Source organism: Protopterus annectens, chromosome 7.part1 (genome assembly GCF_019279795.1).
Source record: "Protopterus annectens isolate FY-2018-M chromosome 7.part1, PAN1.0, whole genome shotgun sequence".
In the NCBI taxonomy this organism is placed as follows: domain Eukaryota; kingdom Metazoa; phylum Chordata; order Ceratodontiformes; family Protopteridae; genus Protopterus; species Protopterus annectens.
Window position 1 is genome coordinate 297089712 of NC_056740.1, and position 144179 is coordinate 297233890.

Sequence of the window (144179 nt, forward strand, 5' to 3'; positions counted from 1 at the left end):
CCTACGGTGACCCCCTCGTTAGTCACATCTGACCATAAACTAATCACCCTTAACATCCACATCCCACCCCCACCCCCCAGTAAGGAAACCTCCATAAAAAACTTCTCCAAAGCCAACTTCATGCTACTCAAGTCAGAAGTGACAAACTTCATGACACCCATGCAGATGGGAGCTGAAAGTTCAACTGCTGAATCCTACACTAAGGCACTGTATGAGCACATCCACTCATGCATAAATCGTGCCATCCCAAATAGAACCAAGATGCTCTCATCCAAAAAAAAGAAGCCAATCTGGTGGTCCCCTGCCATTAACAAACTTTACAACAAAAGGAAGAAACTGCTGCAGAAAAGAGGAAAATCCCAGGATGCAAAAAACTTCCTTACCAGCCTCAGTAAAAAACTGAGATCCCTCATAAAATCCTCCAAAGCTAGTTACGAAAATAAAATTGCCAAAGATTCCAAAGACAACAACAAGGCATTCTATAACTATGTCAAGAATCTAAATGGCAATGCTCAGATCTGCTCTGAGCTAAAACAGAATGGCATTAAATATACTGATCCCAAGGATATTGCCAATATCCAGGCAGATCAATTCAGTGCCAACTTCACCCCCTCTCACCCCCTAAATGGCCCATCTCAATACTGGAAGATTGCCAAATTCCGGTAATAATGGCCACACAGGTAAAAAACACACTCTCCAAAGCTAAGAATACAGCATCCATGGGACCAGATGACATCCCGGGCTGTGTACTACATGAACTACAATATGAACTGGCACCTCACCTAAGTGTCATGTTTAATCATAGCCTCACCTCAGGTTTCGTGCCCACTGAGTGGTGCACAGCTACAGTTATCCCACTCCAGAAGGGGGGATCCCCCTTGGATCCCAGAAACTACCGTCACATCAGTCTGACAAGCCTTATCTGCAAGGCCATGGAGCGTATTATCATGGAACTTATAAACAAAGACATTGGCAACCGTCAAACACTGGACCCCACCCAGTTTGGGTTTGTGAAGGGCCGATCTTGTCTCCTGAACTTGATTGACTTCTTTGAATCAGTCTCCAGAGCCATGGACAAGGGTAAGGTAGTCCACACAGCCTATCTAGACCTTGCCAAGGCCTTTGACACCATCCCCCACTCTGGAATCATAGATAAACTTACTAAGCTGGGCATTAATCCCTACATCACCCAATGGGTTGCTAACTGGCTTACTGATAGAACCCACATTGTAAAAGTAGCCGACTCCAAATCCAGCTCCAGACAAGTGACAAGTGGAGTACCTCATGGTTCAGTCCTGGGACAGCTCTTGTTTGGCATCTACTTCTCTGAAGTACAGACCAACACTAAGGGACTCTGGATAACAACATTTGCAGATGACTGCAAACTGGGAGCCATTATTGAATCCCCAAATGATGTGGATACTCTACAAAAGGGCCGTACAGAAACAGATGCTTGGTGCCAGAGCCATGGGCTCAAGCTCAATGCCAAGAAATGTATAGTTATCCCCTTTGGGAAAAAACATGTATCCGTGAATTACCATATAGGTGGCAGTACACTAAACACCGAAAGTTTGATAAGAGACTTAGGGACACAGGTGGACAGTGGTCTCACCTTCAATAACCACATTGCCACAACAGTCAGGAAATCCTTCTATGTGGCACACCTCATCACTAAGGGCTTTTCATCCAGAAAAAAGGAGGTCATTGTCCCACTGTACTCATCCCTCATTAGACCCATTATAGAATACAATGCCCCATTTGGTATGTACCTCTCAAGACATCTGCAACAACTGGAAAGGCCACAGAAACACCTCACTAAAAGAATCACAGGCCTAAAGCAGATGCCCTACGCTCACCACCTTAAAAAACTCCAGCTATACTCTGTTGCATATCGTCTACTCAGAGGCGATCTTTGCTTAACATACAAGGCCATGTCAAACCCAGAGCTGTTGGACATGCTACACTTAAAGAAATCCCAATCCCTCAGAGCCACACACTCCAGGGATCTAAACCTTGTCATCACAATAAACAAAACATGTTGGAGTGATAGGTTCCTGACCCAGAGACTCCCCAGACTCTGGAATAGATTGCCTATACATGTCAAGCAGAGTGCCTCTTTGCTCCTCTTCAAAAGGAACCTTGACGATTGGATGGGAGAAAGGAAATTCACCCCGGGGATCATGTCAGTCGCCCTGCTAGACAGGGGTCCAGGGAAGTAAATAGTGTGGGAAGAAATAGCCAGGGAATTGTTATGGCTAGGCTTGTATAGGCCCTAGGGCTGATAGCCTAGTACCAACCTATGAACCAACCTATGAACCTATGAGCAAAGTCTAAGTTATAAAGGAGAAGTATAATAAAGTGAAATACTTAAAAAAAATCAACAACGGAGAGAATTGATAAAAAGCATTTGAAACATATGTCATGTTTACAGAGGCCAGGCTAAAAGAGGAAGAATCACAAAGATAAGTTTTATAAAACAGTATAAATGGTTGTTAGAAAAAGTAGAAGACATTGTGAGTATAGAAAAGAGGAACAATTTTAAGAATTTATGGACTTCAAGAAAAAATGGAGGGGGGATATAGTGAACTTTTTAAATAACTAGTATCAAAATATTAAACTTATGAAAGGGTCTTTCATGCCAGATTGACGGTTTCCAGAGATCTTTTGGCAAAAATGCATGTAAACCTAACATCCCCTCCAAGGTTTATTATTGTGAAACTTTATCTCAAATGCAGACAAATAGTTCATTTAAGAGCTGCATGGTCCAATCCTCTGTATGAAGTAATACTATTATAACATTTGATATTCCCTGAGATCCAGAAACCTGCCCTGTGTGATGGCAGATTGCCTTCTGCAGGTACTTCTCATAGTGTGATGAGTCACAGAGTTCATTATTAATTAGCAAAATGAAAGGTTGCTGTTCTAGCTGCAACTAATTACTAATCCTACTCATGCAAAGAGTATAATCTTGCTGAGGAAAAGGAAGCCTCAAATGGCAATGGAGTGTAATGAAAAAAGTGCAGTGCTTAGATGATATATGCACCTCGGCACATGTGTTTACACTACAAAGAGAAAAAAGCAGCATGCTATTTTAAAGTAGCTACTGCACTGAAGTCTTTTTTGTTTTGAACATAATAGGTGGAAATGGGAGTATAGGACTGTAAATAAAAGGGGAGGGCAAGCAAGCAAGAGAAATGGTAAGAATGGGAGAGGGAAGATGGAAGGAGGGAAGATATATATATATATATATATATATATATATATATATATGTGTGTGTGTGTGTGTGTGTGTGTGTGTGTGTGTGTATGTATATATACATAAAAGGAAAAAATATATATATATCCCCCCCCCTGTGGTATAGGTGGCACTCTTTTTTTTAAAAAAGTGAAAGCTGGGGAAGGATGTTACAGTAAGATAAGGTGGACATGTGGAAAGAAGTTGAGGGATGATAGCAGGGGTAAACACATAGCAGAGACTAAAGACTGACAGGAGAGGTGCTGACACACTGAAGGAGGGGGGAGAACAGTGGAGTAGGATGCGTAATACAAACAAAAGGAAGACAATGGTGATGGGGAGAATTGGATAACAAACAGTTTAGGGCACTGACACAAAAGAGAAGGCTACACCTAGAGGGGTATAGGATGGGTATTATCTCACATACTGAACTGCCTGTGCAATGCCCATGGGGAGGTCAAACAGCACCCTGTCCACCCTTTCCACTGGGCCTGCTTGAGGTGCTGCTGGCAGGACCGGCCAATGATTTGATTCTACTAATCAAAAGAGGAGCCTTTCCATGTGGCTGATGTAGGCAGCAAGCCTATGGTCCACCATCTCCCCCCACCACCTTTACTAGATCCCTGCAGGTCACAGGTATATTTCACAGAGGATATTTCTGCAGAGACACTGATAGGAATACTGGTGTTGTATAATTTGGTTTGAAATTGACCCTGTGTTCCTTTTTTCTTAAACAGCCCTTACATTCCCATGCCCTTTTTAATCTAATTTAAAGGCACTGGTCAAACAGTGTACTGACATGCTCATATAACCAGTTTGCTTCCCTTGTATTGGTAGGCTACCACTTCAACAGGTTGTAAGACTGCAGAATATTTTATTTATTTATTTGCAACCAGGTATCTCCTCTAGAAACACGTTCTCTTTCTAGTGTTGATAAAAGAAAACATTGTCTAGTTAACTGACTTGGTCAGGGGTACACAGTAAGTAATGGAAGCAAAGGAAACAAACCTGGAACTTCAGGATATAACTCATCAGCAGCTCATACCTTTAGTGTTTTGTGATAAATAGCTAAAGGGGACATACATACTCTATATGTTTTGCAAAATGTTCACTGATTGTCTTCTATATTGTTTCCCCTCATCCCTCCTCATTACTTTTTTAATTAATTGAATTATTTAATTTAAAATTTTCGCGGTGGTGCAGTGGTAGCGTTGTTGCCTCACAGCAAGAGGTTCTCCCGTTTGATTTTCGGCTGAAGTGAGGGGAGTGCCTTCTGTGTGGAGTCTGCATGTCCTCCCCACGGTTGGGTGGGCGTTAGTAAGACATGCATAGATGGGCGTGCCTTCGCTGAAGGTTGAACGTTGAGCTGGCACCTCGGCATTCGTTAAAATCTACTGCAATCATTAGTGGACCGGAGTTTCACTGTGGCAACCCCTAACCGGGAAAAGCCGAAAGACAACAACATTTAATTTAAAATTTCCTTCAGACTTTTTTTTTTTTAAGGCAAACAGGCATAATATTTAGTACAATTTCAGTTTATCTTGTGGTATTCTGCACAATACTGTATAATGACTTGCTTTCCAGCATGGCACACATTATGCCATTATGCTGGTCTGCATTAAGTGATATTTTCCAAAAATTGTGGTTGTAATATACTGTCATATTTCCATGCTAGACTGCACAGTATAATGTTTTGCATAGTATAGGACTTACACTGAAGTCAGCAATGTGAAAATAAAAAATGCCATTTTTTAAACTTGTTTAATGAAAATGTTATCCTCTGATGTCAGGGAAAACTTAGGCCCTTGCTTCTAATATTACTGGAGCCACTGGACATAAAAAAGTCCCCTACTATATATTAGCTACCTATAGAACTCCCTCTATGACAAAAGGAAGCCACAACACCTGTCTACAGGGACTAGTCTCACACAGTAGTAAACTCATTACCATTTTCCTAGCTGATTTAAACTATTCAGCTATAGACTGGGAAAACGACACCACAACTAGTGCACAAGCACAAAGATTGCTGGACTTTGTCAATACAAATGACCTGGAACAATTAGTCAGAGTACCCACTAGGGGGTATAACATCATGGATCCTGTCCTTAATAATATGGAAGCATTTTGCACCATCCCTTGTATATATTCATTAGTTGTTAGGTCTGACCATAAAGTAGTCTCCTTCAAAATAAAACTGAAACTAGAGATCCCTTCCACCCAAAGTACCTTTGGAAATTACTTTACGACAATCTACCAACTCCTAAGTGATACATTGGCAAGCTTCAGATCCTCACCAAACCCAGTTAGTGCCACTGAATACGCAGAAATATATAATACCACATGATACGAGCATGCAAACAGCTGCACTGGTGCAGTTGTACACCCATAGGAACAAGAACAGGGCAAACACCAGAAACAAACCCACATGTTGGAACCCATAATATCAACAAGCTTTATAATAAAAAGAAAATAATTTGACCAAATGTTAGAAGACTAATTCCCAGAATATTAGAGCCCTTGTCACTGAAATAAACAAACAACCGAGGAGCTTAATGAAATCATCCAAAGCCAAGTCTGAAGCTAAAGTAGCTACTCAAGTCAAAGACAGACATGAAGGCATTTTTTAGTTATGCTTATAATCTCAAAAGTGCAATGCAGAAATGCACTGATCTACTTGAGAATGATGTTATCTACACTGAGGCTAAATATATAGTGAAGCTACTGGCCAATAAATTCAGTTCTAACTTTATCCCTGTCTCCCCTCTGTCTGTCCCTCAAGATATACCTGAAAATATCTCACCTCCAGCTACCACACAAGACCAAGTCCTAAAAGTGTTATCAAAATCTAAAAATATTGCCTCAGCGGGTTCTGACAATATCCTTGGATGCATCTTAATTAACATGAAGAATGATTTAGCCACACCCCTAACAACGCTGTTCAATCTCAGCCTTCATACAGGCTTTGTAACAAGCAAATGGTTAAAGGCTACAGTCATTCCCCTGCATAAGAAAGGACCTTCTTCAGACCCAGGCAATTACAATCCTATAAGTGTGAACGGCCTCATATGAAAGCCAATGAAAGACTTATCATGGAATTAATCAGTCAGGACAAAGGGAACATACAAACACTGGACCTGTCTTGGTTTGGATCTATCAAGGGCAGGTCATGCTTACTTAGCCTGGTAGATTTTTTTGAAAAGGTCACCAAAGCAATGGATGAAAGCAAAATGATACACCCAGTATACCTTGACCTGCCCAAAGCTTTTGACACAATTCCCTACTGAGACATAATGGAAAAGCTAAATAAACTGGAAATAAACCCATGTCACCCCCTGGATTGCCAACTGGCTCACAGATAGGACACAGATAATCAAAATAAGGGAAGTTACCTCCACAGTGAGACCAATCAACGGTGGAGTCCCCCAGGGTTCTGTGAAGGGACCTCTCCTGATTGGCATCTACTTTTCTGAAGTAACAGCCAATACCAAAGGGCTCTGGCTGACTAAGTCTGCAAATGCCTGTAAGCTAGGAGCAGTCATTGAATCCACAAATGACTTCGCTATCTCAAATAAATAACTGATGTCAAAATCATGGACTGAACCAAAATGCCAAAAAAATGCATTACTTTATCTTTTGGGAAATCATCTAACCCAGGGAACTACCATATTGACAATACTCCCCTAAGAGTTGACCAAGTTGTTCAAGATTTGGGAACTTAAGTGACCTAAATTTTGACCAACATGTGTCTATTTTTGTAAGAAAGTTCTTCGATATTGTACAGCTTGCAAACAAAGGGATTGTGTCTAGATCTAGTGATGCCATTTGTTCCCCTTTAAACAGCCCTCATTAGACCAATCACTGAATATAATTCCTCCTTTGGCATGTATCTGTACAGACACGTGCAACAACAGGAACACTGCAGAGATACCTTACTAAGGAAACAAGGCTTAAAGAACATGTCCTACGTGGACTGACCCAAAGCTTGTCACTATACTCATCATCCTACAGACTGCTAAGAGGTGACCTGTTTCTGGCTTACAAGGCATCCTCCAACCCATTACTGATGGATTTACTGCACATCAACAAATCAAATGGCATCAGAAATACTCGGACTAGGGATTGAAACCTCTTCTTCAACATCAACAGAATGGTTTGGAGGGACAGATGTATTTTGCAGATAATACCAGTGCTGTGGAATGGACACCCAGTCCACATAACACAAAGTTCATCACTGTCCATTTTCAACAGCAGCTTAAATCTATGGATAGAAAACAGAAAATTTACCACAGGACTGCCTTCTGTACTACTAATGGACAGAAGCAGCTCCTAAATGCTTTATTTCATGCATAGGTCCCCTCAAATTATTTATGGTATGATCCCAATTATTCTGATTAGGAGTAATATATAATTATCAACATTGGGATGGGTAAGGCCAATCTATAACCAAATGGGGTAGGTTATTTCGAGCACAAAAAGGGAAACTGTCTAGGTATAAAATGGCCCACAAGGGCAGCTAGCCTAGTACTTATCAATGAGAAGATGCAGGACGTCCAAGACAACCTGGACTCTTATATCATGGTAAGCAAGACAGAGACCTCCCCTCAAAAGCGTATAAATCACTGAATAAAAATATAGAGTTTTCAGCCTCTCTTGGTAGGTCATGGACTTTAGGCTTGTGATTTTTTTGATTAAGAACCTTTGTGGTGTTTGTAATTGCTTGACAGGTCTAGTGAGATAGAGCCCAGAGGGGCATTGTATTCAATAACTGGTCTGATCAGTGCTAAGTATAAGGGAGCAATTACATCTTTAGACCTTGAAGATATTCCTTTTGCGATGAGCTTTGCTAAATAAAAGGATTTCTTGACAATCATTATTGCATGATGGCACAAAGAGAGGTAGCTGCCAACTCAGGTTCCTAGGTCCCTGACTATATTTTTGTTTTGTAGTGCTGTGTTGTCCAGGCAGTATGATGAGGGGTGGGTTTTTCAACCAAAAGAGATAATGTTGCATTTTTTAACATTTAGTTTGAACCCCGTTTAATATGGCATGAGTTTACCAGAGAGACTTCACGCTGGAAGGTTTGGGCATCACAGACTGACTTAACAATCCAAGTTTGCAACTATTATTTATTTATTTATTTATTTATTTATTTATTTATTTATTTTCCATTTGTTAACCGGGTTAGTCTGGCTGGGCAGATGCCCTTTTTCAGCAACAACCTGAGGACAAAAACTCCAAATAAAAAATTTAATTTGTTACAATGAAATACAGATTTAAGGAAACATACAATGAGAATGAAATACAGATTTAAGGAAACATACAATGAGAATGTGATTCATTTTATACAAACTTTGAAGCAGACAAACAAATAATCTTAAAAACACATGGAATGACATGTTCTACAGGAACAGATTAGAGAAGAGGGAAGGAAGGACATGTATATGAAAAAGGAGGGAGGAAAGTAGGGAAGTATGGAAATCTTAGGTATAGAGTGGAGTTTAATAGGAGAATAGTAGGGAATGGACAGAGAAATGGGCATAAAATATAAGTGAGATTGATGTAATACAGGAATTAAGATTACATAAAGGTGCTAGTTACTGAAAATAGAAGTAAAACATGCAAGCAGGAGAGTATAATATGTAAGAAAATAGAGAGAGTGGATGAGAGGGGGAATAAGGTGGGGAGGAATTGCTTCAAGTAGGATCTTTACAGGGGCAGGTCCAGGAGTTGAGTAGGTATTCTTTTAGGGCAAGTCTGAAACTGGGAGAGTTTCGGCATGATCTGATATAGAGATGGAGTTTGTTCCAGGAATTTGAAACTGTGTGACTATAAAGACTTTTTCCTATGGATTTATTGGGTTTGGAAATTTGGAGAAGGTGTTGGCCATAGCTACACAGCTCCCAGTTAGGGACATAAGGGGAGATGAGAGTTGCTAGTGAAGGACAAGCTAGGGTTGAGGAAGAATGGTATGTGTAAGGTGAAGTTGAGGCAGAAGGAGTTGATTATGGAATTCTAGCCAGTGGAGTTTTTTTAAGGAGAGGCAGTGGTGGAGCGATAGGGGAGGTTAGTGGCAAATCTAGCTATTTTGTTATATGTACGTTTGAGTTTGGTTACCAAATTATTTTATATTTATTTTCAGCCTTTGTTAGCTAGAGGTCCTGACTCTCAGCTGGGAGATCTGGGAAGTAAACATCAAAAAGGAGCAGTCACAGCACTGAGCCTTGAAAGACACAACTGGTCACTTTCATACTTTCTGATGATGCTTCTGCAACCTGCACTGTGTGAATTCTGTCTATCAGACAGTTTATTATCCATCTTACCACATATGGGTCACTGTTCAACACATTCAGATTCTGTATGATGACTGCATGGGGAATGGTGTTGAAGCCTTTTGCCAGGCTAAGATACATCATGCATACCACATGGCCACTGTCTACAGAATCCATAACCCTTTCAAATGCATTAACAAGATTCAGTAGGCAGGATCTACCCCTCACAAAACTAAACTGTTTGAGGTCAAGTCAAATAAGATTTTTGATATTGATGCTAATGAAGTCAGTTATAATGCATCTTATAACTTTGCAGATGAAACGTGTAAAATGATAAGTCTGCAATTACCAAGGTTGCTTTTAAGGGCATCCTGATACAGGGAGCATTATGACTACATTATGCAACTCATCAAAAAAAAAAAGCAGGGTGGGGGGAGCATGGCCAGGATGCCGACAAGCTAGCAGCAGATTTTTACTGCTCTGCTACTTTTAGGATCTTAGAAAGTTACTAGGCCAATGGCCTTAGGGCCCTTACAAGCCTAGTCAAATTCTATCCTTAGTTCCGTGATCAGCACCTATTGCCCCTGTCCAAGAGGGACACAGGTGGAACCCCCAGGGTGAATTTATGGTTACCTATCCAATCATCCAGATTGCATTTGAAGAGGGACAATTAGGTGCTTTGTTTGACATGAAGTGGGAGTCTGCTCACAAGGTGTGGTAACCTCTGGGAGAAAATTCTGTCTCTCAAGCAGGTTCTATTAATGTCACATACCAGGTTAAGGTCTTTACAGAGACTAACCTGTGTACCATTTGACTTATGGAGATGCAGCATTTTCAATGAAACAGGGTCAGAGATGGCCTTGTATGCAAGGCAGAGATCACCTCTGAGTAATATGTATGAAACAGAATAAAGTGACAGTGATTTCAGATGATCAACATAGGACAGATGCTAAAGACCTAGAATTTTCCTTGTGAGGAACCTTTGTGGTCTCTCCAATTGCTACAGGTGCTTAGAAAGGTATATACCAAAAGGGGAGTTGTACATAGATATTGGCCTGATGAGGAAAGAGTACAAGGAGGTTATAACTTCTTTATTCTTTTCTGGAGGCAATGCCCTTACTTATGAGATGAGCAATATAGAATGTCCTTCTTACCACTATGGAGACATGCTGGTCAAAGGTAAGGTTGCTGTTAACCTGTGTGCCCAGATATCTCACCACTGAGTGCATAGTTAAGGGGTTGCTATTGATGTGGTAGTCAGCAGGAACATGACCCTTACCGAAAGGGATGATAATACATTTTTGCATTGAGTTTAAGGCCATGATTTTGGCACCAGTGATTTGCTTGTGTCAAACCCTCTTGTAAGATGTTGACATAATTTGGTGTTTAAATACAAAAATACTCAAATGAAAGGTTCCAACTACTAATGACATGGACTCAAAAGACTTTATTACAAAGTAAAATGGAACAAGTCTGATAAACAAGAGATTAATTTTTTAGATCTCCTGATAAGGGTTTCAAATCTAATGTCTACAGAAATGAAACTTTTAGTAACTCATATTTACAGTTTTCAAGTTGCCACCCCTACAGCCAGAAAAAGAGTATCGTAAAGGGGCAACTTATTAGAGTAGAGAGGATGACATCTCACAGGTAAGATTCAATAGGGGAGTTGCAAAAAGTTAGAGATATGTTTTTGAGGAGAGGGTACCCTGACAAAATTGTTCAGGATCTGATCAGGTATGTATACAACCACTGGGGCAATAGATATATACCCCTTTTAGGAGTGGATTTAACAGAGAGATTGGGGGAATACAAGTAGTAATCAAAATTACAAGAGAGGGTTAATTGTTGAATTTGGAACTAGATCTGAAGATATAATATCTATTGTAAGAAAGAATTGGAATGTTTTAAAAATTAATTCTGAACTATACCAATTTTTAGGACCTGAACCAAGTTTTATTTTTAAAACCGGACCAAATCTTAAGCAGAGGTTTGAGTGGAATGAAAGGATGGTACAAAATAGAAAACAAGAACTAGGGACAAGTAAGTGTGGACGTTGTAACCGGTCCATTTATTATGGAATCTAGGATTATCACTTTACAGAACAGATTACAATCTAAAATAAATTTTGAGAATGGCAATTGTCAGACTAACAAAGTAATTTATTTAGCAAAGTGTGTTTTCTGTCCAGCTTTTTATGTAGGCAAAACCGATAGAGCTTTAAGAAAAAGGATTTATGAACATCTCTATAATATAGAGAAAATGAATGAGAATAATGCATTGTTTAAACACTCTAGGTTATGCTCTAAATTTTTTGAGATTCACTTTTGCTATCCTTGAACATGTTAAGATCAACCACAGAGGTGATAAAAGTAGCTTAGTCCTAGAAGAGAAGGAAGTTAAATGGCAGTTTAAACTGCAAGCTTCCTTTCCCTCTGGGATTAATGACCATATTTCAATGCAGTCCATATTAAACAAAAGAACCATCACTTACAAGTAATAGCATAAGAGCATTTTAAGGTTCATAATTTTATCACTTTTTATATATTTCAATATTTATTACTTGTTGGTGGTTTATTATATAATTTCTTTAAGGGTTTAACTATACAATAGTACTTTTTATTACTAAGTTGTTTTAGTAAAACTCAGGTTCTGGAGTGTAGTGGAAGGTTTAAGTAAAGGAGATGTCTTTGTGCCTTTAAGAACAGTTTTGACTATTTAATTGGATGTATTTTTTCTCACTAATGATTTCCTTAATTATGTGTGATATAAAAGATGTTAGTTTACAGTTATTGTAATTATTGTAGATTCTGAAGAAGTCCATGTTTTGAGGACAAAAGTCCTTTTCACTTTGTAATAACGTCTTTTGAGTCTGTGTCATTGGAACATTTTTGTTGGATCATAGTGTGCATCATTTGGAGATTCTAAGACCACTCCCAGTTTGCAGTCATCAGCAAACTTTGTCAGGCACATACCTTTACTTTTTGCTTGTACTTCAGAGAAATAGATTGCAAACAGTAGAGGTCTCAGGACTGATCCCTGTGGAACACCACTGGTTACAGATCTGCTTTTGGAGGTGGATTCCTCTATTTTGACTATATGGTCTCTACCAGTGAGCCAGTTAGGGACCCATCTAATGATATAAGGGTTGATACCTAGCTGGGTGAGTTTGTCAATGATGCCTGAGTTGGGGATAGTGTCAAATGCCTTGGATAATTCTAGGTAGGTTGTATGCACAGATTTCCCCTCATTGAGGGCTTTGGTTACTGTCTCAAAGAAGTCCACTGGGTTTAACTGGCATGATCTCTCTTTGACAAATCCAAACTGAGTAGGGTCAAGTGTTTCGAGATTACTTATATGCTTTCAGTTTAGGGTTCACACCTTCTTACTCTAAAATAATTTCTTCCCCTCATTGCAATGCTTGTTAATGGCAGTTGTCCACTTGGCAGGTTTGCTCTTACTTGAGGAGCTTGCTTTGGTCCTATCAAGTATGGCTGAGTCAATGCAGTTATACAGGTGTTTGGATAAAGCATTAGTGAAGAACTCAATACAGTTGCCAGTTCCATCTGAGGGGAGGTGCAGATAAGCTATTTATACCATCCTCTAAGAGATTATGATCTGCTTTGGAGAAGTTTTTTTAGTTTAGTTGATGCTGGGGGGTAGGTGTGATGATAACTTCATTTCTATTTCTTACAGGAAGTTATATTTCTAAATTATCCTAATTTATCCTAATTAATTTTTCTAAATGGATATAACTACTCTAAGGTGTTCTGAAGAATATTATCAATTTTTTATAACATTATTTTCCTGTCAATTTTTTATCTGGAAAATGTCTTCACTCATAATCCTGAAATGAGTCACACAAAAACAAATTCTCAAAACTCATCTTTGAAGAAGGAACTTCAGTTGGGTCTTATTAACATACAAGAACTTTCACTTAAAACGGACAGAATGGACAACAAATTAGATAACTTTAAAGAGAAATGTTCAAAACATGTGGAACAAATTCATGAGACTTTAAAACAACAGAGACCTCAACTATTCAGAATAGAAGATGCCTTAAATGATATGGAAGGGAGATTATCTGAAGATGAAAACAATGCTGAATTCCTTCTGTAGCAAAATACTATTTTACTGAATAAAATAGATGATCTGAAAAACAGGTCTTGGAGAAACAACATTCGTATATTTGGCTTACCTGAAAAAATAGGAGGAAGCATGGCAAACTTTTTAACATCCTGGCTCCCTAAGGTTTTAGACTTGCCTGAAGCTATGTTGTATGGTATAGAAAGATCACATAGATCCTTGGCTACATCTCCCTCAAAAAATAATCCTTCACAATGTTCTACCATTGTAAGTTTTTTTTTTCATCTCAAGACAAAGAATAATCCTTAAAACAGCCTAGTACAAATCTTCTTTCAAGGTAGAAGAGAGAATAATAAGGTTTGACAATGATTATTCTGCTGCTGTGATGTCTAAGAAGACATTTTTTTACCTTTAATAAAAGAACTCAAGAAAAGACAAATTAAGGTCCACTTGCTATTCCTTGCCAGACTTAAAATATTTCCTCCTAATGAATCTAAATCCTTCGAGGAATTAGACACTGCTATAACTTTCCTGAAAACTAACAATATACTAGAACAATTAGAACATATGGATGGGAACAACATCTCCTTGAAAAGACAAGATGAAAGAAATGGGTGGGAAATTAGTAAAAAGAAAAAGAAATTAAGAGAAAATTACTTTTAAGCTAGTTTGCTTAATATCATTTAATCTTAATACAATATAATTATATTTTTCATGATAAAATGTATCTATTTTTTTCTAAATAATCTTAAAAAGCAAGGAAGGAAACTTGGATAAATTCTTCATTAAGGTAATTACTTTTTTTCTTACTTTAATTTAATATTTAACTTAATTAACTAACATATAATTTAGTATAAATATTGCATATACACATATATATATATATATATATATATATATATATATATATATATATATATACACATATATATATATATATATATATATATATATATATATGTATATATATATTTCCCTTTGGTTAAGTAAACAAAGCTTTATTAACTCTTTTATTACTATTATTTTATCAGTACTTGCTACATATTCAAGTTTCCTTATATTCTCCCATGTAAAGTTACTATATCAATTTAAATATAACAAATAATCTTACAGTGATTCAGTTAGTTAGTTTAGCTTGCTTTCATTATTTTAATATCCAAAGATCTATATTGCAATTATGAGAATTGTCTTAGTTATTATGTTTCACTGCTTTTTGAGAGTGGTATGGGTAAATTATTTAAAGTCAGATGTACCTGCCTTTGATGTTTCAGTCCCTGTTATTATGGTTAGACTAGGTAAACCCTAATATCATTGGTGTGTCTGATTTCAGAGCTGTGAAGGTGAATGTGTCTGATCTTTTGATTTGCTTGTTTTATTTAAGGTGTCCTTATTTACTTGTTGGGATACTGAAGGTTGAATATGATGCTTAAGACTGGCACTATCTCCTTCTCTTCTTATTCCTTCATTCATCTCTCCTTTTCTTTATCTATATTTTTATTTATGTTGATTATTGGTGACAAGCAGATTAATGTATTGTTATGAATGTGGGAAGAATGGAGAGTTAATGTGTTTGTTTTGCTAAAAAGAAGGGGGGTGGCACTTTGCTCTATTCAAAAGCCATCAACAATGGCTCTACTAAATCCAAGCATATTAAGCATGAGCACTTACTTGGTAGTGTTGAAGCGTGTAATTTTTTTTCTGGACTAATTAAACTTGGTGTGGTTTCCTGACGTGGTCGTGAGCCTTATTTTCATACTTGTTTAAATGAAAAGAATGAGCGAGTGATCTCAGCCATCACTCAGAAAAAATTGGATGGTAAAGAGCGAAACTCTTGACTTTGTGAACAGAGGAAGTATTCTCTTACACTTATTAATTTTCCAGCTGCAATGCCAAGTTTTGCTACTACTTTAACATGTTTTAGAAATAATTGCACTAAGACTTTGATGCCATTCTTGCATGCATCAGCTTGTGTGTGCCATGTAAAATTGACACATCCTGCTTGTTGCCCTGAACAGGACCATTTTAAAACTAAACATTACCCGGTTGTATTATTTTTTCCTTGCTAACATAATTATTACAAAATACGACTTTTGCCTCAAGATGGCACAATCATACAGCGTAACTTGGAAGTGGAGTAAGTATATGATTATTTAGCACAAGAGATACTTTTTGCTCTGAATGCTTTTTCTTTTGGATATTTCATTGTTATTTGTATTCATTTATTGGGTACATTAAACCTGACAGTGTTTATTTGCTGCACAGGACCAGGAAGAAAGATATTTATAAACATAATTAAAAAATGCAGATGAATGAAAGTACTAAAAAGAATTGACGCTTAGAATAACTAGCATGCACAAAACATTTAATTAATAGCAGATATGCACTAAGAAACACAGTGGTTAGATCACAAGAAGTGACATATATAGTACTGAAGACTAAGAGGGATGGAAGTAGTGGGCATTGCTGCCTTGCTTGATTGTTCCCCCACTGCATTCTGTTCTGTGTGTAACATGGCTTTAATTCCTTTGCCCCTTTGAGCTTCTGCTAAGGTCTTTTAGACATCCCACTCACACACACACACACACACACACACACACACACACACACACACACACACACACACACAAGCACAAATTTGGATATTTTGTTATAGAACAACTCAAGAGGGATGACAGGGGTAGAATTGTGGAGGAACATTTATTAGTTGGGGAGTTAAATGGCAGCTCAGGCTAAATGATACTTGCTCCATTTCACACACACACACACACACACACACACACACACACACACACACACACACACACACACACACACACACACACACACACACACACACACACACACACACACACACACACACACACTTGCACTTTTCAATGGCATGATGAGATATAGACTTTTGTTTCACTATACTGCCTGAGTGTATGTTTCTTTATTTTCTTTGCTTGCTAAGACTTTGTCTAGTCTCCAAAAAATTATTTATATACAATAGGTACAGAAAATGAAAACATTTTAATTGTGATGCACTCATTACTGAATGGATTTAAGAGGCACGGTTCTATCTAATGAATCACTGAATGTTAAAGGAAATTAAAATGTAGGTGCTACCAAGGTTAGGATAAGCATAATTAGCTTAAATAATCATTGGTCTCTGTAGAATTATGTCAAACAGGCATACAGTAGAGTTTTGTCTTACCTGAAATTCTGTGATGGAAGTGTGTGGTGCATTTTTCAAGCAGTGTAATTGTGGAAACAGGCTAAATCTTATAAACAGGAACATTTTAATTAAACCAAAAGAAAGAGTATTGCATCTAGGTTATTAGCTCATCTCAGACAACAGTGTCATGGGCCCAATGTATAGTGCAGGCTGACTGTATCAGTGTGGAACTGTGGTCCACTGGAACTCAAATGCTAGTCTTCAGTCACTTACAAAGACAATCATATCTGATTGGGATGGGGACTCAGAGGTAGATGCCAGCACTTCAATTTCTGAAGACTGTAAAGTCACTGATGTTAACTAAATGTTTATACAGCTGTCTGTCATGGTCAGAGAAGTCGATTAACTCTGATCTGAGCAGATAATGATAACACCCCCCCACACTTTTTTTATTGCCACAGTAGCAGATGATGGCGTTATATTAATTCAATGGAGTATGTCCCACATGAGATAATTTCAGTGTATGTCTTCAATATTTTATAGCGGCATCATGCTTATCAGATTCACACAATTGTGGGGAGGAGCAACAAAAAGAAATCAGTGAAACATTTTAATGTTTGAAGTAGTATCTGTAGCTATGCTCTTCACATGTTTGGCCTGCTTGTCTTGATACTCTACATACATTTATAAACTGAGAGTTGGGTTCTAAGCAATACTTCTATAGGTATATTCCAAGGGATAGCATTGTTTTGTGAATACACAACCAACACTAAGCCTTATAGGGGGCTGGGAACCTACTGATAGCATGTGGTGGTAATGTGGAAATGTGGTGTCTGTGCTGAACACTTTCAAGAGCATGAATATAAATTCATGGTCATATGGCATTTATCACCTTATTCATATCATTATTCATACAAGAACGTTATGGTTACACATTGTTCTACTTTGAAAATAAATGGCAATATGAACAAGAATTTTATGCTTGTCACAAAGTTGGAACTTAAGTTTTTGAAACTTCTTAGATGGCTAGCATAAAAAGCATTGTATCTTCTTTTATTGTCAGTGATTAGTAGATTCATGAAGTTCATCTCTGTCTTTTCTGGTCCTTGAACATCACCGCTTCATGTCTTCTTACCATATCCTTTTCTTTTTTTTTTCTTTTTAATTGTTGTGCCACATTCCCACCTCACTTGGGGTAACGCAACTGCTTTCTACATGAAACGCTAAACTGGAAACGCTCAACCAGCGTTTATGTGGCAAAGCTTACCAGTTTTAGATTAGTCAAGCCTCAAAGCGGCTACTTTATTTGAACTGCTATATCCGAGGTATTTCCCTGATACAAAAGGTTGTCTGCCCATTATAATGTATGCACTGAATCTATTCTACTACAAGCAAATAGACTAGTTTAAGGTCCTATACTTTATACTGAAATTAGACATTTTTTTAAAATTGTTACCACATACTCCTGCCTCATTTGTAAGTGTCGCAATTGCTTTTCTCATGAAATGCTCAACCTGCTTAGATATGAACTAATGTGCCCCACTAGTTTGAACTGTTTCATGCTGTGGTATGTTAATGTATAAACTCAGAGTGCTATAATTATTAAGTGAGAGGATAGGATTTACAAGCAGTTTGTTTTATTTTTGCCTATATCTAATAGACTGTGTTTATTACGACTGTAACTGCTTCCTCACGCAGAGTTTATGTCCTAAAATGTTGGTTAACCTGTATAGTGCAATGTACATTTTTACTGAAGTATGAATGCTACCGTACTCTATATTTTAAATGCAGTAATTTGGTATTTATGTATCACTCAATACTCCTTCATTCTGTTTAATGTAAAATACTGTTAATAGTCCAAGTTTTATGTACTGTGGTGCTGACGTTCCTACTGTTCCTAATTAACTTAATGTAACCATCCCTATTCTCCCCCCCCCAGTCTTCCCATACTCTACACTTCCTACAAACTCACACTCTCACTACATACCACCCTTAGGCTACCCCATACTGCATAAACTATACTACTAGTCCTTTCCCTCTTAATGGCTGTTTTCTCTGTCGTCATAGTACTAATAATACCTTTCTTTATTTTTACAGCTTGCTATCAATACGTTCAAGTTACCCCAGACATCCTACTTGTGCTACAAAGTACCCTGTTCTCTACCTGTAAGAACCATCTCAGGGATCGTGCGGTGTATTGGGAAACTGTCCTGCCTCCCCACAAGAACCAAAGACTTAAACGACTGTATGTACCATACTGCATAGTCATTTTGTGCCATTGGTTGATGTTTTTGACCTGGCGTGCGCTAGCCAGCAGCCCAGCACCAACCCAACCTCTCTTGGCTCCATAGACTCATCCCTTCCTTTCCTCCCAGTGCTGCTCCATATATCTGCAATTACCACTTTGGTCAGCAGGTGGCAGCATCTATCCATTAACTGACTTTTACTTCAATCTTTTAAGCTCTGAACTTTAATAAAACCTTCAACTGCCTTTTCTACCTCTTCATCCCTGTGAATTCTATGTTTTCATTCCACCCTTGACTCACTGCCCTGCCCCTATCCTCTGTGGCTACTTACCTTGTGTTTTTACTCCCACCTTTACTGATTGTTTTTCATAGCCCACGTCCTTGGTCTTCCTTTCTTGGCTCACTCCGCTCCTCTACCTTGCCCCCAATTACCACCCACCCCCCACTACCTCTACATTTAAACCCCACTAACCACACCCACTCCAATCAGCTTCAATCTTTTCCCACCCCTACTCCTCAGCTCCACCCCCTACCACCTCTCAACATCTAGCCTAACCTTTTCACAGCCATACCACATTCCATTCATATCAATCACTCATCCAAATTAAAACCCTAAACTTCAGCAATGCTGTCAAAACTATCCTCACTTGTAATCCATCTACTATTACTACTTAGTTTATCCTATCTAACCTACATCACCAAACCCTTTAACACTACTCACCCCCCACTTTCACACAACCAGTTCAATCCCTACACAACACCAACACTACTATACCTCCATAAGCCCTCACCTATACTTCTGCAACCTCTTCCTACTCTTCCCCTTCAAACTATTTCCCACCTACAAGCATACTACTCTAAGCCTAACTAGCACTACTTATACAAAACATACAACCCTTAAACTATACACAAAACACTCCAATCACCTCTACTTTCATCTCCACCAACTTATCACCACCCTTCTCTCTGGAGACATACACCCCAACCCTGGTCCCGCTCCCATCAACTCCTCAACCACCTCCTCTTATACACCTTCATCTGTAAAAACCCTCTCCTTCTCAGCATTAAATGCTCAAAGTATATGTAACAAAATCCCCAACCTCCATGCCTGGCTTCTCCATAACCATCCTGACATATTGTCAATCTCTGAAGCATGGCTAAAACCCTCCATAAAAGATTCTGAAATAACTCCCCCCCAACTATAATATCATCAGGAAAGACAAAATCCATAAAAAAGGAGGCGGAGTTGCTCTACTCTATTCCTCTTCCCTTTCAGTTACTTCATATTCTAAGCCTATTCCTCAATTTGCCAACGCCGAACTACTTCTAGCCCTACTCCACCTAAACAAGCATAAAGCCATATGCTTAGCCTCCCTCTATATCCCTCCTGGTGACAACATACCTATTCTTGAGGACATACTCTCTTGGCTCTCCACCAACATTACAAATGAAACTCTTATCCTAGGCGACATTAATATTAACTGGTCCTCTGTCCAACAAGCCCCCTAAATATAAATCTCTACAACTTCCATCAGCTAATCAGCTCTATAATCAGGCCATCAAAGGACTATTCCTCTGAAAGCACCCTAGACTGGATTCTAGTATCACACCCACACCTTATCTCCACTAGTGGTACTCTCCCTGACTGTTTCAGTGACCACTTTCCTACTTTCACTCACCGTCACTCTCCCTCCCTACAACTGCCACATACCACCATCTCTATACACTCCTTAAAAAACTTCAACACCAACACCTTCTCTGACTTACTTAAACAATTTAACTGGAGTCCTCTGAATACTCTTCCCCTAGATGAAGTTGTCACTTATTTTAATACATAATTTCTAAACCTATTAGACACCTTGGCCCTCCTAAGAACTAAACGAATTAAGAGCAAAACCATCCCATGGCTAACCAAAGATGCCTTAGCTGTCATAAGCCTCTGTGATAAAGCCCTGAAGAACCACTATAAAAACAAAACCCCAGCCACCCTAAATGAATACAAAATACTATGTAACAGAGTTAAAAAACTCATCACTTCCGACCGCAAATCCTACTATATCACCCTCCAAAAAATCACAAGACTAACCCAAAAAAATTCTGGGATAGTATCTCCTCCCTCTTCAACTCCGGCAGAAAGGAAAACCCACACCCTGATCATAATGCTTCTGATACCGACCTAGCCTCCCAATTTAACAGCTTTTTCATCGACTCCATACCTAAATTAAGATCATCCTTCACAAATAACTCCACTCATCCTGCTACAATTCCCACTATCCCCTCCTCCTCAGGTACTTCCACCCCCCACCTTCCTCTCTTCTCTCTCAAACCCTTACCTGTATCAACTATAAGAAAAACTCCTTCTAAAATTAAAACCATGCTCTAATGCCGCTGATAATATCCCTTCCTTCTTCCTAAAGACAGCCGCTGAAGCCATTGCCTTCCCCATCTGTATTCTTATAAACCGGTCAATCCAAGAAGGCTATGTACCCCAAATTTGGAAAAAATCCTACATTATTCCCCTCCACAAAGGTGGAAACAATAATAACATCTCCAACTTTAGACCTATCGCCATCTTATCTCCCATCTCTAAACTACTTGAAAAATGCATTCACATACAATTATTACCCTACCTCACTGACAGTCACCTACTAATCCCAACACAACATGGACTCAGACCTGGTCACAGCACTACTACCGCACTACTCTCCTTCCTTGAAACTGTGAATAAAGCCCGAGACTCCAACTGTATTGTCTCCACCCTCCTCCTAGACCTTTCTAAGGCTTTTGATACCATCTCCACCTCCCTCCTTCTGACCAAACTCTCTAACCTACATCTTTCACCCTTTTCTATCAACTGGTTTACCAGTTACCTTTCCAACAGGCAACAATCTAACAAATGGAAGAAATCTACTTCCTCATTCCTCAACACTGACACTGGTGTACCCCAGGGTTCTATATTAGGCCCCTTACTGTTTAACATTTTCATTAATGACTTCCACCACAATATCCCTAATGCTAAAACTGTCCAATATGTAGACGATTCAACAATTATCTGTTCTGCTAACTCCATTCCCTCCCTCATAAAACAAACTCAAGATGCCTTCTCAACCACCGAACAATGGATGCTAGATAACCATCTAGCTCTCAATCCATCAAAAACCAAACTCATGATAGTCACCCCATCCAAAAACATAACTATTGATATAAATTCATTCTCCATAGCCAGTCACAACAACACTTCCCTTGAAATTGTTTCCAGTGCCAACCTGTTAGGGGCTATCATCGATAATCAGCTTAAATGTGATACCCATATACAAACAAACATTAAAAAAACACACCAGTAGCTTGGTATGTTCTATCGCCATATTCGCTTCCTCTCCCCATCCACTATATTCCCCCTGTCTACCACATACCTCATCCCTTCTCTCCTTTATGGTGCCCCACTCCTAACCAACCTACAATCCTCTATCAAAACAAAACTCTCCTCCTGCTATAACAAAATCGCCAAATTCACCACTGGGCACAGATCCTCCTCCCATCACTGTATTGCCTCCACAAACTAAATTGGCTAGAGCTTCCCAACTACCTTATCTACACTCAGCTAACTCGTGCTCATAAGCTCATTTTCAAGCCCTCCCTCTGCCCCTCCCTTGCCTCAACCTTCACTATGCACCTACCTAGCAGACCCTTAAGAACCAGCACTCAGAACCTGATTGAACTCCATAAACCTGTCCGTCCAGCAGGCAAACTCCTACTCTCTTTTTCCCTAGCCCGTCTCTGGAACTCCCTCCCACCTCATATTCATAGCACCGGCAGCCTCCCCACCTTTAAAACTCTCCTCCCCTCACACTTATCATCTCTCTGGGAATGCTCATGTTCCCACCCTGCTTAACATCCTCAGCCACTACCTTACCCCCTTAGCCTACAATTACATCCCCCCTATAAGAACATACACATTGTAAATAACTGCTTATGTTTAATTCTTCTGTACATAATTACTCACTATTGTCTTTGATTTAACATCTATTTTAGTGATTATAGAGACTAAAAATTGTAAACTCATATGAATTGTTACATATTGTTCTTCTTTCTATTCTAGTCGTATTAACATTTACTTTGGCTTATATATATATATTCTTCTTGTACTTTAACAGACTATTATTTTATTTTATACTTTATCTATTTTTTATTATATTGTATCTATGGGGCTTTTCTCCCCAGGACTCCATTGAAAATGGGCTCATTTGGCCCAATGGACCATCCTGGCAAACAAACTTCAAATAAATAAATACATAAATAAATAAATTGTTTGTGAGTTTATTTGTACCTTAGAGAAGTGGGTGTTTAATCAACTTTTCAGACTTTTAAGGGATTAACATATAATAGACAAATTGGTCATAGAGTTTTTAGTGTGTGATGTTTTTAATCACTCTGTTTCAATGATCATATTGTTTCAGAAGTAGCAAAGGGGGTTGGACTCACTCTTGTTGATGTGTGGAAATGTTTGGATAGATTTGCTATTCAAACTAGGAATGTTATACTAGATGAGGGGAAAGAGGGTAATAGAAATTTATGTTTAGCTTTTTGCAAAACATTTTGTCTTTTATTGGTGTCAACTATCAACAATAAGAAGAATGTTGTGTCTTTCGGCTTTTCCCGGTTAGGGGTCGCCACAGCGGAACTCCGGTCTGCTAATGATTGGTAGTAGATTTTTACGTGCCGAGTTGCCAGCCCTCAAGCACAACCTTCAATGAAGGTATGTCCATTCATGCATGTCTCCACATAGAAGACACTCTAGCTGAGAATCGAACAGGACAACGTCTTACTGTGAGGCGACAACGCTACCGTAGCACCACCACCGCAGTATAGAATTTCAAGATTGCTGGATATATCTTTCAATAAGCAGTTCAAGATTTCCAGGAGTAATTCAGCGTTAACATTATACTACTGGAATTATGAAGATCTCATCTGTAGTTTTGGTTTACTACTATATAACCTACTTAAAGTATACATCCATCAATATTAATGGTTTAAATAATGGTTGCAAGAGGAGTAGTTAACTTTCTAAAATTATTTAATTCCCAGATTATTTTTTTACAGGAAACACATTTGTTAAAGAAGACATAATCAGACTTAATACTAACGTTTACACTGTCTTATCTAGCTTTCAATACAACCAGAAAAAAAGAGGGGTAACTATTTTGTGGAGGACCTCTACGCATACACCTAAAATCCAAAGTATGTACAATGATGATACAGGAATATTTTGCTCAGTAACACTAGAAAAATTAAAAATAGTGAAGTCCTTGTTGGAATTCAGTACCTTTTTCACAATGTTATTGGCGTCAATTCCGGCAAAACTTTTTTTTTGTCAGTTTTGCCGGAATTGACGCCAATAGTATTGTGAAAAAGGTATTGAATTCCAAGGACTTCGCTATTTTTAATTTTTCATGTAAGGACTTCACAGTTGAACATGCTGATTTGCTGGCCAAAGGGTTTGGGTTTATTCCTGCCAATAGAGCTAGAATAGACCAAACTCTGATTGATTTGAAACTTTTTATTCACAAGCTCAATTTAGCTGTTTTATCCAAAGGAGACGGAACTGTTGATAATAATGTTGGTTCTAATAATGTCCTAAAGAGATCTACCAAGTTTAATCCCCCAATACATGGGGTTCTATTGACATATGAACAAGTTTGTGTTAATGATTTTAGGAACATTATTCAACAACCAGGGAAGAGTTACATTAATTTGAGTGATTTAGAGAGTCATTTGTTGTTTGAATTTATGTATGATAAATCTCTTTGTATTATGAAACCTAACAAAGGTGGAGGGGTTGTTATCATGGACCTAGCAGACTATAATCATAGCATGAATGAATTGTTGTTATCTGATACCTACCAAGAAATTAACTGAATGTTGCTTATGCAAAAATTGATGTCCAGTTACTAGATATGTTATTTCAAGGACAGATTGATTTGGATGATTATGACTTTTTGTACAATAAGTGGCCTGTGATAGCAGGTATATTCAGGATTCCTAAAATCCATAAGGATATACAAAACCCTCCCCTCAGACCTATTGTGGATGGCAACAGGTGTAAGACGTACTATTTTGTCAAGTTCATAGACCATTGGTTAAAAGCCTCAGTTGGGTCTATTTCACAGATTTGTAAAGATTCATGGGATTTTTTAACAAAATTAGGGAATGTACCTTTCCAGGTTGATTACATTCTAGTTACTATTGATGTCTGTGATTTATATTCCGTCATTCCCCATGATACGGGGTTTAGATGGTTTGAGGACATTTTGGCAGAAATTGGAATTCTGTCCCAAGACCATATTAATACTATCAGTGCCCTTATGGAAATGGTCCTGATGAACAATTTTTTGTTTTTTGAAGGACAATTGTTTAGACAAATTAAGGATGTAGCAATGGGGGAAGCATGTGCCCCCAGTTTTGCAAATCTAGTTATGAGTTTTTTGGGAAAAACATTTTGTTTTTAATTCCCCTTTTAGCTCTGAATTTGCCTTCTATACTCACTTTCTAGACAATATTTTTATTGTCTTGAAAGATAATGAAGATAGGCTTGAAAGTTTCTTTCATTACATTAATTCTACTATGTCATTTTTGAGATTTGTACATGTTTGTAGTGAACTGAGTATTTCTTTTTTGGATGTGACTATTACCAAGGATTATACAAAAAAGTGTTTTTTATCTAATATTTTTCAAAAGATCACTTTTTCTGATAGCTATTTACATTTTGAGAGCCACCATCCCTATTATCAGAAGAAATCAGTGGTAAAAGGTCAACTGGTTAGACTTGCCAGGAGGATTTCTAAAGATGTGTCTTTTAATGCCAAGTGTGAGATTCTTTTGGAAATGTTTATTAAGCGGGGGTACCCTATGGAGATTTTAAGACCGACATTTGATGAAGTGGCTAGTAAGAGAAAAAGTGGCTTTTATCTCCCTTTGTTATATTCTAATAATAGAGGGTCACAAGATAGAGGTACTGAGACTGGTGGTTTGGTCTCTAATGTACCCCCTGAAGGGTTGGAAATTCAGAAAACCAATGGTGATAACTATAACAGGTCCTTTATATGTGCCTATTCCTTGGATAGTCAAGATATTGTCCAGGCATTAAGATACAACTGGCTACTGATATCTACTAATTCCCAATTGAGTATAATACTGGGGGATAAACTGGTAGTGGTCTATAGTAAAGATTCCAGTATTAAACAGTTATTAGAGAAAAAACAACAGATTAATGTCAGTAAGTGTACTTCTTTTGGAACACAAGGTATGTCTAAGTGTGGGTGTTGTAAAATATGCCGTTGTATACTGGTAGGTTGCCAATATTTTCTTAATGGACAAAAGGTTGTTATTAAGGAGAAATACAATTGCAACACAAGATGGGCTATTTATATTGCCATTTGCTTACATTGCTCTGCCTACTGTATAGGTAAAACTATTAGATGGGTGACAGAGAGAATATACCAACACGAAAGAGACATTATTAATAAAAAAGACACATGCATTGTCCAAGCACGTTGAACAAAAAACCCTGGTCACAAATTTGGGTATTTTGTTATAGAACAACTCAAGAGGGATGACAGGGGTAGAATTGTGGAGGAACATTTATTAGTTAGGGAGTTAAAATGGCAGCTCAGGCTCAATTCCTTAGTGGAGGCTGGGCTAAATGACACTTGCTCCATTTCATCTATTTTATATTTGAAAAGTTTAGAATGCTAATGCATCCATTTTTATTTACTTACTTATTACTTATTATTTACAATTTATTATTTTTGGATATAATACTGATGTATTTAAATATCTAAAATGGAATTGTTTTAGATAGCTTTAAGTGTATTTTTATTTGATTAGTAGTTTATGAGTCATGTGACTGTTTTTAATTATTTAAATTGATTGATTGGGTTGGTTTTTAGTTCTGATGATGTCCTGATGGATGAAAGCACTTAACTATACTGTTGCTGTTGGTTCTTAATAAAGCAGTTTCACTGGACTTTCATCTCCTTGGCTTGGTTACTAGTTTGTGTGGTGAGAAGTGTTTGCTTTTAGGTCTAGAATTATATGCTCTATCATCAATCATCAAGACAATATCCCTCTGGTTAAATAATAATAATAATAATAATAATCATAAGGCCAAATGGAAAGAGATGCAAGAAACCATTTAGTTAAAATCCAATCACCTGACAAATTCAAACCAACATATAATATTAAAATATTCATTGGTTGTAAAAAGACTACTTTTCAGATAGTAAAAACCAATAATTTCCATGATAATGATCACCTTCAGAAATTTTATATATAAGAATCCAGAAAATAAAGCATGGATCCATCTACTTTTTCCTATAGTTTTTACTCAAAATAGTACATGTACATGTAATCTATCATCAATGATTACACTTAAAGGGAACATTTTGATATTTTGGTTTCAATAGATGGACAGTGAAAAACTGCAAACTGTAGATTATATAATAAATTTGATTTATGTAAGGAAATGTGGTTAGATAATCAAAATTGTAAAAAAATTGCTGAATATAAGATTAAATGAATGCAACCAACAGTAAGAAACTCAGTGCCTAAGCTTATTGAATGTTAATTATTCTGATACAGCAGGGTATAGTGGGGAAACGACTTTTATCCAAAATATATACAGTGGTTAAAAATACAACATAATACTACAAAGAAAGTTATTGGGAATATTTCAGACTCATGAATGACAACTATCCAAGTAAAGATAATAAAAAAGTAATGATAGTATCATCAAAAAACTACTTTCTCATTAAAATGGAGATTATTCTCTTGGAAATTCATGCACAGAACTTTCATCACACAACATAGAATTAAATTAATGTACAAAAAGTAGAATGTTGTAGATGTAAGTTAAATGTTAAAGCTGATTGGCAACATATGTTTTTTGATTGCATTGTACTTAAACCATTCTGGGATAATATTCATTTTTTAAAAACCTCCATTCAATGATCATCTACAGACTTGATTCAATGATAAATTTATTTAACTAAATGACTAATTGTATTTAATACTCCAACTCCTGCCTGTGTCATGAAAATAAGATATCCATTTTTATGGAATATTTTAACAACAGCAAGAAAAGTTATTACCAAGAATTGGAAAAAAATAATGTACTCCAATTATGAAAGAATTTGTAAGCATTGCAACCAAGGTTTGTCAATTAGAACTTATTATAATCAAGACAAGAACAACCAGAATCATATCTTTCTGCAACACGTTGATGAAATTTAAAGAGCTGCTAAATAAACAGCTGTTAATACTTAAATAATTAATGCTAGTTTTTGCAATCTTTTAGAATTCTTGTACAGTACACACATCTGTAAATAGTTCTTTTTGTTGTTTGCTTTGTTAATATTCCTTTTTAATTTTTTTTTAGTTATGTGAGTCTATACAATTTGAATGTTATTAATTGTTATCTGAATGTTAAAACCTGAATAACGTAAACTTATGTCAAACAGTTTAAGAAATGGGTCTGGAAGGACAGATTGAACACTATTAATTAAGCAAACAAGGCATTGTCAGGTCCCATGGAGGAAGTATATTTGGTCTTAATTGGCACTTTCAGTGAATGATCTTTATAAATAATTTGGGGAGTAAGGGATTCAGGTATTTCAGCACTTTGAAAAGAAGTGTCTGGAGTGAAGTTGTGGTTGAATTTGTTTGCAAGTATGCTGGCAATGTCTGTTGGGTCTATTGAGTTAGAACAGTAGGTGTCGCTTTGAATCATTTCAGAATGAAGTAATGTTCAGAGCAATGTAAGGTATTATTTCTTAGTTTTATAACATAATGGTTTATAATTGGCTTCATAGACAAGCCTAAGTCAATCAGCTCCTTTAGTGGACCGGTTAGTGTTTTTCAGTTTTATTTGTGATAATTTTGATATTTTTCCTTAGGAAAAGAAGGTTTTGATCTGTAATATAATTTAAGGAATTTCTTTTTTGTTGTTGTAGAGTTTATTTATGGTGGTGGATGATCAAGGTGGTTTTATTTATGTGTTCCTTAATTAAGGTCAATGCATTGTCATGGTCAGGGGTGGTGCAGTCAAAAGTGAATTACAATATTTCCTTGTTGAGGCTGGGGTCACAGGTTTGTGGTCTGACTTTTGTGGAGAAGGAGATACCAAGGATGTAAAAGGCAGCTTAAGGAGTTTTGTTTATATAGTCTAGGAGTGTTTGGACATATTCTACATTGGGGGTACAGGAGTCCCAGTTTATTGAGGTACAGAAGCATAGCTAGATTATCTATCACCAGGTGCCAATATCCGATGTGGTGCCCCCCCCCCCATGTCAGCTTATAATTAATCCTGTCTAGAGTGATCTGTAGGTCAGTGGTTTCAGTTTGTGAGCCCCTGGGGACCTCCTTGAAGATAACATTTGCCTTGATAAATATGGAGACAAGAACTCCACAGTAACCATCAGGTTTGAAGATATGAAAATTTCAAAACCCAAGTATAGAAAAAGTGTTCCATTTACGTTTAAAACAAGAGCCAATAACTATGCTAAAATTGATGCTTTCCAAATGCAGAAGTGCCTCAAGATCAGGCAATTTATTGTTTAGCTTTCTGGTGCTGAGGACATCCACCTTAATGTGATCTGATTTCTGGACTGATACATTAGTTATTTCTTTTGTTTTAATTGTTCATCTTTGCATATTGTGTTACATACTGAACCTGTGTAACTGAGGTCAGTAAAGTACTACAAACAGCTAAAATATTTTTCAAAGATTTGTTATAGAAATCTTTATATAAAAACAGAAATAAATTGTACGACAAAAAATCATAAACACAGTAGTAACTCTTCTCATTTTTGGCAGTAAAGTGGTGTTTTTATTCCTGGAACTTAAAATGTATGCACAGTATCAAATACTATAGATAGCTTTCATCTGCTTTACTAACCATTTGAAGTGACAACTGGCATTCACCAATGCATGATTAGATCTCATTACAATCACAACTTGGAAGAATGTTAAGGAAAGAGGGTCTGAAACATTTTAAAGGACTCTGCTTTGAGCAAATAACAAAACCCTGCTTTTCACTTTTCTATATTGAAAAACATTGAAAAAGACTGTGTAAACCTTTTACAATCTTAAAAATCCCAGATCAGTGTAATTCAATTAAAAAGAAGTACTGAATCTGCTTTTACTGACCATCTAAAAAGTCAGTGTCCTACAGCACTATCACTGTAAGTAAATGGAAAGGAAAAAGGCCTAATTTAAGAAATCTAGGACATGTCATATTATTGGTACCCAAACTCTATTCTGAGGTGAGGAAAGAGAGAGAGAGAGAGATTACAAACAAGAATCATCAGTACAACAGTCTTTCTAATGGTAATTTTATGGTATAACAAACACTTTTAGGGTGATGTGTATATTTACAGCTGATTTGGCAGAGTGGTATGTTGCTCTGACTGTAGTGCACAGGGTCCTGGGTACAAGACTTGGCAGTGAAATGCATGGCAGTAGCATTTCATTTTATTTTTTTATTGGGGTTGGGAGGCTGGCATAATGGTTAAGGTGTTTACCTTATACATACAAGGTGCAGGGTTTGATTCTCACATGGGGTGATTGGCTAGGCTTAAAATGGCTCACAAGGGCAGTTAGCCTAGTACTAAACTATGGACCTATGAACCTATGTGTGCTCTGAATACAAAGATATTATGAAAATATGGCTCCTTGTTGAAATGTCAGCACTTGAAATGTTGAGTGCTCACAAGCCAAAAAAAAAAAGATTGAAAACCTAATAGAAGAGCAAAGCTCAAATATTGCCCTTCTTCTTTGAACTTCTTTTTGTGCAGCAGGGCAAGCCCCCACACTCCCAAGTTATATATACCAACTACAGAGTGCTCTGCATCACTTTCCAGTGTTTCAACTGCATCCAAAGCCGCCAAAGCTAAGATAAGAATATTTTCTTGATTAACTACACTTGTTCATAGGTTCATAGGAGGCTACTAGGCAGGTAGTCCTAGAACCCTTACACGCCTAGCCATGTTAATCCTGAGTTGCCTCAATTGTCCTTGGTTAGATGGATGTAATTCACAGACCGAGTCTATGATAAACACTGTGTATCTCTGTCCATGAGGGACATGGGTGCCACCCCCTGGGGTGAATTTGCTGGTCTCCCATCCATGTACTTCCTGTTTTGGTGATCACTTCTGCCTTTCAGCATTTTTAAAGCATTTATTTAATTTTGTGGCAAAAATAGTAATTTCTCTGTTTGTTAACTTTTCTTGTCTGTGTGCCTCCATATTTCTTTTCAGAAGGGTGAATTAGCCGAGGACTTAGTTGTTTGGTAGTTGTTTGCTGTTTAATCTGCACTTGAGATCTGCTTTTGCTGTGCTTTTACATTATGAGATTTCAAGATAAGACATCTTGCAGCAGAAGGTGTTTACCTGGTCATCCTGATTTTGGAAACATTGGTTGTTTGTTTTTTTTTTTGTTTTGTTTTGTTTAATTGGCAATTGAAAGCTGCTTTTTCTGTGCTTTTACTTTAACAGATTCAATCGCAGGGTCAGACATCTTGTGGCAGAAGGTGTTTACCTGGTCTCCTTGAGTTGGGAAGCACCGGAGGAAGCTCAAAGTGTAGTTAATGGCTAGAGGGCATAGCACTCAGTTTATAAGTTTATTCTCTACTATAAATCAAGGAAGATGCAAGCCTCTTTGTTCACTTACAAAGAACTCTGCAATGCTTTTTCCAGTATTTCAACTGCATCTAGAGCCATCCAAGCTAAGATGAGGATATTTTCTTGATTAATTGTGCTTGCACTTGTTTATACAGTTATCACTTCTGTTTTTCGGCATTTTAAAGCATTTATTTAATTTTGTGGCAAAAATAGTAATTTCTCTGTTTGTTGGCTTTTCTAGTCTGTGTGCCTCCAAATCTCTTGGCAGAATGGGAAAATTAGCCAGGGACTTAGTTGTTTGGTAGTTGTTTGTTGTTTAATCTGCACTTGAGATCTGCTTTTACTGTGCTTTTGCATTAAGAAATTCCATGATCATCTTGGGGCAGAAGGTGTTTACCTGGTCTGTTTGAATTTGGAACCCTATGCAGGAAGCTCAAAGTGTGGTCAGGGAAAAGGAATCAGTTTTCAAGCTTTTTTTTTTCTCTGTGGGGAGCTGCCCACTGGGCAGCAGCAGTTAGCATACCCTGTATAGCAGCAATTGCCTAAACAGCAAACTTTACCTATAAAGTTAGGATTAGATCCAAAACCCGCTAAACAGTGTGGCATTGTGCAGCGCCTGCCCTTAATCCCCCAAACTACCTTAGAAGACTTCGGTTAAAACTCAATCCCTAATATAAACAGCCAACCCTATTACAGGACCAGACAAGAAGGATCTGTAATTTCCAAATGTCACTGTGGCCAGCTTGGTGGATTTGAGTATCCTAACGCAATGCTACAATTGTCTCAAGTTCTCAGAAAACCAGTTAATCATTGAAAAAAAAATAATAACACAGTATGCAAGAGATGTAAATACACAATTTACTTAGAGGCAAAAATGCAAACATCTCGCATACAAATGACACTGTCAGGCATACCCACAATACATCCATCACAAATACAGTTCACCACACACACAGACTGTCTTATGCTGAGGTGCTTAAAAGAAATCGTCCCAAGTCTCAAATACCTCCAAAGACACCTAAAGGTAACACTGCTCCTCAGCAATCACTAAAGCACATACCAAAACCAACACCACACATCCCACATAAGCCTACACCTAATGGTCTCCAAAGTCAAAGCCCATATGGCAAGCATACACTTTACCTAATACTTTTGTCATTGGGAGCTCTATTGAGTGACACACAGATGCCTCCCTCACCAGGTTAGACAAGGAGAAGATAACAGTTAGTTGCCTATCTGGAGCCAGGATCCACAATATCAAGCATGCACTCAAGTTACTGCACCCCCAGGTACAAATATGATTCTAGCAGAGTCCTTGTGAGTGTAAATGACCTGAATCATACCTCTCTGGACTATCTGAAAACAGACATAAAGGATCTCTTGGAATATGTGCACAAATAGACATGAGCCTTGCACAGAACAGCATACTACCTTCACCAAGGATGAAGGCACAGAATTAACATAAAATGATTGATTTTAATAACTTGCTTAGTTTCTGGTGTCACACCAAGGGGATCCAGTATCTGTCAGCATGGGAAAGCATGATTAAAAGACCGAGGATGGGTTGCACCTGTCCCTCCTAGGCATTTGGATATTGTCTAAAGCTTTATCCACCCTTTTAGAGCCTTTCTAGGCAATGCCAAAAAGACAAAACTAACAATATAGTAAAAAAGTATGCAAGCAACCGTAAGGTGTTACTATTCAATGCTTGGAGCCCAAACAAAAAACTCCACAACCTTCAAGTCCTCCTCACTCTGGATAATGTAGAAATCTGTGCTGTGACCAATACTTGGTTTAAAGGCATAGAATGTACCCTGGAAGTGCAATTCTACAGTGTCTTGCACACATTTAGACCAATAACAGCACAGACTGGGGCCAAAGGGTTCAATCTATGTTAACAACAAACACACCTCCAGGCTAGTTAAATAGGTACCATTGACCTCATCTACATGCAAGTCACCACAGGTATGGACCCTCACCATATCATAGCTGGTTAAGGTCACCACCTATGCCCCTAGAGTCTAACAACTGTTACCTAAGCCTACAAGAGTCTCTCTCTCCATCCAGCCAACACCCTAGTCATGGGTGAACTTAACTACTCTTCTATAGATTGTAAAATGTACACTGCCTTAAACTCACAGGCACAATGCTTCCTGGGTTTTATTAATACAAACACCCTGCAACAGATAGTGCACACTTCAACCAGAGGATCAAGCATACTTGATCTGGTACTCACCATCATGGGAGAGTGTTGTACTCCCCCCATTTCACATCCTCACTAGTGAGGTCGGATCATAAAGCTATCTCATTTGAGCTGAAAGATCCTGCTGAACCAGTAACAGTTAGGTTCATAGGTTCATAGGTTGGTACTAGGCTATCAACCCTGGGGCCTATACAAGCCTAGCCATAACAATTCCCTGGATATTTTTTCCCACAATATTTACTTCCCTGGATCCCTGTCTAGCAGGGAGACTGACATGATGCCTGGGGTGAATTTCCTATCTCCCATCCAATCATCAAAGTTCCTTTTGAAGAGGGCCAAGGAGGCGCTCTGTTTGACATGTATGGGCAGTCTATTCCAGAGTATGGGGAGTATCTGGGTCAGGCACCTACCCCTCCAGCATGTTTTGTTCATTGTGATGATAAGGTTTAGATTACTGGAGGATGTGGCTCTGAGGGATTTGGATTTCTTTAAGTGGAGCATATCCAACAGCTCAAGGTTTGACATGGCCTTTTATGTTAAACAGAGATCGCCTCAGAGTAGACAATATGCCACAGAGTTTAGCTGGAGTTTTATTTAGATGGTCAGCATAGGGCACCTGCCTTTGGCATGTGATTCTTTTAGTGAGGTATTTCTGTGGCCTTTCCAGCTGTTGCAGATGTCTTGTGAGGAACATACCAAACGGGGCGTTGCACTCTATAATGGGTCTAATGAGGGATGAGTACAGTGGGACAATGACCTCCTTTTTTCTGGATGAAAAGCCCTTAGTGATGAGGTGTGCCACATAGAAGGATTTCCTGACTGTTGTGGCAATGTGGTTATTGAAGGTGAGACCACTGTCCACCTGTGTCCCTAAGTCTCTCATCACACTTTCGGTGTTTAGTGTACTGCCACCTATGTGGTAATTCATGGGTACATGTTTTTTTCCCAAAGGGGATAACTATACATTTCTTGGCATTAAGCTTGAGCCTATGGCTCTGATACCAAGCATTTGTTTCTGTAAGGCCCTTTTGTAGAATATCCACATCAATTTGGGGATTCAATAATGGCTCCCAGTTTGCAGTCATCTGCGAACTTTGTAACCCAGAGTCCCTTAGTGTTGGCCTGTATTCAGAGAAGTAGATGCCAAACAAGAGCGGTCCCAGGACTGAACCCTGAGGTACACCACTTGTCACTTGTCTGGAGCTGGATTTGGAGTTGGCTACTTTTACAGTCTGGGTTCTGTCAGTAAGCCAGTTAGCAACCCATCAAGTGACGTAGGGATTTATGCCCAGCCTAGTAAGTTTATCTATGATTCCAGAGTGGGGGGTGGTGTTGAAGGCCTTGGCGAGGTCCAGATAGGCTGTGTGGACTGCCTTACCCTTGTCCACAGCTCTGGAGACTGATTCAAAGAAGTCAATCAGGTTCAGGAGACAAGATCAGCTCCCCCCCCCATTAAGTGAGACTGTGTCAAAATTCAAGGCTCCACCCACCCCTGAGAACACATCTACTTATGTAGAATTATTCACAGTGTCACTATACAAACATGTGAATGGCTGCATAGAGGCTGCCATACCTACCAGCAATAAACCCAAAACAAACACTAAAAACAAACATTACTGGTAGAATCTTCACTTAACAAGGTACATAATAAAAGAAGAAAACTCATGGCCAAAATCAGGCAAAACACTCCCTTAAAGACAAGTGCTGTCTTATACAACTAAACAAGAAACTAAGAGGTTATTTAAGTCCAGGAAGGCCATCTATGTGGTCAGGATTGCCTTACAGGCTATGGAGAATCAAAAGGCCTTCTTCAGCTACATAGGTTCATAGGTTCATAGGTAGGAACTAGGCTATTGGCCCTAGGGCTTATACAAGCCTAGCCAAAAAGGTACCCTGGCTTACGCCACCCAAGAAAATTATTTTCCTGTGCCCCTGTCAAGCAAAACCACAGAAGTGATCCCTGGGGTGAATTTCCTATTACCCATCCAATCATCAAGATTTTTCTTGAAGAGTGTTAATGAGGAGCTCCGTTTGACATAGATAGGTAGTCTGTTCCAGAGTATGGGAAGTCTCTGGGACAGGAATCTATCCCTCCAGCATGTTCTGTTTATTGTGGTGACAAGGTTTAGGTCCCTAGAGCATCTAGCTTGGAGGGATTGGGATTTCTTTAAGTGGAGCATGTCCAACAGCTCTGGGTTTGACATAGCTTTGTATGTTAGGCAGAGATCGCCTCTGAGTAGGCGATATGTGACGGAGTAAAGCTGGAGTTTTTTGAGACGGTCTTCGTAAGGCATCAGTTTGAGGCCAGTAATCCTCTTTGTGAGGTATTTTTGCGGCCTTTCCAGTTGTTGTAGATGTCTTGTGAGGTACATACCAAAAGGGGCGTTGTACTGTATAATGGGTCTAATCAGTGATGAGTAGAGGGGAACAATAACCTCTTTTCTTCTGGATGAGAAACCTTTTGTGATGAGGTATGCCACGTAGAAGGATTTCCTGACCACTGTGGCGATATCAAAGGAGAGACTACTGTCCACCTGTATCCCAAGGTCTCTTATCAATCTTTTGGTGTTAAGTAAACTACCGCCTATGTGGTAGTTCATGGGTAAAGAGTTTTTACCAAAGGGGATGACAATGCACTTTTTGACTTTGAGCTTGAGACCATGTCTTTGACACCAGGCATCTGTCTCAGTGAGGCCCTTTTGTAGGATGTCCACATCATTAGGAGTTTCGATTATGGCTCCTAGTTTGCAGTCATCTGCAAATTTAGTTAGCCAAAGACCTTCTGTGTTAGCCTGTACTTCAGAGAAGTAGATACCAAACAGGATAGGACCCTGGACTGAACCCTGTGGTACTCCACTTGTCACTGGTCTGAAGTCTGATTTGGAGTCTGCTACTTTCACGGTGTGGTTTCTGTCAGTAAGCCAGTTGGCAACCCATCTTGTGACATAGGGATTTATACCTAGTTTAGTGAGTTTATCTATAATTCCAGAGTGGGGGATGCTGTTGAATGCCATGGCGAGATCTAGATAGGCTGTGTGAACCACCCTACCCTCATCTATGGCTTTGGTTGACTACTTCAAAGAAGTCTATCAGGTTTAGGAGACATGATCTGCCTTTTACAAACCCAAACTGGGTGGGGTCCAGAGTTTGGAGATCTCCAATGTCTTTGTTTATGAGTTTCATGATGATACATTCCATCGCCTTGCAGATGAGGCTCGTCAGGCTAATGGGACGGTAGTTCCCAGGGTCTGTTGTGGCCCCACCTTTGTGGAGTGGGATAACTGGCATGGTGCACCATTCAATGGGCACAAAACCTGAGGTGAGGCTATGATCGAACATGGTACTTAGGTGGGGTGCTAGTTCATTCTGTAGTTCATGTAGAAGGCAGCCTGGGATGCTGTCAAGTCCCATGGATGCTGTGTTCTTGGCTTTGGAGAGTGAGGTTTTTACCTGTGCAGCCATGATTACAGGAACTTTGCATTCTTCCGCTATAAAGATGGGCCCTTTAGGGGGTGAGAGGGGGGTAAAGTTAGCACTGAACCTATCTGCCAGGATGTTGGCAATATCAGTTGGTTCTGTATATTTAGTGTCATTGTGCTGTAACTCAGAGCAGATCTGAGTGTTGCCATTGAGATTTTTGACATAGCTATAGAATGCTTTGTGGTTGTCTTTAGAATCAGTGGCAATTTTGTTTTCATAACTAGCTTTAGAGGATTTTATGAGGGATCTCAGCTTCTTACTGAGGCTGACCAGGGAGTTCCTCCAATCATGGGATTTTACTCTTTTGCAACAGTTTCTTTCTTCTGTTGTAGAGTTTGTTTATGGCAGAAGACCACCAGACTGGCTTCCTTTTTTTGGAGGATAGCATCTTGATTCTGTTGGGGATAGCATGATCCATGCACTTATGTAAGTGCTTATAAAGTGCATTTGTGTAGGATTCAGCAGTCGTACCTCTATTGTCCATCTGCATGGGTGTCGTGAAGTTTGCCACTTCTGTCTTAAGAAGCGTGAAGTTGGCTTTGGAGAAATTTTTTACAGTTGTTTTCCTAATGGGGGTGGGGGGGTGGGAGCGGGATGTGGATGTCTAGGGTGATTAGCTTGTGGTCGGATATGACCAACGAGGTGCTGACCTCTGGTGTGGAACACCGGTCATTCATGTTGGTGATGACCAGGTCTAGGATATTGCTGCCCCTGGTGGGGGTGTGGATAAGTTGATCCAAGGCATTGGAATTGATGATTTCCAGAAAACGTTGAGCAAAAGAGTTGGTACATGAGTAGTTTTCCCAGTTAATGGTAGGGTAGTTGAAATCACCCATTATTAGAGTGTTGGGTTGTACCGTAATATTTTCCAGTGTATCAAGAAAAGAGGAGGGGGAATCCTGGGGCATGGTGGGGGGTTTGTAGCAAGCTACAATCTGGATTGTGGTTTTGCCCAGAGTTAGTTGAACTTGGATAATCTCGGATGCATTATGCTGAGCAACTAGCATGGAGGTGTGGATATCATTAATGAATATGGACACGCCTCCACCTTTAGTGTTTCGGTTCGGGTTTGGTGGCCGAAAGGTGTGGTATGAATTATAGCCTGGTAATGCAGGGGTGCTCTCTGGAGCTTTGAACCAGGTCTCTGTCGCTGCACAGATGTCAATGTTCTCCATTTTAAGGAGTGCCTCACGTGAGTGCATTTTGAGGTTTAGACTTCTAACATTGAGTAGAATCACCCTCAGATTTTGCTTGCTTGTACCTGTCATGGTGGTGAATTTGTCATTTGAACCTTGCCTAAAAAAGGCACTATAGGGGTGGCAAGAGCCTTGGCCAGTATCTGGAATCCCAAAGGCAACAGGTGCAGACCATCTCTGGCAAAGCAGCGTGGTCTGTCGATCATGTCATCCCAGGCAGACAGATACTGGATTCCCTTAGAATGTCACCAGAAGCTTAGCCAATTGTTAAAGTCAATCATTTTGTCCTTGTACTGTGGTGTCATTCTGGGTGATGGCAGGATGCTACTCAGGGATAGGGTCATAACGGCCTGGGCTACAAGATCGGGGAGCTCCTCCATGTCTCTTTTCATGTAGTCCAGGGAGGTATGTCTCAGGTCATTCACACCAACATGGACAATGACAGAGTCATATTTGTACTTGTTGTGGAGTGACCTGAGTGCGTTATGTGGTGGATCCTGGCACCTGACAGGCAGCTGACAGTAACTTTTTCCTTGTTTAGCCTGGTGAGTGGAACATCAGTGTGCCTGACTATAGATTCACCTATGACTAGAGTGTTGGGTACGTTATTCCTTATGGGCTGTAGTTGAGTGGCACACTGAGTATGTGAGCTATGTGTCATTTGGGTTGTGTTGGGGGGTGGAGGTTGCTTGCATTTCTGCTTTGGAGGTCTCTGTTGTTTGGGCAGATTTGTACTGAGAGCCTCCGCAAATGTAGGTGTGTGTTTTGTGTTTCTGTGTGTGTGTTTTGGTGGTGTAGGTTTTGAGGGACTATGTGATGAGTGTGGTGCGGTGCAAGTGTTTACCTTCTCCTCTTGACTGTCTAGGCCAGTCTTTGGTGAAGAGAGCTTTGCTTCCAGTTTGGCTATATAAGTGCATCTCTCACAGGTTGTAGTGTTGGGTGGTAGGAGGGAGAGGGTTGTCTGTGTACATGAGGCAATTGCTGCATTGCCCCAAGATGCCCAGATTCATCAGGTAGACAGGAGAAAGCACCGAGAGCTGACCTTTAGACATGCCTGAAAAGGTGCTTATTTATTAAGTACTAAAAACTGTTTTCCTCTAGACAAGTGAGGAAAGTTGAGTGCTGTAGTAATTTGTAACTTATTTAGTGCTTACAATGAGTTCTGAACAAGTGCTGAGATCAAAGAAACAGATGAGTGCTAAAACTAAAAAGCTGGCTAGTTGCAAGGGAAATTTTGAAGAACAAACTTTATGGTGCCAGGAATAGTTTAACCCCAATTAAGTGGGGGGGGGGGTTTAGGAGCTCACAAACAGTCCTGGACACAGCAAATCCGTATCTGACCTGCCACAGGAAAGGGGGGAAGCAAGCTTAGAATTTTTTTTTCAGTAAAGTGGAAATGGAGAAAGCTGGAACAGAAGTTAATTCAACGTTAAGAATCTGAGTGGGTTGGCCTTCACAAATGTTCTCTATTAGATTGAGTGAACTAATGACACTAGACTGGGAGGAGTGTCACAGATCAAATATACAGTATAGGCGGGCAACTGCAAAGCCACCAAGTATAAGAACACACAACACTAGAGAGGATGGGTGGGAAAAATTACAGTTCCTAGCTGTAGCCACTAAATGAAAGTTTTAAACAGATCAAGGAGCGGAGACAAAAATGCACAGAAAAGCTCGGATAGAGCACTCACAAACGGAAAATACAACTCTCAGTATGAAAAAGCAGTTTACAGTTAAGTAATGTTAAAACAGTATAAAACAGTACATAAATGCAGTGAAACAATAAAAAAGCTTTATAACAGTGCAAAAATGTAGTAGATCAACTGTATAGCACAATTATAGCATTTCAGAAGTGCAGTTCAGTGAAATAAGTGTAAGAAATAACTTATCCTGCTCTTGGAATCTTCAGGAATTTCCACTTATGCAATGCAATCCAGAGCCTGACAGTACAAGCAGAACCTTTATAAGACACAGGGTTTATATAGCAGTAAGAATGGAAGAGTTGGAAGATCAGATTACTACTCAGCCCCTGCTATTACCCAATCACTCGTACTACAGAAGGTCAGGAGGCCTTGTTACTCTCAATAATAATGAAGACAATCAGCAGAAAATGGCTGCCAGAAACACAGGAAACTCAAACAAAACTACCAGCCTAGACAACAGGCCTCTGTCAAGATTTTGCCACCTGAGCAGAACACAGAAACCTCACTTTAAAAGCATAGAGAGAACACCCACAAAGAGAAAATAGAAGTCTCAGTATGAAAAAGCAGTTTACAATTTAGTAATTTAAATAAAAAATGCAATTATGGTAATGCACACTATTATAGTTCCTAGCTGTAGCCACTAAATGAAAGTTTTAAACAGATCAAGGAGCGAATACAAAAATGCACAGAAAAGCTCTGATAGAGCACTCACAAACAGAAAATATAACTCTCAGTATGAAAAAGCAGTTTACAGTTAAGTAATGTTAAAACAGTATAAAACAGTACATAAATGCAGTGAAACAATAGAAAAAGCTTTATAACAGTGCAAAAATGTAGTAGATCAACTGTATAGCACAATTATAAGCATTTCAGAAGTGCAGTTCAGTGAAATAAGTGTAAGAAATAACTTATCCTGCTCTTGGAATCTTAAGGAATTTCCACTTATGCAATGCAATCCAGAGCCTGACAATACAAGCAGAAATACACAACTTTAGAGGCAATACACAACAGTGTGCTTATCTGGTGGTGAACAGTACCACCTACTGATCACGGTGACATAGCAAACCTAGTGGCTGATAAATTCAGCTCAAACTTCACCCTCCACTCCCTCCTAGCTCCACAAGGTGAAATCCCCTCCAACATACTTCCCCCAGCTTCAGCAGGGACCAGTTGCTGGCAGAACTCACTACGCTAAGAACATCACCTCCATGAGTTCCAACAACATCCCCAGTTGCCTCCTAAACAGTCTAAATACAACCTATCAGGACCACTTGAGGCACTCTTCAACTACAGCCTTGAAACAGGCTATGTCCCAAGTGAATGGAGGACTGCAGCAGTCACTCCCCTCCACAAGGGTGGCCCATCAACCAACCTAGGGAACTACAGACCCATTAGTATAATGAGCCTAATATGCAAAGCCATGGAACATATTTTCATGGAAATGATAAATTAGAACATTGGCAATGTACAGACACTGGTCTCATTCCAATCTGGCTTAGTTAAGGGAAGTTCATGCCTACTTAACATGGTAGACTAGGCAGTAAAGAGTAAAACAGTGCATACTGTGTATCTTGACCAGGTTAAGGTATTTGATACAATACCCCCCCTCAGGCATTGTTGACAAGTTTTCTGAGCCAGGTGTAAGCCCTTACATAACTCACTGGATTGCCAGCTGGATCACAGATAGGAGCCAAGAAGTACAGATCAATGACATCACCTCTACCAAGAGACCGGTCACCAATGGAGTACCCCAGGACTCTGTGCTGGGCCCACTCCTATTTGGCATCTACTTCTCGGAAGTCAAAAGTAACATTAAAAGCCTCTGGCTCACCAAGTTGGCAGATGACTATAAATTGGGAGGTATTAGAGATTCCCCCCAGACACAAACATCTTGTAAGTGGGTTTAATACAGATAAATGACTGATGCCAAAGCTATGGTCTAAAACCCAATGCCAAAAAATGCATTAAAATGCCCTTTTGGAAATTGTCAATGCAAGTTAATTACTCCATCAATAAAATGTCCCTAGAGTCTGCCCAGTAGAAAAGGATATGGAAAAATAAATAGACAGCAATCTGGTCTTTGACAAACATGTATCTAAGATAATAAGAAAATCATTCTCTGCCACCCAACTTATATTGAAGGGTATGACAAACAGGTCCAGGGAAGATTTAGTACCACTCTACTCGACCATCATCAGACCTACCCTTGATTGCAGTACCCCTTTGGCGTGTATTTAGCCAGACACTTGCAACAGTTGGACCATCCACAAAGGTATCTCACTAGGAGAATTCAGGACATGAATACACTGCCATACACTGATCACCTAAAGGCTCTGTCTCTGTATTAAGTCTCCCACAGGCTGTTGAGAGGGGATCTTTGGCTGGCTTAAAAAGGCTTCCTCAGATCCAGCCCTGCTGGATCTGTTGCACATGCACAAAACAAACAGCACTAGAAATACTAGATCCAGGGATCTGAACTTCACTTGTGATATAAACAAAACATGCTGGAGAGACAGACGTGTCTCAAAGGATTCCCACACTCTGGAATAGGCTCTCTATCCTTTAAAAACAGAGTTCATCCCTGACCCTATTCAAACAAAACCTTGACAACTGAATGGAAAATTGAAAATTTATGCCTAGTCTGGCCCCATGTCCCTTATCAGCAAAGGCCATCAATAAGAAAATTATTACCCTAACTAACAACTCTCCTACAAATCCTTAGATACCTGCCTACTAACATGTCTCCCCATATGATACATGGGACCCAAATGGTTTGCAGTATGCAGCTGGACTTGTAAGGGTCCTAGTAGTTGTTAGCCTACTAGCATCCTATGAACCTATAAACCAAGGGCGCCATACCTCGAAGCAAAGGGAATGTTTCAGGAAATAGCCATTTAGAGCTTTATATATATATATATATATATATATATATATATATATATGTGTTTTTTTCAGCCATTCAATCTCTGCGTCCCGACATTTCAAATGTTTATCAAAATATACATATCTGTTCACTTTTAGAGTGATGTTTTCCTTTAATAACCAAGAATTGTGAGAAACATAATGGGTGAAGCATCCTGGGCAAGAAACTGAAACATAAAACAGATGTTTAATAGCAGTATCTATGTTTTGTGATACTACAAACAATGTACATATAAATATTTTAACAATGGTGACATGCTTTAACAATGATGATACTAGGCCTAGCCATATTTTTAGACCACCACAGAGGTCCAACAACAGCCTAAGAGCCACATTTAGCACCTAGTTAACAGAATACAGATAGTCTACACTATTAAAAATACTTGTGTGTACTGCCCAGTGAGTAAAAGCAGTTTATTCACAGATTTCATATTATTTTACCAACAGCATTTCATTTTTTTATCAGCTGTTATTTAAAATGGGTCTATATTATAAGACTGATGTTTGAAAACATCGAACAACATATGGTCGACACCATATGATCAATGTCTTCAAACATTGACCTTATAAAACGACAAAAAAAAAAAGAAAAATGTACCCCTTCACCCCCCACTACTTAAATATGCCAACTCCGAGACCGCACTACATTGCAGTAAATGGAAATCTCCCCTTACGGAGATTTCCATTTACACGCTCGAGATTCTAAGCGTTCGATATTCTCGTGTTGACAATGTCAGATTCGACATTGTCAGCTTTGGAGAATATAATATAGACCCTTTAAACTACTGTTTACTATTACATTCTTCTAGCCTTTGTTTCCTGGATCTCTTTGCTTTTTTCTATAACAAAGCTCTCAATTGTGCCTGATTTTGCAGAATGTTCCTGATTTTGCTGTATATTTTTCCCTGTTCCTCATAAAATGTTTGATTTTCTGGTAAATCACTGAGGATTGCACTCAGCTGTTAGTGTATCAGTTTAAAGTTTCATGCATCTTATTGATCTGAAAATGCATATTAATGCAAAGTCTGTTGTTCTATTAACTTTTTTAATGAATTAAAGTAGTATTTAAAAATTGTCTCTGATCTTGCACCTTTGTCCTCATTATTTTTGGCTTTCTCCCTGATTGTTGAGCAAAGGAGTTGAGAAATATGGTTTACAAGGCGAAAGTCCAGTATTTTTCCTGCATAATTTCTTTCTGTTTCTTCTGACTTCTTCTTAATAAACTCCTAAGTTAGCACTAAGTTTAATCTCTCTTTCCTGTGTCCTCCATATTACTGGATAATTCCTTACCAAAATGTTGTACATGCCACTCATACCAGTATATGCTATTATTTGTTTGTATGTATGTTATTAATCTGTACTGTTATGTTTTTTTATGTAGTTCTCACAAACGCTGTACATATCTATATAAATAAATGTTTATCAGCCTAAACTATTGTTAATCACATTGTACTTAATATAATCAATCATATGTACCTCTCACAAGGGCAGCACCTATTTATCATGATACATCAGCCTTAAATATTGTTTATGTAAAAGTGCCTTCTTGGCCAGGGTTATATCAGAAAAGGGTCTTTGGACTAGTGTGCTCACCTGGTGAACAAATGTAAACATGAGCAGGTGCCATCCAATAATTAAAATGCCTCTATGTCTTGGCCTTTGTCTCCATCTGGTGGTATTATCTGGAAAAGCATTATAACTTTTTCTTTTGATTTGTATGCTGCATTATTTTCATTAAAGGTCAGGAAACAATGAATGTTTGTTTGTTTTTTGTTTTTTCCTGCTTACTACTTTATAGTATTACAGTTGTGGAATATGCGCTCTTGTTTTTTGTGTGTTTATCTGACTTTGTCTTAATACTTTACATTTTGGATTCCTATTCTCCAAAACCTTCACTTGATTTTCTCCCACAGTATGGAATTAATACTTATTATTTCCTACTTTAGTACAGCTATAAAGCAACATTTCCTGATCATAATTGTTGTTTTTCTCACTGTCTCACATTTGCTTACCTTTGTGCTTGATCTTCCTTAAGATGATGATGATGATGATGATGATGATGATGATGATGATAAACTTGTTTATCAGGGTCACAACATGCAGCTGAACTAACACTGTGCACACCTTTTCCACTATGGAATTGCTTATAGTATAGTTCATAGCCTTTTCAGAGTTACCACGGCTGCTTTACAGTGAAACTTTATTTTATATATGGCTGGATTAGAAAATCGTAGCACAGTGAAGACAGTTTAATCACCAGGGATCTCTACCTGAAATTGCTTTTATTGTATCCCCCTAAATAAGCTATTATTAGTTTGTGGGTGCAGTATCCTGTCTGACAACATTGTTCATACTGCAGACATTGAGGAAAATACGAGTAGTTACTTACATTTAACACCGCAGTCACTGCCCCAAACTGCGGAGTGCACTCAAGCATCATGATGTCATTTAAAACCATTCTGTGCTAAGGAACTGCATTCCATTTATCCAGCATATACTGTGGGGTAATGAAACAATTTCAGGATGAAGCAGCACTGCATGGAAATTGATCATGATTGAGGGTCCTGACTGTGATAGTCAGTTCATGCTTAAAATGGACACTGGCATTTGCACTATGATACAGCTCCTTGATGTAGCCATCAGAGCAATAAGTAAAGGAACGTAAGGGCTGAAGGAGGTGGAATGGAAATGGAAACAGGTGAAAAATATTACCAGAGCTAAATGATAGAATGAGCAAGTGTGCAGAAAATGAACCCAAACTACAGACAGACTGCAATATCAAGAGTCTGGAGAGAATCAATCATGCATATCCAGAAAAAAGGAGGTCATTGTCCCACTGTACTCATCCCTCATTAGACCCATTATAGAGTACAACGCCCCGTTTGGTATGTACCTCACAAGACATCTGCAACAGCTGAAAAGGCCGCAGAAATACCTCACTAAAAGAATCACAGGCCTAAATCAGATGCCCTAGGCTGACTGTCTAAAAAAACTCCAGCTATACTCTGTGGCATATCGTCTACTCAGAAGTGATTTCTGCTTAACATACATGGTCATGTCAAACCCTGAGTTGTTGGACATGCTCCACTTAAAGAAATCCAAATCCCTCAGAGTCACATGCTCAAGGGATCTAAACCTTGTCATCACAATGAACAAAACATGCTGGAGGGATAGGTTCCTGACCCAGAGACTCCCAATACTCTGGAATAGACTGTCTATACATGTCAAGCAGAGCACCTCCTTGGCCCTCTTCAAAAGGAACCTTGACAATTGGATGGGAGATATGAAATTCACCCATGTGGATCATGTCAGTCACCCTGCTAGACAGGGGTCCAGGGAAGTAAATATTGTGGGAAGAAATATCCAGGGAATTGTTATGGCTAGGCTTGTATAGGCCCTAGGGCTGATAGCCTAGTACCAACCTATGAACCTATGAACCTATAAGCTGGTGGTAAGTAACAGGCAAGAAATGTTACTAATAACATATTATGCTATCAGGGTAACACAATATGTACAAAACACTGGTCAGAGCACACACTGAGAATTGTACATCGGTTTGCATTAATAATTTTAACTAGCTTAAAAGATTAGAAAGAGTACAGAGATACTTTACTAAAGGAATTAGAAAGATTAAAGGGATGGATTATAAGAGAAGATCGGAAATGCTCGATATATTATAGATTAATTAAAGGGAATTTAATTTAAATTTTTTTAAGTTTGTACATAATATTATGTTTGCAGGTGATAATGGGTATTGAAATTAAAAAAAAAAAACATTCTGTTAAGGCCTGTAATAACAGAGGTTTTGTAGTCATTTCTAATGGTGGGAGAAGAATAATGTTCTTTCCATTGTAGAGTGGGCCTAGTGTGGAATGCGCTTTCATACAGAATAAAAAGTCAAATGGTGTAATCTCCTTGCAAGTGGCCTTGACAACTGGTTAGGGAATAGGGTATCCGGTCAGACTCTTCAGAGTGGCAAGCTTATGGAAGGCCTACATTAAAGCCACAAGCTTGTTATATTACAATTATTGAAACATTGAATATGTCTGTGCAGAGAATAATATACTACTGCTCAGGCAGGAAAAAAAGGGTGGATAACCTAATAACCTGAGAGACTGACTAGAAACGACTGTACCTTTGGCTATATCACTTGGGTACAAGGAACATATATGCTATACTCGTGTTTGTACCTGATGCCAGTGATGCTAAAGTCATCCTATCAACAATGGGCTGTTTCAGAATGTTTTTGTAGGTTACAGAAGGTAAAGGATGGAGGAGATATATCTATGAGAATAATCAAGCCAAAGCAAACCAAATCGAAGAAAGAAAAGTCTGATGCATATATAAACAATAAAGTATCCATCATCTGAAAAAAAAACGCATCAGGCTTTACTACATTTCACATTATTAAAAACAGTAAATTAATCCGATATAAATTTAAATGGATCAGTAAAGCTATCAAAATACTAAAGAAGATATTAGTTTCACAACAAAGAGAGATACAACCCTGACTGTCATCCACATGACATGTAATAAATTAGTGACTGACAAGTCAGGAAGAATGAGGGTTAGGGGTTGACACAGATTTGCCACTTCTGGGGATAGGGAGATGGCCTCAACTGCCAGTTCCTTCAGAGAGAGGTGCACAGCATGCAGTATATGCATCAAGGATGGGCTCTTCTGTCTGCTAAGCTGTGTACACTGGGCAGTCTCCATACAACATACAAAGGAATGTATACTTTTATCAGGAAAACACATTACAGACCCTCAAGTCTACAGGCATGCAAGTCAGAACAGGAGAGTTCAGACCAGAAAATGGGAAACGTTCTCATTGCTGCCTGGATGAAGACTGTGCAATAAGTGACACTCACCACAATGATTGGGAACAAATGAGCATGGTTACAGTGTGAGGTGTTAGATGATTGGCTCACAACAATGATGGGGAACAAATGAGCATGGTTACAGTGTTAGATGATTGGCTCACAACAATGATGGGGAACAAATGAGCATGGTTACAGTGTGAGGTGATAGATGATTGGCTCACTACAATGATGAGGAATAAATTATTATGGCTGGGGGTCAAGCAACAACACTAATCTGGATGAAAGCCCTGCATGGCTTAACATCTGCAGAATGACAAGAGTCAAGCAGTAAAGAAATAGAACATACTGTTGCTTTTAAAACCTGTTTCCAGATTACCTTTGATATTGCCCTGCTGTCTACATTGCATTGGTAAAATACATAATACGTTCAAAGAAGATTTCTTCACTATACACTCCCAGGGATTGTGTTAAGGATTGTGGCAATTCAATTCAATTCAACTTTATTGTCATATGTACTTGAATTAATGCAAAATTGGTTCGAGAAACCAGAAAACAATCCACAAAGAGCTAAATTAAACTGTTTATTCAACTGTTTTAAGTGCTTTTGGTAAGCACAGCGGGAAATGTCTTCAGAAACAGTTTCAAATAAAATAAAACCTTCTTTATAAAGGGGACAGGTGGTTAACATTCACCAATTGCATCACTTTGTTTGACATAAATGGAAGCACCAAAAATTAAAGTGACAATTACTTAAAGAAACCGAGAGCAAGACATCATAAATATTTAAACATACCTAAGAAATATTCACAGTACACAGTATTTAAAAACCATAAAACCAGCTTGTACATCCTGACACTTAACAACAGTACTTTTAACAACATATTAATTCACCTCTGTAGACTCTTTAATTTAAGAATACTGCTAATGGAACGTGTATCATTTAACCCGGGGAAGTTATAGGCATTCAGCCTCACTTGCCAAGTTCGTTCAAGTTCTTCTAATTTTAATGGTCTAGGAACACCCCTACTGTCATACTTGGCTTGTTCAATAATAGTAAATTTAAAGGCATGATCTTTGTTAGTAATAATATGCATAGCTAAAGCATTCTCTAGTTTGCATTTGTTGATAGCATATTGGTGTTCGTAAATTCTGTCGCGAAGCCTACGCATAAACAGTTTGAGTTGTTGGTGGGTATAATAATATTTTGGGCCCTCCTAAGAACTCTTTTAGGGTAGCTGTCCTCCAATGCAGGGAGTGTTACTCCAATGATGTTTTGCATAATTTTTATTACTCACTGCAGAGCCTTGCGATCCAGTATTGTATTACTCCTGAGCCATACTGTAATAGAGTGGCAGAGAACGCTCTCAATTGTACATCTGTAGAAGTTGCTCAGGATGGTGATAGAGATCAGACCAATGACTGTTGTATCATCTGCATATTTGACAGTACTGGTGTCATGTTGAGAAGCAACACAATCATAAGTGAAGCGGGTGTACAGCATTGGGATCAGCATGCACGCCTTGTGGAGTTCCTGCATTTATTATTATTGTTTTAGAGATGTTATTCCCCAGCCTAACTGACTGTGGTCTGCCTGTTAAAAAATCCAAAACCCAATTGCAAAGAGTCAGTGGTGCACCCAGTATGAACAGCTTATTAATGAGCTTCACTGGTATCACTGTATTGAAGGCCGAACTATAATCAATAAACAGCAATTGAGCACAACAGTCCTTATTCTCCAAATAAGTAAGAACTGTATGTAATGTTGTACTGACTGCATCCTCTGTCGACCTACTCAGTCTTTATGCACACTGCAGGGGATCCAATGTATCAGGTATAACTGACTGAATATTACTCATAATGATTCTCTCAAAGCATTTCATCACTATGGTAGTCAATGCAACAGCTGGTAGTTATTCAGGCAGTTGACTTTGCCTTTTTTTGGCAGTGGAATAATAGTGGTTGTCTTATAACAAACGGGAATTATAGTTCGTGTATGGGAGAGATTGAATATATCAGTCAGAACATTAGCAAGCATTGAAGCACAGGTTTTGAGTGCCCTTCCAACAATATTATCTGGACCGGCTGCCTTCCGGGGCTTTATTCTCCTCAAGGACTTTGCCATACTTGATGGTGATATTGTGAAAGGTGGCAGGACATCCTCACTGACCCTCTCTCTTATGATGGCACCCTTTGACTTGCTGTTTTGGACCTCAAACTGGGCATAAAATTGTTTCTGCAATGCGGAGACTTGTAATTCAGAGACACATAGAAATACAAAACACACACCTACATTCACGGAGGCTCTCAGTAAAAACCTGCCCAAGCAACAGGGACCTCCAAAGCAGAAACACCAGCAACCTCCACACCCCAATACAACACAAATGACACATAGCCCACAAACTCAGTGTGCCACTCAACCACAGCCCATAAGGCATAACAACGTACCCAACAATCTGGTCATAGGTGACTCTATAGTCAGGCACACTGATGTTCCACTCACCAGGCTAAACAAGGAGAAAGTTACTGTCAGCTGCCTGTTGGGTTACAGGATCCACCACATAACGCATGCACTCAGGTCACTCCACAACAAGTACAAATATGACTCTGTCATTATCCATGTTGGTGTGAATGACCTGAGACGTACCTCCCTGGACTACATGAAAAGGGACATGGAGGAGCTGTTCAATCTTGTAGCCCAGGCAGGTATGACCCTAGCCCTGAGTAGCATCCTGACATCACCCAGAATGATACCACAGTACAAGGACAAAATGATTGACTTCAACAATTTGCTAAGCTTCTGGTGTCATTCTAAGGGGATCCAGTATCTGTCTGCCTGGGATGACATGATTGACAAACCACAATGCTTTGCCAGAGATGGCCTGCACCCGTTGCCCCTGGGATTCCGGATACTGGCTAAGGCTCTAGCCACCCTGATAGTGCCTTTTTTAGGCAAGGTTCAAATGACAAATTCACCACAGTAACAGGTACAAGCAAGAAGAATCTGAGGGTATTTCTACTCAATGTTAGAAGTCTAAACCTCAAAATACACTCACTCAAGGCACTCCTTAAAATGGAGAACATCGGCATCTGTGCAGTGACAGAGACCTGATTCAAGGCTCCAGAGAGTACCCCTGCATTACCAGGCTATAATTCATACCACATCATTCGGCCACCTAACCTGGACCAAAACACTAAAGGCAGAGGCGTGTCCATATTCATTAAGGATATCCACACCTCCAGGCTAATTGCTCAGCATAATGCATCCGAGATTATCCAAGTGCAACAAACTCTGGGCAAGACTGCAATCCAAATTGTAGCTTGCTACAGACCCCCCACCATGCCCCAGGATTCCCACTCCTCATTTCTTGATACACTGGAAAATATTAGGGTACAACCTAACACCCTAATAATGGGCAATTTCAACTACCCCACCATTAACTGGGAGAACTATTCATGTACCATCTCTTGTGCTCAACTTTTTCTGGAATTCATAAATTCCAATGCCTTGGATCAACTTATCCACACCCCCACCAGAGGCAGCAATATCCTAGACCTGGTTATTACCATCATGGGCAACCGGTGCTCCACATCAGAGGTCAATTCCTCGTTGGTCAGATCCGACCACAAGCTAATCACCCTAGACATCCACATGCCTCCCCCACCCCCCCCCACCCCATTAGGGAAACCACAGTAAAAAATTTCTCCAAAGCCAACTTCACGCTTCTTAAGACAGAAGTGGCAAACTTCACAACACCCATGCTGACAGACAATAGAGGTACGACTGCTGAATCCTACACAAATGCACTTTATAAGCACTTACACGAGTGTTTGGATCATGCAATCCCTAACAGAACCAAGATGCTATCCTCTAAAAAAAGGAAGCCAATCTGGTGGTCCCCTGCCATAAACAAACTCTAAAACAGAAGAAAGAAACTGTTGCAAAAAGAGTAAAATCCCATGATTGGAGAAACTCCCTGGTCAGCCTCAGTAAGAAGCTGAGATCCCTCATAAAATCCTCCAAAGCTAGTTACGAAAACAAAATCGCCATTGACTCTAAAGACAACCGCAAAGCATTCTATAGCTATGTCAATAATCTCAATGGCAACACTCAGATCTGCTCTGAGTTACGGCACAATGGCACTAAATATACAGAACCAACTGATATTGCCAATATCCTGGCAGATAGGTTCAGTGCTAACTTTACCCCCCTCTCATCCCCTAAAGCATCTGTACACCAGAAGAATGCAAAGTTCCTGTAATCATGGCTGCACATGTAAAAAACACTCTCCAAAGCCAAGAACACAGCATCCATAGGACCTGACAACATCCCAGGCTGTGTTCTACATGAACTACAGAACGAACTGGCACCCCACCTATGTACCATGTTCAGTTATAGCCTCACCTCAGGCTATGTGCCCACTGAATGGTGCACAGCAACAGTTATTCCACTCCACAAAGGGGGAGCCACCATGGACCCCAGAAACTACTGCCCCATTTGTCTGCCGAGCCTGGTCTGCAAGGCTGTGGAACATATCATCATGGAACTTATAAACAATGACATTGGTAATCTCCAAACTCAGGACCCCACCCAGTTCGGGTTTGTAAAAGACAGATCATGTCTACTAAACCTGATAGACTTCTTTGAAGCAGTCACCAAAGCTGTAGATGAGGGTAAGGTGGTTCACACAGCCCATCTAGATCTCGACAAGGCTTTCAACACCATCCCCTACTCTGGAATTATAGATAAACTCACTAAACTAGGTATAAATCCCTATGTCACAAGATGGGTTGCCAACTGGCTCACTGGCAGAACCCACATGGTGAAAGTAGCAGACTCCAAATCCAACTTCAGACGAGTGACAAGTGGAGTACCACAGGGTTCAGTCCAGGGACCTCTCCTGTTTGGTATCTACTTCTCTGAAGTACAGGCTAACACAGAAGGTCTTTGGCTAACGAAGTTCGCAGATGACTGCAAACTAGGAGCCATAATCAAAACTCCAAAAGATGTGGACATCCTACAAAAGGGCCTCACTGAGACAGATGCCTGGTGTCAAAGCCATGGCCTCAAGCTCAATGCTAAAAAGTGCATTGTCATCCCTTTTGGTAAAAACTCTGTACCCATGAACTACCACATAGGTGGTATTCTACTTAACTCTGAAAGTGTGATAAGAGACCTTGGGACACAGGTGGAAAGAAGTCTCTCCTTTGATAATCACATCGCCACAGTAGTCAGGAAATCCTTCTACGTGGCACACCTCATCACAAAAGATTTCTAATCCAGGAAAAAAGAGGTCATTGTTCCCCTCTACTCGTCACTCATTAGACCCATTATAGAGTACAATGTTCCTTTTGGTATGTACCTCACAAGACATCTACAACAACTGGAAAGGCCGCAGAAATACCTCACAAAGAGGATTATCGGCCTCCAACAGATGCCCTATGCAGACCGTCTCAAAAAACTGCAGCTTTACTCCGTTGCATATCACCTACTCAGAGGCAATCTCTGCCAAACACACAAAGCTATGTCAAACCCAGAGCTTTTGGACATGCTCCACTTAAAGAAATCCCAATCCCTACGAGCTACACACTCTAGGGACCTAAACCTTGTCACCACAATAAACAGAACATGCTGGAGGGATAGATTCCTGTCCCAGAGACTTCCCATACTCTCGAACAAACTACCTATCTATATCAAACAAAGCTCCTCATTAGCACTCTTCAAGAAAAATCTTGATGACTGGATGGGAGATAGGAAATTCACCCCGGGGATCACTTCTGTGGCTCTGCTTGACAGGGGCACAGGAAAATAATTTTCTTGGGTGGCAAAGGCCAGGGTACCATTTGTCTAGGCTTATATAGCCCCTAGGGCTAATAGCCTAATACCCACCTATGAACCTATGAACATATGCATACAATGTTTACTTGTCCCCATGGATCAGACACTGACAGGAATCAATCTTTTTGAATTTTGAATTGCTTGAGTTTTCTGCCACTGCCCTGTGATGGTTGCTGCTACTGTGTGACTGTTTTGGAATCCTTCATTTAAGGTTTGCATACTTGAATTGTTTCTTATCTCTTGGTTTTATGTTATCACAGTTTGCTTTATTTTAAATTTTGTTTTACTTAAAAAGTGTTTTTTTCTTAGAGTTCTGGTTAATACATGTTAGCAAAGATTTATTTTCCATTATCTGACTGCAAAGGGATTAAATCTAGCTGATATGTGAGACAAACGGACAAACAGTATTTTTTATTTACGGTAAGCAGAAAAGGAAAAGAGTTAACTTGTGGACTTGCACTTTTCTGTGACTGCAGCTCAGTGGCTCTTGGGTTGTCCATCCCTGCTTTAAATTTGACTTTGGAAGCTCTTCCCAATCTGATATGATGTGCTCATACTCTGGAGCATGAGAAGATCAAATTAGGAAAGCCCTCCCCTTAGTTCAGTAAAGCTTGAGTTACCGTTTGTCACACCTTGAGATTCATGCTTCTCTTCTGCTCCTGGTAAGTGAAGGAGTAGAAGAAAATTTTTTTCTAGCCTTCATGGAGACTACTGATCACTGCAGTCTTGAAAATTGCTTCTTTGGAGCCAAACTGGGATTAATGCTACTGCTTTGCTCTATATAAGGAAGGAGCAAAGGCAATGCATGTGAAACTTTCCTGATTGCTCTGGTTTCCATTTTGGGGAAAACCTCTTTAGTTTTAATTTTGGATTGCTGTACACCTGAGATGTCTGTTGTGTTGCACTACTATTTGTGCTGCCAAAGGCTTCTAACAGGAAAAGGCTGCAATGAGGTTACAGATTCCTGCAATATCTAGGAAGAGACTGTTGATCACAAAAGAGCTTATGGCATGTTCTCAAGAACCTGCTTGGTTTTAGTTCTCTTGTTTTCCCCGTGTTGAAGAGTCATTGCTTCTTAAATGTCTGTAGTCAGAATGAGATCAGTACTGATATTAACCAGGTAGCAGCAAAGAGATAATCACAACTAGGTAATGTGAATGTCAATTAGGTTAATAGATTCATAGGTGTGTACTAGGCTAATGGTTTTGGAGCCTTTACAAGCCTAGCCCGTAGAAGTGCCCTGGCATCATGCCACCCAACATTAGTTCCTAATGCCTCTATCAAGTAGAGCCACTGCAGTGATCCCTGGGATGAACTTTCTATTTCCCATCCACTCATCAAGATTTCTCTTGAAGAGGGCCAGTGAGGTGCTCTGCTTGATATGTATGGGAAGTCTATTCCAGAGCATGGGCAGTCTCTGGGTTATGAACCTGTCCCTCCAGCATGTTCTGTTGATTGTGGTAATGAGGTTGAGTTCTCTGGAGCATGTGGTGCGGAGGGATTGGGATTTCTTTAGATGTAGCATTTCTAACAAAGCTGGGTCAAACATGGTTTTGTAAGTCAAGCAAAGATTGCCTCTTAGTAGACGATATGAGACAGACAATAGCTGGAGTTTTTTGAGTCTGTCCATGTAGAACATGTGTTTAAGGCCTAGGATCCTCTTCGTGAGGTACTTTTGTGGCCTTTCCAGCTGTTGAGTGTGTCTATTGAGGTACATGCCAAATGGGGCATTATACTTGATGATTGGCCTAATGAGGGAAGAGTAGAAAGAGATAATGACCTCTTTCTTCCTGAAAGCAAAACCCTTGGTAATAAGATGTGCCACATAGAAGGACTTTCTGACCACAGTGGCAATGTGGTGGTCAAAGGAGAGGTTGCTGTCAATCTATGTCCCGAGATCTGTTATAAAGCCTTTAGTGTTCAGTGGGATCCCATCGATATGGTAATTAGTGGGAATTGAGTTTTTCCCAAAGGTGATGATGAAGCATTTTTTTGGGATTAAGCTTAAGGCCATGGTTTTGACACCAGTCATTGGTCTCAGTGAGGTCTTTCTGTAGGATGTATACATCACTTGGGGAGTTAATAATGGCTCCCAGCTTCCAGTCATCTGCACACTTGGTCATCCAGAGTCCCTCTGTGTTGGCCTGGACTTCTGAGAAGTAGATGTCAAACAGGAGAGGATCCAGGACCAATCTCTGTGGGACTCCATTCGTGACTGGTCAGCAGTCTGACTTGGAGTCCACTACTTTCACACTGTGGGTTCTATCTGTGAGGCTATTTGCAACCCACCTAGTGATATAGGGGTTGATGCTAGTTTAGTGAGTTTATCAATAACTCCTGAGTGGGGAATGGTATCAAAGGCTTTGGCCAGATCAAGGTAGGCTGTATGAGCTGTATTGCCATCATCCACAGCTCTGGTGACTGACTCAAAGAAGTCAACCTGGTTGAGCAGGCATGATCTACCTTTCACAAAACCAAATTGCATCGGATCTAGAGTTTGGAGATTCCCTGTATCCTTGTTAATGAGGTCCATGATGATGCGCTCCATAGCCTTGCATATCAGACTCATCAGGCTAATGGGGTGATAATTCCCAGGTTCTGTAGTTGCTCCTCCTTTATGGAGAGGGATGACTATAGCAGTGTGCCATTCAGTAGGGACAAAGCCTGAGGTGAGGCTGTGATTGAACAGGGCACACCGATTTGGTGCCAGTTCACTTTGTAGTTCATGTAGAACACATCCAGAGATATTGTCAGGTCCCATGAAAGCTGTATTCTTGGTCTTGGACAATGCAGCTGTAACTTGGGAGGGTGGCCTAATGGTTAAGGTGCTTGCCTTACAAACACAAGGTACAGGGTTTGAGTCTCACAAGGGATAATTGGCTAGGCTTAAAATGACTCGCAAGGATAGTTAGCTTAGTACTAACCTATGAACCTGTGCTGCAGTAATGCTGAATGCCTGGCATTCCTTCAATATTGTGATTGGTCCTTTAGGGGGGGAGAGAGGGGTAAAGATGGCACTGAATATGTTGGCTCAGTACAGGAGGTATTATTATGCAGTAACTCAGAGAAAACATGGGTATTGCCATGGAGATTCTTGCTATAACTATAGAAAGCTTTGTGGTTGTTTTTAGTGTCTGGCTTTATAGCTGGCTTTAGAGGTTTTGATGAGGGATCTCAACTTTTTGTTGAGGCTAATAAGGGAGTTTTTCCAGTGCTGAGACTTCACCTTTTTTTACTACAGTTTCTTCCTTCTCTTGTAGAGTTTATTACTGGCAAGGGACCACCAGATTGGCTTCCCTTTTTTTGAAGGAGAGCGTCTTTGATCTGTTGGGTATGGCTAGTTACATGCATTTATGTATGTGTTGTACAGTGCATTGGTGTATGATTTGGCAGTCATTCATCTATTTTCCATTGACATGGGTGCCGTGAAGCTAGCCGCCTCTGTTTTTAGGAGCCCAAAGTCAGCTTTGAAGAAGTTTTTCATGGTGGTTAGGTTTGCAGAGGGTGTGGGTGAGATGTGGATTTCCATGGTGATTAGTTTGTGGTTGGATCTAACCAGGGAGAAATTGACTATTGGTGTAGAGCAACAGTTGCCCATGTTAGTAATAACCAGGTCAAGGATGTTGCTTCCTCTAGTGGGGGTAAAGAATGAGCTGGTCCGGGGCATTGGAACTGATGAATTCCAGGAAGCGTTGGGCAAGTGTATTGGTACATGAGTAGTTTTCCCAGTTAATGGAGGGGTAGCTGAAGTCATCTAGTATAAGAATGTTGGGTTGGACCCTAATAGTTTCCAGGGTGCTTAGGAACATGGAGTGAGAGTCTTGGGACATGGTTGGGGACCTATAGCAGGCTACGACCTGAAAAACTGTCTTACTTAATGTTAGTTGTACCTGAAGTATCTCAGATGCGTTATGCTGGGGTACTAATCTGAAGGTGTGCATTTCCTTTATGAATATGGAGACACCACCACCTATGGAGCTTCGATCCATGTTCTGGGGCTGAAAGGTGTGGAATGAGTTATAGCCTGGTAGCGCAGGGGTGCTTTCTGCTGCTTTAAACCAGGTCTCCGTTACAGCACAAATGTCAATGTTTTACATTTTGAGGAGTGCTTCCAGCAACTGTATCTTGAGATTTAGACTTCTAGCATTGAGCAGCATGACCCTCAGATTGGATTTATTTATAGCTGTTACGGTGGTAATTTGGACTTTGGAACATCACCTAAAAAGGCACTATAGGGGTGGTAAGAGCCTTAGCCAGTATCTGGAAACCCAGGGGTGACAGAAGCAGGCCATCTCTGGCAAAGCATCGAGGTCTGTCAATCATGCCATCCCAAGCAGACAGATACTGGATCCCCTTAGAATGACACCAGAAACTTAGCCATTTGTTGAAGTCAATCATTTTCTGCTTGTACTGTGGTATCATTCTGGGCGATGGTAGGATGCTGCTCAGGGCTAGGGTCATACCTACCTGGGCCACATAATCCAAGAGCTCCTCCATATCTCTTTTTATGTAGCCAAGGGAGGTGTGTCTCAGGTCATTCACACCCACATGGACAGTGACAGAGTCATACCTGTACTTGTTGTGGAGTGACCTAAGTGCATGTCTTATGTGTCGGATTCTGGCACCTGATAGACAGCTGACTGTTACCTTCTCCTTTTTCAGCCTAGTGAGTGGGACATCAGTGTGCCTCACTATCGAGTCACCTATGATTAGTGTATTGGGAAAGCTGTTTTGCCTTAGGGGCTTAGGTTGAGGGGCACACTGTGTAGGTGAGCTATGTGTCTTGTGATTTGTGCTGTGGTGGTTGAGGGCGTTTCTGCCATGGAGGTCTCTGCTGTTTGGGTAGATTTCTATTAAGAGCCTCTGCGAAGGTGGGTGTGTGGTTTGTGTTTTTATGTGAGAGCTGTGATTGGAGGGCTCTGTGTTGCATGTGGTGCGGTGCAGGTGTTGACCTTCTCCTCTTGGCCAGCTATTCCGGTCTTGGACTGAGAGTGCATAGCTTCCAGTTTGAATAAATAAGTGCATCTCTCACAAGTCTGAATGTTGGGATGTAAGAGGAGAGAGCTGTATATGTACACGAGGCAGTTGCTGCATTGCCTCAGAATGCCCAAGTTCACCAGGTTAGTAGAAGAAAGCACAGGGAACTGACCTTTAGACATGCCAGGAGGGATGGTCATTACTAATAAGTACTGGAGCTGTTTCCTTATATATTCCTTTTACAGGAAAATGTCACTCAGGGTGTCTGAGTCTGTACAGAGCACTGCCAAACACTTGAGGGGAAACTAATACATAGACCCTGAAAATTTAAGGATGAAGTGTTTAGGCAGATACTGGCTGGATAGAAACTCTAATCTCCTACATCTAGTATGAACTGGTATGATTTCACCCAACTACTTTATCATTTGTTTACCAGAAAAGTTTGACTTATAAAGCCAATTTTTAGCAGAGGCCTTGGGAGAAATGCTCCAGATACATGTGTTTGTAACATGGGAAGAAACAGGAGCACCCAGAGAAAACCCACATGAATATAGGGAGGACATGCAGACTGCACAGAAGGCACCCCAGCCAAGAATTGAACCAGAGAACCTCTTGCTGTGAGGTGACAACACTACCATTGCACCACTGCAAAAGCCAATCCATCTGTCCTTAATAGTACCACACCCTACAGCAAGACATTAAAATCCCTTAGACTGGATTCTAGTATCAGACCCTGCAAATATTCCACCACATGTACAATGTCAGACTCTTTCACTGATCATCTCCAAGTCTACACAACCAGACATCTCACACATTCACTTAAACAGCATGTTTATAAAACAAGAAACAACCTTTCCAAGTTTAGCCCAGAAATGCTCACTACTGCCCTATCATCTATAGACTGGAATTTTCTAAAACTCTTCCCCTTAGATGATGCTGTCACTCAATTCAGTACAACTTTCCTGAATATCCTGAACAGTCTAGTACCTCCTAGAAGGAAGAGACTAAAACAATACAATTTAGTTATCCAAAAAGAGTAGAATGCTAATGCAGGAAAGAGAAAAAGTATGGAAAGAATGGAGAAAACATATAAGATACCACAATACCTTGAATACTTTAGATTGCTTCACAATCATACTAAAAAGCAAATAATTGAAGACAAAAAAATATATTATAATAACTTTCAGAATAATAGTAAACACAACCCTAAAAATACTGGACAGCCATTAAAGAAATCTTACATCCTGGCCAAAAACTCAGCTCTAACCCCCTCTTTCAGTAACTTACCACTCAAAAATGCAATACAGTTCAACTCTTCCTTCATAGACAGTATAGCATCTCTAACCAAGGATTCCCCAACATATAATACTAACCCTGCCTAACAGCCACATTTCATAATATCCACTTTCACCTTCAAACCTATGCCCATATTCTATATAAACAAATGCAAACCATGCTCTACTTCAGCTGATGACCTTCCAAGTGAGTACCTTAAAATAGCAGTAAATAGCATTGCCTTTCCTGACTCAGTCCTTATTAATAGGTCAAGCCAGGAATCCCATGTACCCTCTGTCTGGAAAAAGTCACACATTATCCCTCTGCACAAAGGAGGAAATTCAATAGACATTACTAACTTTAGACATATAGCAATCTTATCCCCCTCAAAAAAATACTTGAAAAATGTATTCAAAAACAATTGCTAAACTATCGCCTGCAGGAACAACTCCTATCCCACACACAACATGGTTTCCATCCTATCCATATTACTAACATTGCACTCCTAACCTATATAAGTACTGTCAATAGTAAGTAATGTCTTTCGGCTTTTCCTGGTACACTGCCGAATTGCCAGCCCGATCCCCAACCTTCAAAGAAGTCACACCCATTCATGCTTGCACCTACCTGCATGTCTTTAATGTCACTCGACCATGGGGAGGACATGCAGACTCCACACAGAAGGCACTCCAGCCAAGAATCGAATGGGAGAACCTCTTGCTGTGAGGTGACAATGCTAACCACTGCACCACCACAGCTCCTATATAAGTACTGTCAATAAAGCTAGAAATAATGGTAAACTAGTCTCCTCCTTATTTCTAGACTTGTCAAAAGCCTTTGACATAGTTTGCCACAACAAACTTCTACTTAAATACTCTCATTAGGTTTCTCTCAGGCCACCCTTCTATGTTTCAGAAGTTACCTATCCAATAGGTATCAGTCAGTAAAATGGCATTTCATACCTCCCAGTCATCACCAGGCTCTATCCTTGGTCCCCTCCTCTTTAACATTCTCACCAACACTCTCCACACATCCATACAACAGGCTTCCCTAATACTGCATGCAGATGACTCCACACTTACTTGCACATCTGACAACATGACACACCTCCAAAAAATCAGGAAGCTTTAACAGCCACTGAAACAGAGCTTTATAACTCACAACTCATGCTCATCTCTAAAAAAAACAAACTGCTCATTTATTCAGAGCTTCTCTGTGCCTGGCTTGGACACCTCTGACTACAAGATTTGGATTGCTTCTAAAACCATCTGGACCTACAAAGCTAATATAAGTATTTTTTTGCAGTTGCTCTAACTGTCTCAATGCTATTTAACACTTCTGTGCTGCATTTATTGATTTTGTTGAATTTATCACTGTTTTGCAGCCTGCACTTTTTAAAGAAACATCATATGTTTTTTACTGTATTGCTTTTAGGTTGCTTTAACTGTATTCTAATATTATCTAACCTCCTCTGGTACTTCAAAAGCTGTTCAGAGTTTGCCAAAGTTCTCCTGAGTCTGCCAAAATATTCTCTTACATTGTGCACTTTTTCTTGTATTTTGTTGAACATTTGTCAGGGTTAGTGAGCTTATTAAGTAACCAAACTCAGCAAGTACGGCAAGGGCATGGCACCAAAAAGGGGAATTCCAAACTCAAAAAGAAAAATGCCAGCCCAAAGTGGTGTGCATAAAACAATTTAATGTGACATAAACAGACCGGTTTTGGCTACCAATACCAAGCCTTCCTCAGTATATATAAACTTCCACAAACACATGTTATATATGAAACAGTAAATTGGTAAACCCAGATGATTGGTCACAATTGCTCATTAAGCCCAGGGGGTAATAATCCCCCCAATTTAATAATCCACTTTTTTTCTTTCATATTAAGTAAATTGTGCCAACCAGCTTTGTTACTTTTCCTGCCAGTAACTCTGTCAATCACAGCAAATCTAAAATTCGCTGTAGGATGATTCAATACATGCTTAAATAAGGCACTAGTTGCCTTTTTACTTTTAATGTCACTCATGTGTTCACTGATCCGAAGTTTCACAGGTCTCGATGTCTGTCCTACATAAAACGCAGAACATGAGCAAGTGGCCAGGTAAACCAACCACTCACTAGAGCAATTGGCAAAAAAAATAATATCATAAACCTGGCCAGTATTCCTGCTAGAAAACTCTTTGGTCTTCTCCATACATAAACATGAGTACAGTGCCCACATGGAAAACACCCAACCAGTGGGTCCCCCATAAGTGTCATTTGAGAAAGTGGCTGAACTTCCATAGACCCAGTTTTGTAATGAGCAAAAAAAGAACCCAGTGTTTTACCTCTCCTATAACCAAAGGGGCACTTTTCTGGTAGCAAGTTAGCAAGTCTAACATCCCCCAACAAAATATTCCAGTTCCATTGGATAACTTGTAGCAGGTTAGGAGTGTTACGCCCATAAGTGGTAATAAATCTAATATTGGACTCCTGAGAAGAAGTTTTATCCTTATATTGCAACAGATCCTCTCTCTCCAGTGCAGATACCTCCCTACAGGCCATGGTGATTGCACCAAGATTTTACCTCCTTGCTTTGAATCTACCCACCAGATCATGCCTCTGATGTTCATAAGTCTCAGAATCAGAACAAATACGTTCAATTCTCATGAATTGGGATTTGGGTATGTTGCATTTAATATGGGGAGAGTGATAGCTAGATGCATGCAACAAAGCATTATATTCCGGGAATTTATGATGCACCCGCATCTCTAATGTATGATGAGATTTTCTGCTGACCAAGACATCCAAAAAGGTAATCTGGTTCAGATCAAAGTTGCATGTAAAATGGATGCCCCATTTGTTACTATTAATGTAATCCAAAAATTAATTAAGAAATGCAACATCAGCCCTCCATACTAACCAGCAGTCGTCCAAATAATGACACCAGATGTCAATCTTAGGCAAATATAGATTATGCAGGGGATCATAAATCAATTGTTCTTCCAAATATGCCATGAAAAGGTTGGCATATATGAGGGCAAAAGAAGCCCCCATGGCAGTACCCTGCAACTGTAGAAAACAAATGTCCTGATAATAAAAAACACTTTTGGTTAGTACGTGCCCAGTTAATCCCAATAAAAATGTGTTAAAACCTGGTGGGTAGAGTTCAGATGTAGTAAGCCAATGTTCCAATGCTAACAAGCTAGCCCAGTGTGGAATAATCATATACAGGGCTGATACATCAAGGATACATAACAGTCAACCTGGTTCAAGTTGAGAATCCCGAAGGATCTGTAGAAACTCTGTTGTATCCAGAATCCGAGCCCTGACATAACAGAGTAATGGATGAAGATATTGAGTTAATTAGACCAATATAGGTTCAGTAAAGGATCCCCTACCTGAAACTATAGGCCTACCTGGATGGTTCTGCAGTAATTTATGGACCTTAGGCAACAAATATAAATACTGTGGTTTCGGATCCCTAACCATCAAATGTTTGGACGTAGAGGTGGTAATTATCCCTTCCGCCACCGCCAGGTTCAAAAAGGCATCAATCTGTTTTTTGAAACCCCCAGTAGGGTCAAGGGGCATCCGCATATAGTATTATTTGTTATCCAATTGCCTCTTTGCTTCCTGATCATACTTAGCTAAGTCCATTACCACCACAGCCCCTCCTTTGTCAGCCTGTGTGATAACCAAGTTGGTGTTAGATTTGAGCTGTGTAAGGGCCTCCTGTTGAGGTTTAGAAAGATTATGAGACTTAGTAACCATATCACAATAATGGGCAGCCACGGTGGTGCAGCGATTAGTGTTGCCACCTCACAGCAAGAGGTTCTCTGGTTCAATCCTTGGCTGGGGTGCCTTCTGTGCGGAGTTTGCATGTTCTCCCTGTGGTCGCGTGGGTTTCCTCCGGGTGCTTCGGTTTCCTCCCACATCCCAAAGACATACTGTAGGTGGATTGGACACTCTAAATTGGCCCTAGGTGTGCGTGTGTGCATGTGTGTGCCTTCTGTGGAAGGTTGGGTGCCGGGCTGGCAACTCGACACCGTAAAACTCCACTGCCAATCATGAGTGGACAGGTGATCTGCTGTGGCGACCCCTAACCGGGAAAAGCTGAAAGAAGAAGAAATAACCATATCACAATAATGGAGATGTAAATCTTTGAGAACCCTGTGAAAAAAAAGATTAACAGTGGGGTTCATCGGTGGCATAAAATTAGACCTATGGAAATGAAAAGATGAATCACCAGACCCATGGTTATCTTGGTCAAAAAACAATTTCAAATTAAGAATATGACAAAAACTGTTCACATCATCAGCAAAAACACCCTCGGGAATAAAAAATGCAGGGACGAAATTCAATCCTTTAATTGAGTAATTCAATTTGGATAGGAGTTAAAACCTGTGCAGAGATGTTAAGAACATTGTTATATTCAGTTACTTGTTGGTCATGATCTGTAATAATGTCACCATATTGGCTATTTCCTCCCTGCCCTGTGTCTCCTAACTCTAAAGGGGTGTCCGAATTACTGCATTTTGGTGTGGGAGAAGACAATACTGGTGCTGCTTCAGAATCTGTCATGGAAGATGATTCCTCCCCCGAGGTGCTACCAAAGGAGGACACATTTTTCTTCAGGATGGACCTAGGCCTTTTCCTCTTATTGGGTTTGGAACCAGTGTTTGAAAATGTCACACTTTTATGCGGTCCAAATGGTCTCCCTCTATCATAGTCAGCTAGGTCATGATTAAATTTGTGTATCTTACGGCCCCTTAATTGGCCTTCAAGAGTCAATAATTCCTGACTTGTTGTAAACAGGTTTGGTAACAGGTCTGCCCTTCAAACCGTTTAGTATCCTCATACAGTTTGGTCACCTCAATCAAACTAGAATCAATACATCTGTTATAATAAGTCAATAGGGCCTCAATGAATCCCATAGAAGCTTGTTGTTGAACTGCTAACCATTGTCGGTCCAATTCCTGATCTTTTTCAAAAACTAAGGGCTGGATACATACCCGTAATCCCCTAGGACAAATGTTCCTTGCCCTATATGCTTTGAAAAGGCGAAGATGCCACACATGAATGCGCATAGTCCTCATACGTTTAGATAACTTTGCAAAGACATCATGACAAGATGATGTAGGTTCACCCCCACCCAAGGGATCCCCAGGGACCTTGGTCCCTAAACCAAATATGCCAATATCATCCTGATCAGATGACAGACCTTGGAGAAGTTGGCCCAAATCCATACTGGTCACAAATGCTCAGAAAGTTATAGAAAACTATAAAAAGTGACCAGATAGTTTTGTGTCTGCCAGAACAGCACATGTATAAATATTATCCACCATCCACTAAAACTCAAGTGGTAAACACAAAGGATGAATAACAAATCAAACCAAAAAGATGCAAGAATGGTTCGAAATGTAAACACCTGACCAACAGATATAGAAAATGATTTAAACCAATACCGAGGAACAATAATAGCCCCTACCCTTGTTAGGCCATTAATAATTGACCACAATATAGCCAATATTGATGCTACATGCCCCCTAACAACAACAAAGTCCCGAATCTTAAACAACAAGCAGGGGGAACAATAATAGCCACCAACAAAATGATTCATAAAGTGTAGATATAGGGTAGTGCTATGTGCCTTGGAAAGACCGAACCAAAGTTCTTGACCAAAGACCAATCTAATGGTCAGGGGCCAGGTTAAATAATCAACTACTCCAAGTATTCAGGGGTAATATCCACCCATTAATGTGTCCAATTGTTTGCATCCACAAACCAGTAAAGCTTAGGGACTAACCCACTCATCAAATGCTGTTGAAAGCAGGCACGAAAACTCCAATCCCATTAGTTTCATAGAATATAGTTAAGTCCAAAAAAGCATTTGTGCAGTTGGTAAAAAAGTAAAGAACATATATGTACCCATGATTATTCCTTCATTGAGAGATCCCCATGGATCCCCATGATTACAGCCAAAAGAGAGAACATACCATAAATCTTTAAGGGAAAAAAGGGAGAGACCAAACCAAATAAATATGACTTGTAGTCTTGCTTATAATATCAAAAACTTAAAATAAATCAACAGCCAATCCTAAATATTCCTCACCTAGAAAGTACAAATGGAAAACCCCCAAACTGTGTGTGCTCGACACTAAGAAGTAGAAATGAATAATGACTTGAAAAGTACCTCTCTGGACTATATGAAGCTAGACATGACTGAACTCTCAGATTATGTATCCCAGGCAGGTATGTCCCTAACCCTAAGCAGCATTCTACCTTCACCCATGATGATGTCACAATTTAGACAAAAAAATGATTGACTTCAACAATTGGCTTAGCTTCTGGTGTCAATCCAAGGGATCCAGTATCTGTCACCCTGGGATGACATGGTTGACAGACCATGCTGCTTTGCCAGAGATGGTCTTCACCTGTCTCCTCTGGGTTTCTGGATACTGGCAAAGGCACTTGCCTCCCCCATAGTGCCTTTTTTAGATGATGTCAAAACAACAAAATATCTGACATAAAAAATTCACTTGTGACATACTTAGGGTTATGCTGCTTAATGCTAGGAGAATAAACATGAAACTGCACTCCCTGGAAGCACTCCTCATCTTGGAAGATGCTGACATCTGTGCAGTCATTGAGATGTGATTCAAGGCCACTGAGAGCACTCCAGCTGTGCAAGGTTGCAATGCCTTCCACATGTTCATACCCCAAAACAAGTGTGAACGAACTAAAGGTGGAGGTGTACCAATGCCCTGGATCAACTTATCCACACCCCCACCAGGGGCAATAATATCCTAGATCTAGTCCTTACCAACATGAGTGACCGGTGTTCCACACCTGAAGTCAACACCTCATCAGTCCTATCCGACCATAAGCTAATTACCCTAGATATCCACATCCTGCCCCCAGATCCCATTAAGGAAACCACGGTAAAAAATGTCTCCAAAGCCAACTTCATCCATCCATAGGCTATTGGCCCTAGGGCCTATACAAGCCCAGCCAAAAAGGTACCCTGGCTTTTGCCACCCAAGAGAATTATTTTCCTGTGCCACTGACGAGCAGAGCCACAGAAGTGATCCCCAGGGTGAAGTTCCTATTTCCCATCCAATCATCAAGATTTTTCTTGAAGAGTACTAATGAGGAGCTTTGGTTGATATAGATAGGTAGTTTATTCCAGAGTATGGGAAGTCTCTGGGACAGGAATCTATCCCTCCGGCATGTTCTGTTTATTGTGGTGACAAGGTTTAGGTCCCTAGAGTGTGTAGCTTGGAGGGATTGGGACTTCTTTAAGTGGAGTATGTCCAACAGCTCTAGGTTTGACATAGCTTTGTATGTTAGGCAGAGATCACCTCTGAGTAGGCCATATGCGACGGAGTAAAGTTGGAGTTGTTTGAGACGGTCTGCGTAGGGCATCTGTTTGAGGCCAGTAATCCTCTTTGTGAGGTATTTCTGCAGCCTTTCCAGTTGTTGTAGATGTCATGTGAGGTACATACCAAAAGGGGCATTGTACTCTATAATGGGTCTAATGAGTGATGAGTAGAGGGGAACAATGACCTTGTTTTTTCTGGATGAGAAACCTTTTGTGATGAGGTGTGCCACGTATAAGGATTTCCTGACTACTGTGGCGATGTGTTTATGGCAGGGGACCACCAGATTCGCTTCCTTTTTTTGGAGGATAGCGTCTTGGTTCTGTTTGGGATAGCACGATCCATGCACTCATGTAAGTGCTTATAAAGTGCAATTGTGTAGGATTCAGTAGTCGTAACTGTATTGTCCATCTGCATGGGTGTCATGAAGTTCACCACTTCTGTCTTAAGAAGCATGAAGTTGGCTTTGGAGAATGTTTTTACCACGGTTTCCTTAATGGTGGATGGGGGTGGGATGCGAATATCTAGGGTGATTAGCTTATTGTCGGATCTGACCAACGAGGAGTTGATTTCAGGTGTGGAACACCGGTCACTCATGTTGATAATGACTAGGTCTAGGATATTGTTGCCCCTGGTGGGGGTGTGGATAAGTTGATCCAGGGCACTGGAATTTATGAATTCCATAAAGAGTTGAGTGAAGGAGTTGGTACATGAGTAGTTTTCCCAATTAATGGTGGGGTAGTTGAAATCGCCCATTATTAGGGTGTTTGGTTGAACCCTAATATGTTCCAGTATATCAAGAAAAGAGGAGTGGGAATCTTAGGGCATGGCGGGGGATCTGTAACAAGCTACAATTTGGATTGCAGTTTTGCCCAGAGTTATTTGCACTTGGATAACCTCGGATGCATTATGCTGAGCAACTAGCCTGGAGGTGTGAATATCTTTAATGAATATGGACACACCTCTGCCTTTGGTTTTCTGGTCCAGGTTAGATGGCCGAAAAATGTGGTATGAGTTATAGCCTGGTAATGCAGGGGTGTTCTCTGGAGCCTTGATCCAGGTCTCAGCCACTGCACAGATATTGATGTTCTCCATTTTAAGGAGTGCCTCGAGTGAGTGCATTTTGAGATTTAGACTTCTAGCATTGAGTAGCATTACCCTCAGTTTTTGCTTGCCTGTTCCTTTTACAGTGGTGAATTTGTCATTTGAACTTTGCCTAAAAAAGGCACTATAGGGACAGCAAGAGCCTTAGCCAGTATCCAGAATCCCAGGGACGACAGGTGCAGGCCATCTCTGGCAAAGCATCGTGGTCTGTCGACCATGTCTTCCCAGGCAGACAGATACTGGATCCCCTTAGAATGACACCAGAAGCTTAGCCAATTGTTGAAGTCAATCATTTTGTCCTTGTACTGCGGTATCATTCTGGGTGATGGCAGGATGCTACTCAGGGCTAGGGTCATATCTGCCTGGGCTACAAGATTGGAGAGCTCTTCCATGTCTTTTTTCATGTAGTCCAGGGAGGTACATCTCAGGTCATTCACACCAACATGGACAATGACAGAGTCATATTTGTACTTGTTCTGGAGTGACCTGAGTGCTTGTGTTATGTGGCAGATCCTGGCACCTGACAGGCAGCTGACAGTAACCTTCTCCTTGTTTAGCCTGGTGAGTGGGACATCAGTGTGCCTGACTATAGAGTCACCTATGACTAGTGTGTTGGGTATGTTGGTTTGCCTTACAGGCTGTGGTTTATTGGCACACTGAGTCTGTGGGCTATGTGTCATTTGGGTTGTGTTGGGGGATGGAGGTTGCTTGTGTTTCTGCTTTGGAGGTCTCTGTTGCTTAAGCAGGTTATTATTGAGAGCCTCTGCGAATGCTTTTGGGTTTTATGTGTGGATTTTGGTGGTGTAGGTTTAGTGGTACTATGTGATGAGTGTGGTGTGGTGCAAGCATTTACCTTCTCCTCTTGACTGTCAAGTTCAGCCTTGGTTGGAGAGAGCTTTACCTCCAGTTTGGATAAGTGCATCTCTCACAGGTTGTGGTGTTGGGTGGTAGGAGGAGAGGGTTGTCTGTGCACATGAGGCAAAGCTACATTGCCTCAAGATGCCCAGATTCATCAGATAGACAGGAGAGTACACTGGGAGCTGACACTTGGACATGCCTGAATAAAAAACTACTTTCTACTGGACAAGTGAGGAAAGTGAGTATAAGAGGTGTTTTTCTCTAAGCAAGTGAGGAAAGTAAGTACAAAAACTGTTTTCCTCTAGGTAAGAGGAAAGTTGAGTGCTGTAGTAATTTGTAGCTTATTTAGTGCTAACAACAATTTCTGAACAAGTGCTGAGCACAAATAAGCAAATTCAAGGACTAAAACGAAGAATCTGCACCTGGATCTTGTGGTAGATAGGCTACCTAGTGCTTACCACTCCCACTGATAAGCTAGAATGCTTCCCTCCAACACAGAAAGGCAGAACTAGTGGTCAATGGTATCACACACACACTGACCTCACATAGATTGCAAACCTCCTAGTGGATAGGTTTGGTGAACATTTCACTCCCTTATCTCCTCCTAACTTACAACAATCCTTTCCCCAAACTTCAACCCCACCCTACATATCTGAAGAGCAGGTCCTCAAAGCCTTGTCCAAAGCAAAAAACCCAGCCTGTATTGGACCAGACAATATCCCAGGCTGTCTTCTAAACAGTCTAAAACATGAACTACCATCACCACTAAGTACCCTTTTCAATCATAGCCTAACAACAGGCTTTGTTCCTGTGGAATGGAGAACAGCTACAGTTATTCCCCTCCACAAAGGTGACCTAGCAGCAGACCTGGGGAAGTACAGACCCATAAGCCTGATCAGCCTCATCTGCAAGGCCATGGAACATATCATTATAGACCTCATAAATAAAGACATAGGTGACCTCCAAACCCTGGATCCTACCCAATTCAGCTTTGTGAAGAGCAGATCCTGCCTGTTAAATCTGGTGGATTTCTTTGAAAATGTGATCAAGGCCATCGATGAGGGCAAATCTGTGCACACAGCATACCTCGACCTGGCAAAGGCTTTTGACATGGACACATGCTATCTAAATTGATTAGTAAGGGCATCGCCTCGAGAGAAAAAGAAGTTATAACCCCCCTATAATCAGCACTTATCTAGCCCATAATTGAGTATAATGCCCCATTTGGTGGATGTACCATACTAAGCACCTGCAACAAGTAAAGATACCTCAGAGGTTTCTAACAAAGAAGATAAAGGGGCTCCAGCATGTGCCTTATACAGACCAACTAAAGTCTCTGTCACTATACTCTGTATCATATAGACTTCTTAGGGGAGACTTATGCCTGGCTTACAGAGCACTCAAACATAACGAACTTAATGCAAATCCATAAATCAAATGGGACTAGGGCTACCTGTTTCAGGGACCTTAATATGGCCTGCGACTTAAACAGGACATGCTGGAGGGACAGATTTATCTCCCAATGATTGTTGTATCTTTGGAACAAGCTACCAGTTCATGTGAAACAGAGCACCTCTATGACACTGTTCAAGAGGAATCTTGACGAGTGGATGGGGCACTGTAAATTTTTACCAGGGATAGCGCCCACAACCTTCCTGGACATGGGCAGTCACCACTATCACTAAATGCAATCTTGGGTGTTGACTAGCATTTCTATGGTATTATATTGGGATGAAATTGCTAGGCTTAAAATAACCTCCAGGTTGATAGCCTAGCAACAAGTTACATTTTAGTCGAATTTGATCGAAAGTTTGCTTGTTTGTTTGTTTAATTTAACTGTGGAGGCTGCCCACTAAAGTGTGCTAGCCTGTGTAACTAATTTATCACTGTCTCTGCATTTTCTGTGTGTTTCTACCAAAAAACAAAAAATTAATACTTGTTTTCCCGCCTTCCTCGACTAGTTTAGACCAGTTTACAGGCATTGCTGTATTCTGGGCTGTGGTGTAGTTCCTGTGTTGTCCATTACCTTACTTGGATAGAAGGAAGTTTCTTTGCTCACCAGTGGGAGTGGGGAGCCTTGAGCAGCCTACCTGTCCTTGGGGGAAGTGACTTCAGCACAAGAAGCTGTAGTAATTGGTTGTTTGGGACCATTTCCAACTCTTTTGTAGTTCACTGTTTAAAATCTGCATTTGCATGGCTTTGCGCGGCCGTACGCATAGCGCAGCACCAGTTAAACAAGGTTAAACTTTTTCTGGCTCCGCCAAGTCTGTTCTTCAAATTTTCCCTTAAGGAAGCTCTACTCTTAGTATAACCAGACTACTCACTGTATTATAAGCCTAGCACTTGTTCTCAATACTTCTCTAGTAAGTAAGCACTCTCGTACTAAGTAAAGCACTACATCTACTTACCACCCCTGTGAATACCCACTTCCCTTAAAGGTATACCACTCCCTTATACTGTTCTAGCATGTCGAGTGGTAGATTACTGGCATCGTCTCCAGTTCAGCTGGTCAATCTGGGCATCTTGAGACAATGCTACAATTGTCTCATGCACACAGACAACCCTCTCCTCCTCCCAACAAACACAAATACATGTGAGAGATGCAACTATATAGCCAAACTGGAGGCTGAACTCTCTCAACTCAGGGCTGGCATGACCAGACAGGAGCAGATGGCAACCACACACACAACAATCCCAGTCCCACATAGACCTACCACAACTGCAAACCAAACACATAAAACACAAACACATACTTGGAGGCTCTAATAAAAAACTTAACAAAACAACAGAGGCTCCCAAAGCAGACATCCAAAAATCCACCACCTCAAAACAAAACACATGCAACACATACTTCAATAAATCAGTGTGTCGACCAATCGCAGCTCTTAAGGCCAAACACCTTGCCTGATACACTAGTAATAGGTGACTCCATAGTCAGACACACTGATGTCCCACTGACCAGGCTGAACAAGGAGAAGGTGACTGTGAGCTATCTATCGGGAGCTAGGATCCGCCACATAACACACGCACTCAGGTCACTCCAAAGCAAGTACAAATATGACTCCGTCATTGTCCATGCTGGTGTGAATGACCTGAGACGTACCTCCCTGGACTACATGAAAAGAGACATAGAGGAGCTCTCCGATTATGTAGCCCAGGCTGGTATGACCCTGACCCTGAGCAGCATCTTGCCCTCACCAAGAATGATACCACAATACAAAGACAAGATGATCAGCTTTAACAATTGGCTCAAGTACTGGTGTCATTCTAAGGGGATCCAATGTCTGTCTGCCTGGGATGATATGTTGGACAAGCCACGGTGCTTCGCAAGGGATGGCTTACACCTGTCACCACTGGGCTTCCGGATATTGGCTAAGGCTCTTGCCACCCCATAGTGCCTTTTAGGCAAGGCTCAAAAGACAAACCCACCTCCTTAGAAAACAAAAATGGAAAAAAACTAAGGGTAATGCTGCTCAACGCCAGAAGTCTAAATCTCAAGATGCAGGCACTTGATGCACTCCTCAGCATGGAGAACATTGACGTCTGTGCAGTAACTGAAACCTGGTTCAAGGCTCCTGAGAGCACCCCAGCACTACCAGGTTATACCTCGTATCATGCTTTTTGGCCCCAAAACCCGGGCGAACCACAAAGGGAGGGGGAGTGTCCATATTCATAAAGGACACCCACACCTCCAGGTTAGTAACAACACATGAAGCATCAGAGACCATACAGGTGCAACTAACCATAGGCAAAACTGCTATACAACTGGTAGCATGTTACAGAATACCCTCCCAATCTCAAGAACCCCACTCAGCCTTCCTGAAGACATTGAAGGATATGAATGTATCACAAAATACCATCATACTGGGAGACTTCAACTACCCAAACATAGATTGGGTACATTATTCTAGCCCTAATACCCTAGCCCAAAGGTTCCTGGAATTCATAAATTCAAATGCACTGGAACAACTAGTCACCTCTCCCACTAGGGGAGATAATATACTAGCCCTAATCATCACAAACATGGGGACAAAATGCTCCACACCGGAAGTATACCCCTCACTATTGAGATCAGACCACAAACTAATCACCCTGGATATACATATCCCACCTCCACCCCACAGCACAAAAGACCACAGTGAAAAACTTCTCAAAAGCAGACTTCACTCTTCTTAAGACTGAGATGGTATCCTTTAAGCCCACTGTGCCAGTGGATACCACATCCCACAATGCCGAATCCTTCACAAATGCTTTCTATGGACATCTCCAAGAATGCATGGATTATGCAATCCCAAACAAATCCAAGTCCCTCTCCACCAATTGTAAGCATCCTGTCTGGTGGACCTCAGCCATAAACAAATTGTATAACAAAAGAAGGAAGCTACTGCACGTCAGAGCAAAATCCCATGAAGGGAAGACATCTCTGATCAACATTAGCAGAAAACTACGTTCTCTCATAAAAACATCCAAGGCAAACTTTGAGAGAAAAATCGCTAAGGACACTAAAGATAACCACAAAGCCTTCTTCAGCTATGTTAGAAACCTGGCGGAAACCCTCAGATATGCTCAGAGTTGGTTCACAAAACAAAAAATACACTGAACCCACAGATATTGCTAACATTCTGGCTGACAGGTTCAGTGCAAATTTCTCGCCTCCTTCACCCCCAAAAGAAGAAATACTTATCCCAGCTGAATGTAATCTCTGTCATCTCAGATGTCCAAGTGAGAACCGCCCTAAACAAAGCAAAAAACACAGCATCAATGGGACCTGACGGTATCCCGGGGTGCGTGTTACGTGAACTCCAAGAGGAGCTAAACCCACACATAAAAATGCTATTTAACCTTAGCCTTACTGGATATGTACCTGAACACTGGCGTGCAGCAACAGTGGTCCCACTCCACAAGGGGTGCCTCTACAGACCCTGGAAACTACCGCCCCATAAGCTTGACTAGCCTGGTCTGCAAAGCTATGGAAAGAATCATTATGGAACTCATAAACGGAGACATAGGGGACCTACAGACGCTTGACCCCACCCAGTTCGGCTTTGTAAAGGGCAGATCCTGCCTTTTAAACCTGGTTGACTTTTTCAAACAGTCACTAGAGCCATTGATGAGGGCAAAGCAGTCCATACAGCATACCTGGACTTGGCTAAGGCCTTCGACACAATACCCCACTCAGGCATCATAGATAAGCTAAACAGCTTAAAAGTAAACCCTTATGTCACTAGATGGGTTGCAAACTGGCTAAAGGACAGAACCCATAAAGTTAAAATCGCTGGAGCAATGTCAGACTCAAAGCCAGTCACAAGTGGTGTCCCACAGGGATCTGTCCTGGGACCCCTCTTGTTCGGCATTTATTTCTCAGATGTTAAAGCAAACATGGGAGGGCTGTGGCTGACAAAGTTCGCAGATGGCTGCAAACTAGGCGCCATAGTCGATACACCAGCAGATACACACATCCTACAAAAAGGCCTCACTGAAATGGACAACTGGTGCCGTAGTCACGGCCTTAAACTAAATGCCAAAAAATGTATAGTCATCCCTTTTGGAAAAAACAATGTACCCACAAATTATCACATAGACAGCAACCCACTGAGTACGGAAAAAGTAATCAGAGACCTAGGGACCCATGTAGACAGCGACTTCTCATTTGACACCCACGTTGCCAAAGTGGTTAGAAAAACATTCTACCTTGCACACCTCATCATGAAGGGTTTCACATCCAGATCCAAGGATGTCATTGTACCCCTATATTCCTCCCTCATCAGACCTATGATTGAGTACAATGCCCCATTTGGTATGTACCTCACCCGGCACTTGCAACAGCTGGAGAGACCACAAAAGTACCTCACCAAAAGGATCAAGGGTCTCCAACATATGTCTTATTCTGCCAGACTAAAGAAACTTCAGCTCTATTCAGTAGCATACCGCCTGCTCAGAGGTGATCTCTGCCTGACGTACAAGGCCATGTCCAATCAGGATCTGATGGACATGCTCCACCTCAAAAAATCCAAATCCATCAGGACCATGAGAGCTAAAGACTTAAACCTCGGCACAAGTATGAATAGGACATGCTGGAGGGATAGATTCATAACCCAGAGGCTTCCCATGCTTTGGAACAGGATCCCAGTTCGTTTTAGGCAGAGCCCCTCACTGACTCTCTTCAAGAGAAATCTTGATGAGTGGATGGGAGATCGTAAGTTTACCCCAGGGGTCACATCTGTGTCACTGCTAGACAGGGCCACAGTAAACTAATTCTATTATATAAGGGGACCTTCAATGTCACTACTAGACAGAGGCACAGTATTCTAGATTTATTCTGTACATTTTTGTACCACTTCAATGGGTGTCAAAAGCCACATCACTATGGCTAGGCTTACAAATGCCCCAGGGCAGATAGCCTAGTACTATACTATGAAACTATGAAACTATAATCTCTTATGATCCTATGATCCTATGTCAAACTTGGTATAATTATTTAAACTGTAGATGTTTTTGTACTGTTTTGAAGATTGTAAAATTATTGTTCTTAAAATGTTTTGTATTACTTTGAAGCTTTTCTCCCTGGGCCTCTGCTGAAAATTATCTCCTACACAATTGAAATTTCCTGGTAATCAAATGTTAATATTTATCATTTTTGGAAAACCTTGCTTAAGTCCTTTTGTCCTTCTTGCAGTGTGTAGACCACTGTATCTCTCCTACTGCTATTGTGCTATTGTCTGCACAACCAAGTACTGGAGTAACATGAAGTTTTGCTGTAATCCTACTAGTGTAGAGCATGTTGTCTTAGTTAACAACATTATTTAAAGACCATTACCTAGAAATGGCTCTTATGTGTGCATTAGCGTCCTATTCATTGTTGTGTTAATCCCTCGTCTCTAAGCAGTAACACTTGTTGTTGTGCCTTTCGGCTTTTTCCTGGTTAGGGGTTGCCACAGCGGAACTCTGGTCCGCTAATGATTGGCAGTAGATTTTTACGTGCCGAGTTGCTGGCCCTGACGTACAACTTTCAATGAAGGTACGCTCATTCACGCATGTCTCCACAAAGAAGACGCTCTAACTGAGAATCGAACAGGACAACGTCTTACTGTGAGGTGACAATGCTACCGCAGCACCACCACCACACTCTAAGCAGTAACACTACTGTTGTCTTACTGCTTAGTGACAACTCTACCTTTGGAGGCTATTGCTAGTGTGTTTGGTCCCTAGTGTGTTGTCTTTAAGTTGACTGTATTATTTAGCAACCAGTGCCTAGAAATTACCTTGGTGGTGCACTGATGTCCTGTTAAGTGTTATTGTTTTTGCAGTATGTGTCCAGTAACTGCTCTGTGGTGTGCACAGGTCTCCTGAGTAGTACAAACATTTTAACTCTACAAATTAGCTGCATAAAGTTAGCAGCTCTGTCCTAAAGATTTGGGATTGTTCTGTGGTAAATAACTCTAGGTATTATGTTTAGCATCCAGCATCTCTCACCCTAACTTTTGCTTCATATGTTCATAGGTGTGTACTAGTCTAATGACCACTAGGGCTTTTTTAAGCCTAGCCATGTATCCCAAATCTCTGACAAGTATTGGTACCCTTGATAAATATAAGCAGAGGCCTGGGACAGGAACCATTTACAGGTTGCTTGTGTTCATTAGAGACATAGGTGCAAATCCAGGGATGAATTTCCTGATCGCCATTTAATTGTCCAATTCACACTTAAATTGGGTAAGGGAGGAACTCTGCTTCACATGAATGGGGAGCCTGTTCCAGAAAAGATGTAATCTCTAGGATACATACCTGCCTCTCCAGCAAGTTCTGTTTATATCACAGGCAAGGTTTAAGTCTTTAGGATGGGTAATTCTGGAGCTGTTTGTTTTGCTGATATGCAGGAGGTCCATCCGGTTGGTGTCTGACAATGCTTTGTGTGCCAGGAATAAGTCACACAGACAAACCATTCAGTAAAAACTGCAAGAAAAACTAAGCCAAGGGTTTGAATTTATTGGCCTGTAGGAGACAGAATACAGGGATAGGGCTTTGAGGCAGTCTGCATAAGGACATGTCACTTACACCTTGTAGTCTTTTAGTGAGGAACCTGAGTGGACATTCCAACTGTTGGATGTGCCTGGTTAGGTTCTATGGTATTAGTGCAGCTCAGTGTTAGACTTTAGTGATTTTTCTGTGGTACAAACCAAATCTACAGTATTTAATGCTTAGCAACAGTTCTGTAATATGTGTAAGTGACCTATATAGGATTAAGAGTTGGAACTCTACAAAGAAATTGTGTGAAATTGTCAGTACTTTATACATATAGCCCAGGCTTGTCTCTTTACTAAGTCCTGCCAAAATATCTACCACATAACCTAACTTCAGAGTATCCCCCCAAATATCTACTAGTTGTTGTTGTGTCTTTCGGCTTTTCCCGGTTAGGGGTCGCCACAGCGGAACTCCGGTCCGCTAATGATTGGTAGTTGATTTTTACATGCCGGGTTACCAGCCCTGATGCACAACCAGTATTCTTCATAAATTATCAGGGTCTACTATACTAGTCTCCCTTCAAAAAATGAGTACAAAATCAGCGCTAGCTGTGACCCTGTAGTAACAGGGGTCAGCAATCTGCTGTCACCCTGTCTATGGCCAGTCTGATCACAATAGGTATTCTAAGGCAACACAATGGGTACCTTATGCTTACTGGCTGTTCACTGCTTCTACCAATTATTTATTTATTTGTCTTTGTTGACCAGGAAAGTCTGACTGGGCCACACCCATTTTCAGCAATATTCTGGGGGGGGGGGCTCCATTACATTTATTTAATTAGTGAATTTAGACAGTTCTAAGGAGAAGAAGAAGAAGAAGAACAGTTACATTTCACACACAAACATAGGTACAAGACGATACGGGAATATTTACAGATAGCAGAAACATATTCCTAGGTTCATAGGAGGTTACTAGGCTAATGGCTGTAGGACCTTTACAAGCCTAGCCATGTAAAAACCCCAAGTATCCTAGTTGACTATAATTAGATGGTCATGGTTTGCAAAGTGGTACTATGATCAGCACTGAGTGCCCCTGTTCACGAAGGCCATAGATGCCACCCCCAGGGTAAATTTGTAGTTTCCCATTCAGTTGTCAAGGCTGTACTTAAATAGGGTCATTGAAGAGCTCATAAAGTGGGAGTTTATTCCAAAAGAGTGGCAATCTCTGGGAGACATATTGTGTCCCTTGCGCAAGTTCTATTAATGTCATAGGCTAGGTTGAGATCCCTGAAGAGAACGATTCTTGTCCTATTTGATTTGTAGATGTGCAGCATTTCCATTAGGGCAGGGTCAGAGACTGCTCTGTAGGCTAGGTACAGTTCGCCTCTCAGCAGCCTGTACAATACAGAGTACAGTGATAGGGCTTTCAGTCTTTCCAAGTAGGTCATGTCTTGGAAGCCCTGAATTCTCTTGGTTAGAAATTCTTCAGCTGCTGCAGGTGTCTGGTGAGTTACATACAGAAGGGAGCATTGCACTCAGTCAGTGGTCTGATAATGGCCAAATACAGTGGAGTAATGACTTCCCCGGTCTTGGATGTGATGCCCTTATTTATGAGATAGACAGTGTAGAAGGTTTTCTTCACTACTGTGGATACATGGTGATCAAAATTTAGATTGCTATCAACCTGCATTCCCAAGTCACACACCGCTGTGTTTGAGCTTAGACTGGTGCTGTCTATATCATAAATAGCAGGGGCTACATCTCTGCCAAAAGAGATAATGAGGCATTTTTTTGCATTTAGTTTCAGCCCGTGTCCCTGGCACCAATTGTCTATCTGTGTCAGTCCCTTTGGCAGTTTGTTGATATCATTGGAGGACTCTATGATTGCACCCAATTTACACTCATCTGCAAACTTAGTAAGCCAAAGGCCATTAACTTTTGACGGGACTTTAGAAAAATAAATTCCAAACAGTAGAGGGCCCAGTACAGATCCTTGTGGTACATCACTGGTAACTGGTCTACTGGTGAAGGTGGATTCCCCAGCTTTAACAGCGTGTATTCTATCCTAAGCCTATCTCATGACGAATGGGTTGATACACAGCTGGGAGAATTTCTCAATGTTCCCTGAGTGCAGAATTGTGTCCAACACCTTGGCTAAATCAAGATAGATGGTATGTACTGCTTTACCCTCATCCAGGGCTTTGGTAACTTTCTCAAAGAAGTTCACCAGGTTTGATAAGCAAGAGCTTCCCTTCATGAAACCAAACTGGAATGGGTCAAGAGTTTGAAAGTTGGCTATGTTCTGGTTGATAAGGTCCATGATGATTCTTTCCATGGCCTTGCAGATAAGGCTGGTCAGGCTAATGGGTCTATAGTTCCCAGGGTTGGTTAATGGACCCCCTTTGTGCAAGGGAATTATTGTTGCTGTTCTCCACTCCTCCGGCACAAAACCAGTGCTCAGGCTGTGGTTAAAGAGACAGCTAAGTGGTTCTCCTAGGTCTTGTTTTAGATTGTTTAGTATGCAGCCTGGGATGTTATCTGGTCCCACAGATGCCATATTTTTGGCTTTGGAGAGTGCTTGAATGACATGTTCTTTGGAGATAAACAGTGCAGGATAGGTATCAGGAATGCTATGGGGTATGGCTGGTGGGGACAGAGGGGTAAAATTGTCACCAAATTTCTCAGCCAGCAAGTTAGCAAGTTCTTCAGATTCTGTGTGAGTAGTGCCCTCCACTACAAGCTCAGCACACAGCTGGGTATTCCCTTTGTGGGTTTAGACGTAGCTAAAGAATGCCTTATGATTGTCTTTAGCTTGGGATGCCAGGCTAGTCTCGTAACTTGCTTTAGAGGACATTACAATGTTAATGATTTGCTTATTTAGGCTGTGTAGGGTAATCCTCCTTTGTTGAGTACATTTCTTCTTGTTCTTAGATATCAGTTTCTTTCTTTTGTTATATAACTTATTTATACTTGCTGTCCACCAGGGTGGCTTGTTGTTGCAAGAGGACCTGGTTTTAGTCCTGTCAGGTACTGCCGAGTCAATACAATTGCTTAAGTGGCTATATGGGGAATTTGTGTACTTCTCCATATAGGAGTCATTGTTGCCTGCATTAGCAGGGGTTTTGAAACTATTTATACCATTGCTTGGGAGGCGATAGTTTGCTTTGGAAAGGAAATTTTTTTTATTTTTTTGTTCCTGTGGGGTGTCAGGTCAGATCTTTACTTCAAATAAGATAGATTTATGGTCTGACATAACTAAGGAGGGCAGTACACTGAGGGTAGTGCAGTAGTCCCCCCATGTTGGTAAGTACTAGATCTAGGACATTTGAGCCCATTGTTGGGGTGCAGACTAACTGTTCCAGTGCATTCAAGTTGACAAATCCAGGAACCTCAGTGCAGTCATGTTAGTTGAAGTCTCCCATGACCAAGGTGTTTGGCTGTATACTGAGCATTTCAAGCAAGTCCAGGTAAACTGTGTGTTTCTCCTTGTTCATGGTGGGGGATCTGTAGCTAACTATGATGTGGTAGAGTGTTTTGCCTATAGTTATTTGGACCTGGAGTAGCCCAAGAGAGTTGTACTGTTTCACCATTCGTGATGTGCATTTGGATTTAATGAAAATGGTTACACCTCCACCTTTGGTTCTTTCACACTCATTTTGGGGTCTGAATGTGTGGAAGGCATTATAGCCCTGCATGGCCAGGGTACTCTCTATGAGCTTGAACCAAGTCTTAGTGACTGCACAGATGTCAGCATCCTCCAAGGTGAGGAGTGCTTCCAGGGAGTACAGCTTACTGTTTAGGCTCCTAGCACTAAGCAGCATGATCTTGAGTTTGTCTCTAGAGTATATTTCTAAATCTGAAGATTTGTTGTTTTGACACAGCCTAAAATAGGCTCTATGGGACAGGCAAGTGTTTTTGCCAATATACTAAATCCTTGAGGAGACAGGTGAAGGCTATCTCTGGCAAAGCAGCAAAGTCTGTTGACCATATCTTCCCAAACTAACAGACACTGGATCCCCATGACGTGACACCAGAAGCTAAGCCAATTGTTGAAATCAATCATTTTTTTGTCTGTACTGTGGCATCATCCCAGGCGAAGGTAGAATGCTGCTTAGAGCTAGGGACATACCTGTCTGGCACACATAATCTGAGAGCTCTGTCATGTCTCTCTTCATATAGTCCAGAGACGTACATCTCAAGTCATTCACTCCAACGTGTACTATGACAAAGTCATAACAGTAATTGCTTCTGAGTGGCTTGAGTGTGTGCATGACTTGGTGGATCCTGGCATCCAGCAGGCAGCTGACTGTGACCTTATCCTTGTCCAGCTTAGTGAGAAGGACGTCTGTGTATCTCACTATTGAGTTGCCTATGACAAGGAAATTTAGTTTAGAAGTGTTTTGCCTTAGGGGCTTGATTGCTGAGACACTGTTATACATGTTGTTATGTGTACTGGTGGATTCTGTTTGTGTACCAGTATGTGAGGGTTGTCTACGCCTGGGATGTCTCTGGTCTTTTGGCAGGCTCTTGAAGAGTACCTCTGCATATGTGGGTTTAGGTGCCTTGACATTATCTTGTGTAAGAGGAGAGGTGTGTGAGCTGACAACCTTTTTGATGACTTGTTTATTGCTATGTGAGAGGACTGATTCAAGTTTCATTTGTTAGTAACATCTCTCACATACTGTATTTGTTTGCTTTAGGAGCAGGTGGTTGTCAGCATACATGAGGCAATTACTAGATTGCCTCAGGATGCCCCTGTCAGTCAGGCTGGCTGGAGAAATGTTAGGAAACTGACTGTCCATAGCAGCAGGTAAATCCTGGTCTGTAGCAGGGCAAAAGATCAGTTATTACTCTGATGTTACCAAGGGGACATAAGTCTATATGGGATTAGTGAAGAATGTGGGGTGATGCTTGACAGTGCTTAGCTGAGCTGCCTGCAGTGCAGCAGTGCGCATCTGAATTGCCTGAAGAGCAGCAGGAAAGCTGAAGAGGGTTTGACTGAGTGGTGTTCAGGGAGAAAAATGTGATTCTAGACGTTTGCGTCTATACAAGGCACTGCTAACTCACATTGCATGGTGCACAGCTACATGCAAATGCGATGCTTAAATACAAGCAAATTTAAAAAGTTCTAACACAATGTAGCAATAAAAAAGCCCATAATACAGCCTATATTTCAGCACTCTCCAACTCAGATGGGTCTTCAGCTACACACTTTTGCCACAAGGGTACAGGGGGTTGCCCTCAATCTAAGACGGATGGTTTTAGTGCTCAAGTGATGACAGTCTAGATTCATTAAGTCTGAATGTAGTCTATGTTATTTATGGCAGAAAAAGTAAATATACAAAGTGCAGAATTAATCTACCACAGCAGCACAAACAGTAAAAATGAAGCATCAGTTCAGATATAAACCAATTTACCAGTATATAGATGGGGGAAGCAATGGCATTAGCAGATATTTGTAGTATTCTGACTGGAGTTTGCCAAAAGCCAATGTGGTGGGTTTCAGTTTAATTAGAAGCTTTTTTATAGTAGGCATAGGTATGGGGGGCTGAGGTTGACATGATGGGAGAGATGTGGATTTGTTGAGAGGATAAAGATAGAAGTGGCAGGGACAATGTTGACTAAGGACAGTATGACCTGCATAAAATTGTTTCTGAACTGGGAGGAAATTGACTCAGTACAGTTAGTGATTTTTGTGGAGGGGGTGGTAGTTTGACTGGGGTGCAGTAATCTATTTAGGGATTATTAGAAAAGTTTTTTTTATGCTTGTGTTGAAGGTAATTATAGTAGGTTTCTTTATCTACTTTGATAATGGAGTTTAGTAGGATTTCTAGATGTCCTAATACCTGTATCGAGTTTTGAGTCTTATGTTTAAGGGTTTCTTTCCATGCTTTGTCACATTCTAACATTAGTTGTTCTGTTTCCTTAGTTAACCATAGTGCAATGTTGGATTTGATTATTCTATTGCTGACTGGGGCTAAGTCATTAAGGATTTTGTGGAAAATGTCACTGAAATGGGAGACTGCAGAGTCTAGAGGCATAAAGTTTAGTATATTCCAGTTATACTGAGATAGTGTTTTAATAAATAGTTTGTTTGTCCTGGCTATTACAGCTTCAAATGGTATATGTTGGCAGGTTATAATTTATGGTGTCTGGTAGGTATCCAACTGCAATTACTTTGTCTGGTTTATTGGTGATCACCCAGTCTAAAGTTCACTGTCTGCTGGAGTTTTTGTCTATCCTAGTAGGGGATGAAATTGACCGAGTAAAGCCATACAAATGTATGGATTCTGTGGGGGTAGTACTGTTTATAAACTGCCAGTCTAGCCTTAATTCTGCTGGGATGAGGGTTTCATTTTGGACATTACGAGATAGTCAGTGAAAGAGATTTTTGGCAGCATTGCTATTGTTACCTGGTGGGATGTATAAAGCTGAGATTCAGATTGTTTTTCTACCATTAATTTTAGTGTTTCTGAAATTATCCCATCATTGTTAAATTCTGGGCTCTCTTGTGTTAGTACGGTCAGATTTCAGGAGTTTTTATATAGAATTGCAACATCTCTTGCTCACTTTTTTATCCGATCAAAGCCAATTATATTAAATCCTGGCAGAGTGATGTCATTATCAGGACCTCAGAGGTTCCTTACAAAAAGAATACAAGGTGTAACAAACCTGCCTTATACAGAGTGCCTTAAAGCCCTTTCCTTCTACTCAGTCTCCTATAGACTGCTGAGGGGTGATCTATGCCTGGCTTACATGGCATCCACAAAGCCCACTGTTATGAATCTCCAGCATATTCATAAGTCAGACACTACCAGTAATACAAAGTCTAGGGAACTGAATTATGTCTCTGACTTAAACAGAACATGCTGGAGAAACAGACATGTGTCCCAGTGACTGCTAATCCTATGGAACAGGCTTCCTATCCACGTGAAACTGAGTACATCTATTATCCAGTTTAAGTGCAACCTAGACCAGTGGATAGGGAATAGGAAATTTACACTGGGTCTGGTACCCATGTCCCTAACAGACAGAGGTAGCTTATAAATGTCTAGCTCTTAATGTCCTAGTTGAATACAGGACATCATTGTTCATTTGGGAAATCTTGGCTAGGCTTAGAAAGCCCCCCTGGGTCAGTATTCTTGTAACAATCTATGACTTTATGAATTTCTGGTTTTAGCCAGGTGTCTGTGGTAATGACTATATAGGGGGAGTGGACAGAAAGGTCAGCATGGATGCCATGGATTTTATTACACATGCTCCTCAGGTTCATATTTTACAAATTAAGGTTGTGCTAGGAGTATAAATGGGTGTTAGTACTGTGGGTATTGGGCGTTATTGGGTAAAGGTACAGTTACTGATGGGGAGGCTGGCTTTGGATAAATATCTCCACTGAGTGGGTCTTTTGTATAGGAAAGTTTATAACCAAATAGGCTTTTGCTTTAGTTTTATTGGTGGCCTGTGGCTAGATGTGTCTTTCGGCTTTTCCCGGTTAGGGGTCGCCACAGCGGAACTCCGATCCGCTAATGATTGGTAGTTGATTTTTTACATGCCGAGTTACCAGCCCTGACCCACACAGGAGATGCTCTAGCTGAGATAATTCAGATTTATTTCTGTAGCTGAACAAATCTATGGTAGATGAGTGGTACAGGCTGGGTGAGGTCATAAGATAGAGGTTGGCTGGGGATTTATTGGGTAGATGTGCACAGGTGGGTGAGGTATATATCTATATTGAGAAAGTTTGATAATTGGTAAGATAGGTAAAAAAGTAGAGGACAGTGACTAGGAGAGCATTAGGTAGTCATTTTTAAACATATAGTGTTTAACTACTAGTAGGATATAATGGAGTAAATGTTTGGGGTGTAAAGATAAGTTACTTTGCTTGGTAGAGTAGCAATAGACACTAACATATTAAGTAATCTTATCTTGGTTAAGAATTATATAGTAGATGTGTGTGTGTGTGTGTGTTGTGACTGGCTGTGGTGGTGGGGGGTGGAGATGTGGCTCGTTTAATCCAGAGGTAGCGAGCGTGGGTGGTAATTGGGGGTAGGCTGGGGGGATGAGTGAGCCCGAGGGGAGCAAGGGTAAATGGAATGGTTGCTCCCCATGAATGTAACCTTATTTATACAAAATAAGTAATCTGTGGCACTGAAGGTAAGCTTTCTGGTGAAGCTAAACAGCTGTAACAAATGTAGTTAAATGTTTTGGCAAGAACAGAGTGTAAGAGAAATATTGAGAGATGTTGTAGTACAATACAGCTAGGGACAATTCCGAATTATTATGTTCTTGGTCTGCAGCCCACTGAGTAGGTGCAGCACTAAAAGAGTTCATAGGTTAGTACTAAGCTAACTGCCCTTGTGAGCCTAGCCAATTATCCCTTGTGAGACTCAAACCATGCACCTTGTGCTTGCAAGGCAAACACCTTAACCATTAGTCCACCCAAGTGTGTGGCAAAGAGGGGAGGGGAATGACTGAAGCAGCACAATTCAATAATTTCCTCATGAAATAACCTGTAGCCCTCACAAGTAAATAAAGGTAACATTTAGAAAGGATCTGCTTACTTTAACAAAGCTGCAGAGCTTCATTATCTCTTCACATATCACTTGGAATGCAAATGCACGTCACTATTTCAAATAATCTGATGGTTTCTCCTTTTGCGTAGTGATTGCTTGGAGCAGGGAGGTTCTGTCTGTTGAAATGAAAGTAAGACAAGGAGTTAAGTGGATAATTATTGAAACACCAAGATGATTGATTCAGATATATGCTTGCAGAGCAGTATATCATGTAGAATAAAATACAAAGGTGGGAATTTACGTGACAAAATATAGCTACAACAATCAGAGATGAAACCAAGGATGATGAGGATGCAAATCATTATTTGGAGGGAAGAAGCCTAAACAAGGCAGGTAAAAGCCACAAGGTTAAAAATGTTTTGGGAGACATATTGAACACTTGCAAGGAGGGTTACAACAGAAAGTGGAAAACTATAAACCATTTCATCTGACAGGTAAATAACAGAGACAGACTGCTGTGTTCTGAAAGTGACACAAATGAAGAATTAAACAACAGATATAGGCCAATGCAGAGCAATATTATCCTACAGGTACAGAAATCTAGCAACAGCTAAATAAAATTACCAAACATGTTGCAAACAAAAACATACCTTGTACTTCGCACATCAATGCAAAAAGCAATTAAAAAAGGAAAGGGAGCAAGTCAGAGCAATATTAACATGCAGCTGCTAAAATGTAGGCACTGCTAAAATGTAGGCAAGTATAAGAAAAGTCCCTAATATTTCAGAGTTTGCACATTTTCACATATGGTATTTGCAGTCAACAAATCCGAAAAACACAGGTCAAAACTATCCTGTAATCACAGTTACAAAAAGCCCTAGCTCTGCCACCAGAGCCAAACATTTAGAAAATTCACACCTTCAGACAATGAACAATTAAACAGTAAATTGATAGTAGAACCTGCAAGAGACAGTAATATTTAGGTAACAGGAAGATGAACCTCTTGTACCACCCCACTATCGGTAAGTATCATAACTCCACAACACTGCATCACAACACACTGCTTGTCCCATAACATATGCTTAGAATTTAAAGAAAAATTTGCCAAAGCCTCCTAGAACATAGTCTAAAAGAACCCATCCTCAAGCACATTAGGCAACACCTACTCTGTCTTTACTCACACATATTGCATATTCACACAGCTTGCCCAAGAGCCATCAGAAAAAAGACGTATGCCTGCTTCCACACTGGGAAATGTTTTAGTCATATGTGACTCTATAGTCAAGCATACAGAATCCACACTCAGCAGTCACTCCACTGCGCCAGGGGTAGTGCCCATCAACTGACCCAGGGAACTACAGACTCATAAGCTTGACCAGTCTTATCTGCAAGGGCATGGAGAGAATTTTCATGGATCTGATCAATAATGGCATAGAAACTTTCCAACACTGGACCAGACCCAATTTGACTTTGTCAGAGGGAGGTCTTGCCTGCTCAGTCTGGTGGATTTCTTTGAGAAAGTCACAGGGCCATAGATGAGGGTAAAACGATACACACCACCTATCTAGACCTGGCCAAAGCTTTCTACACAATCTCCCACTCAGGGATCATAAATAAACTTACTGAGTTAGGCATAAACCCCTACATCATTAGATAGATAGCCAAATGGCTCAATGACAGGACACATGTTGTCCAGATAGGTGAATCTACTTCTGATAAGAAACCTGTAACTAGCGGTTTCCTACAGGGCTCAGTGTTGGGACCCCTCCTGCTTGGCATATACTTATCTGAAGTGAAGGCCACTGTTGGGGGTCTCTGGCTCACCAGGCTTGCTGATGAATGTAAGCTGGGAGCAATCAGTGAATCCACAAACAATGCTGGCATCCTACAAACAGGCCTAAAAATGACAAACGATTGGTGCCAAAACCATGGTCTGAGACTAAATGCTAGAAAATGCATAATCAAACCCTTTGGTAAATCAGATATCCTTACAAATTATAATATTGATAGTACACCCCTAAAAGTAGACCCAGTTGTGAGGAACCTAGGCACACAGATAGATAGTAACCTAAACTTTGACCACCAGGTAGCTACAGTAGTAAGGACATCTTTCTGTCTGGCTCAACTTATAAGTAAAGGCATAGCATCAAGATCAAAGGAAGCCATAGTGCCATTGTACTCAGCCCCATGAGGCCTATAATTGAGTACAATTTTCCCTTCTGCATGTGCCTAACCAGGCACTTACACCAATTGGAGTGGCCCCAGAGGTTTTTCACTAAAAAAAATACAAAGTGTAAGACACATGCCTTATGCAAACTGACTAAGGGCCCTATTCCTTTACTCCATCTTATATAGTTTATTGAGAGGTGACTTATGCCTAACCTACAAGGCGTTCTCTGATCCAGCTCTGATGAAAATGTTACATATTCACAAGAAAAAATTATACGAAGGTTACATGCTCCATGGACCTGAACTTTATTTGTGACTATAACAGAACTTGCTGGAGAGATAGATTTGTATCCCAAAGGCTACCTTGTCTATGGAATAAACTTCCCATCTTCATAAAACAGAGCCCGTCCCTCACACTCTTCAAAAATAATTTGGATAAATGGATGGGGAACCTAAACTCACTCCTGGACTACTGCCCATGCCCCTTATGGACAGAGGCAGTCTATATAATGACTCGGCTGCAACACCCAAAGACCCACTACCCTGATACTATCCCATCCCATATCTAGGGAATTAAGATATAATATTGTCATATCCTAAGTATAATTGGCTAGGCTTGTAAATATTCTGTGCCATTAGCCTAGTAATGCCCTATGAACCTATGAACAAGATGGCTATAAACTGCTTGCACAGTGTCAGGATCCATAATGCGCAAGGGCCCTAAGGTCCCTTAGCCACACAAATATGATGTGACCTAGTGGTGGTCTATTCAGGCCAATAAAGTCAAACCCTTGCCTGAGTTTTTCTTGTGGTTTTTACTGAATGGTTTGTCTGTGTGACCTTTTTACATTTTGGTTTGGATGTTAGTTGGGATATTTTGCAGGCACCTTAATCTTTATGGGCATCAGCTGGGTTTAAAGACCTCTGAAATATAGCCAAACTATCCACTTATGCTGTGCTGATGAGGTCAACAAAAAGGCTGGAACATGCATGTCCACAGCTAGTGGGCTTTAGCTTTATTGTCCTGCATGTAACAATGAAAACTTAAAAAGTAAAAAAAAAGTCATGGACATTCCAAAGCCATGTAGCTGAAATACTTGATGTCCTTAAGGGGCCATTTGCATATATTTCATGTGCCTCCATTACAGGAGGATTAAGGTATCACACACAGTGAAAACTCCAGCTTGGCTTAGTTTTTTTCTTGCAGTTTTTACTGAATGGCATGTCAAAATGTTCAGAGGCCCAATGCAAAATGGTGTACCATAGCAGCAAAAAAAATGTTGCTCCATCCTCATGTTTTATAAATAGTACTCCATTTGAGGCAAGCATGATCATAAGAAACCTTGGTACTTACTCTCTTCTGATTGTTATGGTTCCACCACAGTGCATAAATCATCTCTTACCCCGTTAATTTCTTCAGGGAATATCTTCAGGACCCAAAGAAGTCATGCAATCAGACTCAACAATACATACAATGACACCTTTGGTAAATACAAATCCAATCATACTGCTCAACAGAAAAGATTCCAAAGATTTCCAACTAAGAAAATTAAAGGCCTTAAATCCTTGAACTAACCTTATAGATTAGAATGACTAGTTATACAATGTAGCCTACTAACTGCTGTGAGGAGACCTCAGTCATGTTTTTTGAGCCATGAAAGAGCCAATCCTATTTCACTTATTTTTCTGCAAACCCAGTATATCAAATAAAAAATGGTATTAGGGATCTAAATCATCATCATCATCGGCTTCCTTTTTCCCATTTTCTACATGTGGCAAGGGTGTTGTGTTAACTGTCTCCAACTCTCTCTATTCAGTGCCACTTCCTTACCTTTTTTGACAGTCATTCCTTACTGTCACAACTCTTCTGTCACACAATCCTTCCATCTCTTTGCTGGATGTCCTTGTCTCCTCTTACCTTCTTCCTGTTTGCCCCAAATCTTTTTCACCAGATTGTCTTCTCCTTTTCTGCACATATGCCTGAATCATTGTGATCTGTTCCCCCGACTTTCTCTACAATGATAATACTCTGGCTTCTGTTTTGATGTCCTCATCTCTTCATCTGTCCCATAGTGTGTATACTACTACCCATCTCAGGTGCTTCATCTCCAACACCTCCAGCTTTCTCAGCTGATCTGGTTTGACTGCCCAGGTTGCTGTACCTTATAGGAGTACTAGTCACACCACTGTTATGTACACCTTACATTTCCATTTTTCTAGCATTCTTCTGTCATATACTAGACCTGACACTCTGGGCCAATTGGCTGCAGCCTCTCTGATTATAACCTTGACCTCCTCCTTCAGACTTCCCTTTTCCACAACCATCGATCCCAGATACTTGGAGCTGTTAACCTGTTCCACTATTTTCCTTTCAATCTCAATTCTCAGCTTCTTCTGATTTTCCACATTTGCTGCCATTATAACTGTCTTATCTATACTCATTTTCATCCCATGTGCCTTCAGTTTTGCATTCCATTCCCCTAGCCTTTGCTGAACTTCTTGCTCAGAGTCCACCTGTAATACATCATCTGCATGCAGCAACTTTGTTGATCTGTCCCCTCCAACCTGCTTGCTAATATAGTCCATCATCAGTATGAACAGCAGTGGGCTCAGAGATGACCCCTGATGCATACTCACTGTCACTGCAAACTCATCTGTGACAATAAACACTGTTCATACTTGAATCGTTGGGTCCTTGTACATAGCTAGTGCTAAATCTTCCAATGTTTCTGGGACTTCAAACCACCAAAAAATGCATATCTATATCTATATATATCTATTTATCTATATATATATATATATATATATATATATATATATATATATATATATATATATATATATATATATATATATATATATATATATATATATATATATATATACACACATATATATATGAAGTAAAAGCCTGTACCAAAGGAGTCTGACAGACGAAGTTTGCAGATGACTGTAAGCGAGCAGTCATTGAATCCCCAGATGTCTTAGCCATCCTGCAGGAAGGTTTGTTCCATATGAATAAATGGTGCCAAAATCATGGACTGAAACTAAATGCCAAAAAATGCATTATTATATACTTTGGAAGTCATCTATCCTCTAAGATCTGACCCAGTTGTTTGAAATTTGGGAACTTATGTGGACAGTGACCTAACCTTGACCAACATGAGCCTATTATTGTAAGAAAGTCCTTCTATATTGTACAGCTTATAAAAAAAGGGATTGTGTATAGATTTAGGGATGTCATTGCTCCCCCCCCACTTTACTCAGCCCTTATTGGGTCAATCATTGAATATAATTCCCCCTTTGGCATGTATCTATCCAGACACAAGGAACAACTGGAATGCCCACAGTGCTACCTTACTAAAAGCATACAATGCCTAAACGACATGTCTTACAGGAACTGACTCAAAGCCTTGACACTTTACTTGGTATCCTACAGACTGCCAATATGTGACCTCTCTCTGGCATACAAAGTATCTTCCAACCCATTTTATGAATTTACTGCACATCAGCAAGTCAAATTGCATCAGAAACACTCAGTTTAGGGCTCTAAACCTCTTCTGCAAAATCAACAGAATGGTTTGGAGGGACAGGTACTGTATATCTCACAAAGGATACTGCTGCTGTTGAACAGACTCCGCATCCACTTGAAAAACAAAGTTCATCCCTGTCCATATTCAAGTGGAATTTAGATGTATGGATAGAAAACAGAAAATTTATCCCAAGACTGTCCCCCATAATACTAATGGACAGAGACAGCTCCTAAGTGCTTTATCTCATGAATGGATCCCTTCAAATTATCTAAGGTATGATCCCAGTTATCCTCACTAGAAACAGTGTATAAAGGATAAGTCCAGACAAAATCACTTTAGCTAGCAGATCTAGAAGACTCTCCCTCTGACACTCTGGTACCCTCCTGGGAGGAATAAAGACATCTTGTTGAAGTTTTCAACAGTTTATTGAGTTAAGTAGGTAGATGGATAAGTGTTCTTGTTCTAATACATTACATTCAACAGATCAGTTATTTAAAGACAGTTACAGACAATGGAAGCTGATTGGAGGAAAATCTGGGAGATGGCAATACAAAAAGCCAATCCCAAAGCTTAGAGGTTAGTCTGTTATGTGAATATTCCTGAAAGACCAGCTCAGTAGCCTGTGGAACCTCATTCTTAGTTCAAAGGTTTTATTTTTATTTTTATTTTTAACTTCTAACAAACAAAACATAACAATATGTTATGAGGTACAACTATAGAACTATCTTTAAGAAAACAATTTCACCTGAGCTTCATCAGGTCCCTCTAATAGAGTGGTTTACACTTTGAACAATGAAAATGCCTACTTTTACAAGGCTTTTACCGGACTTTCTGTTTTGTAACACATGTAAAATGGGAAGCTGTGTTTGCATTAGTGGGGCTCATATTCATTGCAGTCAACTATGAAAGCTTTATTACTGAAGTTTTTCCAGTCTATCACATGTAATATGAGAGGCTGTGCCCACTTTTATGGGTTCATTATCTCCTGACATGTAACATGAAAGGCTAATATTCTCTTGTATTACGAAAAAAGGTTTACAGTGCCTGCTTATAAGAGGCTCCTATACATGATTAATGTGACCAGTCCCCATCCTTCTTCCTCTTGATGAAGACAGACCTTTTTATATGCAAGGGAGTTAGTCACTTAAAGCTACACTAAGTGATTCCCATTTTGAACAATATATGCATCCAGAGAATTAACATACAGTGTAAAACAAGTCACGGTGCTCATTTTACAGAGGTCATGAATGTGCACAAGTAGGAGGACAAAAGTAAAACGTAAGTAACGTTTGAGATCTCAGAATCTTTTGTGTTGGCTTTCTGTGGCCATGGAATAAAAATCCAACAAGTGGTGAACTTCAGAGTATAAAAACACTTTTAATAAACTTAAGATTGTGTCCTTGGAGTAAAACTTCACCAAGTGGTGAACTGCAGAGTATACAAACACTTTTAATAAACATAAGAATCTCAGATCTTCTTTGAGCACAGGCAATATTGTGCTTATGGAATAAAGAATATAGCAGTGTGGTGTGGTGCCCTAGAACAACAATTTTTTATTGTACTACAGATTATAGAAATGTTGTTAAATGCAGGCCCAGTATCTATACCTGGGTGTTGTGGGGTAGCTGCAATGAGAGGTGGAATGCTCTTGGTCCTATAGCATGGTTTTATGGTACTCCAGTCAGGGGTCTTCACTGTCAAGCTTCTTCCTGTGTCTAGGAGTCATGAGGTAAAAAAAAAACACTATCAGACCCATGCCAGTTACTTTTTAGATTTGTATACATCTAGAGATCACACAGCCCAGCTGTCTCTACCTGTCTCTATTGATACCAAGTAAGTAAATGCCTCAGTCAAAATTCTGTGAGCCACTGTCCCTTTACATCAGTGACACAGGTGACATTGGAGCTAGAATAATTAAGTACTGAGTGGGGGATGAATCTAACAATGGGTATGAAGAGTGCTGTACTCCATAAAATGTGTGTGTGTGTGTGTGTGTGTGTGTGTGTGTGTGTGTGTGTGTGTGTGTGTGTGTGTGTGTGTGTGTGTGTGTGTGTGTGTGTGTGTGTGTGTGTGCGTGTGTGCGCGTGTGTGCGTGTGTGTGTGTGTGTGTGTGTGTCTAGAATGTATATTTGTTAGTGTGTGTGTGTGTATGTGTGTGTGTGTGTATGTGTGCATGCAAGTTTGGTGATGGGTACTGTTGATATAATGTTCCACCAGTGTGAATAGTTTTATGGAAGTTGTCTAAAGGAGTCTGAAGAATCAGTTTTCACAGAGATTTATCACATGCAAATATCTTTCACATGGATGTTCTTAGATCAGAAAAGAAATATCTTATTCTCTCTAGTGCTTTAGTATAACACCTTCTAATGGATTTAAGAATAATATACATAGTAATCACATTTAAATACTGTTCAAAATCCAATATATAAATACATTAAACAATTAACTAACATTCAGATAATTTAAAGTCTCTGCCTTTTTGCTAGATTTGTTATTTTAAATTACTAGTGATCTAAGATCATCCCATGATTAAGTGTCGTGGTTGGAGTCACACAGTATACAAATGAAAATCGAGAGAATCAAACCCAGGACTTTGTGATAAAGCTTGTTATCAGGCCATTGCTGTGACATGCTGCCACAATGACAAAAAACAAAATGAATGCCTTAAATGTTTCTTCTTCGTCTTCTTTTTCTTTCTGCTGCTCCTGTTAGGGGTTGCCACAGCGGATCATCTGTTTCCATTTCTTCCTGTCCTCTGCATCTTGCTCTGTCACACTAACCACCTATATGTCTTCTGTCACCACATCCATAAACCTTATGTTAGGCCTTCCTCTTTTCCTTTTGCCTGCCAGCTCCATCCTTAGCATCCTTCTCCCAATATACCCTGCATCTCTTCTCAGCACATGTACAAACCAACGCAATCTCGCCTCTCTGGCTTTGTCCCCAAACTGTCCAACCTGAGCTGACCCTCTAATATACTCATTTATCATCCTGTCCTTGTCACACCCAGTGCAAATCTTAACATATTTAACTCTGCCATCTCCATCTGTGACTCGTGTCTCTTCATCAGTACCACCTTCTCCAACCCATATAACATAGCTAGTCTCACTACCATCTTGTAGATCTTCCCTTTCACTCTTACTGGTACCTGTCTGTCACAAATCACTCCTGACACTCTTCTCCACCCACTCCACCCTCCCTGCACTCTTTTCTTCACCTCTCTTCTACACTCACCATTACTCTGAACTCTTGATCCCAAGTATTTCAACTCATCCACCTTCGCCAACCCTACTCCTTGCATCCTCACCACTCCTCTGTCCTTCCCCTTATTCACACACATATATTCTGTCTCAGTCCTACTGACCTTCATTTCTCTCCTCTCTAGAGCATATCTCCACCTCTCCAGGGTTTCCTCAGCCTGTTCTCTACTCTCACTACAAATCACAATATCATCTGCAAACATCATAATCCACGGGGATTCCTGTCTGATCTCATCTGTCAACCTGTCCATCACCACTGCAAATAAGAAAGGGCTCAGAGCTGATCCTTGATGTAATCCTACATCTACCTTGAATGCATCTGTCACTTCTACTGCAGACCTCACCGCTGTCACACTGCCCTTGTACATATCCTGTACCACTCTTACATACTTCTCTGCCACTCCCAACTTCCTCATGCAATACCACAACTCCTCTCTAGGCACCCTGTCATATGCTTTCTCTAAGTCCACAAAAATGCAATGTAACTACTTCTGACCTTCTCTACGCTTCTCCATCAACACCCTCAGAGCAAACATCGCATCTGTAATGCTCTTTCCTGGCATGAAACTGTACTGTTGCTCACTAATCATCACCTCCCTTCTTAACCTAGCATCCACTGCTCTTTCCCATAACTTCATGCTGTGGCTGATCAGTTTTATCCTCTGTAGTTACTACACCTCTGCACATCACCCTTATTCTTAAAAATCTGTACCAATACACTTCTTCTCCACTTCTCAGGCATCCTCTCTCTTTCCAAGATTTTGTTAAACAATCTGGTTAAAAACCCCACTGCCATCTCTCCTAAACATCTCCATGCTTCCACAGGTATGTCATCTGGACCAACAGCCTTTCCATTCTTCATCCTCTTCATAGCTGTCCTTACTTCCTCATTGCTAATCCATTGCACTTCCTGATTCATTTTCCCCACATCATTCAACCTTCTCTCTCTCTCTCTCTCTCTCTCTCATTCTCTTCATTCATCATCCCCTCAAAGTACTCTTTCCATCTGCTCAACACACTCTTCTTGCTTGTGAGTATGTTTCCCTCATTATCCTTTATCACCTTAACCTGATGCATATCTTTCCCAGCTCAGTCCCTCTGTCTAGCCAATCGGTACGGTCCTTTTCTCCCTCCTTAGTGTCCATCCTTTCATACAACTTGCTATATGCCTTATCATTAGGCTTCTCTATCTCTCTCTTCACTATACGCCTCATCTCCTTGTACTCCTGTCTACTTTGTTCATCTCTCTGACAATCTACTTCTTCTTCAACAACCTGTTCCCCTGTATACTCTCTGTACTTCCTAATTTCACCACCAGGTCTTACCCAGCTATCTGGTAACTCTTCACTGCCACCCAGTGCCTGCCTCAACTTTTCCCTGAACTCCACCGTACAGCTATCCTTTTTCAACTTACACCATTTGACCCTTGGCACTGCCCTCACTCTCCTCCTCTTCTTCTTGATCATCAACATCATCCTACAGACTGCCATCCTATGCTGCCTAACTACGTTTTCCCCTGTCCCCACTTTACAGTCTCCAATCTCCTTCAGACTGGCCCTCCTGCATAGGGTATAATCCACCTGTGTGCATCTTCCTCCACTCTTGTATGTCACACTATGCTCCTCACTCTTCTTAAAATATGTGTTCACCCTAAATGTTCACAATACATGAAGTGATTCTGATTTTCACTGGCAGACATCACCTTTCAGCATACTGGGAGCACTCTGTGACTGATTCCTGTACATTCTGAAGTTGCATTATTCAAGAAAGAAAAGGCAAAAACAGGTTCACCTGGTGGACAGGGTAATGTAAAAATGAGGAATGTAAACTGTTTTTTCAAAAATCATGAACAATACATCATATTTCCATACATTAATGTGTAAGAATTAATGAAACAGATAAAATGTAAAATGCAAGGTACAGCATTCTGAAGAAGTTCGTAGTGTTGTATTAAACAAAAGAAAGCGCTAAAAGAATTGTGGTCTGGCTCTTTTTTCTTATTGCTTGTGACTGTTTGCTGAACCTTGCATTTTACATTGTTTTCTAGGAATTAATGAAACAGAGTTTAATTCCCTGCAGGATGTACACTTTCGTGAAGGAAGCATTCGCTCCCATGTTATTCACATGAATTTACCTGTCTTTTCTTTTCTCAGTCTTTCTATTACTCCACTGTTAATGCCAGATGTGAAAAAAATGACTAAAGTTTCTGTTGTTTGCTGACTGACCACTATAATGTGAGATAGTCAGTTTCTTGATAGGTAGCACACTTGCTATTGATGCTAAAAATAAGGAGGTTGTAGTTTCTGTTCCCACACTAGGTGCTTGTATTCCTTTTTCAGTATTAACACTGCAGTGCATGATAAGAGAGTGCTACATTTCTGAGTGCAGTGCCTTTTTAAGATGTTAAACCAGGGTCTCATCTACCTTACCTGAAGGTAGCTCAAGTGTTTGCTAAATTTCACCTAGTTAATATGAATACCACCACTAGTTTCTCCTGAAGATAAGTTATTGGTGCAGTGGGACTAATCCAGTCAACAAAACATGAATGATGATCTTTCAGCTTCTTCTGTTAGGGGTTGCACCAGCGGATTACTGGTCTGCAGATTGATTGGCAGTGGAGTAATTATGGTGTTGAGTTGCCAGCCCAGCATCCAACCCTCACAGAAGGCACACACACACACACACACACACACACACACACACACACACACACACACACACACACGCTCCTACTGTATGTCTTTAAAACTCATTTGACCACAGGGAGGACATGCAGACTCCACACCAAAGGTGATCCATCTGAGAATCAAATTAGAGAACCTCTTGCTGTTAGGCAACAATGCTAACTACTGCACCACCACAGCCAACTAGTCAACAAAGCATGAATAAATAACATAAAAAACATAAAGGAGGAGTATACAGTAAATAAACATAAACATGGAATTTATACACAGCCTTCCAGCTACAAAGAAAAACACCACCATCTGTCATTCAAGACATACTAAAAAATCATTTTTTAATCACCTGAGACATTTGTTCAGCTCTTAAGGCATGCTTCTTGTTCTAGGACTGTAAATGGTCATCGACGATGGAATAGATACAACTACCCAGGAGGGTTTTGATCAGTTAGTTCCCTAAATTAAACAGAAATTGAACATATTATGTTGTACTATACTGTCCACACTTGAGATCTGTCACAGAAGAAACTGTATAGAAGAATTCAAAGCTGTCAGACTGCGGATATTGAGGTGATAAAGTTAATTACTTATTTCTTGTTAATTACTTATTTGTTTGCTTGTTTTTTGTTTTTTTTCTTAGCATAGACCTCAGCACTCTTCTGGTGTTTTAATTCAGCTGTTTACATGAGTCATTCACCTGCTGGCTTTGCATTTCCTAGCAAAGATGAAACATTGATTATTATTCTGCATTTAAATGTTATAAGTAAAAATGCAATATTTATTTAAAACGTATTGAGCTGAAGTGCATTACAGCTTCTATTGTTATGAAATAATGTGTATAGTATACTTACTTTATTTTGCAACTATGTGACAATAGGAAATACTGCCAGCCATTACAGAAGTAGGGTAGTGGATGTGTAACATATGCCAGCACAGCTAGCTGGAATTTTGTAAATAATTATATGTCATTTGCATATCGAACTGATTTGTACAGATGATTGTGCTGAAAAGGTATTTGTAAAGTTGCTTGTGTTAAAATTTATCAACAGTGTGCCCAGCTGGAAAGAAAAGAAATGTGCATGTATTATTGTAATTGAATTAAATGTATATGTTTTAACAGAGGATACTGGAAGAGAAGATGTTAATCACAATCTAGCTGCAGCAAACTTTGAAAAAAAAATAGCTGAAATTAAATTAGACCATAAAGATTGCATCTTACAGTTTTGGTTGCAATCAGAGACAAAATGTCTGGGAAACCAAGTATTAGGAAGCCTTCTTTATAGTCTCTAACAGAGAGCTAATTGCTTCTCTGGAAGAGTAGAGGTTAAAATATGACTTCCAGCAGCTGCAGCAGGTCTAAGCAAAGCTCCATGTGTGTATGGTAACACATAAAGGTACTAAAACCCTGACAGCTTCTAGTGATGGAGAATAGCGCAGGAAACAGAGTCAGATGACCAGATGTATGTGATGTCATTCTGTAAGCCAGAAATAATATTTAAATATTAGTAGAAGAAACTGCGGTGGTGGTGCTGCGGCAGCGTTGTCGCCTCACAGTAAGATGTTGTCCTGTTCGATCGTCAGCTAGAGCGTCTTCTGTGTGGAGACATGCATGAATGGGCGTACCTTCGTTGAAGGTTGTGTGCCAGGGCCGGCAACTCAGCACATAAAAATCTACTGCCAATCATTAGCAGACTGGAGTTCCGCTGTGGCGACCCCTAACCGGGAAAAGCTGAAAGACACAACATTCTGCATTCTGTTTTGGATCTGACAACAAGAACATTTCACCCACTTCATCTTGCCTTGCGCTAGTAAGTAATCAGAGATAGTAAGTCTCTAACTCAGTTAGGAAAATATAGTAAGAATATTTAAGTATTGTTTTTCTGTAACTGTGTGAATCTTACCAGCTGTGCTATTTTTAATATTTCCTGTGATTGAAACTCTGGTGTTTGCTGTGAATAGATATTTAGTATTTTCATGTTCTTTATTACTTACTATTAAATATATTTAAATTTCTTATTATGACTGTTCCTTTATAGAAAATATTTAAGCTTTAAGACTATTTGCATATATTTATTTGGTGATAACTGTGGCCACTCCTGAAAGCCTGGCTGTTTGGTCAACATTACCATTTGTATTAATATAAACTTCACTCAGCATAATTAGATACCCTTTTAAGAGCCTTATAGTAACTGACTGATGGCAGTAAATCTATCTTATAGTCTGGGTAAAGTTGGTGGAAAGGGTAATCTGTGCCAGCCTTTCTCAGGTGTGTGTGTGTGTGTGTGTGTGTGTGTGTGTGTGTGTGTGTGTGTGTGTGTGTGTGTGTGTGTGTGTGTGTGTGTGTGTGTGTGTGTGCATGTGTGTGCGTGTATGTGCACATGTGTGTGTGTGTGTGTGTGTGTGTGTGTGTGTGTGTGTGTGTGTGTATGTGTGTGTGTGTGAAAATTAAATCTCAAAGAGTGTGTATATCAGCTACTTAGAGCAGGGACACAAAGCACTGTTTCCCCAGAGAGGGTGCTGGAAGACTTGCCTTGGAAACTCGGCTGAGGACCTAAACCTACAGCTGTGCCAGTGGAGAGTCTTACTGGGGACCCAGGGGGATACAGATAGAGACACCCAGACACAGGGCTGAGTGTGTGCCCTGTGTACTTTTAAGGGAAATTATGCTTGATGAAGAGAGGCCTGCATCTGGAAATACTGAGTGTATCCATTTGTATTCCAAGTGAACGTCCCTCTCCAGTGTCAGTGGTGAAGATTCAGGCTCCTTGATTACTGGTCCAGCGGGGGAAATGTCACAATAACTAAAAAAAAAAAAAAAAAAAAAAAAAAAATCACTAGAAATATAGTATGCATAGACACCTTGTTTGAGATGGAGTCATCTGTATTTAATCAATTTAACCTGGCCACATTTATTCATTCACAGGTAACCATTAGACTGCTTTTGATTTCCACAGACAGAAAATATGGTGATAATATCAACTTAGATTATTTTAATGTGAACCAGCCTTGTAGCAATATGGGGTTGCAATGAAGCAATGATTAATGCAGTGCTGCGTTGTCCCACCAGGTGGTAATCCCAAAATAAAGTGAGTTATAATATGCAATGAAAGGTACACAGCAGCATACCTCTCAATCTCTTCGTGCAAGAAATCTGGACAAACTGTACAATAAGTGGGGAAGAAAGCCTCAAGAATAGGGGCAAATTTTAAATATTGCACTTATAAACTTTAAAATTTGCTATAATAACAAGATTTGTGTCACCATGCATTTTATGAAGGATATGAAGCCTAAAACTCAAATTTGTGCCATTATGAGGTGTCTTCAATCCTCAGTATTTTGCCAGAAAAACACAAATTTTATGAGGAACAGACAAAAAAATTCAATGGAAAAATCTGGACATTCTGCAACAATCTGGACAGTTGAGAGGTACAGCAGGCCTGGGAGTTATTTGTGCTTTATTAATGCGGCTTATCTCAACTCAACTTGTATTAATGCTGTGCTTTATAAAAAAGCATTTTATGAATAGATACTAATTCCAAACAACAAATTACGCAGCCAGTCTCTGCATGTCTCTGTTTCTGACTTGTTGGTCTAAACATATTATAAATATATAATCAAATTTTGTGTCTTGAAATATAAACAATAATTATTAATGTGGTAATATTCTGAAATGTTTTGTACTCTAATAAAAAGATGCAAAGTCAAGGTCTTTAGCTACTATAAGTTAATGGTACTGAAAGGAAATAGTACCGGATTTCTAACTGAGACATTCAGCTTCAAGGACATTGTATTTTACTGCATTGTAAATATATAAGGGTCATCTGTTAATTTTACTGTGGGCATGGTGATGTAATGTTTGTGCCACTGGAATGTATCCTATAATACTTTTCAGTATTGAGCAGCAAGCATTAGGAGTACAGACAGAACAAGGCAGGGCATACTTCAGTAAAACAGGCAGTGAAGAAATAAAATGCTGTTCAAACATCAGAACTACATAATGTACTAAAGTCTTTCTTTACTGCGCCACTCTGGATATTTTGATAAAGAATTGGTGTGACCATCAGCAGCTGAAATGGTGCCTAACAAACACCTAAGAAGCGTGTGCAGTTAGCAACCATAAAAAAGAAAAGTGTCCGTTTCTGAGCCAACAATTCTCCATCTCCAATTGTACTTACTAAATACTCAAAGAAAGGCTATGGGTTTTATTTAGGTGTTGAGGGTATTTAATTTTTGCATATATCTTTCAGTGTAATTGTTACTTGAATATGTAAAACACTGCATTTTAAAGTAAGGCTGCAATTTGTTTAAAATTGCAGACATTGGCAAAACCAGTAATATAGCCAGGTCACTGCAAACATCAGGATGTTGAGTGAGTAAGAAGCAAAATGGATTCAAAGGGTACTCAAAGCAGTATAGAGAGAAAAGAATATCCCAGATGACTGGACAATAGCCATTCTGTTGCCATTGTTCCAGCATAAAGGGGAGATTCACAACTGTGGATAGCACTGAGGTAGTCAACTCCTGCTACACTGCATAAATGTGCTGTACAGGGTAAATGGCAAATGAATATATAGAGTAGTAGAAAGTACAATGGAGGATGAACTGATCAGATTCAGATCAGGATGCACCACAACTGATCTGATGTTTGCAAACAGAAAGATAGTTGAGAAGAAGCTAGAAATAAAGATAGAGTCCAACTGGGCATTCCTAGACTTGGAAAAATATATGACAATGTCCAAGAAACCTGATTTGGTCAGTCATGTGATGGTTTGAAGTCACAGAAACACTGGTAAAATTATTCCACAATATATACAAGGATCTGATGACACAAATGCAAAAAGTGCTCAAAGTCGCAGAGGGGTAGCCAGTGGGAGTGGATGTGAATCAGGTTTAACACTGAGCCCACTGCTGTTTGTACTGGTGATGAACTACATTATCAAACAGGCCAAAGGAGACACATCAACAATGTTTCTGTATGCAGATGATGTGGCATTACAACCAGACTCTGAATAAGAACTTCAGGAAATGACAGGGGAATGAAATTCAAAACTGAAGGCACATGGTATGAAAATGAGTGCAGACAAGACAGTTGTCATGACAACAAATGGGAGAAACCAGAAGAAGCTGAAGACTGAGCTATAAGGGGAAAATTGTGGAAGATGTTAACAGTTTCATGTATCTGGGAGGCGTGGTTCAGGAGAATTGAGGTCTGAATGAGGATGAAAGACCTAGACTTAGATGGGCTACAGTCAACTGGCACAGAGCATTAGGGATAGTGTGTTACAAAAGAACACCAAAGAAGCTGAAAATTAAGGTATACAATACATAGGTGTTACCAGTCCTGCTGTATGGTACAGAAACCTGGGCAGTGAAAGCAGAGCAGATGAGGAAGCTAGAGCTGATGGAGATGAAGTGCCTGAGATGGGTGATAGGATGCATACTGAAGGACAGATGTAGAAATGAGGACATCAAAGCAGAAGCCCAAGTAGCTCCAGTTGCAGAAAAGATCAGAGAGAACAAATTATGGTAGTTTAGGCACATGTGCAGGAAACAACTAAATAAAAAATGGAAAAACAAACAAAACAAATCTTGCAGCCAGAAAAAAATGCTGTACTTTTGAAACTAAAATTTATTGTTAGCGCTTTCGTCACCTTTCATTAAAGGAACTTCTTCAGACATTTGTCATAGCTCAATTTACACTTTAAATAGTCCCAAGTTTATGACATCATGGACCGCCCATTATCCAAATTCAGCAAGTATATAAGTAAATACATTCAGATTTCTTTGTGTATAAAAACTTTTTAAAACACAAACAAATTCTTCACTGATATTAATTACAACAAAAATGTCAAATATTAAATGCCCCCATAGAAATGTTTTTTACATGGTTAATGCTTTAAGTTTTAAAATACATTTCAGGGAACAAGAATCGTTCAACCCAGGGTAGGAAAAGGCAGTTGCCATAGCAACTCCCTCTCCTCGAGTCTTAAAGCCTTTGGAGGGGTACATTGATATAAATATACTGAACTATTTGGATATGATAACACCAGTTACCCCGGTCCTGTTTGGGATTCCAAAAACACATAAAAACTTAAATGACCCCCCTTTTAGACCCATAATTGACGGTAGGAACTCCATAATCTATGCCTGTACTAAGTTTGTTGATTTGACAATGAAAAAATACTTGGAAACAGAGAGACAAATTTGCAGAGACTCCTGGCAGTTCTTGGGAACACTGAATAACATGGAATTTAACCAAGAATACAACTTCATTACAATAGATGTTAAGGACCTGTACACGGTCATTCCCCAGAACATGGGATTAGACTGGGTAAGGGACTTTCTTTTGGAAAAGGGGGCACCTGGTGAGGAGACGGATTTAACTATCACCCTCCTAGAACTAGTATTGGCTAAAATTTTTTTCTTATTTGACAGGGATTTATTTTTGCAGAAAACAGGTGTCACGATGTGGTCACCCTGTGGGGGCACTTTCGCCAACTGTGTTATGGCCTATTGGGAAAGACATTTGTTATTCCAACATGAAATGTTCAAAAACATGGTACACTGGTACACAAGGTACCTTGATGATATGTTTTTGATTTTAAGGGAGATAAAGAAGAGGTCCCAGAATTTGTTGAGACCTTATCCAACATGTCCCCCTTTTTGAAATTCACATATCATTTTGATACTACAGCTATATCATATGTAGATGTGTGGCTTGTTAAGGACATAACACATAGTAGGTATATTGCCAAAATATACCACAAACCTACCTACTCCAATGATTTCCTTCACTACAGCAGTAATCACCCTTACCACCAGAAGAGGGCCATTGTAAAAGGCCAGTAGGTAAGGACAGCAAGGATGATTACACTGGATGTTGATTTTGAGGTGGATGTAAAAACTTGTGGGGGATGTTCACCAGGAGAAGATACTCAATAGATTTATTGGATGAGATTGTTATAGAGGTTAGAAGGAAAAAGGAAATGGGACATTTCAAGCCCATTTTAAATAGGGGAACCTTAAGGGGTGACGAACAAATGGTCTTGGCAGAACACTTTTTTAATAGAAAGGACGATTTAGATTATAACATCAGTTTTATAACAACCTTTTCAAGTGGTGCCAAACTCCTGAGGGAGGTCATAAATAAAAATTGGGTCATGATTAACGAGGACACTATGGCTAGAAACAAGTTAGGGCCAGGACCTCAGGTGACATTTAGAAAAGGCTCTAATCTAAAAACACTACTTGAAAAAGAAGTTAACCCATATGTTCCTAACAAAGGGATGAAGAAATGTGGAAGATGTTCTTCTTGTAAACATATAGGAACTTCTTCCTCATTTACTATAGGGAATATTAAATATTCCTTAGAAGGAAAATCTGACTGTGGGACAACAGGTGTTATATACTTAGCTAGGTGCCAACAATGCCCCTCTTTCTACATAGGAAAGACTGTGAGGCACTTTAGACAAAGGTTATATGAGCACCAGTATAGTATTAGTAGACAGGACAACAACAATGCTTTGTCCAAGCATATTTTGGAACACACCAACCACACTTTCTTTTTTATGGTTATTGAGAAAATAGATCTAAATCACAGGAGGGGGCCTTGGGCTTTAAGACTCGAGGAGAGGGAGTTGCTATGGCAACTGAGAGTAAATGCCTTTTCTTACCGTGAGTTGAACTGTTCTTGTTCCTGGAAATGTATTTTAAAACTTAAAGCATTAGCCAGGTAAAAAACATTTCAATGGAGGCATTTAATATTTGACATTTTTGTTGTAATTAATATCAGTGAAGAATTTGTGTTTTAAAAAGTGTTTATACACAAAGAAATCTGAAAGTATTTACTTATATACTTGCTGAATTTGGATAATGGGACATCCATGATGTCATCAACTTGGGACTATTTAAAGTGCAAATTGAGATATTACAAATGTCTGAAGAAGTTCCTTTAATGAAAGGTGACGAAAGTGATAACAATAAATTTTAGTTTCAAAAGTACGGCATTTTTTCTGGCTGCACCATGTGCAGGAAAGCAAAAGATGATTTGTTGAAGAATATTTGAGAATAGGAAGAAAGCAAGAGCAAATTATGTTGTCCAGAAAGAGATGCATGGATTGCATAATAGAAGACCTGCAGTGGTCAGGCATGACAGTTGAAGGAGGTAGGAGAGTGGCATTGAATCGAAAGAGATGGCAACAGACATGACACCCCAAACCCATGTAGAAAAGGGGAAAAAGGGGTTTGATGATGATGATGATATACAGATGCTTAAATAATGGTAAAAATATCATGATTTAAAACAATACCATGAGATTTAGAGAAATTCTCACCACCAGTGTTAATTGATTAATGTGGAATGGCCAATTAGCTTGACAGTGAGAATTTCTGATTCAGAGACATGATTAATCTGCTCTGAGAAACACCTACTTAATTCCTAAGTACCATGTTTCTAAATCGAAAGTGGAGCTGTCAGACTTGACTGCTCTGGTTCTCCCCCTACTTGCACATGCATTGCTGTTGCTCCAACATCTACTAACATACATACGCACACACACACACACACACACACACATAGACTACTAGGCATTCACAAACACACACAGATACAGATACAGACACATAGGTGCACACACATAAACACACACACACACAAACACACACACACACACACACACTCAAACACACACACACACTCAAACACACACACACACACACACACACACACACACACACACACACACACACACACACACACACACACACACACACACACACACACACACACACACAAAGTTCATATTTTCTACCTGTAGTCACACTACGGGAAGCAATCCATTCCATAGGAGTGAACTGGTGCATGCCATGACAAGATGACATACATTTTTCCTACTCATTACAAAAGTAATTCAGTAGAGCAATTAATCTTTCATTATTCCAGTGCTGTCAACACTCCTGGGAAAAAGCGTATGCTTAATTTGCATTAGCTACTCCCCCAGACTGCTATATTTGCATGCAGCTTCCTTAGTGAGACCATTCACCGTGCTACAGATGTTGTCCATGTACTGAAACAACAGGAGAGTAGTTTATGATTTTGTTAGGCTACTACACTGAAGAAATCTTTCTAAATCCAATGGGATTTCATTTTAAAGTTACAGCATTTAAGAAAAGATTTTAAGTTGACAGTAAAATTGACATCTCTTATTCTAGTTATCCATTTATACTGGATGGTTTCAGTTTTATTAGAAATGTTACTGCCCCTCATAGTAATATTCACATTTTCAGTACACTAAATATGAATTCATACTCCTTTCTTATTAATATGCTTGAATGAGGCATTTGTGTTGTTTTATCTCAGAAATATGTTATTGTACCTGGTCCTTCAACTTTGTATTGTACTTACAATCATAAAAATGTTGCACATTTCTGCAACATGCTAAATAAATAATCCCTAGGATTCATTAATAATTGCAAAGACTTGCAAAGCTTACATGATTTAAGCGCATCTGTGCAATGAGCAGCAGCCTCACTGAGTACGCATGCTGCTCATCTCACTTACATTTATATGCACCTTTGCATGACCAGTAGAAGAGTAGATCCATCAGGGGCTATTCTCATAGACTGCAGTTATTAAATATGACATGCATGTGTGCTAACCAACAGTTCAAAATTCAAAGTTCCTCAAATGGCATCATCAGCATCAACTAAAGCATTTCGCTGTGAAACATTAGCAGAATTTCTTGTAAGAGGCATCATCAGCTATACATCTAAGCAGCAAATAAACTGGATCACAACATTCTTATTTAAGGGCACATTCACAGTCACTGACTGCATTTAAGCTAAGTTCACAAGGTACAGAATACTGACTAAACTGCACACTCCACACAAGATGTTGGTTTACAATTGTGACAGTGCACATTTGAATAGATGACATCATCGTTGTTTAATAGGGTGATGTTTCTATTAAAATGGAAAAAAGTGTTTAAAAAGCACAACTTTCTGGTTTAAAAGCTCGTGTTTGCTCTTTTCCCGCCTTTCCTGTAACTAGTCTAGTCCAGATACAGATCTGCTGTATCCAGGACTGTATGTAAGCTTCTGAGCCCCCAAGCATTTCTGTATTGGAGAGAAGCCTTCTAGATTATCATGGGAGTGGTAAGCACTAGGTAGCCTATCTACCACAAGAGGAGTGGTTTCTGACCCAGAAATTGTAGTTTATTTTCTGTTTGGGAAGTTTTTCCATCTCTCTCAACTTTCTGGTTTTAAAACCCACTTTGTGCTTGTTTCCTGCCTTTCATGTAACTAGTCTAGTCCAGATACAGACTTGCTGTATCCATGACTGTTTGTAAGCTTCTGAGCGGTGCCAAAATCTGCCCTTCAATTTTTTTCCCTTAGATCTACTAGTTCTCTCCCCTCCTGCACTTTTACAAGTTTATGAGTCTAGCACTTTACTAGACTTCTTGTAGCAATTATTGTAGCACACAAAAGTGCTACCAGCACTAAACATTCTACAATGAAATAGATCTAGTACTTATTATTAATGCCTACCCCTCCAGGCATGTCTAAAGGTCAGTTCCCTGTGCATTTTTCTATTAACCTGGTGAAATTGGGCATCCTGAGGCAATGTAGCAACTGCCTCATGTACACTGACAACCCTCTCCTTTTACCTCCCAGCACTCAGACATGTGAGAGATGCACTTATAGATCCAAATTGGAAGCCACGCACTCTCCAGCCAAGATCAGAATAGCTGTTCAAGAGGAGAAGGTCAAGACTTGCACCACACCACATGGAACACTTAGCCCTTCAGAACACACACCAGCACTGCCTTCACATAAAAACACAAACCACACACCCACCTTTGTGGTGGCTCTCAATAAAAATCTACCCAAACAGCAGAGACCTCCAAGGCAGAAACACACTTGACCACCGCAACACAATACTAATTACGAGGCACATAACTCTCCTAAACAGGTTGCCACTCAACCAAAGCCCCTAAGGCAAAACAGCATGCCCAACACACTAGTCATAGGTGACTTGATAGTGAGGTACACTGATGTCCCACTCACTAGATTGAATAAGGAGAAAGTAACAGTCAGTTGCCTGTCAGGTGCCAGGTTCCGCCACATAACACATGCACTCAGGTCCCTCAACAACAGGTACAAATATGACTCAGTCATTGTACATGTGAGTGTGAATGACCTGACACGTACCTCCCTGGACTACATGGAAAGAGACATGGAGCTCTTGGATTATGTAGCCCAGGCAGGTATGACCCTAGCCCTTAGCAGCATCCCATCATCACCCAGAATGATACCACAGTACAAGCAGAAAATGACTGAGTTCAACATTTAGCTAAGTTTATGGCGTCATTCTAAGGGGATCCAGCATCTGTCTGCCTGGGATGACATGATTGACAAACCTCGATGCTTTGCCAGAGATGGCCTGCATCTGTCACTCTTGGGCTTCCAGATACTGGCCAAGGCTATTGCCACCCCTATAGTGCCTTTTTAGGTGGTATTCCAAAGACCAAATTGCCGCCATAATAGCTACAAACAAATGCAATCTGAGGGACATGCTGCTCAATGCTAGAAGTCTAAATCTCAAAATGCACTCACTCAAAGCACGCCTTAAAATGGAGAACATCAACATTTGTGCTGTAACAGAGAACTGGTTCAAGGCAGCAGAAAGCACCCCTACACCACCAGACTATATCTCTTTCCACACCTTTCAGCCCCAGGACTTGGACCAAAGCTCCAAGTACGGTGGTGTTTTCATATTCATAAAGGATGGGCACACCTCCAGACTGGTAGCCCAACATAACACATCAAGATACTTCAGGTACAGCTAACATTGGGTAAGACAGCAATTCAGGTCGTAGCCTGACATAGGTCCCCAACCATGTCCCAATACTTACACTCCACATTCCTAAGCACCCTGGAGAATATTAGGGTTCAACCTAACACTCCCATGCCAGGTGACTTCAACTACCCCTCCATTAACTGGGAAAACTACTCATGTACCAGTACACTTGCCCAACATTTCCTGGAGTTCATTAATTCCGATGCCCTGGACCAGCTCCTTCTTACTCCCACAAGAGGTAGCAACATCCTTGACCTGGTCATTAATAACATGGGTGACTGTTGCTCTACACCAATAATCAGCTCCTCCCTGGTTAGATCTGACCACAAACTAATCACCTTGCAAATCCACATCGCTCCCACCCTCATGCAAAGGTAACCACCATGAAAAACTTCTCCAAAGCTAACTTTGGACTCCTAAAAACAGAGGTGGCTAACTTCACAGCACCCATGCAAATGGAGAATAGTTGCATGACTGCCGAATCATACACCAATGCACTGTACAAACATGTACACAAATGCATGGATCTCGCCATACCCAATAGAACCAAGATGCTCTCCTCAAAAAAAAAAGAAGCCAATCTGGTGGTCCCCTGCCATAAACAAACTCTACAACAGAAGGAGGAAACAGATGCAGAATAAGCTGAAGTCCTAAGACTGGAAAAACTCCCTTATCAGCCTCAACAAAAAGTTGAGATCCCTCATCAAATCTTCTAAAGTTAGCTATGAAAACAGAATTGCAGCAGATAGTAAAGACAACCACAAGGCCTTCTAAAGTTATGTAAAGAATCTCCACGGCAATACCCAGATTTCTCTGAGCTACTGCACAATAGTACCCCCTATACCAAGCCAACAGATATTGCCAATATACTGTCCGACAGATTCATTGACAACTCTACCCCCCCAAAGGACCAATCACAATACCAGTAGATTGCCAGGCACCCAGTATTACTGCTGCACAGGTTAAAATAGGACTGTCCAAAGCCAATAATACAGCTTCTATGGGACCTGACAATATCCCTGGCTGTGTTCTACATGAACTACAGAGTGAGCTGGCACCTCACCTGTGTGCCCTGTTCAATCCCAGCCTCACCTCAGGCTCTGTCCCTACCAAATGGCGCACTGCTACAGTCATCCCTCTCCACAAAGGAGGAGCGAATACAGACCCTGGGAACTATCGCCCCATTAGCCTGATGAGTCTGATATGCAAAGCTATGGAATGCATCATCATGGACCTAATAAACAAGGATATAGGGAATCTCCAAACTCTGGATCCCACACAGTTTAGTTTTGTGAAGGGTAGATCATGCCTGCTCAACTTGGTTGACTTCTTTGAGTCAGTCACCAGAGCTGTGGATGAAGGCAAGGTGGTTCATACAGCCTACCTTGATCTGGCCAAGGCCTTTTATACCATTCCCCACTCAGGAATCATAGAAAAACTCACTAAGCTAGGCATTAACCCCTATATCACTAGGTGAGTTGCAAACTGCCACACAGATAGAACCGACAGTGTGAAAGTAGCTGGCTCCAAGTCAGACTGCCAACTAGTCACGAGTAGAGTCCCACAGGGTTCAGTCCTGGGTCTTCTCCTGTTTGGTATCTACTTCTCTGAAGTCCAAGTCAACACAAAGGGACTCTAGATGACAAAGTTCACAGATGATTGCAAGGTGGGAGCCATTATTAACTCCCCATGTGTTGACATCCTACAGAATGGCCTCACTGAGACCAACGACCAGTGTCAGAAACATGACCTTAAGCTCAATGCCAAAAAATGTGTCGTCATCCTCTTTGGGAAAAACCCGGTTCCCATGAATTACCACATTGATGGTAGTCCACTGAACACAGAAGGCATTATAAGAGATCTGGGAACACAGGTTGACAGCAACCTCTCTTTTGATCACCGCATTGCCACTGTGGTCAGAAAGTCCTTCTGTGTGGCACATCTCATTACTAAGGGTTTCGCATCCAGGAAGAAAGGGGTTATTGTCTCTCTCTACTCTTCCCTCATTAGGTCAATCATTGAGTACAATGCCCCATTTGGCATGTACCTCACTAGACACCTGCAACAACTAGAGAGGCTGCAAAAGTACCTCACAAAGAGGATCCTAGGCCTTAAACACTTGTCCTATATGGACAGACTCAAAAAACTCCAACTATTCTCTGTCTCATAGTGCCTACTTAGCGGTGATCTCTGCTTGACTTACAAAGCCATGTCTGACCCAGATCTGTTAGAAATGCTACATCTAAAGAAATCCCAATCGTTCCACACCACTCGCTGCACAGACCTCAACCTCATTATCACAATTAACAGAACGTACTGGAGGGACAGGTTCTTAACCCAGAGAGTGCCCATGCTATGGAATAGACTTCCCATACATGTCAAGCAGAGCATCTCGCTGACCCTCTTCAAGAGAAATCTTGATGAGTTGACGGGAAAAAGAAAATTCACACTGGGGATGACTCCAGTGGCTCTATTCAACAGAGGCACTGGGAACTAAGGTCAGGTGGCACGATGCCAGGGTAATCCTATGGGTTAGGCTTGTAAAGGCCCCAGGGCCATTAGCCTAGTACACACCTATGAACGGGTTTATATTATATTCTCGAAAGCAGACAATGTTGAATCTGACATTGTCGACACGAAAATAGCAAAACTGCCGAACATCGAACAAATAAATGGAAATGTCCATAAGGGGAGATTTCCATTTACTTCAATGTAGTGTGGTCTCGGAGTTGGTATATTTAAGTAGCAGGGGGGTTGGGGGGTGCAGGGGGGCTTGCCACCCTGCCTACACTGTTTAGTTTTTTTTTTTGTTGTTTTTATTTTTTTTTCTGAACATTCAATGTTTTAATAGTTCGATCACTAAAGGTCGACCTTTAGTGATTCGAACTGTTAAATATTCAGTGTTCTAATATAGACCCCCTATGAACAATAACACTCCACAGCTATACATCCTGTATGCATTAGAAACTTTCTCTACACAGCACAACACACAAAAACACACAGTAGTCATTCATTGCAGAATTCAAACCATCAATCCATTTAGTTACACAGTCTAGACAGCACAGTATCAACAGCCGGCCCCACTGGATATGTCATACTGCAACTGTGAGGTATCTAATTTTTGAAAGCATGATGTAATCATTGCGTTTCCAAAACTGTGTTTTGCCTAGAGATTCTACAGATTTATAGGGTAGCCTTCAGCCAGTGAAAATATGTCTCCTAAGTGCAAGTTTACATAAGGAGTGTTGTCACGGAGTCAGTTGTACATGACAGTACATATATAGTCACACTATTTAAGCAATGCTGGATTCCATCTCCCTACCTATCCAACTAGAAAACCTAAAGTACACAGTATTAACGAAAACAGCACAGGAGAAGTCTGACTTTAATAGTGAGGAGTGCACTTATGACGACCCCATCATTGTGTTGCAAAGAAGGTGTTTGTGGTGAAAGTGGGATAAGGGGAGTCCTCTGTTAGTTTAAATGCTTCTCCTGAATGGAAATAAATACAACATGTCTACTGAGAAAGCTATACGTATCTGATATTTAAGCCATACACACACACGTTTATCACTGTGAGGTTTGAACCTCATACCTAGCTAGTTAGGCAAGCTAGAGTACACAGTACGAATTGGAAGTGCCACAGGAAAAGTCTCAATCTTAAGGGAGAGAGCACACTTTTCACATGATGACCTCATCAGTATGATTCAGAGAAGATGTTTGTATTAACAATGGGATCAAGTGTATAGAGAGCTGTGTCCAAAATTAAAGTTTTCTTCTGAGTGGAAGTGGATGCAGCAAATCTGTTGTTAAGATTTTATAAACGTACACAAACATTCACCACTGTCAGATTTGAACCACCTACCTAACCAGTTACACAGTCTAGAGTACGCAGCATGAATTGCAAGTGCCATAGGGGGTGTCTGATTTTAAGAGTGTGAAAATACACATTTTAAGTATTAAAACTTCACTTATTTTGAATATTAGCTACTGTGCATCACAGGTTTTGGGACGAATGCATTACTCTGGGCCATACCTATCAACCTCTTGGAGCAAGAAATCTGGACAAAGCCATGAATAAAAGTGGGACAAAGTCCCCAAAATAGGGACAATTTTTAAACATTGCTCTTAAAAACTTAGAAAGTTAATAGAGTAACAGGTTTTGCATTAGCATGAATTTATTGAAGGGAAGGACTTCTGAGACTCAAATGTCTGTCACTGTTTTCTAGCTTCAGTCTTTAATGATCTGCATACTAATTTGCCCGAAAACTGCAATTTTATGAAAAATGGACCAAAAATATAAGGAAAAAATCTGGAAATTCTGCAAAAATCTGTACAGTTGAGAGGTATGCGCAGGCCAACCTGACAGAACTGTGTTTGCCTCATGTAATTACATACTTTTCTGATAACACTGATATACTTTCATTCATTGTATTACTGTGAGTGACATACCTGTCCCAGAGCATGGGGTATCAATGGCAATCACAGTTGTAAAACAGTGAATTGTCAAACAAGTATTCATCACAGTTCATACTAGGATAATTGCATGCAAACAGTAACTATTTATTCTGTCACTATCAATTGCATTGGCTCATGCTTCCAAATGTGCATTGAAAGGAAAGCAGACACTTCCTAAATATGACAGTGCACTTCTGAATAACAGTGATGGGCTATATGTGAAAAGGTTACACACCGTTATGATAAATTTGCAAGTGTAACCATTGGAATGCAGACATGCATTAACAGACTGAATCAACTGAGTCAACAATGTTGTGAAATTCAAATACCTTGGTTTCAAAATTTCATTAACACATACAGAAATTGCACAACCTCCTCACATAATTCCTTGGTGTAATTTTTAACACTCTCCCTGAAGCACACCACTGGCAAGCTCATTTGCATAGCTGATGGTGAAGTGTTAGTGCATGAGTAATCAAATTTTGCAGCGTTGAACTTAGAATGGGAACTAGCAGTAGTCTATGGTGCTCTGTGCTGACCTTTGCACAAATAAATGCAGTATGCGCATAACAACCAAGTCTGAATCTGATGGAATATAGAACTGATATGAGTTGTCATGTTTCACATGTCATGATTTACACATTTGTCACGACAGTTGCAGTCCTTTACTCCTTGTATGTATGATACAGGTGTATTATGAAACACAAGAGGAACCAAGCATGTTATTGCTGGTGGAAACATGACTTATGGAAACAGTTTTGAATCAAGGTGGTTTATATGATGACACAGAAGGAGGTGGAAGTGGTGGACATTTCAGTACAGGAACACACATACAGACATACTAAGAAATTAGTTTATGATTCATTTCTGCACATATTTGTCTTGTATTGTGTTATACATTTTCTGACATATAAATTTACAAAATCATATCTGTTGCATTTCTCTCTCTAGCATAGATGACAAGCAGGCAAGGTATTCCATTTAGATGCTTTACTACATAGAAATACATCAGGATGGATAGCAGCAACATAAAATATAAACAAACTGGTTAACAGACAGACCTTACATACATACATACATGCTTACATCTCAACAGCTTACTACAAAATGGCAGTCAGGCTCGCACATGCTTATTATTTATACATTTGTGCAAGTCCTTAGATAGCTACTTAAAGGTACATACACACACAATGATCTACATCCTCCCTCTTAAAAAGATTAACCTTTGTAAAAACAATACTAGAGTTAGACATGCATTACTATAGACATTAGAAACAAAACACAATGGCTATGTCCAAGTTGCTTCATATCTATTACAGGGTTTAGAGACGTGACCATATCTCGTAACATAACAATATGGACCAAATTTAACAACAGGGACCGTCTTCGGTGCACAACTCATATCAGGAACTTCTGGATTCATCACAGGAATGGGAATATTCTCTGGAACTTCCACAGGAACTGGAACACTGAACAACTCACTCTGGTATAAAGAGTCTTTCTCACAGGCTATGTGCTGTGGTATAGGCTCGGACACCAGTCTCAAATGCTTATGATTCTACCTAAACTCTGCTCCTTGTGATTCCACAATGTATGATCTCTGCTCTGGGCAAATACTCTTCATGACACCAATCCAATCATAACCTTTGGATGTTTGCATCTTTACCACTTCTGTTTCTCATAATGGATTGATCAGTTTGCTGGTTTTATCATAGTAGGACTTCTGGGTTAGGTATTTCTTCAACAGATTGGCTTTCACTGACCTGTTGTGCTTGACACATGGAACCAGCAATTGGCTACAGATTGGTAATGTGGTTCTGGTTTGCATCGACAGAAGTCTCTGAGCAGGTGAACCAAGATATTTATCAAGAGGAACATTTCTGAGATTCAAGAGATTCAGGAAATCATCACTACTATCTCATTTTGACTTCTAAAGTAACTGTTTTGCACTTTGAACTGAATGTTAATAGTGACTAGAGGTTGGTGGTCTGTTTCGATCTGGATAGGTCTACCATAAACATAATAAAAGAACTTTAAACATAAAAACACAATTGCCAAATGCTCTTTCTTGATCTGGCCATACTGCATCTCAGTTTGGGTAAGAGTTCTCAGTGCATAAGCAATAGGTTGATCCTCTTGTAGAATTATTGCACCAAGACCAAATTTCAAAGCATCACATGAAAGTATAACTGGCTTGAGAACATCATAATATCTGATAGTAGATAGACTAGCAGTTCCCTGTTTCAGGACTTGAAATGCTCTTTGGTGTTGCTCTAATCAAGACCATGATACATTTTTACATGTCAGCTCTCCAAGTGGTGTTGATAGTTGGCTCAAGTCTGGAATGAACTTTCCTAGATAGTTAACTATGCCAAGAAACATTGCAGGGCTTGATCACTGTCTCAAGCTGCCATCTCGAGAAGGTCTGTTTGCTTTGAAGGGTCTGGTGTAGGCCTTTACCGGTAAATAAATGACCAACATATGTAACTTCTTGTAGCCTGAATTTGCATTTCTGTGGATTGAACCTAAGATTCACTTGATGTGCCCTTTCCATTACTTTTCTGAGGTTTCTGTCATACTCATTTTCACTGTGACCTCCTACTAGTATGTCATCTACTATAATAGCACAAGGATATCCAGAAAAAAATTGCTCCATTGCACTCTGAAAGCCTTCACATGCAGAATTTATCCCAAATGGTATTCTCAAAAATCTGTACCTGCCAAACGGAGTACTGAAAGTATTTAACAATGATGATTTCTTGTCAAGCTGAATTTGCCACAATTAACTCTTTGCATCTAAGACAACAGTAGAATTTGGCATTAAGTCTGTGACTTCTTCGACTGTACGCATTGCATGATGTCTTTTTAGCTCTTTGTTCAAATCTCATGGATCAACACATATTCTGATGTCATCTGAGCTTTTCGTATAAGTTACCACCATGGAAGATACCCATTCAGTTAGAGTTACAACTGGACAAATCACACCTTGTCACACCATTTTATCTAGCTTCGCTTTGACTCTGCCACGTACTGGCCTAATAACTGGACTGACCTCTGGGTCTAACTTCATGGAGTACACAACTGGACGTTTGCCTAATTTGTCTTCGAAAAGATCGGCATAGATGGAAAAACTGTACTGGGTGAAATTTGAATAGTGGTCTTTCAAGCTAACTTGGTGGACTCCCTTATTAAATAAAAGCAGTCCCATTTTCAAACTATCTCTGAGCCATAATAATATCTGTGCAGTAACTGAGACCTAGTTCAAGGATGTGGAGAGCACCCCTGCAATACCAGGCTACAACTCTTACCACACTTTTCAGCCACCAAACCAGGACCGAAACACTAAAGATGGAGGAGTGTCCATATTCACCAAGGATATTCACACCACCAGGCTAGTTGCCCAACACAATGCATCTGAAATTCTCCAGGTGCAACTAACACTAGGTTAGACTGCAATCCAAATTGTAGCTTGTTACAGATCCCCCACCATGCCCCAAGATTCTCACTACACCTTTCTAAACATACTGGAAAATATTAAGATACAACCAAACACCCAAATACTGGGTGATTTCAACTACCCTGCCATTAACTGGGAAAACTACTCGTGTCTCAACACCTTCACCGAACGGTTCTTGGAATTCATAAATTCCAATGCCCTGGATCAACTAATCCATAATCCCACCAGGGGCTCCAATATCCCAGACCTGGTCATTACCAACATGGGAAATCGATGGTCCACACCTATGGTCAACCCCTCATTGGTCAGGTCTGACCATAAGCTAATCACCCTTAACATCCACATCCCACCCCCATCCCCCAGTAAGGAAATCTCCATAAAAAACTTCTCCAAAGCCAACTTCATGCTACTCAAGTCAGAAGTGACAAACGTCGTGACACCCATGCAGACAGGAACTGAAAGTTTGACTGCTGAATCCTACACTAAGGCACTGTATGAGCACATCCACTCATGCATGAATCGTGCCATCTCAAATAGAACCAAGATGCTCTCCTCCCAAAAAAAGGAAGCCAATCTGGTGGTCCCCTGCCATAAACAAACTTTACAACAAAAGGAAGAAACTGTTGCAGAAAAGAGGAAAATCCCAGGATACAAAAAAACTCCCTTACCAGCCTCAATAAGAAGCTGAGATCTCTCATAAAATCCTCCAAAGCTAGTTACGAAAATAAAATTGCCAAAGATTCCAAAGACAACCACAAGGCATTCTATAACTATGTCAAGAATCTAAATGGCAATGCTCAGATCTTCTCTGAGCAACAACAGAATGGCATTAAATATACTGATTCCAAGGATATTGCCAATATCTTGGCAGATCAATTCAGTGCCAACTTCACCCCCTCTCACCCCCTAAATGGCCCATCTCAATACTGGAAGATTGCCATATTCTGATAATAATGGCCACCACAGGTAAAAAACGCACTCTCCAAAGCTAAGAATACAGCATCCATGGGACCAGATGACATCCCGGGCTGTGTACTACATGAACTACAAAATGAACTGGCACCTCACCCAAGTGTCACATTTAATCATAGCCTCACCTCAGGTTTTGTGCCCACTGAGTGGCGCACAGCTACAGTTATCCCACTCCACAAGGGGGGGATCCACCTTGGATCATGGGAACTGCCACCCCATCAGTCTGACGAGCCTGATCTGCAAGGCCATGGAACATATTAACATGGAACTTATAAACAAAGACATTGGCAACCTTCAAACACTGTACTCCACCCAGTTTGGGTTTGTGAAGGGCCGATCTTGTCTCCTAAACCTGATTGACTTCTTCGATTCAGTCTTCAGAGCTGTGGACAAGGGTAAGGCGGTCGACACAGCCTATCTAAACCTCGCCAAGGCCTTTGACACCATCCCCCACTCTGGAATCATAGATAGACTTACTAAGCTGGGCATTAATCCCTGTGATACTCAATGGGTTTCCAACTGGCTTACTGACAGAACCCACACTGTAAAAGTATCTGACTCCAAATCCAGCTCCAGACAAGTGACAAGTGGAGTACCTCAGGGTTCAGTCCTGGGACCGCTCTTGTTTGGCATCTACTTCTCTGAAGTACAGACCAACACTAAAGGACTCTGGCTAACAAAGTTTGCAGATGACTGCAAACTGGGAGCCATTATTGAATCCCCAAATGATGTGGATACTCTACAAAAGGGCCTTACAGAAACAGATGTTTGGTTCCAGAGCCACGGGCTCAAGCTCAATTCAAAGAAATGTATAGTTATCCCCTTTGGGAAAAAACATGTACCTGTGAATTAACACATAGGTGGCAGTACACTAAACACTGAAAGTGTGATAAGAGACTTAGGGACACAGGTGGACAGTGGTCTCACCTTCGATAACCACATCGCCACACAGTCAGGAAATCCTTCTATGTGGCACACATCATCACTAAGGACTTTTCATCCAGAAAAAAGGAGGTCATTGTCCCACTGTACTCATCCTTCATTAGACCCATTATAGAATACAACACCCTGTTTGGTATGCACCTCTCAAGACATCTGCAACAACTGAAAAGGCTGCAGAAATACCTCACTAAAAGAATCACAGGCCTAAAGCAGATGCCCTACGCTGACTGCCTTAAAAAACTCCATCTATAATCTGTCGCATATCATCTACTCAGAGGCAATCTCTGCTTAACATACAAGGCCATGACAAACCCAGAGCTATTGGACATGCTACACTTAAAGAAATCCCAATCCCTCAGAGCCACACACTCCAGGGATCTAAACCTTGTTATCACAATAAACAAAACATGCTGGAGGGATAGGTTCCTGACCCAGAGACTCCCCAGACTCTGGAATAGACTGCCCATACATGTCAAGCAGAGCACCTCTTTGGCCCTCTTCAAACGGAACCTTGACGATTGTATGGGAGAAAGGAAATTCACCCTGGAGATCACATCAGTTGCCCTGCTAGACAGGGTTCCAGGGAAGTAAATAGTGTGGGAAGAAATAGCTAGGAAATTTTTATGGCTAGGCTTGTATAGGCCCTAAGGCTGATAACCTAGTACCAACCTATGAACCTATGAGCCTATGGCTGTGCCTCTTGACCACATAAAATGACAAGTCATAGCTTCTCCCATCAGAGTAATACGAAAGCACTACTGAGCCTTCAGTCTGAATTTCTTCACCTCCATAACAGTAGCAACAGCAACAAGCTTCACACACCTTGCCAAATCAAGCAATTCACTATGACACACTATAAAAAATGTTTATGTCAAGCATTTCTCCTTTTAGATTCATGATGTCCCCCACAATTATGACAGTTGGCAATAAAACTAGGTTGGGGTTCAAGATTTGAGTTTGCTGACTCACTCTTATGCTTCACTGAGACTATGCGAACTCTGGAATTTGCTGGAAAGCTCTGGGGTTTACCAGTGAGTGCTGCAGGGGCTACATTTGCTGCCATGTGCTTGGGCTTGTTTCTTTTAATATCATGCTGCATACTCTCAACATGAGCTTTATCACTGTGCCTTTTAGAGTTGTTCTCATTTCTAACCATATTTATGTGCTTTTTCTGGGAGATCATATATCTGACAGATCTCAGTGGCCTTATTCAAAGTTAAATTCACTGTCACGAATCAAAATCTTTCTCACAACACAATCTTTAATACCACACACAAGCCTGTCCATTATCAACTTATCCCTTAAATCATTAAATCTGCATGTTTTAGCTTTGTTTCTCAGGTCAGTTATATGTGCTGCAAAGTTTCACCAGGCTTTTGATTCCTTGTATAAATAAATGCATTTCATAGCAGCATTTGTTTGGGGGTTACACATTTCTCTAAATTTATGTTTTAAGCACTATGTCTTCACTTGACTCAGTCTGTACAATAATATGATGATTTTCCCCTTCTCCTGTATAGACAGCAGGTGCATGCACAAATGAACACTCTCTTTCTATGGCTTCTGACCCAGCTAAATTAAGTAGAATAAATGCCTTTGTATGGGTATCTTTATCAGAAAATGCAGCCTGTAGGAAAATGTCATACTTTTGCTCAAACACTTTCCAGTTCTTTGCAATACTTCTGTCAAAACACAAGTGCACTGGGTTTTCAAAAATCCATCTGGCATGCCCTCAATGTATGTACAAACACACTGAAAATATGGCCCTTGTAATTATGTACAAACAAACTATTCTGTGAGCTTATAATCACATTTAAATGTGCAATAAACTCTTCAAAATACCGTACTTTGTGAAATATGCCATGTGATGGCTATATTTTGTGAAATAACTTCACAGTAACACTGCAGAAACATGAAAACACTTTATGCAATTCTGTAACTCGGATATCTTTTCTTAATACTAAAAATACATGCCTTGCAAAAATGCGGTCATTTCCCTTATTTTATTCATTTTATGCAATTCTGACTTTATTTCAAACATTTCCTGTAGTAATTTGAATATTTTTATCAATATCATACATATTGGTTTATGAGAATATCATTTAGAATGTTCTATATGCCTTGTTTCATATTTTACAAAAAGAAATAGTGCTAAGCAAATTTTAATATTTAAAATTAATTTTTGACCTGTTTTGTGAAGTATGCACATTATAGGGATGATTCACTTCTGTATATTCCCCCAGTTCCAAGCAAGTGCCTTAAGTCATTTTAGCCTTGCCACCTCTAACACCATGTCCTCTACACATGCTGCTTCTGACACCATGTCATTCGTGGGTCTATATTATAACATCAAAGTCTTAAAACTTTGAACGTTATAATATTGAACCATTTAGATTGAAAGACTATAACATCGAACACTCAGAATAGCGAATTTTTTCCCAGGGAAAAAAATTGCTGTTCCGACAAACATACACACAACACAAGCACACCAAAATAAATAATCCACACACATACACTTCACAAAACCCTACACTAAACCATACTTACACTACTAGCTATCCACTTACCTTAACCCAACCCTAACCCTAAGGTCCAAAACTACCGCACACTCACCTTACTTGCTCCCTAACCCTAAAGTCCCTATTGCACACTCACCTTACCCACTCCCTAACCCTAAAGTCCCTATCGCACACTCACCTTACCCACTCCCTAACCCTAAGTTCCTTTTCGCACACTCACCTTACCCGCTCCCTAACCCTAAGGCCCCTAACTATCACACACTCACCTTAACCCGATCTGTTCACACACTTACCTTAACCCAGTCCGTAACCTTCACTCCACAGTCATGAAAATAGTGAAGCTGCAGAAACGGCCCACTGAATACTTTCCCTAGGAATGTATTCAATATTCTGCAGCTTCACTATTTTCAGCATTCGGTGCATAGGATTCGATATTATAACATTCGAAGTTTTAAGACTTTGATGTTATAATATAGACCCATCGCTCGGTTCTCTCTAACATTCATGACAAGCAGGCAAGGTATTTTGATTGCATATTATAATACATAGAGACATATTAGGATGGATAGCAGCATCATAAAATATAAATGAACTGGTTAACAGACAAACCTTACATACATACATACTTACATCACAATGGCTCACTACAAAATGGCAGTTTAGCTTGTACGTTCTCAGTATTTATACACTTGTGCAAGCCCTTGGATAGATTCTTAAAGGTACATACACACATTGATCTACAATATCTATGTCTTTTCCTAATGCCTTCAGTTGTGAATAACTCTCAAGATATTCTTTAGGATAGGGATGACTACAGCAAACATGAAGATGCATAAGTATGTGCATCCTTTGAAACTATTTTTCAGATGTATTGCTGTGTACGATAAAGTTATTAAAATGTGGATGAAGATGGTGTAGGAGAGTGGAAATATGATGAGGACATAAAGATGATACTGTTTTTGATAACATTTGCAGCACACTTATTCACATAATATTAAGATGTGAAAACATTAAATAAATATATGATATATCTTTGGATTCAAACCATTGACAATATAAAATAAAAGTATACCAACAGGATTATTTCAGCTCAAGACATAAGAATTCAAGAAATGATTGACATATTTGAAGGGGAACTGGCAAATTCAAGGGAACCAAGGGAAACTGTAGGCATCATATATCAGCCTAATACATAAGTAACACAAACTGTGTCACAATAATACTGTCAGTCTGTATTTCTATGATGCAACATGGCTAAACACATTTGCATGGAGTGAACCATGTTGGTGCAACCTAAATTAAAATTCTCTACTTTTGCCATAAGAGGTGTGATACCAAGCTCTGTCCAAAAGCTGAGATACAAAATGGGGAAAAGAGATTGGGAAACGGGGATAGAGTCAAATGAAGAGATTTGCTTATGGTCCATTTCTGCATATTTTTGTATTATGTTACTCTTTGGTTTGTCATCATAATTATTCAGGCAAGATTTTTACACAATAGTGTTCCCAAAAGGGAACAAGCAGATAAATTGGATAATGGTGTGTTGAGAAAATGAGCAGTCAATAATTACACACAACTGAGTCATACAAAACATTTAGTAACACTTTGACATGCATCTGGATTTAAACCGTAACAGTATTCTAAAACAAATATACAAACCTGAGTATTATCTAACCACACCACATAAAAACTTCTACTTCACAAAGTTCATATATGACAACAGATTGAAGCAAAGGAGAATGCATGTATTAGTCGGTATTGCACTCATGACAATTGTAAAATCCCATAAAGTATACATTGTGTCCAGTAGCATAATAAATATGAAACAGTAAAAAGTTATGATATCGAAGTGGAAACAAATAGAGACGCGGAGACAGTGATAGAGGCAGACAAAGAATGTCATACTTTTCTGGCCTATTTTTGGAGTGTTTAGTTTAGTTTATATTTTTGTAATTTATATTTATAAAATTTGTAAATTAAGAAAAAAAGAAAAATAGAAAAAATGTGTTGTAAACAGTCAAATTATAGAAATGTTTCTTTCCTTGGAATATATTTCAGTGGTGAAAGAGTTAAAATGTTTGACATAATGATGTTTAACTGATTAATTGATGCTTGATTAATTAATTAAAGCATATATAAAAGAACACTGAAAATGTCAAAGTATGTCCCATTGAAGGCGAACAGCCGAGGTACCAGGATGGAAAGAATAAAGATGGATATTAACTACTTCTGTGTCTTCCTTTGAACTTGGTGGTGTTTCTGCAGTTTTTGAAGTATTTGAGGCTTGTTTTTCCAGAAGTGTATTGTTTCTGAAGATGTCAGTTTCAGAGGAAGCACAGAGTGGTGAGAATTTTTCTTTTGCTGATATATTGAAAGAAAAAGAGAGAAAATATGCTGCCTCAGATTTGTGGACTGGGGGCAGCAATGAACTTTGTTCTGAAGAATTTGTGCATCTTGAACGTATTATGGCAAAAGAAATGACTGTTTTCTATGACTCCAAATTACTTGAGAAATATGTGATGTTGAATGTAACACCTAGAGGTCTGCACATAGACAAATTGCCTGCAGGAGGTTTTAAGGAAGATGAAAACGATCTGTTAATTGAGTGGAGGCAAGCTGCTCAAGACTGTTGTCTGAACTGGTTGAAAATTTTGATTAAAAAGAACCAAAGAACTATGGACAGTTTACATTGTAAAATCATTGAGTTACAACAAGAGATAAAAAATAAGGTGTCCACTACTGTGTTTCAATCAAAATTTAAAGAAATAAATGAAAAATTAAAGAAGGTAGAAAATGAAGTGATGGCCAGGAAGAAGTCTAAATTAAACAGGGATGTTAGTGACTATGAAAGAAATGAAATCTATAACTGGCCCAGAAGAGGGTGCCGTTTCAAAAGGAACTTTAAAAGACATAGAGGAGGAAGTGATGAGATATCTTCTTGTTCTTCTGTAGAGACTGGTGGTAACCGAAAGAGTGTGTCCTTTGAGGACATTGTAGCTGAGGATATGGAAATGAATGAAGAGAACAGAAGGGGACATCAGAATTATCGGAACAGGACATACAACGTGCAGACTAGATCAACCAGAAAACAACAGGGTAAGACAAGTCATTTGCAAGCTAGCAATCAGTCAAAAAACTGACTTTAAACTTCCTGAATGGTCAGCGTGATTTATCTAAAAGTGCGCCAGCTAATGTTAAATTTCATGACGAAAATTTGCTTTATTTTGATAAAAAAAGTGATAGAAAAAGTTATAAAAAGGGTAATGAACAAGTGTATGAGCAGTGTGGGTTTCCAGAGGGTAGTGCGTCAGTAAATATTGGCGCATTTAAATCTGATGCACAAACATGTAAAACTGTTAAAACGTTAAATTTATCTGACACTGTCTCAATACAGACTGCAAGCATAAGAGATCCTTCCCCGTTGAATGGCAATGTGTATGGGAGCATAGAAAAACTTACTGAATGTTCAGACAGTCGTGGCAATTTAAGATATGCTGATGTTTCATTTTTCACTGAGTATGGGAATGCTGAGTAGTTATTTTCAGCGGATACTGAATGTTTAGGTAGTAGTGGCAGCTTACGACATATGAATGTTCTTCCTGCCACTTATATTACTAACATTTTTGGCTCTTTGGATCCAGCAGTGAAACCAAACTATGAAAGTTTATTATTTGAGTCAGTTAACGCTCCTGTGGAGCAGGCGCTGAATGTGGAGGATGTAAATCATTTAGATAGTTATGATTCTAGTACGAGTTTAAGACAAGCAGCAATTTTGTTGAATGATGGCTTTAACACGCAATTTGATGTAAACAATGGGGATGCATTTGTACGTAACAGTGCTGATAAATTTGAAATCGTTCACAGGAATGGGAGTTTAGAGCAGCAAGTTGATTTGACAATTAACTGTTTAGATAATGATGTTAGTAAACGACATGTTAATGCTTCTTTTGTTTCTTCTGTTCCTGTGTGTGGGAGTGTTGAGCAGCTAGCTGTTGCGGAAATTGAATGTTCTAACAGTCGGGTTAATTCACGACACACTTACATTGTGTTGAAGCCACATCTTGAAAATGTACCGTCTAGTTCAGTTGGTTTTTCTGTGGAGCAGATGATGGATATGGAAGATGCAAATTATATTGCCAGTGATGATTTTAGGAATGACTTAGGACAAACAGTTAGTTTGGGGAATGATGCTTGCAGTAAAAACATGCAGTACGATATAAGTAATAGGGATGTAATTGTATGTGATCACACTGGTAATAAGGACAATAGTGAATCAGTTACATCTCAGGATGGTTGTCAAGATGATTTTAACTTATTTTGTGAGTTGAATGGTATTACTGAAATTTGTGAAGATGAAAATGAAATGGGACTTAGAGTTGGCACTACTGTCAGTAACAGTTTAAATGTGATTAATCTTTCCGATCTTTCCCTGTCTGAAGAAATGTTGAGTGTTTTTTCAAAAGGAACAAAATTTGTACCCACTAGGATACCATCCATTTCAGACATCATTTTTGATGTGAAAGCCTTTATTTGAAAGTTAAACCTAAGGGTTTATTTTCATGAAAAAGAAAAAAGCATAAATAAGGGAAATGTTGGTGTTTTGGATGAAACTCTCTTAAACCTAAGCATTTATGAATATGAAGGTATGGAATTGGATAAAAATGGGGATGAAAATGAAAATGAAAATACTTTTGAGTTTTCTATGGAATCGAACATGGAAGGGGTCTTTGGAGGTGGATATGGTCACTTAGAAGTTCCCCATTTTTCAGGCGACAGTAACTTTATGCCTCCTAAGAAATCTTTGGCAATAAATGCCTTTGAACATGTTATTATGGCCAAATTGGAATCGGCACACAAAGCTTTTTGTATACGTAAAAAGATCTTTAATTTAAGTAGAAGTGAATGGTTGGCCCTTAAAACATTTAGGATGGAATTGGATAAGGTAACTGTCAAGCCGGCGGATAAGGGGGGCAATTGGGTGATTATGAATAATGAAGAATATGAGAACATAGTTAATAATTTACTAGTGGATGATACGTATCGAAAGTTAGAAAGTAACCCTCTTGACTCTTATTCTTGTGAACTGAATGAGTTATTGGAGCGAGGTGAAAGATTGTTTTTTTTCACTAGTAAAGATGTAAAAAGTTTAACTATGAGGGAACCCCGACACCCTTACATGTATATAATTCCTAAGATTCATAAAAATGTTACCAACCCCCCAGGTAGACCCATTATTTCGGGGATTGGGTCTTTTGTTGAGAGAGTTAATATTTTCTTGGACCATCATTTAAAGAAATTTTTGCCAAAGGTTCAATCTCATGTCAAGAATACACAGGATGTCTATTTGGCTTTAAAAGGACTCAAATGGGAAGAGAATTTTTATTGGGCTAGTGTTGATGTTGTATCACTTTACACCAACATCAAGATTAGATGGGGCCTGGAAGCAGTGTACAAAATGATGGGAGAAGGACCATATACGAGATTTATGTTAAGTTTGCTTGAGTTTAGTTTAACACACAATTATTTTTTGTGGAAAAAAGAATATTTTTTGCAGACAAAAGGAACAGCCATGGGTGCGGCTTTCGCTCCTAGTTATGCTGTGATCTATATGGGAGAGTTCGAAAAGGAATTTATGTTTCAAAACACATTTTTTGTTAACAATGTTGTTTTTTTTAAACGTTATATTGATGATTTGATTTTTGTGTGTAAAGGGGATGTGACTCTTTTTGATGAATTTATGGTGAATTTAAACAACAATCACCATGGTTCAAAATTTGTGGCACATACATCTGAATTTCAAATTCCTTTTCTTGATGTAGAATTTTATGTAGGGGTAGATGGTTTGATAGAGCATAAAACCTATAGGAAACCCACTTCAGTGAATAATTTTCTACATGCTAGCAGCATGCACCCAACACATTTGATTAAGGCTATACCGGAAGGGGAATTTAAAAGGAATTTAAGGAATACTTCGGATAAAAATCTTTGGGAAGAGGTGTGTGATGAAATTTTGGATAGATTGCATTCACGTGGATATGAGCTTGACAGGCTTCAATCCCTAAAACACAGATTGTGCAAAAATAGAATATCTGGAACATGAGGGTATAAGTGTGCTTTTGAGTCTGAAAATGCATTAGATTTAGACAAATTGTTTTTTGTATCCAAGTATTCCAATTTTTCATGTATTATGGAAAAAGTTATTAGGGATTTGTGGCCTGTGGTGAGTGAAGATCCTGTAATAGGTCACCTTTTTCCCAAACATATTACCTTTTCTTATAAAAGGTATCCGAATTTGAAAGAGATTTTAAATAGAAAAGTTGAAGTTAGAAGAGATGGTATGGTAGGGATGTATAGATGTGGGAAATGTTCAGTCTGCAATAAAACTAAAAATATGCACGGGGTGAAAATTAATGGAAAGATGTACACTGCTTTTGAAAGGTTTGATTGTAGGTCAACAGGTGTCATTTACATTTTAGGTTGTGATTGTGTTCCAGCTAAGTGGTATATTGGGCAAACCACTAGACAAATTAAGATTCGAATTTTGGAACATTTGGGTGACATAAGGAGGGGCAATTTAGAGAGCCCCGTAGCTGCACATTTTTGCAGCATACATAATGGTGGGAATGACAGTTTCAAGTTTAGTGCATTAGCTAGGCCCCATTCTAGCAAAGGAAATTATAAGGCAGCCCTAAGTAAGTTAGAACAGAGGATGATCATTGAGTATCATACTTTATTCCCTAAGGGGATGAATTTGGAAATTTAATGAGCATAAATGAAATTTAACTGTTATTTGGTGATTTAATACATACTAAAAATGAAGTTTTGCAATATTGATAAGTTAAGGTGACTAATAGGTAGTTATATTTACACATATATTTAAATGAAAAGCATTTACTGTATTAATGAAATTTATTAATCAATTATTTTTGGAGTGTTTAGTTTAGTTTATATTTTTGTAATTTATATTTATAAAATTTGTAAATTAAGAAAAAAAGAAAAATAGAAAAAATGTGTTGTAAACAGTCAAATTATAGAAATGTTTCTTTCCTTGGAATATATTTCAGTGGTGAAAGAGTTAAAATGTTTGACATAATGATGTTTAACTGATTAATTGATGCTTGATTAATTAATTAATTAAAGCACATATAAAAGAACACTGAAAATGTCAAAGTATGTCCCATTGAAGGCGAACAGCCGAGGTACCAGGATGGAAAGAATAAAGATGGATATTAACTACTTCTGTGTCTTCCTTTGAACTTGGTGGTGTTTCTGCAGTTTTTGAAATATTTGAGGCTTGTTTTTTCCAGAAGTGTATTGTTTGTATTTTATAACATCTTTGTGGTGTGTTACTGTTATGTTTTTCCTGATAAATGCCATGTACAATCATTTCCAAAAAGGAGCAAGCAGGGATCAGAAAGTATAACCATGATTGCGACGTCAGCAAGATAATGGAGAATTAGTAAGATATTTAGACAACACTTACACACATAATATATAAATAAAGCACTAACAATGACTTTCACATATTTTTGGATTCAAACCCTTAACACTGTGCCAAAAGGATTTTACAGACATGTGAAATATGTCAACATCAGAAAGGGAATGTTACTTCACAGCTTTCATTTTACTTGTTTGAACGGACAGTCATAAAACAATGAGGTAAGGGAGAATGTAGGCATCAGACTTCATGACAGTAATAATAATTTTAACATTGCATAAGGTCCACATTACAGCCAGTAGTATAATAAATGATCCAATGCACAACACAGATGTGTTACGTTAGGGTGTTATGTGTTATAATTTACACATTTGTCATAAAGTCAGGAATTTCTGGGCAGCGTGCTTCCTAACATTTGCAGTTGGAATATCCTGTATGGTGTACATTCAACTCTTCAGCCTGTTGAAGAGAAGATTAGCCTAACTGTACATAGCACAGAGCGCAAAAGCACAGTAGTGCTAATGGTATAAGAGTAATACAGACGAAGGCAAAACTCACAAGATTTTGACATAAGCAGTGTGCTTCCTTTCCCAATAAGTTACAGCAGCTGTTTGGCACCAGACATTGTGCAAATGCTGAGGGCACAGCCTGATGACACAGAAGGGGAAAGAGACATAGACAGGGGTAGAAGAGAGCCAAAGGACAAATTCATTATGACAGAAACAGTAGCAAACGTGTTATTGTACAGCACACGACAGAGTAACAATGAGGAAAAACCTAAGAGTAACACACCACAAAGATGATACTAAATGTACCATAAAGAATTTATGAGATGATACTTCTCTCTCCATCTCTTTCTCTCTGTCTTTGCCCCTTCCAGATTAGACTAGGGGAACAAGAAGGGGTAGGAGAGTCAAAACAAGTTAAAGACATAAGCAAGATAAGGGGTTTTTTCTAAATCTATAACTCAAAGTACGAACAGCACTGAAAAGGGCATAGGATGGAAAAATGCCTTTATTTGTAGAACACACATCAGTATTGAGTGCTTTCATACCAAACAATTGGAACTTCATCAGAATACAAACAAATGCTTAAAAAAGTTGCAGTGTGGGTGGTACAGTGTTGGTGGTCATAACTGCTTTTAATTGTTGATTGGTTTAGCTATTAATTGATAAACCTACCATGGGAATGGGAGTGCTATTTAAATTAACCATTTTAGGCATTTGTTTGTATTCTGATGAAGTTCCAGTTGTTTGGGATGAAATTGTTCAATACTGGTGTGTGTTATACAAATAAATGGATTTTTTCCATACTATGCCCTTTTCAATACGGTTCTTGCTTTGATTTATTGGTTTTTCACACTGTTCCAGCTGATTCATGTTTTGGGGCTTTCTAAATTTCCTTATTGTGGATGGAATGTTTTTGGAAATGTTTTCTCTTGCTGCACTATTCAAATGCTGAGTTAATGAAATGTTGTAATGGGAGATAAATACAGAAGTCTGCAGATAAATATATGATAGGAATATAAAATGTAGTGAAATAATATTTTGACATACCACTGTAATCAAACTCTAGGCAATATGAAAAAAACATCAGCCTACAGATAGTGGAATTTATCTCAACACACCATATAGAAACTTTACTTCATTACATCCAGCAGCCTAAGAACTGTTGGAGTAACTGCTTCAAAGTAGTGCCTTTGCTCTGCCTTTACTCTGTATTCTTATAGTGCAGTGGACCTAACCACATTTTTGCAAAGGTAACTTGAGTAGTGTGGGCAATGGCACAAACTCATCAGTTTGTTTCCATTCATCAACACTCAACATTGGTGCTTTATGCCAATCTTTGCTCAAATGCTGAGGACAAAAAGTGAAGACTTTCTGCTGGGTCATTTCTGGCCATGTGTGTGTTGTGTGTAACTGAATTTTTGACCAGCTTAAATATGTGAAAAGTGTGTTGATAGAAGAGTGTTGAAAATGGGAGTGGGAGGGCAAGCAGAGCATAGGGCACAGGGGGAAAGAAAACAGGAATTTGCAGAGTGGCGGTGGCAGAGAACCATAGTTATCCACTTCTTCACAACATAAATGCAAAACTGTATACCCAATTTAATGACTTTGGAGAGTCAGCCTACTGGGGACAGATGACAACAACAGAATAAAGTTGTATATCCAGCTGGACCAAATCAAGTGTATCAAAATAACACATAGGTGAAGTGGAGATCTATGTATGGGGATTATTTTTATTTTTTTTTCTGGGACAGGTACCCACTTTTTTTTGGAGAGATAGGAATACTGAGGAAGTTGCGGGCTAGATTCAGGCACAGACATACAGGACATACAAGACAGTGAGGGATGCTGATGGACATAAAAGACTGAGAGAGCATGACTGGGGATAGGTATGGGGCATCAGAGGTGTATCCATGTCTAGCTCAAGAATAGTGATAATTTAATCTTCACCCTCAGAAGTGTCATCACTGTCTCCTGTGTCAGATGCCTCCTCAGTGCCAGATGTGGCATTGATTTGGCAATATGACACAGGACCTTTTCAACCCTGCAAATTCAGGTGCAGAGGCCCCTTGCTATTATGCACTTCACCAGTCCTGTTAGCTCCTGACAGGTGGCAAAATTGCCATCTCCACTAGTACTGCTCCTAGAGGGCACCACTGCACCAGCAGATGGGACAGAACTAACTGATGCAAGGTGGAGCAGTTAGTGCAGGAGCTGTGGAGGCAATACTGACAGATTGCAATCCAGATGTGCTGGGTATCTGTGTTGTCTGTGATGGTGCCATCACATACACCTGTGGAGGGATGGAGAGCCAAACCTCAGTAGTCAGTCTATGTCCCTGTGCTGATAGCCATTTTGTTTTCATCAGCAATGTATTAAAAAAATGTGTGTTTGTGTGTGTGTGTGTGTGTGTGTGTGTGTGTGTGTGTGTGTGTGTGTGTGTATATATATATATATATATATATATACATATATCTACATGGTGTGTGGAGACAAAGAATTAGATTAATAGCATGTCACATTATTTTATTATTTCAATACATAAATATAAGAAATAAATATGTACACTTTTGCCACATCCAGATATGATGGGAAGACATTAATGTGTCATATAATCAATCACAATGGTATGATATGACAAATAAAAATGTTTATTTGACTATGCCATATCATATATATGCTTTCAAAGTTAATAACTGCATTTTCAAAAACTGAATTGTTAATGTCATGTAGTACTTGAAGCTGATATTTTATAAATACAATCCTGTAAAGAAAGCTATTATCAGTTTCTGTGTGTTGAACCCACTCACAATTATGCTAATGTACTCATTGCCTTACACAATAACCAAGAGCTATCGGAGCAGACATGGAGGCTTGATATTAAAGATAAGATATGCCTGCTCATGTTGATATACAGTGATTTACTGAAAATACTTCTCTGTCTTGCATTCACACCTGATGTATACTTACCCCGTATCTGTCTGAGATGATTTAGTCTCTCCTGATACACCTCACAGTTTTCTGCTATCTCTTCTGCAGCTGTACAATACTGATATGAAAAAAGATATAAAAGCATAATGATTAACTGCCTTTTCTGGGTAATCATTGCTCTATCATAGACTGTTGATGGGTCACTCTACTTACATAAATGAGGGGTGTTTCCAGTCTTGCATTCATTGTCACATTAGCTCAGGAGGTCCTGCATGTGCCCTTTCATATCAGCGGTGGTGACAACATTGATCCAAAGTTAGTGAGATGCCAATTGCACTGGAGACAGCCTTGGCCAAGCTACTCCAAGTCTCATCCTTATACTGAGACCTCCTATAATCCTCCTGCAGCAGCCTCCATATGGACAGGCCAACCTAACAGATCTCTGTTTGTCCCATGTAATTACATGATAACACTGATATACATTATGAGCAGACAGTGCTCCATTGGAGGTGAGACATGTAATACAAAATGTGGTGAATATTTACAATATGTACAAAAAGGAATGCATGAAAGACTATATGAAGTGGAGTGCTTAAAAGAGTTTTTGCTGATGAAGTCAGCTAGTGAAGCTGAAAGAGAGTGTAAAACAAGTTTAGCTAGGTGTGGATTCAGGATTCAGCTTGAAATTCTATTAGTGTAGATTTAAATGTGTGCAGGTTGTCAAACTAAACTAACACTAGTCTTTTGATAGGGATGTGAATAGATCAAACTCTGTGAATGTGATCTGCAAGGACATCAGCAAGAACTAAGAAGTAGTAAGCGGAGGGCAGAAGTGTAACAGCAGTCTCAGAAGAGAATAATGTGGCTAGTGGTGACCAGAAGTGTTCATCAGTTCTAGATCTAGCCACACACAGAGAATGGAAAACTGCATCCATTTCTTTGCAGAAGACAGCATGAATTGAGAATTCCACCTATACGAAAAAGCCAGTCAACAGTGTAGCCCCTTGGGTATTGGTCCTGGGACTGTTCCTTTTTGGCAACTACTTCTCTGAAATGAAAGTCAATGTCAACAGCCACTGGATGACCAAATTTGCAGATGATACCCCTCAGCCCTTCTAAGTATATAGTGATTCAGCTGAGTAAAGATAACTGAGGAGTACAGTATGTGCTGAGAGATTCATCTCAAAAAGAATAAGATAATAATGTTAAACGTGTTATAGCTATTGAAGACATGCACCATCAGAATGACTGTGGTGGTAGCAGCAAGGCCAGACCAAATATTATGCTATATATATATATATATATATCCAGTGTAGAACTCCTGTATAGGAAAGCAATGATGCCCCATCTGTCAAGCCTTTGTAATACTGGAGCTGAAATACTGAATACAGTTGTGTAAGCCTTATAGGCAAAAGAGGTCAGATTGGTGCATTGGTTATAAATAAAGGCAGACAGTATTGCAACACGTGGAGAGCCTAGTGTAAAGACGCATTGATATCTAGTACCTTTGCCAAGTTAATAAATAAATGAATTATTGAATTAAATAGTGTGAAGATTTGTGCATGATTACTACAGTGAGGGGCCCCAATAAAACATGGATATTAGGAAGTAATTCATTACTTAGAATATGGTACTTTAAAATTTGTGTTAATATCATGTTAATGCATTTATTAATTTATTTATTTTATTTTACATTTGTTGACCGGGATAGTCTGACTGGATGCATGTCCATTTTCAGTGGAGGCCCGGGGAGAAAAGCTCCAAGGGTAAGCAGATACAGCATTACATAATACCAGCATTACATATTACAAACAGACTATTTACAGAGATTACATAAGTAAGCATGTTAAACAAGTGCCACAGGTTACAGTTAATCCTGAGCGCAAGTCAGGATTAAATTAAATTACACAGTAAACTGGCAGATTTTTGCATATTCTAGAGAGAGTTAGCCAGGCGTGATACATTGACATAGCCACTTAAGTGACAAATGTTGTTTGAGTCTAGTTTTAAATTGACCTAAGGTGGAAAGTAAGGTAATATCAGCTGGAAGAGAGTTCCAGGATCTACTTACAGAGTTTGCAAAGAGAGAATCACTGGCTGTGTTATTAATTTTGCCAGTCTGAATTAGTAGTTTGTTAGAGGATCGAAGTGGTCAAGGATTGTTATAGGGGGTGATAATATTTCTAAGTGCAGGAGTATTGTCTGGATTATAGAGGATTTTATAGGCCATAATCAGTTGGTTATACTGGATTAGGCTGGGTAGTTCAAGCCACCCAAGCTGATTTAGATTGATGCAATGATGTGTCCTAAAAGGCAGCCCAATGTGGTTGTAGCAAATTGAGAGTTTGTTAAGGACAGTCTTGTTTAAATTCGAGAGTAGAGGGGATGCATACAGAAGGGTTGAAAGAAGGTGAGAGCGAGCTATGGCAATTTTAGCTGGAAGGGTTCGGAAAGCTTTTATTCTGTAAAGTGACCCTAGTTTTTTATTGATGGTTTTGATAGTTTGGTTAACATGTAGGTCAAATTTTAGATTATTGTCTATGATGACACCTAATAGTTTTGTAGAGGGGTCAGGGGAGATTATTGTGCCATCTTTTGATTTTATGGTAAAGGTTAAAGCGGTAGACCTACGTGTTGGTGAAAATAACAGCATTTTAGTTTTGCATTATATATTTAATCCATCCTACTGCTGAGTTTAACTTTAGACCATACAGAAACAGCCCTAAGTTACTTACATTTAGAAACTTTGTTTCTTTAACATTAAGCACATTTGAAGACTGATTAGTTAATTAAGCTCAAGATGAAGTGCAAACATACTTGATGAGTTCAGAGATGGAAAAGGTAGACTCTAATCATCCACATAAGCTAAGTGCATTAGTGTTGATACCACTTACAGATAGGTCAGTATACCAGGCTATTTGTCACAATGTTCCATGAGTCTGATTCTGAGGTATAAAGGGATGAAGTCATAACTACAACCAAGATGACCATACTTCAACTGGCAGCTCAGGTTGTAGAAGAACCATGGAGGCAATGGTGAGAATGAGTAGCTTATGCTGACTTGTCAATCATGCACGGAGGAAAATGGTAGGCCTGGTCTGCCAAATGCTACTTGCATAGCAGTAATGGCCATATGACTATGGCATGCAGACTTAGTGATGCTTGCCGCGAACAGTAGTTCATGAGTGCGTGTGTGTGTGTGTGTGTGTGCGTGTGTGTGTGTGTGTGTGTGTGTGTGTGTGTGTGCATGCGCACGTGTGTGCGCGCATGCATTTGAGGACACATACCAGGGGAGGGATAGGATGTTCCATGGTGATTCAGATGCTCACATCAGTTGTAAAGGGGTGAGCCTAGAGTTGTAGTCAGAAAACCCTTGATGGCTGCCTGTATGATGGCTCTGCAAGGTGGAAAGGCTAACAATCAGCAGGCAATGGGGGGGGGGGGGTTGATGCTGCAAAAAATGCTATATATTACCTTAATGGTTCCTTTAATACAATGCACAGAGGAAGGCAATTTGCATCATGACCATCAGAAAAGAAAGCAGTATAACTGTGGCACAGGTAATGCATTCCAACAAATAGAAGGATGTTTCTTTACCAGTTCTATCCGACAGTTAAGTAGTGACAGGGACCCATCAGAAGGAGTGTCATGACTGACCACTGCTTGAGAACTAGCTGAGTGACATTACTGGCTTTTGACATCCTTGAATGTCAGTAACCTTTTGTAATATGCATTTAAATCATTCTGTATGCCATTATTCAAGCAACTATATTTTTCAATTTTAATTCTGTTTTCAACAAAGTATGAAGTATATAGTCATTGCCTTTAAATTTATATATACTGCAATTTGCTCCACCAATACTAGAATTAGGGGCTTAAAGTTTCACAAACAGATAAATAAAACATGGTGAAGGGACAGGTTTATAACCCAGCACCTCCAAATGTCTGGAACAAACTTCCCCTTCATGTTAAGCAGTACAACTCACTATCTTTCTTTAAGAATAACCTAGATGATGGGATGTGTATCCTCAACATTACTCCAGAACAGACTGCATGGTCCTACCAGAGATAGGAGATGCAGCCTGAGGGAGTATACTGGCAAGGCCTAAATGGAGTCCTAGATTATCTATGTTCTATGAATCTAAGAATTTTATTTTATTTTACTGGGGATATGTACTTGTGAATGATGGCAGTGTCATTAATTAGTGTATGGTCGACTGTGCTTAGTTGAAAAGATGATACAATGAAAAGTAAGCACGTAAAAATTAAGTGATGTCACGTTAATGGTGACTCTGTATGAAAGTGGAGGTCAGTGATGGAATGTTTTTAAGGGAAGGGCTACTGTCTAAGATTGTTACACACACACACACACACACACACACACACACACACACACACACACACACACACACACACACACACACACACACACACACACATTCTGACACATAAACATGCACACTTATAGAGCCATGTGCACAGAACATCAAAGAAAGACAGTAGTTAACAGCATGTGCATTTTAACTTTCTAGCTGTCTCTCCAGATGAACAGGTAGGTAACTAACACACTCAAATGTCTTAAAATGACAGTGTTCTTTCATTAATGGCTATGCTGACCTTGGAGGTGGAATAGTTCAATAAGGGCTGGGAATACTGACCCCACACTGAATGTTTGTGTGTGTGTGTGTGTGTGTGTGTGTGTGTGTGTGTGTGTGTATGTATGCGCACACATGTGTCTGTCGCTGCCTGTGCAATGTGCTTATGTGGCATACTACTGAACAGCAGGAATACAGGCAAATCAAAAACAACAAAACAGCTAGAAAGCACCGAACACTGTAAGAAGCTGCAAATATGGCCAGAATAGTGAAAAAATACTCCTTTATTGAATGTGAAGTGCTTTTCTTCAGACTACACACAATCACACATCTTCAATATTTAACTGCATTAACATAAATTAATAATTAATGGACTACCCCAACCACCAATCAGAACTACTTAAATAATTTTGAAATAATCTGCCTTGTGACCTTAATCAGGTCATAAATTAAAACATATTTCCACACTAAATCATCCAACATCATATAACCAAATATATAAAGATATATATTATTATTTTTTATTTTTATTTTCATGTTTATTTATTGTTGAAGTATGAATTCAAACAGGGATGTGTTCATACGGTATTCCTGCTTGAATGAATACAGCATATATAGCAGTCATGGTGATGAATAGTGGTTGTATGAATTTTATATAAACATCTCATACTTATTGCATTTTTATGGAAACAGTTTTAAATATATATATATATATATATATATATATATGGTGTAGTATTACACGTTTATATATATATATATATATATATATATATATATATATATATATATATATATATATATATTTTTTTTTTTATATATTTGGTTATATGATGTTGGATGATTTAGTGTGGAAATATGTATTAATTTATGACCTACTAATTAAGTTCGCAAGGAAGATTATAGAGCCATGTGCACAGAACATCAAAGAAAGACAGTAGTTAACAGCATGTGCATTTTAACTTTCTAGCTGTCTCTCCAGATGAACAGGTAGGTAACTAACACACTCAAATGTCTTAAAATGACAGTGTTCTTTCATTAATGGCTATGCTGACCTTGGAGGTGGAATAGTTCAATAAGGGCTGGGAATACTGACCCCACACTGAATGTGTGTGTGTGTGTGTGTGTGTGTGTGTGTGTGTGTGTGTGTGTGTGTGTGTGTGTGTGTGTGTGTGTGTGTGTGTGCACGCATGTGTCTGTCGCTGCCTGTGCAATGTGCTTATGTGGCATACTACTGAACAGCAGGAATACAGGCAAATCAAAAACAACAAAACAGCTAGAAAGCACCGAACACTGTAAGAAGCTGCAAATATGGCCAGAATAGTGAAAAAATACTCCTTTATTGAATGTGAAGTGTTTTTCTTCAGACTACACACAATCACACATCTTCAATATTTAACTGCATTAACATAAATTAATAATTAATGGACTACCCCAACCACCAATCAGAACTACTTAAATAATTTTGAAATAATCTTCCTTGTGACCTTAATCAGTAGGTCATAAATTAAAACATATTTCCACACTAAATCATCCAACATCATATAACCAAATATATAAAAATATATATTATTATTTTTTATTTTTATTTTCATGTTTATTTATTGTTGAAGTATGAATTCAAACAGGGATGTGTTCATATGGTATTCCTGCTTGAATGAATACAGTGTATATAGCAGTCATGGTGATGAATAGTGATTGTATGAATTTTATATAAACATCCCATACTTATTGCATTTTTATGTAAACAGTTTTAAATATATATATATATATATATATATACATATATATATATATATATATATATATATATATTTATTTATAGTGTATTACTACACATGTTTTATATATATATATATATATATATATATATATATATATATATATATATTTTTTTTTTTTTTTATATATTTGGTTATATGATGTTGGATGATTTAGTGTGGAAATATGTATTAATTTATGACCTACTGATTAAGGTCGCAAGGAAGATTATTTCAAAATTATTTAAGTAGTTCTGATTGGTGGTTGGGGTAGTCCGTTAATTATTAATTTATGTTAATGCATTTAAATATTGAAGATGTGTGATTGTGTGTAGTCTGAAGAAGTCTCGCTAATAGCGAGACAAAAAGCACTTCACGTTCATTAAAGGAGTATTTTTTCACTATTCTGGCTGTATTTGCAGCTTCTTACAGTGTTCGGTGCTTTCTAGCTGCTTTGTTGTTTTTTGCTTATGTGGCATGCCAACTGTAGATCAGTGTGTATATTGGATCTAGTCAGCCATTTAGCTAGACAGCATGTACATATAAGTTACTGAGCACATGTGGGATCAGTGCCATTTTTTGTGTAGTCAGTCAGATGCACATGTATTTGGTGCATATAAGTTACTGAGCATGTGCGAGATCAGTGCCATTTTGTGTGTAGTCAGTCAATGTGAATGTAAGCTTGAATGGAGATACACGTGTGTGTTAGAAGTAACAAGTCAGTCAGTAAGCATATGAAGTATGACGTATATGTACCAGTTACAGCTTCTGCTGTGTGTATGTATAATAAATGACTTGAATGGAAATCCAGCCTCAGTGTCTCATTTAAATACACGAGACATGCAACATGGTGTCAGAATGGGATCTGAAGTTAAAGCAGCTTGCAAACCATGAGGCACACAGTTAGAAGTGGAGTAATGCCCAGGAGTGAACTCTCAAACAGGGCAGTGGTTATTCAAAGTTACTTAAATTCATTTCAAATGATTTTTAGTCACCAAACATGTGGAGTAGCATTGAAAGTGTTCAAAATCATTTCTGTGATGTTCAAAATGTCTGAGATAGCGGCATAATATGTAAAGTGTTTGAAATAATCTCTGAAGTGTTTAAAATGTTTTAAAAGGCTAAAATGTCCAATTTTTTTCTCAAAAAAGTGAAATAGTGTAGTGGTTACAGCTTTCGTTTAGCATGCAGTCATTCATGGTTCAAGCCCCAATGCAGTCCATTCATTTTAACCCTGAGTATCACTTCAGTGGTTCTACTGGACAGAGACACAGATTCTAAGTGGGCGGCGAAAGCCAACATATTCTGGCTAGGCTTATAAATGCCTTCGGGCAGATAGCCTAGTACCTACCTATGAACCTATATCTGACTTTTTTGCAGTAACGAAGACTTTTCGAAGTGCCAGAAGTGTCTGAAGTGTTCAAGGTATTTGCAATGTTAAAGTAAAGCAATTTCAGAGAGATTGTTGTGCACTTGAGCAAAATCACAAGTACCAGGTCTATACTTATGTTTAAAAGAAATTTGTTGTTATGGCAAAGGGATTTTGTAGACCTGAACCACTGGTGTTTGATAATACTATTGCTCAGAACTGGCAAGTGTTTGAACAAGAATATAATATTTTCATACAGGCTGCATTTTCTGATAAAGACACACATACAAGAGCAATGCATTTATACTTCTCAATTTAGATGGCTCAGAGGCCATTGAGTGAGAACATTAATTTCTGCATGTACCTGCCATGTATGCAGGTGAGGGGGAGAACCGCTATATGGTGATACAGGCCAAAACGCGGGAAGACCCTGAGTGCTTAAAATATAGATTTAGAGAAATATGTAACCCTCAAGCAAATATTACAAAGGAAAGGCACAAATTTTATATAAGAAATTAAAAGCCAGGTGAAATTATTGCAGCATATATTACCAACTTAAGAAATAAAACAAAAGCATGCAGATTTGGTGATCTATGAGATGAGATGATAAAATACTGTCTTGTATGTGGTGTTAATAATGATGTGAGAAAAATTTTGCTTCAAGATAGTGAATTAATATTGAGCAAAGCCACTGAGATTTGTCAAATACATGAGATTACAGAAAAACATACAAATATGCTTACAAATGAAAAAAAGCATGTTTGCAGTATCTGGTAGTGTGAATGTTGATAGTGTGCAGCAGAAAGCTAAAACTGAAAAGAAATGTAAACCAAAATACAGTACCACACCCATCCTCATTGTCAACTGTTGCAATTATGGAGGCAGTCGTGAATCTAAATGGAAAAAGTGTTTAGCTTTTGGTCAGCAGTGTCACAAATGTAGTAAGTAGAATCATTTCAAAATGCTTTGCAAGTCTAAAGTGTTGCAAACTTAAATTAAAAGGGAGTACCTGAAGAAGCAAGTAGATGTAGCAAATTCCAAGAGCTGTGAGCAATTTTTCTATGTTGATGGTGTCTCTGTGATCAAGGAAACAGTTAATACAGTAGATTATCAGTTGTTGGCAAAGAGTGAACTATTTTGTACTGTACAAATGAATGGGAAACCTGTAGAGCTTAAAGCAGACATTGGATACAAGTGCAATGTTATATCAGCACAAATGTTTACCAAAGTAAACACTGGTGAGAAACTTGATTCAGCAAAGTGTGCCAAATTAGTTGTTTATGGTGGTGAACAGATTCAAACTGATGGTACAATTATTATTTCATGCCATTCTGCTAGAAACAGCTATGACTTGCAATTTTACGTAATCAAAAGACATGTGCAGTCACTGTCAGGCCTCAAAAACAGTCTGAGAATGGGACTGATTTCATTTAATAAAGAGGTCCACCATATAAGTCTAAATAACAACAATAGTTTTACACAGAATATTTTTAGTGAATGTTTTCAAAGACGAGTTTGGTAAATTTCCAGTAACATATTCCATGAAGTTAAATCATAAAGTAAGCCCAGTAATCAGACCAGCACATAAGATTCAAGTAGCAATTCAAAGTAAAAGCAGAACTAGACAAAATGGTGAGTTTAGGTGTCCTTGCTCCAGTAGAAGAACTGACTGAATGGGTATCCTCCATGGTCGTAGCTCATAAGAAAAGCTCAGCTGATATTCAAATATGTATTGTTTCATGAGACTTAAAGAAAGAGCTTAAGTATCCTCATCATCCAATGCGTAAAGTAGAAGAGGTAGCTGTTCTCATGCCAAATTCCACTGTTTTTTCAGTCTTAGATGCAAAAAGCTCTTTTTGGCAAATTTCACTGGATCGCAACTCTTCATTGTTAACCACATTCAGTAGACCATTTGGCAGATACAGATTTTTGAAAATGCCATTTGGAATTAATTCTGCCAGTGAAGTTTTTCAACGTGCCATGGAACAAACTTTTTTCTGGTTATCCATGTGCTATTAAAGTAGACAACATTATTGCTGGGGCAATGGTGAAGACGAACACAATAGAAATCTCAGGAAAGTTCTAGACCATGCATGTGAAGTAAATCTCAAACTGAATCCTCAGAAATGTAAATTCAAACTGAAAGAAATTACTTATGTGGGGCATTTACAACCAGATCCGTCTAAACAAACTCAGTAGTTGAAATGCCAGTTCCAGAGAATGTCACATCTTTACAACATTTTCTAGGTATGGTAAACTATTTAGGAAAGTTTATCCCAGACTTGAGTGAGCTTTCTGTACCATTACGTGAGTTGACATGCGAAAATGCAAACTGGTCCTGGTTGGAACAACACCAAAGAACATTTGATATTCTGAAGAAGAAAATTGCCAGTCCACCCACATCGAGATATTATGATGTTTGCAAACCTGTAACTCTTTCTTGTGATGCTTCATGGTATGGCCTTGGCACAGCATGTCTTCAAGAAGGCATACCAGTAGCCAAGAACTTTAACTCAAACAAAGATGCATTATGCACAAATACAGAAACAACTTTTGGCAGTAGTGTTTGCATACTCGAAGTTCAGTTATTATATTTATGGTAGACCTATCTAAATAGAGACTGATCACCAACCACTATTTTGAAAAAGCCAATGCATATAGCCCCGAGCTCAGTTGCAACACATGATGTTAAAATTGCAAAAGTACAATTTCAATATTGTTTACAAAAAGGGCAAACCCTTGTACCTTGCTGCTGCTTTGTCACGCGCAACCAAACAAATGACAAAGCAGCATGAAAATGAAACAGCAGACTTTGAAGTCATGGAAGGCAGATATTTTTAGTCATCACAGCTTGATGAACTAAGAAATCACACAGCTTCAGACTCAATTCTCCAGAAGCTGAAAAACATTATCAGTCGAGGATGGCTAACATGAAAAAAATGTTTTACCACTTGACATTCAGCAGTATTTTCCTTACAGAGATGAGCTCATCATGATGGAAGATGGAATCATCATGAGTGATCCAAAAGTGGTAATTCCTAAAGCATTAATATATCAACATTTTGCATTGTGGTCACCCAGGTACTGATTCAACCAAAGGAAGGGCAAGAGACATTGTATTTTGGCCTTCTGCCTCTAAAGTTATAGAGAAAGAAACTCTACTATGTTCAATTTGAAACAGTACCAAGCTGCATCAACAAGAAGAACCGCTTCAACTACACCAAATTCCTGAATTACCATGGTTGACAGATGTAGATATTTTCGAATGGAATGGTCAACATTACTTTGTGTTAATAGACTGTTACTCAAACTGGTTTGAAATTGATCGACTTTCTAACTTGACATCCATCACAGTCATTGCAAAATTGAATAACAAAATAATCAGGTAAGCAGCCAAAGAATTAAAAAGGATGAACAAATAGATAAACGCTAGGAATCCAAACATCTCATAGTAAACTTTAATACAACACTGAAATAGAAAACAATAAAACACAAAGCTTTCAAGCTCAAAGGGCTCTTTTTCAATGCTTACAAACTCAATGAGCTTCCACAATTTAAATACTCTATAAAATATTCTACCAGCCTATTACTCAATTAATTAAACAATTAATAATTAACGCAGCTCACTAAAGGAGGTACAAATAACAATATACTTTAAATTTCATATGTAATAACTTCTATCTTTTAGTATAGGTTTTATACTACACACTACATTGATACCAGGGGTGCATCAGCCCTAAAATAATTAATCCATTAACACTCAGCTAACTGATTACTCAGTCTCAGAAACATTCCTCAAGACAACTTGCTTAAAGATTAACATACAGACACAAACAACTCTTCCAATAAGTAAACAA